Raw genomic sequence first — 113,194 nt, 5'->3', positions numbered from 1 at the left:
AAATTCTCAGGCACTTCTCCCCTCAGGGTGGCAGAGTGACCCTGGCAAGCGAAGCCTCTTGTCCAGTGGTTCTGACAAAATTACCAAGGCTTGGATGTAGTTTGGGTCACATGACCAACTCTAAGCCAGTCACTTGACTGAGAGATGGAATATGCTCTGATTGGCCAGGCCTGGGTCATAGACTCACCCGAGGGACTTTGGGTTCAGTCCATCTGAATGACTTGGAATCAGAGTGGAAAATGGAGGATGTGTTACTGGAATACAGAATAGAAGGACAGAGCCACCAGATGGTCATCACATGGCCTGTTCTGGTGCTAACATATGTTAGTGCCTCCTGGAGATTGTGCAGGGGAGGGGGTCGGGGGAAGGGCTCCTGCTCTGTGTCCTGCAGGGACCTGAGACTGACCAGTTGGGCTGTAAACCTCTGCATAGCTGGCCTTGGGCAGGAGCAATAGACACAAATGGGGGTCCCAGAGGGAAGAGTCAGGACCAGTCTACCGGTTTGAGCTTTGAGAAATCATGTGCTGTAATGAAAGGTGGTGAGTGTCCCATCACAGGCAGCAAGCAAGCAGACTCAGGAGCACCTGGTCTGAAGACTGTAGAGGGAACTCCTGCATCAGGGGGGCATTGGGGTGCTTGGGACCCCCTTCTCCAGGGCCAGGGCCACTGGCTCTGATGGTTCTTTCCCCTCCCCACCTGGCTTGCTTCCCCACTCTCCCACAGATTACTGAGCTTGTCCCGGAAGTCCTCATCGATTGGCAACTTCAATGTAAGTGTCCCAAGTGCTCTTGCCTGGTCCAACGTGAGGACAAGACTGGGCCTATTCTCCCTTGGAACTGCAGGGCCGAGGCCCTGAAATGGAGGCAGATGAACAGAGCAAGGCCACTGTGAGGCCTGGCGCACCTGACTTGCCATGTGAGCTCAGAAAAGTCCCTTAGCCTCTCTGAATCCCTGTTTCCTTTTCTGGATAGAATCTGGACATCTCCCTGGATTGGTTTTAAAAACATTGTCATCAACAGTGGCAGCCTGGGTTGGCCTTGGTTGGCCAAGCTGTTATTTTTATTAGTCTCTGTAGCCTCAGGGCCCAACACAGAACCTGACGCCAGTAGGTGCCAACACCGCCATCACTTACTCTGCAATCGTATGCTTTATCCAACCTCTTTTAATCCTCATGGAAACCCTCACCTGGGAGCAGGTGTGATTACAGTTCACTTTCAAAGATGGGGAAACTCAGCTATAGAGAGGTGGTAAGTGAGTGACTCATCAAAGCTACTGAGTTTCTATAGGATCAGGAGTGGGGTCCACAAAGCCACCTCTTGTATCCTGAGGTTTCCTGTTCCTGCACGATGGGTCAAAGCCCCTCATGTCATAGGTACTAAGCAGAGGTGATGGGCATGGGTCTACCGTCCAAACAGAGCCAAGGCCAGGCCCAGTTTTGATGCCAGCTGGACAAACCATTTGGTGTCTAATATTCACTTCTGTGGTCCCCAGGCCTAGCCAGAGAGGACCGAAAAGATCTGTTGAATGCTATTGGACTGAATGGAATGTGGATATTTTCTCTTTCTTTCTCTCTCCAGGAGAAGGAATTAACTGGCTTCATCACTGACTATCTCGAAGAAGCCTACATCCCAGTTGTCAATGGTGAGGGCTCCAAAAGGCTTTGGACCATGGTGCCAAGAAGCACTTCAAGCAAGAAGGGATGCCACCTGGGTGGTCTCAAAGCCCTATCACTGGATCCAGATGGGGGAAGCTAAAAGGGGGTAGAAGATAATTGCTGAATCTTTGAAGTGAATATAGTCTTAATGTCACCTGTCTGAAGACAAATGTCTCTCCCACAATTTGGGCTCTGACGCGGCCCGGTATCATAACCCTACATCTTGACCTGGGATGTAAATACATGGCAAATCAGGCTTATTAGCTCTTTGCCTGTACAGCTGGCAGGCATCATGAATCAATCACTGCACTATTTTCCACTATCCCTACCCCAGGCTGCCACTCTTTAATCAACTGCACAGCAGTCAGACTGATATGACTCTTACTCTATTTCTCAGATGTGCTCCAAGTGGGGCTCCCGCTCCCGGACTTTCTGGCCATGAATTACAACCTGGCTGAGCTGGATGTAGTGGAGGTGAGAGGAGGGGCTGGGGAAGGTCATGTCAATCAACACTGTCAGCCAATGAGTGATGAGCAAGAGGCTACCTCTCTCAAACTGGAAGGGGTAGAGCCTGGGAGGGCAGGTGGCCATCAGTATAATCCTGCCCTTTAAAACCTAGAACCCTCCTTGACCAGGGATTCCGTAGAAGGATACTTGGACTCTGCTACTTTGTTGTTCTGCCATCTTGGGCCAATTACTTCACCTCTCTCTGTGTCTCCATTTTCCGGTGCTTAAAATGGAGATGATAATACAGATATTGTCCTCATAGAGCTGTTATTATGCTTCATTGAGATAATTTACCTAAAGGCACATAGTAAGTACTCAATAAATATTAGCTTTGCATTGCATGCCAGCCTTTGAGCTTGGAGTGGTAAATGTACATTTTTCTTACTTGATCTCTCTGCTCTGGGAGGTGGGGGTGCTTGTCCTCACTTAACAGTTGAGAAAATTGAGAGTAAGAGAGGTGAAGAGACCTCCCCAGGGTCACAAGGGAAGTCTACTTCAACCTTTGCTTAAACGCCACACTGGTTTCCATGTCCTGGCAAGAGGCCCAGTTCCATCCCTGGGCCTAGGTGGTCCCTGGTCATTGCTCGCCTATCCCTTTGCCTTTTGTCAGAATGCCCTGATGCTGGACTTGAAGCTTGGCTGACCATGGCAGGACTTCCCTGCCAGCTGCCTGCTTACCACCAACCGCCTGCACCCCATGGAGGAGCCCCCCTGATTGGAGCCAGGTGGGCCTGGCGCCCTACCACTTGTGGTTGCTTCCTTTGACAAGGAGTGAATGGATCAGGTCCGGGCTGGAGCCTTGCCAATAAACAGGAGAAAGGCTCTTACAAATATCTGATGCTTCGATCTCTTTATTTTTTTAAGTGACAAATCTGTGTGTGGCTATTCTTTCCCTTTGGTGGGCTTTGGGGTCTAAGACCAGCTTGGGATCTGGAGGGCAGCTGGTCACAGCTTGGGGGAGTTCTTGAGCACATACTGAGTACCTGTTCAATGCCATGCCCAGGGCTTTACTTACACCATCTCATTTAATCTACACAATAACTCTATGGGTGGAGGGCAAGTGTCATCCCCACCTTACAGATGAGGAAATTGAGGCACAGAGAGGCCAACTCCCTTGTCCAAGGTCTTACAGTTTAGCAAGTGGCAAAGCTCTTCCTACCTTAGCTATGTGCAAAATCTTGGCAGCTTAAAGATGGCTCTATTCACTTGGAACCTGTTACCCCAGGAGCCTTTCCTGTGTCACCTTCTTTAATCCTCACAGCAGTTGACAGGGGTGGGAACTGTCCCCATTGCACTGATGAGATTGAGGCTCAGAGAGGTGGAATGACTGGCTTAGGCCACCTGGCAAGTCAGGAGGCAGAGCTGGGATTGGAATTCAGGCTGTGAAGCCAGCTTGCCTGGGTTCAAATCCTGCCTCTGCCTTCTCTTTGCTGCATGTCCTGGGCAAGTCACATCACCAATCTGAGCCTTCGTTTCCTCACCTGTAAAATGAGAATGATGACAGTACCAACCTCAGACCAACCTCAGCAGAGTTGTGAGGATCACATGAGTGAAATCATAAAAGGTGCTTAGCACAGTGCTTGGCACACAGTAAGTGCTCAACAGATGTTAGTCACGGGTGGATTTTTGAGTCAGAGAGCTGTGCACAAGTGTTTCTGTGTTGGCGTGTGGGCAGGTAACCATGTGGCCCTGAACCAGTGCACGTATCAGTGTATGAATGGCCTGTGGATGAGGTGACCTGGCGGGAGGGTCTGTGCAGAGGCAGGGCCAAGAGTGGAGGTTTGCGTGCATCTTCAAAGACAAGGCACTCCTCCACAGGAGGAGGTGGAGAGAACCTCCTGGCACAAGCCAGGAATATGGCAGGGTCGGGCTTGCAGCTCTTCACTTCGAGTCGTCTCCCAGCACGATGTGATGGAACAGGCTGAAGAGTTCCTTGTGCCTGCTTGTCTTCACCTCGAAGGATGCGGACTCTGAGTTGGTGGCCAAGGCAAAGGGAATGTTGTGTTTCCGCAGGTGGAGGATGAGTTTCTCAGCCCCTGGCATGAGCGCCACGGTGGGGAACACGTCCCTCGGCCTGGCTTGCCTTTCTTCCAGCAGCTCCTCCTTGGACACCAGGAGCCGCAGGACGTCCACGACCACCTGTGCCACCTCCAATGCCTTCTTACCCATAACCAGGGACTTCACATCCCAGATGTATTCCTTTTCATAGCAATCACATATGTCTTGAAACACCACTGAACGGAGTTGTTCAGTATCCAGAAGCAGGCCGTCCACATCGAAGAGGAGGTGGGCAGCAGGCCACAGGGGTACAGCCATGACACCTCTGCCTTGGGTCGCGTCGAGGCAACCAGGAGGTGTGCACGCACCCACCTGCCCCGCGCATGCGCACTGCGAGTTCCCACAAAGGACTTCTAAGCCCGCAAATCAGTGTCCCTTGCTAGAATGTCTTTTAAAAAAATCTAGGCTGGGCGCGGTGGCTTAAGCCTGTAATCCCAGCATTTTTGGGAGGCTGAGGCGGGCAGATCAGGAGGTCAGGAGATCGAGACCATCCTGGCCAACATGGTGAAACCCCGCTTCTACTAAAAATCCAAAAATTAGCGGGGCTTAGGTAGTGCACGCATGTAATCCCAGCTACTCGGGAGGCTGAGACAGGAGAATCACTTGAACCCGGGAGGCGGAGGCTGCAGTGAGCCAAGATCGCGCCACTGCACTCCAGCCTGGGTGACAGAGCAAGACTCTGTCTCAAAAAAACACGTATAACTTTGGGGAAAAAATGTATCATGGGCCTCCTATGATCAACTGGTGCCCCGGCCCTGGAAATTATGGGGATGGTGGCTATGTGTGTCCATATGTCTGTTGGGGTGTGTGTGTGTGTGTGTGTGTGTGTGTGTGTGAGAATGTCTGTCTCCCTGGGGTGAGGCTCTGGATGTGGAAGATTGGGGGCGTCTTTGTGAGTGGGTCTGTGTCTGGGCACATACATGTGTCTGTGGGTGGTGTGGTGTAGCCAGAGGCCTGATCAGGTCAGTGCTGCCCTAGCCATGGGGCCCTGGCAGGTACACCCTGTCCCAGCCTGGGCCAGGCCCATGCCACAGAGGAGGGAGGGCCCCTCTTGCCTCGTCCCGGATGCCAGGGCCGTCCCCTTGTCCCTCACCGTGAGCTCTAATCCTGTTACTCATCATCTCCCCAGCTCTGGGACAATGGCAGCCTTGAGGGAGGCCTGGCAGGTGCAGACGCCGGGTAATCCATGGGCTGCTGATGCCTGGCCCTGGGCATGCCAGAGACACCCCTCCACCCCCAACCCCACTTTTGGATGTTCCCACAGCATACATATGGCTCCCTAAAGTCTTGCTGCCACCCTCTCCAGGCTCAGTGTGCTGATGGGGAAGCCAGGGCACAAGCTGTTAGGGTTTGAAGACCCGGCTTCTTGCCAGGCCTTCGGTACTGTGAGGCCTTGAACAAGCCACAGCTCCTCTCTGAATCTCAGTTTACTCATCTTTACAGTGAGGAAGGGGTTAGATGCTCTGACCTCTAATCTGACGTCAACAGTCTTTGAGTGGTCAGTTCCTCCAGATTCACCCTGAGCAGAAAATGTGGGCTGGACCAGCAAGGGAGCCCTACTCCATGACCCCACTCCCTGGAGAGGCAGTGATACGAAGTCTGCTGGGCACTGCTCACCTCCCAGACTCCTCCAACCCCAGATAAGGAAGTGGAAGCCCAGAGAGATGAAGTTATTTGCCCAAGGGCACATGGCACACGTGGAGCTGGGCTTGAACCCTGTCTTCCTCAGTCCAAGTCTCTTCCTCGCTCCTTCACACCACACTCAGCAGTGGAATGCAGTGTCCTCCTTTCAAGAAACTGAGGCTCAAGCCCACAGAGTGAGAAAAGGGCAGAGCCAGGTCTTCGGTCCTGGTCCCACAGCTATTGACCCCCAGGGACTTGCCAGACAGCATCACCCTGGGAAAATGAAGACCACACAACGTTCCCTGCACCTGTGTTCATGCCAGTCCCCACCTACCTTGCCTTCTCCCTTCTCAGCCCACTCTCAGCTCGAGTAGCATGGGGAAGCCTCCCAGGGATCTCACCACCATCTGCACCCTTGGCCCCTCTCCCTTGATGCCCTAAAGTTCATTTCTAGGATACCTGTCCTCACGGCCATACCGATTAGGTGAGGGTGGCCACGTTTAATATGAGCCCATCTTGCAGATGGGAGAACTGTGGCTCTGTGAGTTAAGTCACTCAATTGTGAGTGACAGAGCCAGAATTTGGACCCAGAAATTTTGACTTCAGAACCTTCACTCTAGGAACTAGTGCCCCAGGGTATTTTTCCTCATCAAGTCCCTCCCCTGCTCTAATCCCTTCCCTTGCTCCCCATCACCCTCACCAGGGATCTCAAAAGCGCTGCACATCGCATTGCCTTGGGGGCTTGTTAAACGTCCCCCTAGGTGCTTGTCAGTGGAGTCAGGGTTGCCAAAGGTGGCCCCAGGGTATTTTTCCTCATCAAGTCCCTCCCCTGCTCTAATCCCTTCCCTGGCTCCCCATCACCCTCACCAGGGATCTCAAAAGGGCTGCATATCGCATTGCCTTGGGGGCTTGTTAAACGTCCCCCTAGGTGCTTGTCAGTGGAGTCAGGGTTGCCAAAGGTGAGGCCAAGAGATATGCATTTTAATGAATCCCTTCCTGTGGGAAGGCCCAATCCCTGACCCGGCTTTGGTGCATGAGGGGATATAGGGATGCCTGAGGAGCTTATAGGGGCATCAGAGTCCCCTGTGGTGTGGGGATCAGGAAGGAGGAGGAGAGACGAGGCAGGCCAGAAACTAGGTAGCATTTTCCTCTCTTCCAGGAGGCTAGGCTGGGCGGTGGTAAGACAATGGATGTTAGACAGGCTGGCTGGACTCCTGTGTGACATCCAGCAAGCTAGTTACCCTTGCTGAGCCTTAGCTCCTTGAGTGTAAGAAGAGGAAATAATAACAGCACTGACCTCACTGGGTCTTTGTGATGACTAGATGTGCTCACATACAGCAGGTGCCTTGTGCACGGTATGTGCTCAATAAACACTAGTGTTAGCTTTCTTTTCTCTTCCTTCAAACAAATGCCTTAAAAACATTGGGGATGCCCAGCACAGCTGAGGCTGTGGAGTAGCAGCAGTGACCATGTGCAGTGGCATAATGCTTGGGGGAACTGTAGCCATAGAGAGTATGGCTAAACATGTACATGCATGCTGTGCTCCAGCAATTCCGCTCCTTGTTATTTACCCAAAAGAAATGAAGAATAAAAACATATGCCCAAGCTGAGTGTGGTGGTTCATGCCTGTATTCCCAGCACTTTGGGAGGCTGGGGTGGGAGGATCACTTGAGGTCAGGAGTTCGAGACCAGCCTGGCCAACATAGCGAAACTCTGTCTCTACGAAAAACAAAAATTAGCCGGGTGTGGCAGGGTGTGCCTGTAGTCCCAGCTACTCGGGAGGCTGAGGCAGGACAATCGCTTGAGCCCAGGAAGAGGAGGTTGCAGTGAGCTGAGATCACACCACTGCACTCCAGCCTGGGTGACAGAGCAAGACTCTGTCTCAAAAAAGAAAAAAAAAGTCCACCAACAAGAGTGTTCATAGCAGCTTCATTCATAATAGCCAACACCTGGAAAGCCCAGGCACTTCTGGACACGAGAACGGATAAACACACTGTGGGGATTCACACAGTGGAGTAGTACACAGCAAGGAAGACCCAGTCACTGCCTCACACAACGGAAGCGAGAAAGCCGTGCACATACAGCACACTGCAATTGCACTTAGTGACCCCCAGGAACATGCTGGACTCAGCACTGGGTTAGCAGTCAGGACAGTGGTCACCCCCAGGTGGGCAGTGACCTGGAGGGGACACAAAGAGGGCTTTGAGAGGGCTCCATTTGTAAAAATTCATCACACTGTATACTTGTGATCCGTGCCCCTTTTTGTGTACATGTTTTAGATTTTAGTAAAAAGTTTATTTTTTTAAAAAGTGTGGTGTGGTTGAGTAACCTGGCCCAGGGCCTAAAGTCATCAGCATGAACATTGTAGGGTGAGGGCTTTAGAGATGATTGAGGTAAACAAGGCAAATGTCGTCCTTCTTCTCCATCTCAGCGGGCAGAGGTTCAGGGCCCCACGCAGAAGACAGACCCACAGACTCACAGAGCCACAGACACAGTGACAGCTTGGCATGTCACAGATTCTGAGAGAGGAAATCCCAGGGGAATGTGGGAGCTCAGAGGCGATACGTCATGCAGCCTGGGGCTCATGAAGGCTTCCTGGAGGAAGGGATGCCTGAGCTGGTGCCTTCAGAGGAATTGCCAACGAAAGCCAAAGTCAGTAAATCCATACAGTAGGTTCCAAGGCCTCATCACACATTGTTGGCCCCTTTTCTGTTACCCTCCTCCAGTCACATGGCCCCACTGCTGTTCCTGGAACACCACCCTAGGCCTTTGTGTGGGGGTCCCTCTGGTCAGCAGGCTCTTTCCAGACAGCCATCTGACTCCTTCCCTCTTCTCCTTCGGGTCAAAATCACCCCTGATCCAATACAAGGCCTTCCCTGACCGCCCTATTGAAAATGGCACCCACTCCCCACACTCCTGAGCCACTTCCCTGCTTTATTTTTGTCGTTAGCTTCTAACTTACCGCATTTTTTCTGAGATGGAGTCTCACTCTGTCGCCCAGGGTGGAGTGCAGTGAGGCAATCTTGGCTTGTTACAACCTCCGCCTCCAGGTTCAAGCGATTCTCCTGCCTCAGCCTCCCATGTAGGTGGGATTAAAAGTGTGCACCACTATGCCTACTTATATATATATACACGTGTGTGTGTGTGTATATATATATATATATATATTTTTTTTGAGATGGAGTCTTGCACTGTCACCCAGGCTGGAGTGCAGTGGTGCGATCTTGGCTCACTGCAAGCTCCACCTCCCAGGTTCACACCATTCTCCTGCCTCAGCCTCCCAAATAGCTGGGACTACAGGCAACCACCACCACGCCCAGCTAATTTTTATATTTTTTGTAGAGACGGAGTTTCACCATGTTGGTCAGTCTGGTCTCGAACTCCTGACCTTAGGTGATTCACCCGCCTTGGCCTCCCAAAGTGCTGGCATTACAGGCATGAGCCACCGCACCTGGCTAATTTTTATATTTTTAGTAGAGATGGGGTTTCACCATGTTGGCCAGGCTGGTCTCAAACTCCCGACCTCAGGTGATCCACCCGCCTTGGCCTCCCAAAGTGCTGGGATTACAGGCGTGAGCCACCGCGCCTGGTCCCAACTTACTGTATTATGTGCTTATTTGTCCCTTTCAGAGCTGTGCTGTCCAACACGACAGCCAATAGCCACACAAGGCGATTGCCTGAAATGTGACAAGTCCAAATCTTGGTGTGCTGTAAGCAGATTTTGAAAACTTAGCATGAGAAAAAGAGAGTAAACCCCATTCATAAGTTTCTGTTGGTTATATGTTAAAAGAGAATATTTTGGATTTGATGGGGGTAAATACACTAGACTACTATAATTAATTTCACCTGTTTCTTTTTACCTTTCAAAGAATGTGGCTACGAGAAAGTTTTACATTGCATTGCATTTCCACTGGAATGGAATCCTGGCTCCTTCGGGCAGCGGAGTTTGTTTCTTTTATTTACTGCGACCTCCCCAACATCTAGCAGACAGTGGGTGCCTCACAAACGCCTGCAGTGGAGTGAATGAATGCGTGCATTTCTCGTTGCTGTCATCTGGACCAGCCTCGGAAAGGGGACAAAGCTCTGGAATTCTGGGAATACCGAGCCTTGGTAGGTGGGGGTGGAGTTGACGCCCCTGCCCCAAGTGTGCCCCGAGTCCCTGTCTCCAGGCCCACAGCCCTCTCCATGTGAGGCCTGGGGTGGGGGGTGGCGGAGGGTAGAAGACCCAGCAGCTTTAGGTCCCTTCCTTCCCTCCCTAGGCCTTTGCTGGCTGAGGAAGGGTGGGGGGTTGGCAGGGTGGATTCTGTGCCACTGGAATGGCTCTTGGGGAGCCTTGGAGGGAGCCCAAGAGATGGCTGAACGGGTAGGTGGCAGGGCCCCACACCTCACCCCTGGCTCTGAGGGAGGTGGCTGCCTGTGCAGTCCCCAAGCCTTCACTCCCATTCCTGGGCACCGACCCCAGTCCCCTCACTCTCCTCTAAGCAGGAAGGCTTAGCCCAGGCCCTCGGGGAAAACCGCAATTTGCTTCTGACATGACATATTGATGGGTTTCTGGCGGCCGTGGCCCTTTTGTGTCCTCAGAGCCGCGTGGGCATATAAGGGCCGCCCCTCAGCTCGGGTGGGTGGAGGAACTGACAGGAGGCCGGGAGCCCCCATCCACCCCTTGTGGAGCTGCAGGAGCAAGGGTAAGACAGCTTGAGGCAGCCCTGGGCTCGTCCTGCTGCCCAGCCATTGACCCCACCACCTTCTGCCCTCCCGTATGACTGATGGGCACGGAAAGAGCTCACCTGAGGAGGAACTCACCCTAGGAGGGTACCAAGAGGGTGGGTGAAGAGAAAAACCATGTTCCAGATCTGGGGCCGAGAGAGAGGCAAAGACTTGTATACATTCATAGCCGGAGGGGTGGGCTGTGATCCCTGTGTATGGAGAGAGTTCCAGGAGCGCCCATGTTTCTCCTGGCCAGTGACATGCTGCTGAATGTCTATCTGCTGCCTCCTCAGCAGGGACCCCCTTCTGACACACAACCACACACAGAGGCCTTAGACAAGGTCCCTGCCTTCATGGAGTTTACAGGGAAGAGAAACGAGGACACAAACAGATGCAAAACTGCAAATGGAGATCAGCACCTTAAAATAAATATTCTGGGTGATGTTTAGTGACAGATGGATTTCTTCAGACAAAGTGAAGGAGGGAGGCCTCTCCAGGGACGCAATGTTTATCTGGAACCTAAATGATAAGGAGTCAGCCATGCAAAGAACAGGGGAGGAAACTTCTTAACAAGGAACCGCATGTGCAAAGGCCCTGGAGTGGGAAGGGGCCTGGCATGTTCAAGCTCAACGAGATCAAAGAGGCAGGCAGGGATTTTGCGGGTAATGGCAAGAAGCCTGGGTTTCAATCCAGTGCAATGCGGAGCCACTGAAGGGTTTAAGCAGGAGTGACGGGTAGGCATAGATGGATATGTGATTGGGTGGGCAAATAAGGAACTCCTTAAAGAAAAATCCCACTCTCTGAAATGAGCAGATTAGCCATGCCCCCACCGGCCACCCCATTCCCTTCTTCAACAAGATTTGGGATGGAGGTGGGGGAAGGAGAAGGACAGGACATGTTAAGTCTAAGTGTTGGGCGTCCCCAATCAGCTAGACCTTCTGAAACAGCCTCATGAGCCAGTGGGAAGCAGGTCCTGGAAACAAAGCTCTCATCCTGCTGTCCTGAAGGGGAAGCCCCTCTGTCTACAGCTGTCACTCCAGACACCCAGCCAGGCTCACTGGGCCACTGAGGACTAAGACTTTTCTGTCAGATGGACTCAGGCTTGAATTCTGACTGTGTCTCTGATTAGTTCTGTGGCTTTGGTCTAGTCTCCTATCCCTTTCAGTCTCAGTTTTCCCATCTGAGAAATGGAACCCAATGAGGGAGAGGCTTGGAAAGTGCCTTGGAGATTTGAGTGCATTGGCAGCTGCACCGTGCCACCTGCGTGTTGGCCCTGCTTACGTTTGGGAGGAGAAGGCTTTCCTGGGAGTGAAGCTGGATTTGGGCTGTGCCAGGTGGGCAGGGAGGAGGAAGGCTGACAATGGGAACAGAGAGGGGAAAGGCTGGAGCAGGAGGAGGGTCTCAGAGTTCCTGCTTCTGCTCCTTACAGGCGTGCAGCCAGCCATGTTGGGCCTGTGGTCCTTGCTTCTGCTCTGGGGCCTGGCGACTCCATGCCAGGGGCTGCTAGAGACGGTGGGCACGCTCGCTCGGATTGACAAGGATGAACTCGGCAAAGGTGAGCCCCAGGTGGGCAGTCTGTGAGGGGGTTGCGGCAATGTCAACGACTCAATCTATGTGCTTAGAGCATCTGTTTTAAGAGCAGATAAGAGCAGGCTGTGATTCCCAGCTGCTTAGAGAGCACATTCTCCTGGGAGTAGCTGTGCAGGAGTGAACGTTTCCCTTGCAGGCTGGAATGGGTGATGAATTCCCTCTTCTGGGAGGTGGACTGGGTGATATGAGCTGAGGCTGTGTGGGGACTGCGTGTGGCTCAGGGACAGGGACAGGGTGAGGTTGAGGAGGTCGAGAGGAGGGCTCTAGCTGGGCCAGTGTCTGCCTCACATTACTAGGGTAGAGGAACTGTACTTGGCATTTGGTACTACAGAGCCCAGTGGCCCGTGGTGACAGTCTCAGGGATGGAGTAGATGGGTCATGAGCAGGAAATGCTTCAGGGAGGCCCCTGGCCTGCCCCTACTTCTACAGGGCTGTTCCTCCATCCTGCCCTTCCCACAATCTGCACTGAGTCAGGCCTGGAGTGCCCAAGAGAGGAGCAGGGACCATCTCCTCCAGCTCAATTGAGCCCTGGTGGCTACAAGCTCCCCCTTCTTTGCCCTCCCTTACAGTGCTGCAGGGCAGGGCAGTTCAGGATCAGGAGCCCAAGTTACACTATTGACCCCAACCCAATTTGCTGTGTGACTTTGGGCAAGTCTCTGCCCTTCTCTGAGCCTTAGTTTCCCTACTGGTAAAATGAAGGGATTGTCATGAGATTTGCTCATTCATTCTCCAAACACTTACTGGATACCTCCCATGTGCCAGGCAGGGAGGGTGGCCACAGGCCCTGTAGCGGGAGTAAGAGGCTGTTATGGCTTAGTGGGTTCCACCAGTTGAGTGTAACCACTGGGTTAATTCCGTTTTAAAAAAGAAGCCTACTCAATCTCAGAGGAAGGAGGCAGCTGCCATGGTCCTGGGGGTGAGGTTGCAGTTTCTAGTACCTTCCTACTTCCACTCTCTCTGCAGCCATCCAGAACTCACTGGTTGGGGGGCCCATTCTGCAGAATGTGCTGGGATCGGTCACAGCTGTGAACCAGGGCCTCCTGGGCTCAGGAGGGCTGCTTGGAGGAGGCGGCTTGCTGGGCCACGGAGGGGTTTTTGGCGTTGTGGAGGAGCTCTCTGGGTGAGTCCCACCTGCTGCATGCGCTACAGGAAGACTTGGCTTTGTTTCCGGGAATTGAGGAGAGATTGACTCTTTTTATTTTGTCTGATAGGCAGTGAGGGTCGTGTGGGAGGGTCGTGATCCAGGTCTAAAAATGATGACTCTACTGCATGCCTGGCAGGACAAGAACAGCAGAAGGCCACTGTGGTTGAGGGTTCCAGCTCTGGGTCAACACTAGTTACTCACTGTGTGACCTTGGGCAAGTTGCTTAGTCTCTCTGGGCTAATCTAGCTATCTGCATGGCTCCCTTTCTCACCTCCTCCAGATGTCCGCTCAAAAAAGGTCTGCACTGATTAGCCCTTTCTTATCCCCACCATACATTTTACAGGTTTGTTTTATGTCTCCTTTGCTAGATTATAGGAGGGGTAGGATTTTTGTCTGACTTGTTCGCCACTGTGTCCCCGGGATCATAAATAGGGACACAGTGGATGCTCAAAAAGTTTTTTGTTTTTTTTTTGAGACAGAGTCTTGCTTTGTTGCCCAGGCTGGAGTGCAGTGGCGTGATCTTGGCTCACTGCAACCTCCGCTTCCCAGGTTCAAGTGATTCTCCTGCCTCAGCCTCCCGAGTAGCGGGGATTACAGGCGCCCACCACCATGACTGGGTAATTTTTGTGGTTTTAGTAGAGATGGAGTTACACCATGTAGGCTAGGGTGGTCTTGAACTCCTGACTTCAGATGATCTGCCCGCCTCGGCCTCCCAAAGTGCTGGGATTACAGGTGTGAGCCACTGTGCCCAGGCTCAAAAAGTGTTTTTGAATGAATGAATGAAGAGCATCACATTATACCTAATATGTGCTAACTCAATGACCACCTATTCAGGCTTTTCTGTGTGTCTAGCACTGTGCATTGTAAATGAATCATCTCACTGAGCCCAAAGGTAGGACTATTATGAACTGCATTTAACAACTGAGGAGATAAGAGGCTCCCGGCAGTGAAGTGACCTGCCCAAGCTCACCCAGCTAGGGGAGGAGAGGGGAATGTGTCTGTGTGTTTCATCGCAGCCCACACTGCCTGGTCAAGTCCAGTGGAAACCAGTCTGTGGCTGGTGGGCGAATTAGAGGAAGGTCAAACGACAGGGCCCAGGCAAGGCTGAATGAAGCCCAGCGTATGGAGAAGAATCACTGGACAGGAGGCAATGGGGTGCTGGGAGCAGATGGGTGTTCACTTCCCTAAACGGAACATAATGTCCGGAAAGCGGGCTGGTAAATGCTGATGTTGCTTGAGGTTTGCTGTGTGTCATTCTGTGGTAGGTGTTGTCAATGTCCCCATTTTACAGATGGGGAAACTGAGGCACAGCAGCACTGTGACTCACCCAAGCCCATCCAGTCAGCTAGTGGCAGAGCTGGGGTTTGAACCATCTGCCTTTTACTGGCTGCAGTATTAGCAGCTACTCATGGGGTGGTTGCCAGGACAGTGAGTCAATCTGTGCCAAGCAGCTGAAAGAGAGCCGGGCACACAGTAAGTGCTGGATAGATATTATTATTATTATTATTATTATTATTGATACAATATTCACTCTCCCTCCCCTGTGAAATCTGCCTTCTCAGTGAGGCTGGAGTCTCAGACATGAACCTGGCATTGTTCATGCCTCGAAGAGCTTCTCATAGGTGGTGGAGTCTGACAGTGAAGATCCCATGGGCTCAGGGCAGTGATGGAGGCAGCCCAGGCAGGGTGGGACAGGTGCTCAGAGGGCATCTGCCTGAGGCAGAAAACCAGGGTGGAAGGCTTCCTGGAGGAGTGCATGTGAACTGGGAGGAGTCAGCAAGCTGAAGAGGGATGCAGAGTGGAAGGAGGGTCAAGGGAAGGGTGTTCCAGACAGAGGGAACAGCCTGGGCAAAGACCCAGAAGACAGAGAGTAATGACTTGTGAGGGGCCGTGTCTCAGAACCCACGTGGGTTGCATTTGTGAGTGTGTGGGGGTATCGTGGGGCGCAATGTCAAGGCCAGAAACCAAACCAGGGCTGAGACTGTGGGGATGGAGTGGGGAAAAGCTTTAATTCCTCGAGCCTCCAGCGGTGATGATGATAGGACATTTGTTGAGCACACACTGTACCAGGTTCTGAACTCGAATTATCTCACTTGTCTTTGCAACACATCTACGAGGTAGGAACTAGTATCGCCCCACTTTACAGATAAGAAGACTGAGGCCCAGAGAGATTAAGTGATGGGCCAAGGGCTCACAGCTGGCTCTGTGGGTTTGAGGTGAGATAGGGAACACCACCAAGAGCCACTCTGGGCGCCGCCTGGTCTGGGATGGTGGAGGCACTGGGGGGTGTCTGGGAGTGGGCAGCCCTGTCCCTGACTCCCATTCCAGTCTGAAGATTGAGGAGCTCACGCTGCCGAAGGAGTCGCTGAAGCTGCTGCCGGGGTTTGGGGTGCAGCTGAACCTGCACACCAAAGTGGGCATGCATTGCTCTGGGTGAGTGTGTCCTGGGGACCTCTACCGTCCTGCTTCCACTCCCTGCCCTGTTGGAGACTCCTACTCTGCTGTCCCCCAACTCCCTCCCCCTGTATCCCCCATTTCCTTTCACCCTATTTCCTCCCCAAGGGACTCTCAATCCTACTGTTTCCCCCCTGGATCCTATGCCATTGCCCTTCCCCAGGGACTTCCATTTCCCTCTTCCTCCAGACCCGGACCCCACTGCCCAGGCTCACCGGAGAGGGTGGGGGAAGAGGGCGCAGGGAAGTGCAAAATGGGGCTGGGAGGCAGAGGCTGAGAAGGGGATGCGGTGCCTAGGGCACTGGCAGGGCCACCCTCAACCCGCCTCTGCTCAGGACCCAGCCGACCCCGGTGGGCGGGGCCAAGGGTTGGGCCTGGCTGCCTGGCCAAGCGCCCAGCGTCCTTTCTTGCAGCCCCCTTGGGGGCCTTCTGCAGCTGGCTGCCGAGGTGAACGTGACGTCGCGGGTGGCACTGGGTGTGAGCTCGCGGGGCACGCCCATCCTTATCCTCAAGCGCTGCAGCACGCTCCTGGGCCACATCAGCCTGTTCTCGGGGTGAGTCTGCAGGTTCCAGTCTGCAGGCTCCAGCCTGCAACCCCGACCCGCTCGGGATCATCTCGCACTCATCTGGGCGTCTCCCGGGTCTCCCTGGAGCTGCCAGCTGCGTGGACCTGAACTCATCCTACCCCTGCCTGCCCCGCCCACCGGTTTCAACCCGCTCCACAGACCGACAGATTGAGTCCCACCACCGACAGGGACTTCGGCTTAATCCATAGCTTGCGCCACCCACTCCTGGGCATTCCCCTATTGTGGTTCACCGGATCCTGCCGTCCCCTCTCCTCCAGAACGGGCCCAGGGTCTGCTGGGATCCCTCCATCTGCGGGATTTCAACCCCTGCTCTCAGCACATGAGAGGCCCAACTCTGCCTCTGACTTGCTGTGTGACCTCACGGAGACCCACTCCCCATCTCCCCATTCTGGGCCTTCGTGTCCCCATCTGTATATGTGGAGCTGGATTTGATGATTCGGAAGGCGCTATGACATCATCTCTTCCCAGGGGCTGGCCAGGTGGCCCTCCCTACACCTTGTTGAATCAGGTGGCCCTCCGTACACCTTGTTGAATCATCACAATTTTTTTTTTTTTTTTGAGAAGGAGTCTCACTCTGTCACCCGGGCTGGAGTGCAGTGGTGCCATCTCAGCTCACTGCAACCTGTGCCTCCCGGGTTCATGCTATTCTTCTGCCTCAGCCTCCTGAGTAGCTGGGATTACAGGCGCCCGCCACCATGCTAATTTTTGTATTTTTAATAGAGACAGGGTTTCACTATGTTGGCCAGGCTGGTCTTGAACTCCTGACCTCAAGTGATCCGCCCGCGTTGGCCTCACAAAGTGCTGGGATTACAGGTGTGAGCCACCATGCCTGGCCTCTGAATCATCACTTTCATGGGACCATGAGGCCATGGAGGCCCAGAGGTCTCCTTGCCCAGGGTCACACGCACAGATCCGGCGGGAGTGGAGAGGGACTGCTCTCTGGCTGGGTCCAAGGCCTCTGTTACACTCTGAGCCAGGCCACAGCTGCCTCCCACTTGTGTCTACTGTTCTGTGTCCACCTTCCAGGCCCAATCCCAGCTCCTGCCCCATCTTTGTTGGGTAACTCTGAGCAGTGAGGGGTCATCAGGCAGTTCTGCGTTAGCTAACAGCTTGCTCCTGTCTCCACAAGGGCCCTAAGAATGGGATTCCAGGCAAGGGCTTTGGGCTCCTTAAATTCCAGTGGTTCTGTCCTGCTCCTCCGGGATAGAGGGGGCCTGGGGAGGAGTGGAGCCCAGGACAGTGTTGGTGTCCTGTGGTTGGGGCTCTGTGGTTGCCACCCTGCACCCCCATGGTCTCCAAACAGACCTGAGCCCATCTACATGCACTTATCCTCAGGCGTCATTCATTCATTCATTTATTAATCTAACAAATACTTGTTGAACCCCCACTCCGGGAGCTCAATAGCAATCATTGTCCTAGGCCTGAGTGTCTCTTGTTTACAAATATTAGAGGGACAAAGGAGACAGACATTTGTCAAGCACAGATTGTATACCAGCTGCATACACACTCCCATGTAACCCGGGTAGCAGCAACTCTCTAAGGTGGGCACTGTACAGTTGGGGAAAATGAAGCCATTCCCTGGGTCCCCTGGGGAGGTGGAGCCAGGATTTAACTCAGGTCTCCAAAGCCTCAGCCAACCCCATCCCCAAAAGAAGAGACAGGAGAAATCCAGAGCCCCTAGTGTCCACCCGACCGTGTCATCCAGGCGGAACCGTCCACCTGGCAGCCGCACCCACACGTGTCTCCCTCTGCTCAGACTGCTGCCCACGCCACTCTTTGGAGTCGTGGAACAGATGCTTTTCAAGGTGCTTCCGGGACTGGTGAGTGTGGGGGCCGTGGGCCAGCGTGCCCTCTCCCTGGACTGGGCCTCTTTCTCCCCCAGTTTTGGGTAAAGTTGGGTGCCAGGCGGAATTAGGCTGTACTTCCCTTCCACACCCACCAGGTAATCCCATCCGGGCCTGCTGACCGGCCTTCCTGGCGCGCCTGCTAGTCTGGGGGTGGATGACACGATCCTTTCAGATCCTCAAGCCCGAGTGTGTGGCTCCAGGTGGCCTGGGTCCCCTGCTCCCAAATCGGAGGCTCCTTCTTACCCCCTGCTCTGTTTCTGCCATTTGTATTAGTACTTACTTTATGTTTTTCTTTAAATTAGCTTGAAATGCAAATTGAATCACTTGATGGTTTTAAACTGAGCCCTGTGTTTGGCAATCATGTCTAGAAAAACATGTACCTATATTCATACATCATATATAAACATATGAAGATTAAAGGATGGCTGTCCATGGCCTGCCCCAGACCATCCTGGTTTCCACACCCGAGAGAGCTGGTCTGGCCCAAGCCCCATATCACCGAGGGAGAGGGGAGGGCCACATACACAGCAAAGGGCAGTCAGGCCTCCTGGCCCCACCGCCTGGCTGGCTCTCCCTGTGCGTACTTGTGAACGCCGGTGGGGGCGGCAGAGGAATGGGAGCCTAGGGTTGGCAAAACTGCCCTGGGCTTGAGGAAGCCAGTTTGGAAAAGAAGCTTAGCAGGAGGAGGGGCCCCTAGGCAGGACCATGTCAGGCAGGTTTCCCCCAGGGCGTGAGGGTGCATTTCAGTTGCAGCCCCTAACTTAGTCTCTGGGGCAGTTGGCCAGCAGCTAGGTTTTGTGTGACACAAAGAGGTTTTGAGAATGAGCATTCATTGCCCACATTCAGCATTGAAGATTTCTCGTAACAGTCCAGATTTGTGGCTTCTCTTGTGCAATCGGTCAGCCTGGCTGCCGAATACCTCCCTCCTGTAAGTGGGAAGTACCTCTGGTACCTCCCGTCTGGTGCCCAGAGGGTTTGCTTTCTCCACCCCCAGCAGAGTCCCTCTCGTCTCCTCTCATTTCTGTGACTTGCCTGACCTCAGAAGTTCTGGAGTTCGGGGCCCCCACTTGACATGCAACAGCCCTCTTTTGTTTCTCTGAAAACAGCTGTGACCTTGGACAGGTCACCTTCTTCTCTGGCCTCAGCCGGAGGATGAAGGGCTGGAATGGTCCTCTCTGAGGCTCCCACTCCAGTGGGCTATGGGACTCAGGCTCTGTGATTCCCAGACTCGGATTCTGAAAGTCAAACCGCTTGCTCCCTGTTCTCCTAGCACAGGGCTTAGGAATGAACACGTGGTGATATGCTGGATGGACAACCCCAGATCCAGGCCTGACTCTCTGGGTGGAGGTGCGGAGGTGCCCCGCTGTGGGGTCTTGATCCTAGGCTTCCCAGTGCCCACATAGGATGGCAGGGGATGGCCTGTGACTTTATGGGGAACCAAAGCCACTTTTGCCTCCTCAGGTGAAGGCCTTGTCCGCCTGCCCAAACCAGCCTCTGGAATGTGTCTCCCATGGTCCCCCAGTCACCTTTGGGGATTTTCTAATGGGGCTCTTGTAACCAAGGAAAGACAGCTTGGGGGCCCACTCAACCCTCTGACACCTCAGGCTCCAGCCCCTCCCCTGCCTCCCACCTGTGTGTCTCCTGTCTGTCTCTGCCTTCTGCCTTGGTCCCCAGCACCACGTAGCACCAGATAGCAAAGCATTTAAAGAACATGCAGCTGTCCTCGCAGCAAGCTCTTCTTCGCCCTGTAACATCCGTCTCTCTGACACAGCTGTGCCCCGTGGTGGACAGTGTGCTGGGCGTGGTGAATGAGCTCCTGGGGGCTGTGCTGGGTAAGTTAGGGCGCAACGCCCTCCTCTTTGCCCCTTCTACCCCTCTCTGTACGACCCCAATGGGGTAGGGTACTAAGGGGAGCCGAAAGGGGCAGGATCTCGGGGTCCTTCAGTTCCTCCTCACACTGACAGGCTGCCCCTTTGAGGAGCCTCATGGAGGAGGCCTGGGCTGAGGCCACCTAGCAGGGACTGCAGACCCAGAACCATCGGTTCGCTCTATGTTGGGTGCTGCAGACCAACATTTATTGAGCAGCTAGTGTGTGCTTGGCACTGTCAGAAACAGGGGGAAGATATGATGACTACCTGATCAGACTAGATGACCGAGGCCCAGAGAGCTCAAGTAAGGAACCCAAGGCCCCACAGCCCCAGCAGACCCCAGTCTCTCTGTGCCTCATGGAGACACTAGTGCCTTCGGTGTTCATAAAATGGGTTTGGGAAAATATAAAAAGGCACAACCAGGAAAAGAATAGAAAACGTGGGGCCGGTATGTCTCTGTAGGTGGTGTTATGTAAGACAGGCAGGGTGGCAGTGTGTTAGTGGCACCAACTCTGGAAAACAGGAATCCTGGTTTTGAATGCTGTGACTGTGTGGCCTTGGCCTGGTGACTTCCCCTGTCTGAACCTCAATTTCCACATCTGTAAAATGGGGATGAAGTCGCGGCCAAGTGAATGCTTAGCAGAGTGCTAGGCACTCAGCAGACATCAGTAAATGGAAATAGGGGCTATTAGGATTGGGAATTGGGCTTATGGGGTCGTTCTCACCCCTCCCTTTCCCATGCAGGCTTGGTGCCCCTTGGGGCTCTTGGGTCCCTGGAATTCTCTCTGGCCACACTGCCTCTCATCTCCAACCAGTACATAGAACTGGACATCAACGTGAGTAACCAGAGGGGCCTCTCCTGCTGCTGGGGGAGGCTAGATAGGGGATGTCGGGTTCAGGCGGGTGGGTGAGCACCTCAAGACCCTCCTCAGCCCTGTTTCCTGCCCCTGCAGCCTATCGTGAAGAGTGTAGCTGGTGACATCATTGACTTCCCCAAGTCCCCTGCCCCAGCCAAGGTGCCCCCCAAGGAGGACCACACATCCCAGGTGACAGTGCCACTGTACCTCTTCAACACCATGTTTGGACTCCTGCAGACCAACGGTGCCCTCGACATGGACATCACCCCTGAGCTGGTGAGTGTGGTGCCTGGGGGATGGGATGGGGGGGTCCCTGCCCTGCTGTGCCTTGGCATTGCTAGTGCTGACCTACGCGCTGATCAGCCCTGCTGAGCCCTCTTCTCTATAATAAAAGGGAGTTGAACACTGCTTAGAGTGTGTACACTGCTGCTGTCCACTCCTGTACTTAAGGGAGACGTTGCTAATCGATCGTGGTCCTCTACCTGGTTAAACGTGACTGGGACCTCTGAATCCTTCTCAACTTGGCACTCCAGGAGGTCACTTTCAATTGGTCAGGACTGGCATATGGAATGAAGCCCACTTTCCGTCCCTGTATCAGATGAGCCTTTCTAGAGTCTAAGCACTAAAGTGTGAACCACTAACATTTCCATTGCTTTCTCAAGAGCAGATTTGAGTGGGCCAAGAGCAGATTTGAGTGGAAGAAAAGAAAACTAGGAAGGGTGGCTCATGCCTGTAATCCCAGCACTTCTGGAGGCTGATATGGGGAGGATCACTTGAGCCCAGGAGACACCCTATCTCTACACAAAATACAAATATTAGCCAGGCACGGTGGTGCATGCCTGTGGTCCCAGTTACTTGCGAGGCTGAGGTGGGAGGATCACGTGAGCCTGGGAGGTCAAGGCTGAAGTGAGCTGTGCTTGTGCCACTGCATTCCAGTCTGGGTCACAGAATGAGACCTTGTCTCAGAAAAAAAAAAAAGAAGAAAGAAAGAAAGAAAGAGAGAAAGAAGAAAGAAAGAAAGAAGGAAAGAAAAAAAGGAAGGAAGGAAGAAAGGAAGAAAGAAAGGAAGGAAGAGAAAAAAAGAAAGAAAGAAAGAAGAAAAAGAAAGAAAGGAAGAAAGGAAGAAAGGAAAAGGAAGGAAGGAAAGAAAGGAAGAGAAAAGAGAGAGAAAGAAAGAAAAAGAAAGAAAGGAAGAAAGGAAGAAAGGAAAAAAGAAAGAGAAAGAAAGAGAAAGAAAGAAAGAAAGAGAGAGAGAGAAAGAAAGAAAGAAAGAAGGAAAGAAAAAACTCAGGTTGGATTGTACCAAGAGTTACCTGAACTTTTGTTCTGTAGCTTCTAGTACCTCCCAACTTCCATTCTGTCCATTCTGGCCCCTCTCACATCCTGGAAAGCCCAGACCCCAGAGGCCCCACCCAGAGGCATTTATTTTGGTCTCAGCCTGGGCTCCCCACTTGTAGCTCAGGCCTAAGGAAGCAGGGGTTGGTCACTCACTTCTTGCAAGTGGGGTCCAGACAGCACTCTGAAGGCCTCTGGGAGGCTGGAACAGGACCCTGAGCTGGGGGGAAAGTGTCTTCTAGTTGGGGGATGGGGGCAGTCATAGCCAGACAGAGACTCTGAGTGTAAGAACGTGCCTGTCTGAGCGGCCTGCGGACGTGTGTGTGTGTATAGAAGCATTGGGTGTGTGCATATGAGCATCATGGCAAGAGAGAGGAATGTCAGAGGCCTCGTCCTGGTGCTGTGTGTATGCTTATCCTGTGTGAACAGGGTTGTTGTAAGAAGTGGGCATGTGTAGTTCAGGGCGGGGGGGTCTCAAACATCAGGGCCCCCGGAGGCTGGGCCATCATCAATTAGCAGCCTGATGGGACTGTAGTGAACTGGGGGCCCTGTGCCCCATTTCTCAGGCAATTGCCACTCAGCTGACGCAGGCTCAGCGTGACCAGATTTTCCAGCTCTTTAGCCAGAAACTGAAAAATTTACATACAACTTCCTGATTTATAAATACTAGAGACAAATTCATAGTTTTTGAAAATACTATTTGGGTAAAAGGCAAAAAGATCTGGGGTCAGATCTCTGGGTCTTTAGATCATGAGCCCTGGCAGAGTGAGTAAAAGGTTCTGAAGTTAGCCTGCCTGTGTTCAAATCCTGGTGTCACCACTTACCAATTGTGTGACCCTTGGCAAGAGCCTCAGTGTCTCCATCTGTTAAATGGGGGCAATGGCAGCACTCACCTCTTTGAGCTGTTGTAAAGGTGAAATGCGCAAAGGCGTGCAGAGCCCCTAGCATCTGCCTAGCATGCAGTAAGTGCTCAATAATTGCTAGCTGTTAGAACAAACTTGAGTGTTTGTAGTGATATGTGTATGAAATTGACAGGGCAGGGGGAAGAGTGGTGAACAAAACTGCTCTGTGTGTGCCGAGGGATTCCTGTTCTGTCTCTGTGCTCACCAACTTTCTCTCCCATTGGGGGTCCAGGTTTCCAGCAATGTCCCACTGACAACTACAGACCTGGCAGCTTTGCTCCCTGAGGTGAGTGACCCTCTCATGGGTTTTGATCATTGTAGCTTTTTCCTGATGACCATGAATGGGCTCCAGAATCTTTCTCAATACAGCTCTCCAGGCAACTGCAATTGAACAATTGAGTCCAAATTCACACTAAAGTGTGAATGACTAACACAGCATCCTTTCCTGATAGCAGATTTTGCTTAGAGAGTAAAGGATTAGTGTTTGACTGCCCCAGAAATCAACTGGGCATTTATCCTATGGAAATTGTTTCTGTAGCACACAAGGGCAAAATTCTTTTCAGGTTACTGAGCTCCCTTCCTCCAATTGGCTTACTTCATCCTAACCTTAGTCTTCAATGTCCCCAGAAAAAAGACTCAGGGCACTGATCTTGGAGAGGAAAGAAGAGGGAGAGGGTCAGGTGGGTCTCCCTAGTGGACATGAATACATGACTTCAAGGTCTGGCCTCAGCTTTCCCATCCTTCAATTGGGGCTGGACCAGCCGCTTTCCAGCTGTGAGAACTGGAATTCGTACTGAAGTTAAAATGTCTACTACAAGGTCCTTATATAACAGCAGATTCTGAAACAGGTTGGAAAGAGGCCTAGGGGCCTGGGCTCTCACCAGAGAGGATGGAAATGGAAGCTGGTTTTGGGGGTACAGAGGACAAACACCATTTGAAGGTGGTGATTCAAAGCAGTCTGGATGAATGAGGTGGGGGCCTCGGCTTTCCAGAGTCCCTTGGCTAAAGGGCATAGGAGCCTCATGGAAGGGATGCAATTGGAGTCAGACATTCAGAAGAACCTGCAGATGGCAGGAGTGGAGAGGGACATGGGGCAGGCAGAGATGACTGAGGCAGGGGTATCCAGATGTAGCAAGTGGGGCCTGCCCCTCCAGGGGAGGGCTAGTCTCTGGAGGCTGAATCCTTTGGCCTCCATTTGCTGGCCTTGCAGCTTCACAGCCCCATGTGGCTTCAGATTCTGTGGCATGTGAGGGTGGAATGAGGCCATTCCTGGTCCTGATGATCCTGCCACTTGGGGATTCTGGGCTTGAGGAAGCCTAGACTCAAATTCCAGCAGGTAAGCGTCCCAAGGGACGTAATCATGTGTTCTAAGCTTCTGTGGTTCTGTAATTTCCTTAGTTTCATGACGTTGCAATCATGAGACTTAGAATTTCCTGATCATGCGACTCATTTAGGCAGTCAGCGAATATCCGCTGAGCACCTACTGTGTGACAGGCCCTGCCATGGAACACGGGCATACCTGCAGCTGGGGCTGCACAGAGGGCAAACAGTGAAAGGAGACGAAAGCTTCTGCACTTGAGGGGTTGCCATTCTGCTGGAGGTGACAGACAGTGCACAAATAAACAAAAACAGAAACAGTGTCAGAAGGTGGAAGGCATGGAGTGGTGAAGGTGGCTTAGGAGTGCTGGCTGGTGCTTTTAGACACCACCAGCAAGGCCTCGCTGAGGAGGTAACACTTGAGTGAGGGAACTTTGCAGTTCTCTGGGAAGATATTTCCAGGCAGAGGGAGCAGCAAGTGCAAAGGCCCTGGGGCCTGCCGGGAGCATCCCTGGCAGCTGGAGGAGCAGCCACGTGGCCAGTGAGTCTGGAGGGAGAGTGCAGGGAGGGGAGCAGGTGAAGTGGAGAGGCGGGGAGGGGAGAATGGAGGACACAGAGCCTGTGGCCTCAGCGAGGATTCTGACTCTGCGTGAGACCGGAAGTCTGATGTGGCAGTCCCGCAGGTTGGTGTCTCCACCCCTGAGTGTAGCCTCGTGGGGACTGAGACCAGGCCTGTGTTGTTCAGGCTGCAACCTCATTGCCCAGCACTTTGCCGGGTGCCTGGTAGGTGCTCAGTGAGTGTTTGCTGACTGACTGACTGACTGTAGTCCTGGCGCATCTGAGTTCTGCCCCTGCATTTCTCTAGGCCCTGGGGAAGCTGCCCCTGCACCAGCACCTCCTGCTGTCCCTGCGGGTGAAGGAAGCTCCCACAGTCACACTCAACAACAAGAAGGCCTTGGTCTCCCTCCTAGCCAACATCCATGTGCTGTTCTATGTCCCTCAGGGGACCCCTGAATCCCTCTTCGAGCTGAACTCGGTGAGTGGTCAAGGGGTGGGTGGGGGTCTGGCATTGGGGTTCCGAATGGGGCTGACCGTCTCCAGGACTGTGGAGGTGCCGCCCCCGATTTCAGGGTGGGAGCCCCACACAGCCCAGCACAGGAAGCCCCCCAACAACCGTTGTCAACATCTGGGCTGAGCCCCAAGACCCTGCCTCAGTTCCTGCCTGCTCCCTCCCGTCATGTCTGCCTGGGCCTGTTCGGGCCGCCCACGCTGCTTCTTGGGGGTCTCAGGCATTGCTCCCCATCTCCCCACCCTCTCTCTGCCCAGCTATCTCCCTGATGACGCTCCAGCTTCCTCTGACCCTCCCTCTCCAGTCGGCTTCCTCCACCCCACCTCTGCACACATCTGGACGGAGGCAGGCCCCTCCCGGGACCGTCTGCCCTGGCTCCCCATGGCCAAACACCTGAGCCTGACATTCATTGTCCTCCTGTCCCATCCTCGCCTTGCACATCCTTGCCCCCTAAGCCTCAGCTACTCAAGTCTACCAGGTCCTCCGCCTCTGGTTTGTCTGTGCTGGGTCCACCACCTGGAGTGCCATTTCCCCCTTCCCTCCACTAGCTCCTCATCTTTCATGATTCAGCTGCTACCTCACTGGAGAGGCCTTCCCTCACCGCACAGCAGGCGTGCTTGAGGGGCTCTCCAAGCCCCTGCAGCCCCAGAGCTTCCTCTTCTACAATACCAATTGCCCTCAATTTTAATACTGTGGTTCTCTGCTGTTCAAGAGAACAGCAAAACCTTCAAATTACCTCCTCAGAGCTCAGCATGGACCCTGACACACAGTAGGGCCTCAGTAAGGTTAGTAGACTGAACAGATGGATGGAGGCAGACCTGTCTTCAAGCTCCTTCTGCCCATTGCGGGTGACCTGTGCCTGCTTTGCCCATGCAGGTCATGATTCTGCGTGCCCAGCTGACTCCCTCGGCTACCAAGCTGCACATCTCCCTGTGCCTGGAACGGTAACGTGGGACCCTGGGGACAGGATCTTGCTCTTGTCTTTAGGAACAAGAATTAGGGGCTGGCAGGATCCACCTCCCATTTCTTGGGCATCAACGAAGTTCCAGGTGTTTTCCCAGCATCCTCCTTGCCTTCAGCACCTGCCAGGGAGGAGACAGTGTCAGTCCATGTTATAGACAAGGAATCGGGGGCTCAGAGCAGCAGGCTCGAGTGGGCTTCTTCCACGGCACCCCTTGCTGCTGAAAACCTGCCTCTGGGAGATAAAGCTGCTGCCGGGATGTGGAGTCCAAACTCCGGAGTTATCAGCCCCAGAGGCTAACCAAGAGACAACCGGCCTTGAGTGTCAGGAAGTGCGTTGTTATTCATGTGGACTTCTTACTTCTCTACTCTCCTCAGCCTCGTGGTAACTAGGCATTCATCATGATAATCATAATGACCAAGATGATGGTCCTTCATCTACATGCACAGTACTTTACAGTTTGCAAAGCACCATCTACATGCACAGTACTTTATAGTTTGCAAAGCACCGTGCTGGCCCAGGCTCACACAGCAGGCTGTCCCTAGAGCAGGTCTGCAGTCTGGGCCTCAGTGATGTCACCATGGTGGGGCCCCGGCCTGTCTGTCCCTCCCCTGGCAATAGGGACTTTCCTGGAGATTACTGAGACCTGGTGTCCTGTGTCACAGGCACCCATTGCTCCTCTGACTCCATCTTAGCGCCCCCACAACAGGCTACTGCTGCCCCCGCCTTCCATTGTTGCCTCATTGCGGACTTTGATGGAGGGCCTTGCCTGCTGCCTGGGTGCACCTCCACTTCCTGATGCTAGTTCATGCGTCCGCCTTTTAGGAAGTAGAGATGGCCCTGAATCTGCACTTGGGCCAGATATGATCCATCAGTGAGTTGCTGCCTGGAGTGGGCACCTGCTGTATGCAAGGCACTCTGTGTCCAGTGCTCAGTCTGGGGGAGGGCCACTCTTCTGAAGGGTTCAGCCATCTGCCCAGGGTCAAATAGCCGGGAGTCAGGCAAAGGCGCCAAGGCCAGAGGTGGTGGTCATGATGCCTCAGAAGGGAGGTTAGGTCCCTTTGGGTCCATTTTACAGGTAGGAAAACTGAATCTCCAAGTCAAGGCTGGATAGAGGAAGAGTGTTGGGCCTGTAACCCTGTTTCCTGATCCTGAGAGCTATGGTGGGGCAGGCTGGGGGTGGGACAGGGGTGGTTGGGGGTAGCGGGGGCCCCAGCATCTCTCTTCTCTCCACCAGGCTCAGTGTCAAGGTGGCCTCCTCCTTTACCTATGCCTTTGATGTAAGTTCCTGGGAGGGTGAGGGGCTTGGAGGTGGACTCAAGTTCAAGTGCCATTTCTGCTATTAATTTACTGTGTGATCTTGAGAGTCTTCAGGTGTGGTGTGGAAAGGGGGTGGCTATGAGTCATGGGCCGTATGGCTGAGCTGACCTCAGGATTGGGCTCTGCCCCAATAAGCCAGAGTGGGCAAATATCAGGGCGTGTGTGGGTGTGTTGGGGGGGTGGGGGCAGTGGGGAGAGAGAGAGAGAGTGGGGGGCAGTGGGGGCAGTGGGAAGAGAGAGAGAGAGAGAGAAACAGTGATCATCTTAGGAAAGTGAATCTGGTGATCTTCCACGGTCTTGGAACCTCACAAAGTTGTGGACATCTAGAACCTCACAAGGGTCCATCATTCTGGAACTTCACCCAAGTAATAAGTTTCCCAAACTCAGAAAGTTCCATTTCAGAAGTCACAGAGCCCCGAGGTTCCTGCTTCTTACAGAGTTCTGAGATTCTGGAATTTCACCATGGGCTCAGTTTCTAGAACTTTCTCAGAGTCCCTAAACTGACAGGAATCTAAGGTCAGAGCCCACAGACTGGAGCTGGGCACACTTCCTTCCCTCTTTCTTAGGCACTGCCCATCTCCAGGCCCCACAGACTCTTACAGGAAAGCACTTCTTCCAAGCTCATGGGGTCTGGGGTAAAGCCAGCCTAAATCACAGAATCTCTTTCGGGATCGCTGGTGGACAGCTCAGGCTACCCCCAAGTGCCCTGTGCCTGCCAGGAGCTGTGGCCTCAGGCTTGGGGGAGGCTGAGGCGGCTGGGTCCCTGGGTTTCTCTCTCTGGGAAGGGGGTGCTGCTGCCTGCAAGGTCACACCCCAGAGCACCACCTGCACCACCCTGTGTGTTCTGTTGCAGGAATCGCGTTTAGAAGAATGGCTCAGTCATGTGGTCCGGGTAGTGTATGCACCGAAGCTTAACGGTATGGCAGCTTTTGCTCTCTTGGACACGTGGAGTGTCCAAATATGGGATTGTCTAGTCTGTTGCCTCTCTTTATGGTTCTGATGGGGGCACTGAGGCCAGAGAGAGGTCGGTCCTCATTTGCAAGATGCAGATACTGAGGCACCAATTTTTCCATTTAAATAACATTGATCAGCACCTACATCATGCCAGCCTATGGGCTTCAAGAGCTGATCTAACCTCAGTCCTGCCTTAAGCTCCCACAGTCTCGTAGGATATAATCATATAAACAAATGATTAGAATATAGATGACCCAGAGTGTGTAAGGGATTGATGAAGCCTTTAGGAGGCTGGATACAGGGGCACCACTGACACAATACAGAATAGGGACATTTTTGTTTGGGTGTAGGAGGATAAGTAGGAGTTTGCCAATAAGAAGCTGATTCCCTGAGAAGAGAACTGGCTGGCTAGTGAAAGTGATGGAATAGGGTCAGCAGGGTCCGAGGGTCCCTAGAGTCCAAGACCTCCCCACCAACATACCTTTGTTTTCAACGATTCTCTCTTCACAGTGGCCCTGGATGTTGGAATTCCCCTGCCTAAGGTTCTTAACATCAGTTTTTCCAGTTCAGTTCTGGAGATCATAGAGGTGAGTCTTCTCTGCAGATATGGTGCAGATGGGCCTTAAGCTTGTCTCTGGAAAGCCCTACTTGAAACTCATGAGGGGAATGCTTTGCTTCATCCTCTTGTCTGTCCCTGAGCCATTTCCTAAATTTCTCAGTGAGTTACAAATTACCTAACTTAGGAATGGCAAATATATGACGTGTGTGCTACCACTCCTCCATTACTTGCCCATGGCAGGCATCATCAATCAATCATGGAGTTCTTTCCCATTGGATTCAGGCACATGTCTGGCCTCTAGAATGGAACCTAAGATTTGCTTACAGAATCACAGTTCCCCTGGTCCAACAGCAACAAATACATATGCTGTCTCTCCCTTATCTTGTGTCTGCAGCAGATATGACCAATGGATCATGACATTTTTTCTTGTGGAATATTGATATGGCCTCACTATCCTTTTCAAACCAGCACAACTCTGGGTGGTGGAATAGCTCTAGGAGGGGAGCAGAGCAGAGAGTTCTGTACCCATTTCTCAGATGAGGACCAAGGCTGAACTCGGTCAGATTTCTGGCCCAAGATCACACAGTAAATTAATAGCAGAAATGGCACTTGAACTTGAGTCTATTAAGTCCTCAAGTCAGAGCCTGTCCCACACTGGATGTCATTTGTTCATCATTAATTTATTCATTTAATGAGTGCCTGCTGTGTTCCAGGTACAGCACCAATCCCAGGGCAGGGGGGTAAAGATGGCTGCAGGGATGGGGCATTGCGGAGACTCAGGGGCGTAACCAAGAGTGGTTCTTCCTTACAGAATGCTGTTGTGCTGACCGTGCCATCCTGAGGCTGAGACATGGCCACCAGCCCTCCCTGTTGACTACTAGAGACCACCTGTCCGCTCTGCCTCAATTTCCCTCCCAGTCTCTAGCTGGTGTTGGTGACAGTAAAATTGCCCTCTGGCCCTGCAGCACTACTCCAAGTTTGAGGTGGAAACTGCCTGGGTAATTATAGAATTGCCTCAGAGAGAGCTCTGGGACCTCAGTAGCAAGCCCTGAGCTTTCAATAAATGACTCCTCTATCTCGGTATCTCCTGGCTGGTTTATTCCCCAGTTACACAGGACTTGCCTTGGCCTTTGCCTCCAGTGCCCTCCTTAGCTCCAGGTAGGAGCTTCTGGGAGGTGAGGGGACTCAGGGCCTTGACATTGTAGCTTTGAGTCCCTAACTGACCTTGTTGGCCTGGACAGCCTCTGTGTCCTGTTCTGCCTTCCTCTCTGTCCCTTCCCTCCCACCTCCATCTCTCTCTCTCTTTCTAAATACTTTTACCTTTCTCTCTCTCTCTCTCTCTCTGAGTCTGTGTTTTTCTCTGTTTCTGACTTTGGGATGCTTATCAGGAGTGACATCTGAGCTGAATTTTGAAGGGAGAATAGGAGTTTTCCAGGGAGAAGAGGCACTAGCACCCCAGGAAGCAAGGATGAGTGAGACTTGTTCTTGCCTTGTGGTCTGTCGGGGTAGGGGGTCCCTACTGGCTGCACATCAGACGAGCTGTGCCAAACGCCCTTGGTGCAGATGGGGAGACTGAAGCCAGAGCAGGGCTTGGCTGGCCCCAACCCACACACAGCAGAGTTGGGATGAGAGAATAAGGGTCCTGCCTCTAGGTCCTAGGCTTCTTCCCACTGCTCAAGATGGGCCCCTTTGGTGAAAAATGCCCCCAAGTTGGCACTTATGGATGGCCTGAGTGAAGAAGTGCCAACCAAGTTTCGATCACTGGCTCAGAGGATTTGAGGCTAGGTGATAGGCAGGGTAGACTTGGAGCTCATCTGAAGGTTTGTCCACCACTCATTCATTCAGCCGACCAGCTAGCCATCCATCCGTCCGTCCATCCATCCATCCATCCATCCGTCCATCCATCCATCCATCCGTCCATCCATCCACCCATCCATCCATCCAGCCATCTTCCTCCCTTCTTCCTTCCTTCCCTTCCTCCTTCCCTTCCTCTTTCCCTTTTCTCCTCCTTGCTTTTCATTCATCCACCCTACATTTATTGGTGCCTGCTACATGCCAGTGCCAGGTGACATGCTCGGGTTTATCTTCCTGTGTCTGATTTCCAGACACTTCCAGTGCTACTGATTCCCATCATGGTTAAATCAATGGCTTGAGTTAGCTGCCCATGTTCAAATCCCAACCTGGCTTCTGGTTGGCCATGTGACTTCAGGCAAGTCATTTCATCTCCTTGAGCCTCAGTTTCTTCATCAGTAACTTGAGGATGTTCTATTATGGCTTTGAGGATTAAACCAGCACTCAGGATGGTGACCCATCCATAAGAAGCCCCCAGTTCCCGTTAGCTCTTGTTACAGTTGCATTATTCTGTCTCCTCTCCATGCACAGCTCCAGCTGTCCCTCCTCATCTCTCACAAGGAACACCCTTCCCTGACTCCCACCCTTCTCTCTTCCATCCCATTCCCGTCCTGCCCATCCTTGACCTCCTCTGACCATCTCTCACTGTTACTGACAGCCCTGCAGTGGCTGGATTCCTGGTGCCAACAGGAAAGTCTCCAAGCTCCGAGGCTTGGCATTTAAGGCTGCCTGTGACCTGACCTCAGCTGATTCCTCCTGGAGCATGCAGAGGGAGCAGAGCTGTCTCTGTGCCTCGGGCTCCTCATCTGCGAAGTGGGACTGTTATGGTACTCACTCACGGGTCATCTGGGGATGAAACCAGACAATCCTTGTAAAGCTCGGAGAAGAGTGCCTGGCACCTGGAAAACAAGTAACAAGGTGCAGCCAGGCCTTTGCACGGCTCTTCCCTCTTCCTGGAACATTCCCTCTCCTCCAAACGTACCTGGCAAACCCGTGCCATCCTTCACACACAGGACAGCGCCTCCCCATGTGGCGGCAGGGCCCAGTACTGTATGGGCCACACTGGGCGCTGCCTCAGTCTCACTCTGCCACTTGCCCAAGAGCTCCTCAAGGTCAGGGACAGTGTCTGCTTCATCATGGTGAGTCCTGCAGCTGCAGAGAGCAGACGTGAGAGCAGTTGACCTCTGATGAGCGCTTACAGTGTGCTGGACGCTAGGTCGGATGCTTAACATTCCTTAGTGCACTGAACTTCACAGCCCCCGGGATGGGTGGGTATTATCACCCTGTTCTACATACAAGGAAACTGAAGCTCAGAGAAATGGAATCAGCCAGCTTCTAAGTGGCAGAAGCAGGATTTGAACCAGACCCCTCTGACTCGAATTCCAAAGTCTGCGCTTTCACTGCTATGCCAGAAAGTTCTTGCTGTATTTATTGCACGCTTACTAAGTGCCAGACGCTGTTCTAAGTGCTTTAGGTACGTCATGTCATCAGCTTCTTGAATCAGCCCTGCTTTCTAGGAACTGTCTTCACCTTCATTATACAGTTGAGGAAACTGAGGCATAGAGAAGTTAAGTGATACACGCAAGGCCCCACAGCTAGGTAATGACAAGGTCAAGGTTTGAACCTAGTACCCACCCCTGCCTCTGGACCCCAGTCTCTGAACTCCGCCCTTAGGGTGAGGAATCAAGCAAGACTGAAGGAAGCCCCTTGCAGCCCTGGAGGGCTGAGAGTTCTTGGCAGGGGGGCAGGGGCTGAGTGGAGGGTTGGTGGTGGGTCTGGATCTGTTTTCTAATCTCAGCAGCCCAGTGTGACTCTCTCACCCCTGTGTACCTTGGGGGTGAGTCACTTCCCAGGGAATCTGGGTGTCCTTCCAGCCGTCCCCCACTATGTCCTTCCTGCTCCAGACAAAGGTGCCTTTTGGAAGCTAAGCCCAAGTGCTCTCCCTGGCGCCAGGGCTGCCCTAATCCTCTCAAGGCGGCCAGGAAGGACCCAGGGGACAGGTTGGCCTGAGGACTGAGAATGGCACAGAGCCTTGGGTGACTGGCACCACATTCATGTGTGCACCGCACTCTACAGTCTATAGTGTGCATTGCTTCTGCCCTCTTACGAGTGGGGAAAGGAACAGTTGCCCTCTTTGCATTGTATTCCATTTAAAACGGTAATATATTTGTATCACAAGCATTTTTATCACACTAGGTGCCAGGCAATGGGGAACCACAAAGACTTTAAATAGGGAAGACCCAGGAGCTGAGTTACTCAGATGAGTAGCATCATTTTGAAATGTCCTTTCTAGTTTCCCCATTTTACAGGGGTGCAGACTGAGGCACAGAGAAGGAAAGTCATTGTCACAAGTTTATGCTCCTAGCAGGCCGGGCAAAACTTACCCCTACTCAGTGTTTGCTTTCATCAAGGGAAACTAAAGGAGGCTGCTGTTTACGGAAATCTGAGGCTCCAGGGACATTCCATGCTCCAGGGACATTCCACGCTCTAGGGACATTCCACGCATTTCTGATGTAATTCTCAAAACCCTCCTGGGAAAGTGTGATTATGCCCCTTTTGCAGGTGGCCCAACGGAGGCCGGGGAGAGTGACTGTTGAGGCTGAAAGGGCTGGTGGGTGTGGGAACGCAGGAGTGTGTGACTCTTGGAGTCCCTATTTCCCATTCCAGGAACCCCTCCAGCCCGCACAGGAGGTAATGAGGTGGTCTGGGCTGAAGCTACTTCCTCATGCCCTCATGGCCCTCCAGACTTGCTGCCATGTGGGACCCAGGATGGTAAGGATGCAAATGCCACTCGCTGAGCCCAGCTGTGTGCAAGACCCTGTTCCCAGAGCTTTGCAGGTCAGGCTGGTTCCAATCACCATCTTACAACCAAGGAAACAGCAAGAACCGGCAGCAGAAGTCAAGCCCAGCAGCCAACTCCAGAGCCTGTGCTCTTAATGTTTTCATCAATGCACGCACTGCAGATGGGGAAACTGAGTTCCAAGGCGGAGTTGGCCCAGCGGCACAGAAGAAGTGAGGGGTGACATCAGCCGAGCTTGGCAGGACCTATAGCAAAGACGCCTGGCTTCAGAGCCCCCACTGCCTCCAGGAAGGAAGGAGGAGGCGTCTCCTTGGGGAGTCGGGGGCGAAGCACGTTTATTCCCGGTTTGACTTGAAAGCAGGCCTTGGTGGAGAGAGAAATGTTTCCCCGCCTCTCAGAATTAGCAGACGGGCAGGGTTGGCGCAGGGAGGAGGTGGCATTGATTAAACATGGAGATAGAGCCTGGATTGGGGCTGTGGGGTGGGAAGCAACCAGGGAGCAGTCAGTCCATTGGAGAGCAAGAGATGAGTTCATTCATTCATTCACTTGTTCATTTGTTACACTGGCATCTATGCCTGTGCTGGCCTAGGAGTGGGGCACATGGCTGGTTCGCTGGAGAAAGAACACCTCACTACGGGCCCGAGGGGTCTCTGGATGGGCCAGAGGAAGTGTAGGGGCTGGGGGAAGCTTCCTACAGCTGTTGACTTTTTGACCCTTAGAATCTGAAGAGGGTTTTGTAGACAGCAGAGATTGCATGTGCAAAGGCCCAGAGGCAGGGAAGCCAGGGGGTGATGAGGAGGGGATGGAAGGAATGAGCAGCTCTGTGTGAAGAGAAGACTGGGATGTGTGTATGGAAGGCCTTGGATGCCAAGTGAAGTGGTCTGGGCTGTGTCCCAGCAGGTTTTGGAGGGTGCAACTGGGAAAATGCAGACGGAACATTCTGGGGTGGTGGAAATGTTCTATATTGTGATAGGAGTGTGGGCTGCATGACCGTAAAAAATGGTCAAAACTCAGCAAATGAACATTTAAGTTTTGTGCATTTCACTGTATTTAAAGATATAAAGAAAGAATCCGAATGGCATGCAGGGGGAAGTGTTTAGTGGTAGTATACTGATGTCTGCAACTTTCAAATGCATAGAAAATAAAAGATGGACTAACGGATGCAAATGTGACAAGAATGTAAATGGTGGGTATCGTTGGTGGGAACAACGTGGCAACCATGCGTGTCCGCTGTACAATTCCTTCAACTTTGCTGTAGGTGTGAACGTTTCATGAGGAAATAGTTGGGAAAAACCTTGTTGTATCTCGTACGTAGTAAACACTCAATAAACAGCAGCTATTGTTATTACTTTGGGACTATTATTTCAGACCCCTAAGAAATGAGTGAGGAATGTTTTTCTGATTAAAAAAAAAAAAAATTGCGTATTCGTGCACCAGTCCCAAGTTTGAGGAGTTGGATTCATATTCGTCTCCCTTAGTCCTAAAATCAGCCCTGTGAGGCTGGTATTAAACTCACTTACCAGACGGAAAGAATGTGAGGCTCAGAGGAGGGAAGTGGCTGGTCCAAGGTCCTACGGTGAGTTGGGGGCTGAGCAGGGTTTGGACCTGGGTCATCCTGATGCTGAGTCCAGCCTGGGCACCTCCTGTCTACCCAGATCATCTGGAATGGCTAGTGCCTGCCTTAGAGTTAGAAACTAGATGCATCTGGGGGTGCTTCCAGTTCCCCAAGCTTGGGGCCTAGCCGGGGTCTCCGGAAATGTGTTCAGCCCAAGGGTTGATAAAACCCAGCTCATGTGACACCATCTGGGGCTGAGTGCAGGTCTTGGAACTAGCCACAAACCACAAACCCTTGTGGTTTTGGGGCTCAGTGCCCAATTTGCAGAGCAAATCTGAATTCCGGTCTCTTGTAATTACATGGTATTTCCTCTCTGGGGTCTGGGCTCAGGCTCAGGCTGCTATATAAGACTGATCTGTGACCAGACTCAGCCAAAAGCAGAGGGGCTGGGGAACGGGACCTCTCAAGACTCAGCGGCAGGGACCTCCTGGGGGTAAGGAGGTGCCCCTTCTCTACTCAGTGTCCGGCAGGGGAGGCAGAGGCCTGGGAAGGTAATAAGGAGAGAGTCCCAGCCTGGAGATCCACCACGATGGCCCCTCTCCAAGTTCAGGTGTCTTGTCTGTAGCATGGGCCTAGTCAGGAGAGTCTCTTGGGAATCAACAGAAAGGCCTGGGTCATGCCAATTACATGCGTGAGCAGAACTGCACTCGTCTTTCCCAGGGATGTTGGGTACCGAGGGTCCTTGCCACCTCCTGGAGACTTCTCAGCTGCTTGCTGACGCCACAAATCCTTCCATTGGTACCCATCTTTTTAACTGAAAAGGGTGATTCCTTTTTGAACACAGCTCTCTAGAAAATGAGGTTGGGATGAGGTGAGGAAGCCAGAAAAAAAAATTCTTGCATATAGTAGTCCTTTATATTCTAGTGTAAATGAATGCCTCTAATATTCTTCTGGGAGCAGATAGGAGTGGGGAAAGAATCTGGGGACTCTGTGAAGTCCAAGAGAAACGAAGACAGAAAAAAAAGGAGAAGGTGCCTAAACAGAGGTGGCTGAAACCAACAATTTTTTGGCTCAGATGAGAGGCCATGCCCTGTGCTGATTCTCTGAGGCTTGTTGGTGTGTAGCTGGGGCTGATGGAGTGAGAGAAGTGGGTGAGGGCATGAAAGGAGCAAAAGGAAACTTCCCAGAGGCTATGCAGCTCATTCCAAAATGCATGTTTCACCTCACCAATCTCATAACATTCCTCACTCACTTCTTAGGTGTCTGAATTATTATAGTCCCAAAGTAGTAACAATAGCTGCTTTTTATTGAGTGTCTACTATGTATGAGATACAGCTTGTTTGTGATTTGGGAGCAGAGGTTCAAAAAGGTAAAGTCTCTTTCCTAAGCATTAGGACCCAGATATCTCTGACTCAGAGTCGTTAATATTAACCACACGGTGTAGAACTGACTCCTCCAAAGAGGTGGGAAGAGTGTTTGTCAGTGAGCTGGATGGGTGGAAGGGCGGCTAGATGAATGTGTTGATGAGTAGATAAACTGATGGAAAGATGAATGGATGGATGGATGGATGGATGGATAGTTGGTTGGATGGATGGATGGATGGATGGATGGATGGATGGGAGGATATATGCCTTGCCAGCTGTTTGGATGACAGATGGATGATAGATATATGGGAAGATGGATGGATGGATGGTTGGATGAGTGGACAGATGAATAAATGGAGGGAGGAGAATGAGTAGATGAGTGAATGGATGGGTGGATGGATGGATGGGTGGTTGGATGGATGGTTGGTTGGATGGATGGATATATGGCTTGCTGGGTGTTTGCATGACAGATGGATAATAGATAGATGGAAAGATAGTAGGGTGAATGTATGAATGGATAAAAGAATAAATAAGAAGGGGAAGAATGAGTAGAGGAATAGATGAGTGAGCGAATAGATAGGTAGATGCTGGAGAGAGTTCCTCAGAGCCTACCTGCTCCCAGTTTGGTGTTTTTGTGGGAATCCCCATTACCCATCTACCTGATGCTCAATTTGTCAATCCCACCTTGGGAGTTAATTAGACATCCATTCTCTGAAACAGTGTGTTTAATGGGTCTGCTTTATGTCACAAGATTCATTTCCATCTGAAAAACTCAAAAGGTGGTATCTGGAATTCTGGACCATGCCTTACTGTGTGACTTTGGCTGGCTTCCCCCGTCTCTGGGTCCCAGGGTCCTGAGATAACTCTTGGCTAGGGCTGCCTAGTGCCACCTGCCAGCCAGGATGGTGGCGCCTAGCCACATCCGCATCTGCACTTTCTCCTCTGCAGGGAAGCAGTGCCAGCATGTGGACGGCGTGGTGTGTGGCCACACTGTCTGTGGCGGCTGTGTGTGGCACCCGCCAAGAGACAAACACAGTCCTCAGGGTGACCAAAGATGTGCTGAGCAGTGGTGAGTCCAGCCCCGAAGGGGTGAGGGTTGGCACAGGGCAAGCAGGGCAGCTCTGCCAACTCTGAAATACCCAGGGACCTCCTCCTCCTGGCAGAGTCCACATCGGGTGGCTGGGTGAATTCTAGTCTCTGGGCCTTAGTTTCCCCTTTTTCTTTTGGCTATCATTTCCTGAGCACCTACTATGTGCCAAGCACCATGCTGGTGACTTTATGCTTATTCTTTAGAGGAAACAGAGAACAGTGATTAAGGGCCCTAGATCAGTCTTTGTGGGGTTCAAATCCTGACTGTATGACTTTAAGCTCGTAACTTGAGTTCCCTGAGCCTCAGTTTCTTCATCTGTGAAATAGGTGTAATTATGGTCTCCATCTCAGAGAGCTGATATGAGAATGAAATGAAATGACCTTTTGAAAACTTAGGACAACTCCTGGGACTTAGAAGTCCCTCAAAAGTGGGAGCTACGATTATTCCTGCTTCCAATTCTTAGGAGCTCGCTTTTGTCATCTGGTGTGTGAGGACTCACTTTCATACTTTCTCCCTCACCACTCATCCCAGGCTATCACGAGCATAAAAAATGAGATTGTTTCCTATCTAAGTGATCTCTGAGTACCTCACAGGCCTCAATATTTCAATCCACCAGATGGGGACACTTCTGGCCTTGGCTATTTCCCAGGAATCAGTTGTGATAATACATAAGAAAGTTGGGGTTTTTTTTTTTGTTTTTTTTTGTTTTTTTTTTTATTTTTTTTAGACGCTCTGTTGCCCAAGCTGCCGTGGCGCAATCTCCGCTCATTGCAATTTCCGCCTCCCGGCTTCAAGTGATTCTCCTGCCTCAGCCTCCCGAGTAGCAGGGATTACAGGTGCCCGCCACCACACCTGGCTAATTTTTGTATTTTTACTAGAGATGGGGTTTCACCATCTTGGCCAGGCTGGTCTCGAACTCCTGACCTTATGATCCACCCGCCTCGATCTCTCAAAGTGCTGGGATTAGAGGTATGAGCCGCTGCGCCTGGCCTGAAGTTGATTTTTTAAAGCTGTAAAGAGCAGAGCACTTAGAAGGGAGGGCGATGAAGAAAATCCATGAAGGGCTGGCTGGCTGATGTCCAAATCTAGTTAAAATGAGACCAGACAAAACCCAGCAGAAAATGAGCTGGCCAGGATGCTAGGGCTAGATCAGCCTGGAGAAGTCCTCCTGTTCAGCCTCTGCACTTCGCTGGTGGGAAAAGTGAGGCCCAGGGAACTGAGCAACACTGCGAGGTGCTGCCTGGGGGCTGGAGGTGGAAAGAAGGGAGGAACCCTGGACTGATGCCCTTGCCTCTCTGCAGCTATTTCGGGCACCCTGCAGCGAAGCAATACTCTCCACTCAGCCCTGAGAGAGGTGCCCTTGGGTAAAGCCCGTGGTGATGGTGGTGGGCCTCTCCTGGGCGGTCTGCTTGGTGGAAGCGGAAGTGGAGGTGGTGGGGGAGGTGGTCTCCTGGGGGGCCTGCTTGGTGGTGGGGGTGGAGGGGGTGGCAGTGGCAGCAGTGGTGGAGGGCTGCTGGGTGGCAGTGGTGGGGGGTTGCTGGGTAGCAGTACTGGGGGGCTGTTGGGTGGCAGTGGTGGTGGTCTTCTGGGTGGTGGCCAGCACCATTACAATGACTACGGACGCACTGAATTACCCCGAGATGTTGGTGGTATTCCCTACAATGACTTCCCTGTCCGAGGACCCCCCCCAGTATATACCAACGGCAAACAGCTTGGTGGTTATTACGCGTATGGTCACATTGAGGCCAAAGACAGCACTGCTCAGCTGGGGGACCAATACCGATATGGTGAGATCCCTGAGACCGACGAAAGCATCAGGGACCTCCGAAACAGTGGCTATCGCAGTGCCGAGAATGCATATGGCAGCCACAGGGGCCTCAGGCGATACAGGTCAGCTGAGCGGGCGGCACCTGTGGGCAGGCTTCACCGGCGAGAGCTGCGGCCTGGAGAAATCCCACCTGGAGTCGCCACTGGGGCGCTGGGCCCAGGTGGTTTGCTGGGCACTGGAGGCATGCTGGCAGCCGATGGCATCCTGGTAGGCCAAGGTGGCCTGCTCGGTGGAGGTGGTCTCCTTGGTGACGGAGGACTTCTTGGAGGAGGGAGTGTCCTGGGCGTGCTCGGCGAGGGTGGCATCCTCAGCACCGTGCAAGGCATCACAGGGTAAGGAGGGGACAGGTTCTCTCCAGAAAGCCCCCGTGCACCTCCAAACGGGGATGATCACTCCCTGAAGCTGGAGTTGTGGGAGGGAAGGTCTTCAGAGCCCCACACGCTTCAGGGCTTGGCCTCAGGATTGGACGTCTTAAGAGCCCCAAGTTGCATGGTTTGGGTCTTGGCATGAAACAGTCCTAAGTTTGACCCAGTTCAACTTTTCATGTTTGTGTGTCACTTTGGGCCATTGATATCATCTCTCTGAGTCTCAGTTTCCTCATCTATAGAATGGTCATAGTAATACAGTGTAGTGGAAAAGATCCAGAGGATTTTAAAACTATACATATATATCATAAGTTCTGTTATGCTCAGCCTGCTCCTCATAGTCAATATTTAATTTAACAACTATTCAGAGCTCCTACTATGTGCAGGGTACTGTGTTGGCACTGGGGACGTGACCCAATGGTAAGCCAAGAAAAGACACATTCCCTGTCTCTATGGAGCTTGCAGGCTGCTGGGGTACGTGGGCATTGATAAGAAGCCTAAAAATAAACATACAGTTTCGACAGTGGCAAGAAGTTCATGGAGAAATAAGAATCTCTATAACAGGGCAGCTCACCTACCTAGGGAGGTCAAGGGAGGCTTCCTGGAGGAAGAGGACCTTAAGTTGAAATCTGAAAAATGTATAGGAGGGAATTAAGCAAGAGGAACTTACATGTGTCGGAGGGAACCAGGCAAGAGGGGCAGGGATGAGCAGAGGGAGGGAATGGCATCTTGACATGCAGAAAAGATTCAAAGGAAATATATGGAACGCACACAGCGGGCCTCTGGGCATTGGGATTACGGGTCGTGGCATTTTTGCCTTAATTTTTCTGTTTTCCACATTCTGTCCTTGAACTGCGGGTGTCTAGCGTCTTTAGAGTCAGGAGGAACAGTTGGGGAGCAGAGAAAAGGGGTGTAGGGGAGGGTGCTCGGGTGAGCGGGTGGTAGTTGGGGTGGCGTTCTTCCCACCGCTCTGTGTCCCGAGCAGGCTGCGTATCGTGGAGCTGACCCTCCCTCAAGTGTCTGTGCGGCTCCTGCCCGGCGTGGGTGTCTACCTGAGTTTGTACACCTGTGTGGCCATCAACGGGAAGAGGTGTGTGCCCTTGGCCCTGGAGGGGTCCCCACTACCCTATGGCACAGCCTCTGTATCCATAACACAGAGGCTAGGAAGACCTAAACTTTTGCCAGCGCATGCCCACAGACTTGGACCAGAGGCCATCTGTCAGCTGTGAAAACAGCCTAGCGCAGTGGTTAAGATCTGGGAGGCTGGGCCAGGCGTGGTGGCTTACGCCTGTCATCCCAGCACTTTGGGAAGCTGAGGCAGGCGGATCACCTAAGGTCAGGAGTTCGAGACCAGCCTGGCAAACATGGTGAAACCCCGTCTGTACTAAAAATACAAAAATGGGATGGGCGTGGTGGCAGGTGCCCTGTAGTTCCAGCTGCTTGGAAGGCTAGGGCAGGAGAATTGCTTGAACCCAGGAGGTGGAGGTTGCAGTGAGCCGAGACCTCGCCGTTACACTCCAGCCTGGGCAAGAAGAGGGAAACTCCATCTCAAAATAACTAAATAAATAAGTGAATCTGGGAGGCTGGAGTCAGATGATAGCTTGGGTTCAAGTCCTGACTCTCCCATAAGCTGTGTGACCTTGGGCCAGTTCCCCAATGTCACCTCAGTGTCTTCACTGGCAATGCGATAATGAGGTCACCCCCTTTTCCAGGTGACCGTGGCTGTAAGTGGGGAAAGGCAAGCAAAATGCCTCCTGGAATAGGGCCTTCCATGCACGAGGTGCTGACTAGAGGACCTCAGAGGGTGGGCTTCTGTGTGGACTTATCCGTGTGGGATGAGGTCGTGTTCACCAAGCTAGGCGATTGGGGGTCACCTTGGAAACCAGAGTGTGTGCTGAGCCCCTTTCCCAGGCTTTGAAGCTCATGGGCTGAGGGGGAGATAGACTTGTTCACATGTGACTTGAGGGACCAGGGAAGACTTCTGGTTTGGGTTCCTTAGAGATGAACAAGTTTCATAACAGATGGCAGGAGCAGCAAGGACAGGCCTGGGTAAGGGAGGGCTCCTGGCGGCTGGGGGGTGACTCATGGTCTCCCTGGCCCCTTGGCCTCCTCCAGTCTCATTGGCTTCCTGGACATCGCAGTGGAAGTGAACATCACAGCCAAGGTCCGGTTGACCATGGAACGCACGGGTTATCCTCGGCTGGTCATTGAGCGATGTGACACCCTCCTAGGGGGCGTCAAAGTCAAGCTGCTGCGAGGGTGAGTGCCAGCGAGCAGTGGAGTGCCTTGGGGGTTGCTGGAGTGGTCTGTCTTTGGCACACAACATTGCATTCACTTACCCACAGGCACTGGGGTGGGCAGGATGATGATGCTGTGGGGTGGTGAGTACTCATGCTGAGCCGGCTGCACTGTCACCTCTGTTCCTGACCTGGTACATGCCTGATGGGAATTCATGGGCTGTCCCTCCAAACCCAGGATGGGGCCTTCGACCAGCCTGGAAAATATGTCATTGTGACACACATTCCTTCCAGCTTTGAAAAGGCTTCGATCTGGATGGTCAGGAGCATGCCCGAGACTCATATCTCAGTTTCACGGTTCCTTGCTGTGTGATTTTGGGTAGTTCTGTTGCCCTCTCTGAGCTCCAGTTTCTTCATCTGTGAAATGGGGTAATTCTTTTTCTTTCGGGAATTGAGATAATGAATGGAAAACAGTGCATCAGCTGGGACATCTTGAGAGCTGATGAACATACGTCCAACAGGGGTTGTGTGTGCATTGGTGCCCCAGATTGCAGGAGCATTTCCCGCTTGGTTCTGCCGAATTCAACCCTGGTGAGGGGATGAGACTTTTCCTATGACACGCTCCTTACGAAATGTCCAAGTCTCCACCCTCTGGCAAAGTGGTGTCAAGTGTCCGTGTACTGGCCAGCATGCTGTCCCCAGGTGGTGGTCCTGGATGAGGACACACTCAGAGCGGAGTCTCTTTCTCTTCACTCCCTGCCCTCTTCTTTGGCTTCTCTCTTGAAGGCCTCCGACCCTGCTTCTTCCTCTCCATTATTATCCATCTTCTGGCCCAGTCCCCCCAGCCCTTCAAACTCATTGTGCAACTTGAACCCCAAACCTTCTGATTCCTGTGGGCTTCTCAGAGGCTTTACTTCTGCTTCAGAGAGAATGAAGGCAAAGAAAATCAGTTCCCAGGGCCCAGGCAAGGAGAGGAGGTGAGCGAAACCCATGGAAACCTCACAGATTTTTAAATTCGCATTTTCACTAGGAAGTATATACTTGGTAATACACGGTTCACAAACATAAAGTGACAAAAAGGCACAGAGCACAGGGCTTCCTCCTATCCCGCCTCCCTCTGCCTCCCTCCCACCAAGCTCACTAGTTATTCATCTCTCAATTCTCCTTCCAGTTTCTTTGTACACGTGAAACAAATATGAACATAGAGTCTCATCTCCCCTCCTCCTTTTATGCAAAGGGACACATACTATAAACACTGTTTTACACTTGACTTTTTTTCATTTACCCTATTGGGAGAATTTTCTGCATCCAAACATTGAGAGCTTCCTTGTTTAACTTTTTACAGCTGCGTAATATTCCATTGCCTGAATGAGCCATCGCTTATTTGGCTGGTCCTCTATTGTTGGATATAATTTGCCTAATCTTGTGCCCTGACAAGTAAGGTCACAATGATTAACCTTTTACATATGTCATTTCGCAGGAGGGTTGATGAACCTGTTGGATAATTTCCCAGAAGAGGAAAAGAGTTTGTGCCCTGAATGTACATAAAGCAAAGTCCAACTATCCCCTCAACACACACACACACACACACACACACACGAAAGCACGCATGCATACACACACATATATATTCTTAAGGCCCTTATCATCTAAGGAGAGGTGGAACCAGGATAAGCCCCTCAAGGTGAATCCACTTAAAAGGGAGAAATGCATAATTAGCTTTGGGAGAAACATTCTAATTAGGGCTTTATCTCAAGAAATTCTTTGCTTTGCTGAATTGGTGCAGCACTGAACAATCAGCCACAACCTCAGAAGGGGGGACCCAGGCAGTGTTCGGAGGCGAGAGACGGAAAGCAGTTCTCAAGAGGTTCAGCTGTCAGGGACACTTTGGTGTAGGATGGTCATGCTTCCTTCATCTCCTTATCACTACAAGCCCCTGGAAACAAATTTTTAGACCAAAAATCTGTCTGTCCATCTATATGTCTTGTCTATCATCGATTTTCCTCCTTAACTAACAGCTTGGGAGGGTTAGTTAAGAGCTGGGTGCAGTTGTGTGCACCTGTAGTCCCAGATACTCAGGAGGCTGAGGCAGGAGGATTTCTTGAGCCCAGGGGTTCAAGGCTGCAGTGAGCGGAGATTCTACCACTACACTCCAGCCTGGGCAACAAACTGAGACTCTGTCTCAAAAAAAAAAAAAAAAAGAAGAGCTGCGTGGGTTACTTCTGTGGACCTCGGCCTCCTTGTCTGTAAAATGGATCACCTCTCCCAATTGTTTTAGCACCAACTATCCATCCTCTCTTGTGGACCACATGAGCACATTTTACTGGCCAGTATTTCTCCTTCCCTTCCCTCCATAAACATTTATTGAGCACCTACTATGTACTAGATACCGAGTTAGGTGCTTACATAAATAAACACATTCGTTTTCACTTGGCGAGGACAATATAAGGTTGCAGCAAATGGCCCATGTGAAGGTCAGATCAGCAGGTGGGACTGACTTTTGCAATTGAAAATCAGCAACATTACAGCCTGGTTCTGACCCATTGTAAAGCTCCAGAAACTTCGTTTATCAAATGAGTGAATGCATGAATTCATGAAAAGTCCAACAATTTGCCTGGGTGGCCTGTCTAGTCAGTCCAAGGTGAATGTACTCTGTCCTCCCAGCATTCTGAACAATTTTCCAGCACTCCGAGGTTCTCACTGTTCAGAGCCTGGACTAGTGACCCGCAGGATGAACAGCCTTGGTGAGGCCTGCATGGCTGCGAGCCTTGACCTCCTCCCGCTCCCGTTTCCTTAGGCTTCTCCCCAACCTCGTGGACAATTTAGTGAACCGAGTCCTGGCCGGCGTCCTCCCTGACTTGGTAAGAAGCTGTCCCAGGATGGGAGCAAGGGGCACAGGCTTCCCCCAGACCAAGGGGCCATAGTCCAGCCTCCATTCCTGGCGGCCTGCAGGGAACCCAGAGGGACAGAGAGAGCCAGAGCCTGGGGCATATTTTTGGAGGGTCTGGGAAGGACCCTGAGGAATACGAAGGGACAGATTAGTGAAGGGCTAAGGAGAGGGAGCTTGAGAATTGCATAGTTACAGGTTTGAATCCCGGCTTGGGCACTTCCTAACTGGGTGACATGTTGCGTCACCTTTCTGAACCTTAATTTTCCCATCTGTAAGTGGGAATTAGAGACAGCCTTCCCCACAGGGCTGTGGCGAGGACAGTGCCTGGCACAGAGCAAGCAGTCAGTAAATTTTAGCTATCGTTACTCTTGCGTCCCTGACTCCCTTGCTCTGACTCCCTGCAACGTCACCAAGGCTTTGTGCCTTTTCTCCCCTGCAGCTCTGCCCCATCGTGGATGTGGTACTGGGTCTTGTCAACGACCAGCTGGGCCTCGTGGATTGTAAGTCCTTCCTGCTTTGCTTCACTGGCCAACATCTACAAGTGCCTGCTCTGGGTGCAGCCCTGGGGAAGGCACTAAGGACCGGGTCCTTTCTGGGAGGAGGGCTCAACATGGTGGGAGCCACAGACCTGCCCTTAGTTAGGCCCTGGAAGTGACATGTGGCTAATGCCACAAGGGAGGTGCCACCTGGCTTTCACTCTTGCTCCCAAACACCCCCCTGAGTACCAGAGAGAGGAGCTTCCGCCGGGGTCTGGGAGGTAATGGCTCTGTCCTGGGAGTCAGGAAGCTGGGTTTGAGCCCCAGCTCTGCCCCGGCCGCTGTGTGAACTTGGAGAGACTCTTCCCACTTTTCTCATCTCTCAAATCTCTCAGTTCACAGAGGGGCTGGAGAGTGACTAGCAGGCGACACACTGTGGAGACTGACCAGGGCCTCAGAACCAGGCTCCACCACCATCTCAGACCCTGGATTTCTGAGTGAACATTCCTGAAAGCAAGCACGCCCTGTGTGGCTGTGCCATTTGTGCAGTGCACCGTTCCAGGGACCTCCTTTCACATGGATTACAGTGGAACAGCAGTGCCTCGAGTTGTGCAGTGCACAGCCTCCACAGCCGCACAGGGCAGCCCTCTCTGATAGTGCTCCCGTTTCTCTGGGACTCTAGGCAGTCTGAGAATGGCTTTCCAAGACAGGAAAATCTCCTTCCCTTTGTGGCCAGAGATGAGGAGGGAAGAGCCCAGAAGCTGGAACTGTTCATTACACAGTCAAGGAAATGACAGATTCAACTAAGCACTGCATTGTGGAACCCTAAATTCCTTCCCTGGTGCACAGCACTTCAGAGTTTACAAAGCTTATCAACATCCAGGATATCATTGCATCCCCCCCACCCCCGCCAACATAATCCCAGAGGTTACAGTAAACCCATTTTACAGAGGAGGCAACTGAGGTTCAAGGAAGTGCAATGACTTGCTTGGGTTCACACAGCAAGGAAGAGGCAGAGCTGGGATTTAAACCCAGAACTTTTGCTCTTTTCATGGTGTCTGGAGCTGGAGCCTGGGCCTAACTTGTCCACCTCTAGCCCCAGTGTACAAAGAGGGAAGGCATCTGGATGGTGAGGGGACCTCCCCATGACCCTCTCCTTTGCCCGCAGCTCTGATTCCTCTGGGGATATTGGGAAGCGTCCAATACACCTTCTCCAGCCTCCCGCTTGTGACCGGGGAATTCCTGGAGCTGGACCTCAACGTGAGTGTCTGGGGTTCAGGGCAAGGTGTGGTGGCCCTCCTCCCAAAGGCAGGAGTATCAGCGAGGACCTCCCAGGGCTTCTGTGAATGCCTGGGAAGCAACACTTGACAGGACCCTTTCTGATTAGAAGAAGGCCTTCTCGGAGCTGTGTTAGAAAACATAATCATAGCCAGCATTCCAGATGCTTACTGTGTGCCAGGCTCGTTCTGCATGCTTTGTGTCGATTAACTCAGCCTATCCTCACAGCAACCATATGAGGGAGGCACTTCTTATTGAGGAAACTGAGGCACAGAGAGGTTAAATCATTTGCCCAAGGTCACACAGCTAATAAATGTGGACCTGAGATCTGAACCCAGGTAATCAAACTACTAGGTGCTAAAAGAGCTGCTGCTGTGGGATTGGGTGTGCTGGAGGAATAAATGTGGACAGAGGTATGCTAGTAAGCATTTAACCATCAGCTCGCCATGATTTTATTAAAAAGTCCTGATTTGTAGCATTGGCCAGTTTCCATGGTATGAAAACTCCCACCATGGACAGCTTCAAGTTACCAACGTGATGTCAGTGAATGCAGAGTTGGGAAGAGATGTGTGAAATCTGACCTTGTGAGCTGGTGTGAGCTGGCTTCTCCAGCACTGGCTTGCATCCGGCCCCTAATTTTGTATGGGGCACACACACATATGTACTTTCCCTAGGCTTCATGAACACAGACGCCTCCATACTTGCTCCAGCAGATACAGAGATGCAGGTGCACATCCGTGCCCCCGTGTATATAGGTGCACCTGTGCATGCATATATATTTCCAGCCCCTGTGCATGCACACCTAATATATTCAAAAACATATATCCGTTCAAGAGAGATTCATTGGTCACCCATTGTATGCCAGCCTCTGGGCTGAGTGCTGGAGGTACAGTGATGAACAAGACAAAGTATCTGCCCTGATGGAGATTAGAATGTTTTGGAGAGGACAGACCATAAAAAAAAATCACTCAAACAAATATACAGTTCTAAATCATGAGCGCGGTGATCAAGGATCCGAGGCTATCAGAGCTTAAAGCAGGGAATATATGATCCACCCAGGGAGGTCAAGGAGGGCTTCCTGGAGGAGGTGACATTTCAACTGAGAGCTGCCAAATGAGTGGAACTTAACAAGAGAAGAATGTGGGGAAGGGAATATCCTGTGGGAAGGCCCCACGGTGGGGGTGGTGGTGCTGCGGGGAGTCTGACAAGGCCCTGGTGGCTATACAGGGGGAAGGTGAGAGGCAGAGTGGCTTGGAGGCTGGAGAGGTCTCATGGAGCGGATCACCCAGCACTTTATAGGCTGTGAAGAGGAGTCTGGTCTTTGGAGGGTAGATATACATTGTGCAGATGCATACACATGCTAGTTCATCACTGCAGGGCTGAGTTTGGAGAGGATCTGTCATACTGTGGCTGTAATTGTAAGTGACCATGAAACAGGAACTGCAAAATGTTCCATTGCATCATAAACTGGAGGAGAGTTGGGACCATACATCAAAGAGCCACTCAGACTCAGTGGGTTTAACCAAAAATGGCTGCCTGGAGGCAGATTCAGGGCCTCACTCCAGCCTTCAGTTCCCTTCTTTCCATCTTCTCCCTCCGCATGACCCCTTTCTTCTCCTCTCCCCCAGACGCTGGTTGGGGAAGCTGGAGGAGGGCTCATTGACTACCCACTGGGGCGGCCAGCTGTGTCTCCCAAACCGATGCCAGAGTTGCCTCCCATGGGTGACAATACCAAGTCCCAACTGGCCATGTCTGCCGACTTCCTGGGCTCAGTGCTGACTCTGCTGCAGAAGCAACGCGCTCTAGACCTGGACGTCACCAATGGCATGGTGAGTCACAGCCCCGCCGGGGGGAGGTGGGGGGCAGCACACAGCTGCCAGTGACCCTTCTCAGTTCCCACACTTGGGGAATTTGCTGTGAAGTGAGAACTGTAGATGGTCCACCCCTTGACTCACCTCCAGCTCGTGGGTGTGCATCCGTTATGTCAGCGCTGGCCAAAGTGTGGGGCTTGGGAGGATTTCAGGTGGTCCACAGACCAAATCTCACAATGAGAAAGTTGCTCCCTATTCAATTTTATTTAATTTTATTTCAATTGTTTTTTAAAAGCATAACATATATTCACATATATGTATCTCAATATAAATGTTTAGAATGTTTTCATTTGGTAAACACTAATATATAAGTAACGAAATGATACATAACAAAATACCACCCTTAGGCATGCCCCAGAGTCATTTTCTTTCCAAACCTTTTCTTTCAAAGACTTTCAAGCCTTCAGAAAAGTTGCAAAATGCTACAACTGATGGACATATATCCTTCACTTAGATCCACTAGTTAAAATTTTGCCACAGTTGCTTCATATCTACCTATGTGTCCACTCACCTTCCTACCCACCCACTCCTCCATCCATCAACCCACCTATCCACCCACCCATTCATCCATCCATACTTCCATCTATTTATTTATCCTTCCACCCACCCTTCCATTCATTCATATATCCATCTACGTATCCACCAATCCCTCCATCTATCTATCCATCCATTCACCCACCCACCCATCCACTCATCCACCAATCAAACCACCCACCCATTCATCCACCAATTCATCCATCTATCCATCAATCTGTTTATCCATCCATCCATCCACCTATCCACTCACTCACCCACCCATCCACCATCAATCCATTCATCCATCCACTCATCAACCCACCCATCCATCCATCAACCCATCCATCTATCCATCCATCCACCTATCCACTCAACCACCCACCCATTTACTCATCAACCCATCCATCCATCCATCAACCCATCCATCTATCCATCTATCCACCTATCCATTCACACACCCACCCATTTACTCATCAACTCATCCATCCATCTACTCATCAACCCATCCATCTATCCATCAATGCATCCATCTATCCATCCATCCACCTATCCACTCACATATCCACCCATTTACTCATCAACCATCTATCCATCAACCCATCCATCTATCCATCCATCCACCTATCCACTCATCCACCCACCCATCCACCATCAACCCATCCATCCATCTACTCATCAACCCACCCATCCATCCACCAACCCATCCATCTATCCATCCATCTACATGTCCACTCACCCACCCACCCATTTACCCATCAACCCACTCATCCATATCCACTAATCTATCCACCTATCCATCTATCCATTTATCTATCCATCCACCCAACCATCTGCCCATCTATCCACCCATTTATTCATTCCTCCATCCATTCATCTATCCATCCATCCATCCACCAATCCATCCATCCATTTATATATCCATCCACCCACTCACCCATTATCAATCTATCTGTCTGTCTTTCTCTCTGTCTGCCTGTCTGTCTGTCTACCCATCTATCCTATCTGTTGTTGAGCAATTTGAGTTTTCGGAGACATCATGACATTTCATTCCATAAACTTCACTGTGTATCTCCTAAGAAGAAGACATTCTCCACAAAACCATCATACAAATGATGCCAACATTTGCTTCCATTAAGAAAAAAGTCTCCACTTGGTGTCCATATATAGTTAGCCCTCTCTTGCACTTGTCATTGTCCCCTTTTTAACTAAGAGAGAACAGAGCTCATACCCAAAGCTCTCCACAGACAATGATATCCATGCAGAAGGTAATGGCATTCTTTTGTTTTTATTGTGTTTGGTTTTACAGTGGCCCTCTCTTTGTGTCAAGTGTACTGGCTTTCCATTTTGAGTATTTGAGGTCTTAAGAAGTAAGCCAATTTAAAGAAGATGCTAAGTAAATAATAGTACGGGTGGTTCAAGGATGTGGCAGAGGTCATGAATTCAGTGGACGCTGAGTTATGCAAATGGACTTAATGCTGCTCTCCTTGTTTTAATAAGGAATAATATTTTTTATTTTGAGACAGAGGCTTGCTGTGTCACCCAGGCTGTAGTGCAGTGTCGCAATGTCGGCTCACTGCAATATCCATCTCCTGGGTTCAAGCAATTCTCCTGCCTCAGCCTCCCGAGTAGCTGGGATTACAGGCATGTGCCATCACGCCCAGCTAACTTTTGTATTTTTAGTAGAGGTGGGGTTTTCACCATGTTGGCCAGGCTGGTCTCGAACTCCTGACCTCAAGTGATCCACCCGCCTCGGCCTCCCAAAGTGCTGAGATTACAGGCATGAGCCACCGTTCTCGGCCAATAATAACATTTTTAGAGGAGAAATATTCAGGTTTTGCCTGCTGTTCTTTGAGATACTCCTTGGTTAGCTTAAGTCAGCCCAGGCCACTTAATCACAAACCAGCTACCATGATCTATGTATGGCAATGATGGCTGGATAGGCAGGACCTCCCCAAGGGTCTTTAAGGGAGAGAAGATGTGCTGCTGAGTGTCGTAAAGCAAGTAGGAGTTTAATCACTGTATTAGCAATTTCTGTCTCCATTAGGCTATTAATTAGCAATTAATAGCCTCCAGGAGTCACATGGCCCTTCTTCTTGTCCTGTAGTTTGAAGAGCTTCCTCCACTTACCACAACCACACTGGGAGCCCTGATCCCCAAGGTATGTAAGGTGGGCAGTTCCCATTGCCTTCAGCCTCATTCTCTATCTTGTTGTTTGAGAAACTGGATTGGAAGGGAAGATGCTCAGTGCTGGAGTGGGGTGCTCTCCCCACAACCCCTGCTTGGGAGTGCAGTGACAGTGACAAGGGCTTGCAGGCTAGACTCCCATGGGTGGGGAGGGGGACACAGAAGGTTGAGGTGGAAAGACCCTGAATTCTGTGGGTGGTCCAGCCTGCATAGGCCTAATCCTAGCCTGGCCACTTCCCTTGCTGTGTGACTTTGGGGAAGAGTCTTAACATCTCTGAGCCTTAGCTTCCTCATCTGTCAAAAAAGGCTGCTGATACCTATTCCATAGGTTATCACAGGAAGGTAAATGAGATGATGCATATAAAGGTGTCAACACGGGCCAGGCACGCTCAGGTGCACAGTAGCTTAGAGGGAAGAGCCAGCCCTTTGGAACAGGCAGACATGAGTCAGCACATCCCAGTCATATGACCTTAGGCACACAATTCCTCTCTCTGAGCCTCAGTTTTCTCATCTGGAAAAACGGGGTAACCATGTTCACTTCAGAGGGTGGCTGTGGACCTGGAGTCTGCACCAAGGCAAGGAGCAGGCATTTGATCAATGTGAACTATTATTACTGTTGTTAATAATTACAAATTATTTCTTTTTAAAAAAGAGCAAGAGTGCTTTTGTCTAATCAGTGACCATATACAGTTCTGGTCCCATGTCTGGTTCTGGCCTATTACCTTGCACCTGGGAGCAAAGTGCTCTGTACCTAGTAAGGGTCATGCAGGTGTGAAGGACAGCTGCAATCTATAGCCTTTTTAGATGTTTTTCACCTCTTTTCTGCCTGCCCTGTTTAGTCCTGGGTGGAATTAAAAGGCTCGAGGGGAAGACCAAACTCAACACATGGTCACTATTGCCCTCATGTGGCTGCAAATTGAACACCAGATGCATCATTCTCTAAGGTGGTAACAGTGGCAGCTCCAGCTAGCAAGTGGACCCCTCAATCGACTGGACCTTTTATTTACTGGGTCACTTCCTATGTGCACTGCACTTTACAGCTTATGAAATTGTTTTTTTAGAGTATACTTTTTCTTTCTTTTTTTGAGACAGAGTCTTGCTGTGTTGCCCAGGCTGGAATGCAGTGGCACAATCTCGGCTCTCTGCAAACTCCGCCTCCCAGGTTCAGGCAATTCCCCTGCCTCAGCCTCCTGAGTAGCTGGGATTACAGGTGCTCACCACCACGCCTGGCTAATTTTGCATTTTGAGTAGAGACGGGGTTTCACCATGTTGGCCAGGCTGGTCTCAAACTCCTGACCTCAAGTGATCTGCCCACCTCAGCCTCCCAAAGTGCTGGGAGTACAGGCATGAGCCACAGCGCCCAGTCAGAATATACTTTTTCATTTGGTTCTAATTGTTCCCTCTCTCCACAGGACCAGAGAGGAGGAGCACAGCATTTACAGATGGGGAAACAGAGGCTCAGAGGGGTCACATGATGAGGCGGTAGCAGAGCTGGGGTAGAAGAGGGACTCAGTCCTCAGTGGCGCTGGGCCTGCAGCAGGGGGAATTCAGGCTGGACACAGCAATGTGTCCTGGAGACCCGGGTTGCACAGAGTCACCAGGGGAGGGGACTTCTTTCTATTTCTTTGAAAGCAATATTGTGGTTTTGCCCATTTCTCTATGGTCAGTTAACATAGTTAAGAAGTGTATTGCTTAAAGTATGTATTTTGGTAAGTCAATTATTTGGCAAATGTGGCAAACTGCCATTTTGTGAATTGTCCCTTTAGTAAATTAGTTTTCAGGGAATCAATCTGCAGCAAACAAGCTCAAGTCCCTCCAGCAATCTAGGCCCAGGGGCAGCCAGTGGCTTGCCTGGGACCTCCCTGTGGGATTCCCCAGGCGTGGACTTCTCATTTCAGGAACAGTGTTCAGAGGCAGTGGGAGGGCCTGGGCTCCGAGCCCACAGACGTGCACTGAAATCTTCACTTTCCTCCTGGCCTTGGACAATTTCCTTGGCATTCCCCTCGGAGGCCCCATTTTCTCATCTGTAATGTGGAGAAAAAAAATTACCCCATGGGTAGTTGTAATGATTGAATGAAATTAAGAATGTCCGTTCAGCACCTGGCCGGCATCCCCGGGAGACCCCATTTCACTCAGTACCAAGTTTGGAGCATTCCCAGGTGTGAGGCATTGAGCCTGAATTTTGCCGGCATGATCACAGTTATTTCTCATAGTGACTCCGTGTGCAAGGCTCAGAGAGGGCAGCCCCTTGCCCAGTTCTCACAGTGGGTCAGTGGCTTTGCCTGTGGTTTGTTCGTTGAACCCAAGCAGCATGTGACCCTGGTGCTCTGTGTTTAGAGGTTGGCTGATAACTCCCTGGGTACCTCCTATGCTAAGGGCCCCCCCCACCTGGCCTGGTGCCTGCCCACAGGTGTTCCAGCAGTACCCCGAGTCCTGCCCACTTATCATCAGGATCCAGGTGCCGAACCCACCATCTGTGACGCTGCAGAAGGACAAGGCACTGGTGAAGGTGTTGGCCACTGCCGAGGTCATGGTCTCCCTGCCTAATGACGTGGAGACTACCATCTGCCTCATTGACGTGGTGAGTGTCTGGAGGTACTGGTGGCCCCAAGCTGGGCCTCAAGACAGGACCACGTGGTTTCCTGGAGCCCAAAGGTCCCTTCAAATCCCCTCTATTTCCACCTTTATGACTATGGGCCCAACTTTGGGGCCAGAGGCGCTAACCCAAATCTAGCCTTTACCACTTCCAGCTACGTGACTTTGGGCAAGTCACTCTCTGTCTCTGGACTGGAATCTTAACTCTCTTGCCAGCCTTGCACAATTTCCTTGGCATTTCCCTCTAAGCCCCAGTTTTCTCATTTGTAACATGGAGAAAAAATACCACATGGGGTTGTCGTGATGATTGAATGAAATTAAGACTGATTTTCTCCTCTGTCACAGGGGGATGGCAGTAGGGCCATCTGAGTAAGATGCTCAGAGCAGTGCCTGACATACCTGAAAGGCTGCCAAAGTGTTAGCTGATATTATTCTCACAGGTTATATATACCCCAGTGTGTGGCCAACCCAGTCTTGGTCATTCATTCGGCAATATTTATTGAGCACCTACTATGTGTTATGCTTTCTACTTGACGCTGGGGAAAGGGGAAACGAGACATGTGGTGCCTGCTCTCTTGTCCCTGGTACCTAGCAGGGGACAGATACAAATACAACAATTTTCACAATTATTTCATAGAAAGGAATCCTCTTAAAATGTGAACCATGGCTGGGCACGGTGGCTCACACCTGTAAACCCAGCTCTTTGAGAGGCTGAGATGGGTGGATCACTTGAGGCCAGGAGTTTGAGACCAGCCTGGTCAACATGGTGAAACTCTGTCTCTACTAAAAATACAAAAATTAGCCAGATGTGGTGGCGCACACCTGTAGTCCCAGCTACTCGGGAGGCTGAAGCACGAGAATCACTTGAACCCAGGAGGCGGAGGCTGCAGTGAGCCGAGATTGCGCCACTGTGCTCCAGCCTGGACGACAGAGCAAGACTCCATCTCAAAAAAAAAAAAAAAAAAAAAAAAAGTGAACCATGTTTCTCTTCTGCATTCCTTCAGTTCTGAAATAAAAGCCCATCTCCTGGCAATGGCCCACAAAGTCCTCATGACCATCCCCTCATCACCTCTGAGCTCCTCCGTGTTCCTCCAACATGTCAGGCACTGTCTGACCTCAGGACTTTTGCACATGCTGTTTCCTCTGCCTGGGATGCTCTTCCCCCAAGTATCAGGTATCTGCATGGTCACTCCCTTACTTCCTTTTTTTGTTTTTTTTTCTTTGAGGCGGAGTCTCACTCTGTCTAGCTTAAGGCCTAGCACATAGTAGATGCTCAGTAAACACTGCTCAGAGGAATGTGTTAAGCTGTGTTAAATGCCATTTCCCCCTCCATGGTTAAGGCTTCAGGTTTCGGACTCAGACACTTGGGACTTTGGTCCCACCTCCTGTCTTCCTGCTAGTCCCTCCTACTCCAGAGCTCGAGACCAAATGAGCCACCTCTAGCTGGGAACCAGGTGCTCCAGGCGGGAGCATGCCAAGCCACAGAGTGTGGGGGTTCTTGTCCGGGCCTTATAAGACGGGAGGTTTAAAGGGTCGATTCTAGCCCATGAGTGGGAATGACTGTCCCAATCTATCCTCCATCCATCAGCCTCTACTGTGTGGAGATTTTCCATCAGCAGCCCAGAGGTTTGTGTGAGCCAGCCCGGCACCCTGCAGTGACTCCTGCTGTCCCAGGGATGCGGCCCTGACTCCTCCCCAGCCCACAGCTCTGCCTGGTTTGGCCCCATTTCACTGCAGCCTCACGAACCCTTTTACCTCCTTGCTCTCTGGCCTCCTGTCTACCACTCTAATGCCAACCTCTTTCCTGCCTCCGGGCCTTTGCCCATGCCCTCCCCACTGCCTGGATAACTCTCCCACCCTCTTTCCGTCTGGCCAAGTCCTACATACCCTTCAGTCCTCAGTTCAAAACACCGTCTCCCATGCCAGCTTACACCCCTGCCCGTGCACCCAGAGCCCCCAGTTCTTCATCAGGCCAATCATCGTGGTCTTTGTTATCTAATAACATCACCTGAATCTGTTGGGAGCTTACTGTTTTCTCACAAAGCCAACTTTTAAATTCAATTTATTTTGGGTGGGAGACAGGGAAGGAAAAAGGGATTTTCCTACAAAAAGGCCTCTACTTGGAGAGAGAGAGAGAGATGAGCCTGAGCCTTTTATATCCTCTCCTGGGGGATGAGACAGTTATGATTGGCAGTGGTGATACCCAATCTCATCATCTAAAGCGAGTTTCGTAGGCTACGAGCCACTCCCCACCCACTCTGAGGCATTGCAGAGACACCTGCTAAACACCCCCTATAAATCATGGGGATCCTGTGACATTTGCCTTACTGAGAAGTGTTCACTCAGCCCTTACGTTTGCAACATTAACTTGCAAACGATAGTTAATGTTGTCAACTTATTATTGCAAACTCCTTCCCTCCAGAGGGGGTGCAAATCCATTACATGGTGAGTGTTAGCCAGGAGTCTCATGCTTGTAAAAGGAGGTCTGACCCAGGCCTCGGGGAACAACCTGCCATCACGCTCAGGATTAACGAAGCCCTAGCTAGCACAGGGCACACAGTGAGCCCTCCGCAAGCACTGGCCAAAACATGATGGCAGTGACGTCTTTCTCCTTTCCTTTCCCTCCAGGACACAGAACTCTTGGCCTCATTTTCCATAGAAGGAGATAAACTCATGATTGATGCCAAACTGGACAAGTAAGGGGCTATGCTGCCTTGGGGTCCTGGTGGTGCTGGTGCTGCTCACGGAGGAGCCACCAGGGAGTGGGTGGAGGTCTCCTGTGTGGCCATCAGGGCTGGGTAAACCCAAGGAGCTGCAAAGGTGACAATGGCTCATGCCTGCCAAGACCGTTGTCACAAGCCAGGCAAGGTGGGTGAAGCCATGAACTTAGAAAGAAACTACCGCCAAAATCAACAATGTCAGTAATAATAATGATGCTAGGGGGTGGGCACAGTAGCTCATGCCTGTAGTCTCGGTGCTGTGGGAGGCCACAGCTGGAGGATTGATTGAGGCCAGGAGTTTGAGACTAGACTGAGAAACACAGCAAGACAACATCTCTACAAAAATAGAAAAATTAGCTGGGCATAGGTGCACACCTGTTGTCCTAGAAAAAATTAGCCAGGCATGGTATCATGTGCCTGTAATCCCAGCTACTCAGGAGGCTGAGGCAGGAGCTCAGGAGCTCGAGGTTGTGGTGAGCTATGATTGTGCCACTGCACTCCAGCCTGGGCAACAGAGCGAGACCCTGTCTCTAAGTAACAGCGATGATGAGGAGGAGGAGGATGGGGAGGAGGAGGGTGCTGGTGATGAGGACGTACCAGACTCTGCTCTATATACTGGAAGTGTATGTATTATCTTGTTTCTCCCCTCCGATGGTACCAGTGGAAGTCAGGGCTATTATTCTCCCTTTGTAGGGAAAAAACTAGGGCTGGAAACAGTGGATTTACTGACCCAGGGCCACCCAGCAAGTACATAGAGGGGCTGTGAGCCAACCCAGTTTCGTGTGACCTGTTGCATTGGCTGGGTACCATCATGCGCTTTGGAGCCAAGCAATATGGGTTCAAATCCTGACGTGACCACTAACGGGCTGTGTGATATTGGCCAACCAACTTCACCTGTGAGCCTCAGCTTTCTCATCTGCAAATGGGGATAATAGTCACTACCTCATAAGAGTCATAAAAAGAATAGTTATTATTCATTGGATGCTTTCTGTGTGCCACGTATTTGGCTAAGTCCTAGGTGTGTCTTCATTTAATTCTTTCTTTTTCTTTTCTTTTGAGCCAGGGGCTCACTCTGTTGCCCAGGCTAGTGTGCAGTCACAGCTCACTGCAGCCTTGACCTCCCCAGCTCAAGCGATCCTCCTACCTCAGCCTCCCAAGTAGCTGGGTTTACAGGCATGCACCACCACACCCCACTAATTTTTGTATTTCTACTAGAGACAGGGTTTCACCATGTTAGCCAGCCTGGTCTTGAACTCCTGGGCTCAAGTGATCTGCCCGCCTCAGCCTTCCAAAGATTTGGGATTACGGGCGTGAGCCACTGCACCCGGCCTTCCTTTAATTCTTGATACCAGCCTATGGAAATAAGTACTATCATTATTTCCATTTCAAGATGAAATGAGGTCATATGAAAAATTTTTAGCACGTGACTAGATCATCGTAAGCTTTTCTTTTACAACCAATATTTCTTAAGCCCACAAATGGCAGTTACTCATGATTAAGATAGTGCACATCAGAGACATCCAGGAGTTCCCAAGGAGGAAAGATTCAGCCTATGGCCTGGATAAGGAGTAGGGGTCAGCTGTGCAAGAGTTAGGGGTTTCCTGCAGAGACAGCAGCACAGGCAAGTTTTGCAGAGAGGAAAAGGGCACAGATACTGTGGGGTGCAGTGCCTGAGGGGGAGAGAGGGCTGGGTGACGAAGTCAGGAAGAAGAAACCATGTCTGAAGTGGAGAGTCTTCTTTCCTTAGAAGGTGCCTTTATTTCCCTCCTGCTGGACAATTCTGAAAAGCCCTGAAAGATTTCCGCCCCATGGGCAAGCCTGGTCTGGCCTCTCTCGGGTAGGACTGTCAGTTGCAGCAAGATTCAGGTGCAGCAAGACGGAGGCCCTTACAGAGCAGAGCGAGACCTCAAACACCGGCCTCAGCCTCCCGTCTCAGAACAGCACAATAGCGAGAGTGCAGGTTCAGGGTGTGAGACCTGGGCTATCCCTCCCTGGCTCTGTGGCTGCAGTAAGCTACCCTGGAGCCTCAGGCTCCCGCTCCAGTGGATGGCTGGAAGGATTACACGAGGCGGTGGCGATCACTCATGCGCATATGGCAGGGCCTCTGGAGCAGCGCTTTACAGGAATACCCCCTTTAGTCCTAGCAGCCACCCACTTTGCAGATGAAGAAACTGAGGTATAAAAAGGTAAAGTACTTTGACTAAGGTCACAAAGCTAGTAGGTGGCAAAGCTATGATTTGAGCCTTCTCTGTGTGGTGCATGAAGCCCTGGGCATGGTGTCTGATGTGTAGTTAGCGCTGAGCGTGTAAGAGCCAGCGTTGTTCTTATTAAATCGCTGCAGATGGAGAGTGATCGTGAGGATAGGGGAGGGGCTTCTCACAATTTGTTGCAATGCAAGAGCCTTATGATTTTCAGGCAATCCCTGCTTCTCACAGGCTGTTGTCTTCATCCACAGGACCAGCCTCAACCTCAGAACCTCAAGTGTGGGCAGCTTTGATGTAAGTACCATGGTCAGGTCCCAGGGCGAGATCTTCTGGGAAGGAGCCCAGGACAGGCCTTCTGGGAACGGTGTTCCCGTGAGGCCGGCTGGGCACAGGGAGTTTGTCCATTCCAAAGGGCTCCCGTCAACACTCTCAGCCCTCATTATGCAAATGGACAGATGGAGAAACTGAGGCCCACAAGGCAAGAGAGGGGTAGAGGACAGACTTGCAGCTCCTTCTACTGTGCCTCGGGTGCTGTCCCATGTTAACTGGCTGCCCCATGGGGGGCCAGTGGGCCCCAATCGCTCCACTTCAGGGTGGGGAGGCACAGTGGCCGCCTTGTCCTACAGGAGCCCTTTCCTCCTGGAGGTAGGAGCCCCTGACTCCTGTGTGAGCTTGAGCGATATCAACCCACTCTGAGCTTCCGTTTCCCCATCTATAAAATGAGTAAAAGTTGAGTTCATTCCTAACCTCCCTTCTTCCCTTCTTGGCCCTGGGTTGTGGAATTCTGCTTTTCCAAGGGTCCAGGAATCGGAGAGGCTCACATTCTAGGTTGGGTCCTGTTTTATCTCTTTGTTCACTCTTGGGTGCCCCACCCCCACCTAAGGCTTCAGAAACACTCCTTCTCCCCCACCCCTCACCTCTGCTTTTTATAAATTGACAACTAAGCATCTGCTAGCTTTCTGGGACAAGCTTGGATGAGATTTCCACATGTGCAGAAAAAGTCAAACCTATTCATTGTGTTGCTTATTTTATAGATTTCTAACCCAAAAAGCTGCAGCCTGTGAAGCTGGTCTTGCCAGCTTCATTTTATAGGGAGAAACTGCCCAAGGCTTCCCAGCTGGTTGGGGCAGAGTTGGGACTAGAACTGAAATCTCTGGACTCCAAGCGAAGAAAGGGGCTGACAGTGTGAAATTAATGAATATGAAGCTATCGAGATGTGCCCTAGGCACTGAGTTATGCTTTTTTTCTCTTTTAATGAGGCTTTCTCATTTAATCCTTACCACCTTATTATGATTTTGGTATTATTATTACACCCATTCTTCCAAATAAGGAAGGTAAGTTCAAGTGACTTGCCCAAGGCAACAGAGCTAAGAAGAGGCACTGCTGGAAAGTGAGTCCATGCCCTTACCCTGTGCAGACTGGAACGTCCGACATTTTACATACAGGGGCTTAAGTCTGATTTTTATAACCACCCTCTGAGGCAAGGGTTACTCACTCCTGTTTTCAGAGGTGGAAACCAAGGCTCAGAGAAGTTAAGGGAGATAACATATGAAAAGGCTCGAGGCCAGGAGTTTTACGTGATCTACTCACCATCCTCACCGCATCCTTGCAAACTCAGCTCACTGACCCATTTTGCAGCTGAGGAAGCTGAGGGTTAGAGGGTGAAGGAGCCTGCCCAGAGGCCCATGGAGGCTGAGCTGGGATAGGAACCCGGGGTGTTGGCTCCAGGGCCATTGGGCCTTCCGTGATGCCATGATGGTACCATCGGGGCCAGGCCACCCTAAACCCTGTGCTCTGTGCCTCCCAGGGGAGGAACTAGGCCTCCCTCAATTCCTGCTTCATAGGGGCCTTGGATCAGTGCCCACGCTGGGCCTCAGTCTGTCCATCTGCATAATGTGCAAGTGGACGGGGGGCACCTTAAGGCTACCCGTGAGAAATTCTGGGGTCCCAGGGGTTCTAACTGCCAGAACCTAGACTTTCCCAGAGCAGCTCTGTGTCTCCACCTTGAGCCAGGGGAGCAGACCCAAGGGGCCCTCTGGAGCTAAGCAAACCCCTTGCCCAGGCCCCTTGCCCAGGCTCAGTCCTCCTTCTTCCTCTGCAGGTTGGCCTCATGGAGGTGCTGGTGGAGAAGATTTTTGACCTGGCATTCATGCCCACAATGAACGGTGAGAGCGGGTGCCTGCACCTCTGGGAGCTTGCGGCTTGGGTACTTGGGGATACTGGCTTGTCAGGCATGCTGGATGTGCATCTATCCTACCTCAATAGTATTTCTGAGCACTTCCTTTGAAGTGTATTGATGAAAGCCTCCAAATCCAAATGAGGCCCCCAAAGTTCCAGCACCTTCCTTATTTGCTTCTTTCCTGTTTGGCTGATTGTTTTATTTTTCTGATTATCTATGAAAATTCCGATTATGTATGGACATTGTATGTGTGCAAATTTTAGAAAGTATAAAACAATTAAAAAACTCACCTCACAGAGGCAATGAATCTCAACATCTGAGTGTATTTCCTTCTAAACTCTTTTTTTCTCCATTTTTCCCCATGTGTTTGAGATATTTTCTGACTCACATTAAAAACTGTATTTAATTTTAATTATAAAGGAACTACACGATACATTCTCATTTTGAAAAGTTCCATTGGCGCAGATAAAGCTAAAGTCGCTCTTACCGACGTCCCCAACCTCCTTCCTAGTCCAGAATCTGCCCCCCTGGGCGGCCATATCAAGTTAGGAGGTTTTCTTGCCCGACTTTATAAACAGAGTAGACTGAGCTTGCTTTGCTCTCTGTGGTGTCTCAGGAATGTTACTGGGAAGGCTGCTTGTTGAACTATGGGGGTCATCGGCTACTCACATTCTGGGACTGGGAAACTGCCCGATCCCTCAGGCCACTGGGCCCCAGACTCTCTCCCACGCCTGCTTCCTGGATGAGAAGACAAGGAGGGCTGGCACGTCCCAGCTGATGTCATCAGCTACACCAAAGGGGGTTCTTTTGGAGCCATCTTGATGTCAAACTAACCCTTGTTCTGGGCCCTGTGGCCAGAGGACGCTGAGTCTCACTGGTGGGGAAAGTGGTGGTTCCTCCGTGAGAGACGACGGGGTCAGGAGCTGGGCTGGGCCGACCTGGAAGGGAAGAGGTGGAGCCTCTTACATGGCTTAATCACTAAGAGTGGTGTGAACTTGGGGGCGAATCTTTTAATCATACTGAAATGCAATTCACTATTTTCAAAATGAGATCTTAGACTAGGTCCATAGTCCCCAAAGTGAGCTCCGTAAAGCAGTTCCACAAAATACCCTGCAAAAAGGGTTCCATGGCCGAGCAAATTTGGGAAGTGCTGGAGATACTCCTGCAGGGTAGATGCACGATGTCTTTAGCTTTTTGAAAAGTCCTGCTGGAATAGGGAGGTCTATTAAATTTCGCTTAATTTACTTCCCCAGCCACTCTTTCCTATCCCACTTCTTTTTCTCTCTTCCTGCTCTCTTTCCAGAACAGTAATTAGCAGGTTTACCTAGGCTCTGACAATCTGAAAACAAACAGCACATCCCATGGCAGAGTCAATGGTTGGGGCTCCACGTGCACCTTTCCATTACTTCACTCGGCAAACATTTGCTGTCTCCTCTATGACCAGGCAGACCAGGCAGAGAGCTGGGTGATGCTGGGGACACAGTTCTTTTTTATTTTTTATTTTATTTATTTATTTATTTATTTATTTTTGAGATGGAGTCTCACTCTGTGGCCCAGGCTACAGTGCAGTGGCGTGATCTCGGCTCACTGCAATCTCTGCCTCCCGAGTTCAAGAGATTCTCCTGCCTCAGCCTCCTGAGTAGCTGGGATTACAACTGTGCACCACCACGCCCAACTAATTTTTGTATTTTTAGTAGAGACGGGTTTTTGCCATGTTGACCAGGCTGGTCTCAAACTCCTGACCTCAAGTGATCCACCCACCTCAGCCTCCCAAGGGGACACAGTTCTTGCCTTCAAGGAACTCACAATGTGGTGGGAGTGACAGATACAGAAAGAGAGAATTAATATTTTATAGTTTCTCTAACAGAGCAGTTCAGAGTTGGGATGGGGGTGCTGCAGGAGCCTAGAGTCATTTGGGGTCCAGAAAGCCTTGCAGAGGAGGTAACATCTGAACAGTCTCAGAGAGGGCTCAGAACTCACCACGGAAGCCAGGGTGAGAGAACGTGCGCCAGGCAGGAGGAACTGCAAGGACAAAGGCCTAGAGGCATAAAAGAAATTGCCAGAGCCAGGAGTGGTACCTCACGCCTGTAATCCCAATACTTTGGGAGGCCGAGGCAGGTGGATCACGAGGTCAGGAGTTCAAGACCAGCCTGACCAATATGGTGAAACCCCATCTCTACTAAAAACACAAAAATTAGCCAGGTGTGGTGGCACATGCCTGTAGTCCCAGCTACTTGGGAGGCTGAGGTAGGAGAATCACTGGAACCCAGGAGGTGGATGTTTCAGTGAGCTGAGATCACGCCACTGCACTTCATCCTGGGTGACAGAGCAAGACTCAGTCTCAAATAAACAAATAAAAGAAAGAAAGAAAGAATTGCCAGGCGTAGGCGCCATGGCTCATGCCTGTAATCTCAGCACTTTGGGAGGCTGAGGTGGGGGCAGATCACCTGAGGTCAGGAGTTCAAGATCAACCTGGCCAACAGAGTGAAAATTTGTCTCTACTGAAAAAAAAAAAAAAAAGCAAAAATTAGACTTGTTGGCATGTGCCTATAATCCCAGCTACTTGGGAGGCTGAGGCAGGAGAATCTCTTGAACTTGGGAGGTGGAGGTGGAAATGAGCCAAGATTATGCCATTGCACTCCAGCCTGGGCAACAGAGCGAGACTCTCTCTCTAAAAAAGAAAGAAGAAATTGCCAATCTTCTTACAAATACTGCCAGCTTCTGGTGAGACCACCACCTCTTGGACCACTGACGATGTCTGACTGTTTTTTATTTTACAGCTGTGCTGGGTTCGGGCATCCCTCTCCCCAAAATCCTCAACATCGACTTTAGCAATGCAGACATTGACGTGTTGGAGGTAAGAGGAGATGGAGCTCCATTCTGCTTTCCCTCCCTGCCCTTTGCTCGTCACCTTGACCACTGCATTCAGGCCAGGAACTGGGAAGAGGAAAAGAAGAGGAGGGAAGGGAGGAAACAGGGTCCTCTTCCTTCCAAGTATGGGGCTGAGGGAACAAGGAACGGAGCTGTTAAGGATCCTTAAAGACACTCTCACATTCACAGTCTCATTTAGCCCTCACCACAGGCGTCATTGTTGCCGTCTTACAGATGGGAGAACTGAGGCTCACAGCAGTAAGGGGTTTACCCAAAATTGAATGTGACATAGTTCCTTGGAGCACCTTTTATTGAGCACCTACTGTCTGCCAGGCACTGTGCAGGGGCCTGGGGATCCAGTAGTGAACAAAGACAACCCTGGCCCTTGCAAAGCTCTCTCAGCCCAGTGGGGAGATGGCCTTTGGGTAATATTCCTGAAGTAATTGGCTAATTATAATCATGGCAGGTGCTTTGAAGTTCACATGCAGGGGCTCTTGTTTCCACAATAAAAACCACCTGTGGTCAATATCTGAAATTTGGAAAATACGAAAAAGATTAAACAAACACGTATGCATCTATCTATATATATATATTCCAGCAATTACTCCTGAGAACATTTTGCTGCTTTTCATTCCAGTCTTTCTGAAGTTTTATTTTTAAACATGGCTTTGCTCAGGGAATCAGTAGCATTGGGGTTAAAGAACGAGGGCTTGGAGCCCAGTGACCCGGGTTCAAATCCTAACTCTGCCAGTTTCCAGCTGGGTAACCTCTCCAAGCCCCCATTTATTTCCTCTATAAAAAGGGGCTAATCCTAGTACCTACCCATAGGGCTGCTTTTAGGAGAAAATGGGATTCTGTGTGTAACGTGCCTTGCACAGGCCTGGCACATAATAAGCATTTCTGGAAGTGTCCACCATTATAAATACCATCACTACAATAAAGGATGCTGCAGTGAACATCTCAATGCACAAACTGTTTCTTGATTCTAGATTTAGTTCCTTGGAACAAACTCCCAGAAATGAAATGAATGAGGCCTTTGCACCAAATTGACAATTTCCTTGCCAAAGGAAATTGCCCCTCACATTTGTCCCTCACATTCATGACAGGCTCAGACTCAGGGAACAGCCCCCTTCCCACATTGCGGGGACAGTCAAGGGAGGTGGACAATGACCTTTGATGGGCAGTGCGGGCAGGGGTCAGATGCTGGCTCTGGGACAGTCCCCTGCCCTGACCCCATCTCTTGAGATCCTACAGGACCTCAGCATTGCTTTGAGTCTCAGTTTTCTCATCCGAAAATGGGAAGCAATAATGGCCACCTCATACAGTTTGTGGTGATAAATTAAATGAGATACAGCATTTTATTATAAAATGTTATTATTCACTTCAACAAAGGGGTTAGGAAACAGGAACAGGATTGGCACAGGTTTACCTTCATCATCATCATCATCATCAGCTCTACTATTTACTGAGATATTCAGTGCCCCATGCATAGTTTTTCATGGATTTGGCCTTATCACAGCCCTGGTTGATGTTTGCCCTCACTTAATAGATGAATGACTTGAGTATCAGAGAGGGTAGGCCGCGTGCTCAAGGTCACCCAGCTGGTGAGAATTAGCGTTTCCACGGAAACAGTGTGAAGCAGCTCAAACCAATGGCTCTCAGTGGGGCTGTACTGCACCCTCCCTGGCCCCCAGGGCCTTTTTGAAGTTGATGGGGATGAATTTTTCTTTCCTGAATGCGTGCAAATTTTCATATCAAAATACATATTGTTTTATTATAAATGACTTACCTTTTTTATCCTTTATATTCTGGTAAAGGAATTATACTGGTTTTTGAAATACATGTATACACAGGTTATAGAATCTGTGAACTTTATTCCAGAATAGTAAGATAGCACAAATGCCTGTGATAAATGCGTAATGGGTAATGGGTTTGAAAGGTTTAAAGAAAACCTCAGTCCCAGGCTTGGCCCTGTAGGCTCCCCTGTAAGTGGCAGCTGCTATTATTGTTGTTGTTATTATTATTATTATTATTATTGTAATATAGGTCTTAGCCATTTATTTTGACTTTTTATTTTGAAATAATTTTAGGCACACAAAAAAGTTGCAAACATAGTACAGAGAGTTCCAGAATACCCTTCTCCCAGCTTCCCCTAATGTTAACATCTTACATAACCAGAATACCATGATCAAAACCCAGAAATTAACATTGGTACAAAATCGTGAAGAATCTGCAGATGTATTCACCAGTTTCCTTTCTATTACCTTTGGTCTGGTTCAGGGTCTAGCCGAGGACCCCCTCTTACATTCAGTTGTCACGTCTTTTTAGAGTCCTCCAAGGCGGGACAGTTCCTCACCTTTTCCTTGTGTTTCATGACCTTGACATTTCCTATGAGTCTGGCCTGTTTTGTGCAATGTGCCCTGGAATTGATGGACACTTTTTTCACGATTGGATTGAAGTTTTGTATTTTTTGGCAAGGACACCACAGAAGTGACGCAGTCCCCAGTGCATCCTTTCAGCGGGTACCGATGTCCAGGTGACTTATTCCTGGAGGTGTTCACTGTGGGTGCTTGCTTAAAGTGTTTCTTCACTGTAAAATTACTATTTTTCCCTTCGTAACTCATCAAGCTCTTGTGAGGAGGTACCTGGAGACCATGCAAATATCCTGTTTCTTGTTAGACTTTCTCCCACTAATTTTTGCCATTCAATGTTCATGGTTTTGCCTGCAACTGTCATGACTGGTGTGTGCCTAATGGCGATATTCTGCTTCTCTAGTTCCTTTGACATGTGTCAGTTGGAATTCTACCAAGGAAGAGCTGTCCCTTCTCCTCCATGTATTTATGTATTCATTTAATTATTTATTTCTGTTGCTAGAGACTCATGAATAGTTCTTTTGGTCTATGGGTTATCATCTCTTTTATTACCTATATTACTGAAGTTTTTTTTTTTTGTTTGTTTGTTTTTTTTGAGATGGAGTTTTGCTCTTGTTGCCCAGGCTAGAGTGCAGTGGTGCGATCTCGGCTTGCTGTAACCTCCACCTCCCGGGTTCAGGCGATTCTTGTGTCTCAGCCTCCCGAGTAGCTGGGATTACAGGTGTGCGCCACCGTGCCAGGCTAATTTTTGTATTTTTAGTAGAGATGGGATTTCACCACGCTGGCTAGGCTGGTCTCGAACTCCTGACCTCAGGTGATCCGCCCACCTCAGTCTCCCAAAGTGTTGGGATTACAGGCCTGAGTCACCACACCTGGCCAAAGAATTTTTTTTTTAATTATGAAAACTGGATCTTGGAAGACTGTGAAGAGGAACTCAGGCCTATTTCGCTTATTTTGGGGAATAAGGGGACGGGAAGTGTCTTTCCCAAGGTCCTCTGTACAGGGCCGGATAATGACACAGTCGGGTGCTCCTCGGGCCTGCATGACCCCTTTATCTCCGCTGTTCAGAGTTACTGCTTCCTGGAAACATGACTGGCCAGTTCCGTAGGCAGGTGAGTAGCGAGGCTCTAGCCACAGCCACCCCACCCATCACCAGCTACTCTGTTCTGCCATCCAAGGACCTTCTGGTGCTGAGCGCGTGAGTGACAGAGGCAGAGATGCTGCTGCAGCTGGAAGAAGCCAGAACCAGTCTCAGAGAGGCTCGGCCTGGAAACAGACCCCTGCCCAGAGTCCTCTCAGCCTCCATGACAGGTCCCTCCCTGGCCCCCCAACCCTCTTCTTCCCTTGCCTCAACCCTGAGAAATCGTCCAGCAACTACCTGTTGGCAAACATTCCCTTCCGTGGTCAGCCTGCCAGGAGGAGGAGAGTCGCCTTAGGGCTGGAGGCCTCTCAGACCCCATCCCGACAGCAGGTTGAGTATTCCCACTTTCAATAAAAGACTCCACTTTCCCTGCACTTGTGACGAGTTTCCATGAAGGACCCTCCCTCAGGGTCTGGGTGGTTTGGGGATTTTTCCCTCTTTAGCTGCGCCTGGGCTCTTGGCAGTTGTAGCTACAACTGGGGGGAGGATGATCCCTCTGGGGACAGCAGGGGAACCAGCCTGTCTCTTCACATTAAAACAACCACAAGCATTCTACAGAGGGGTCCCCTGCCACCAGGACAGCTTCATACCTCACTACTCCCGACTCTGACATCAGGAGGTCATTAAAGTGCAGGAATTTTGGAGTAGGGAGGATGAGGTTCAAATCCCAACTCTGTCACTTGGTTGTGTGACTTGATGAGGTCCTTAGCCTTCCTGAACCTCAATTTTCCCATCTGTAAAATGGATAATAGTAATAATTATTATACTCGAGAATGAGTGTGAGGATATTAAATAAGGTCAGGTGTTTCTGAGGTGCTTAACACTGAGGCTGACACGCAGTAGGTGCTCAATATAATAAAGTGTGAGCATGTGGAACCCTTTGCTCTAGTCAGAGGTAAACTGAGGACAAGGAGAAGTCCTCAGCATGTCTCTTGGTGAAGACAGTGCCCAGGGGACCCCTCCTAGGGACAGTGCCACGTCTCCCTGTAGAGCCATAGGGCACATTCAGGGCAGTTTAGGAGAGTTATTTGATCCCAGCCTTGAGGGCATGCAGAAATACTGAAGTCCCTTTTACATAATTAAGGATTTTTTTTCCTCCTAGTGATTTTTAAAAAGACTCTTTTTTCGTGTCTCGTTTGTTTTCTTTTACTTAAATATCAGGAATCTAAGAGCTACTGGGCTGTAGGGTTCAATATTAGATTTCTGGCTTCATCATCCATACATTCTTGAATTCACTGATTGTCTGGCAATTGTTTAGGGACTGGGATTTCTACACTTGACAAGGGACACAGGGCTTCTGTCCTCATGAAGGTTAGGTTCTAATCCATGAGACAGACATTAAGTAATTACAGCATAAGTAAACAATAATAAGTAAATCAATAAACAGAGGCCATTTGAGATTGTCATAAGAGCTATAAAGGGAATAAACAGGGACTCATATCGGGGAGGGAAGGGGATGGGAGGTGGCACCACTGGGTGGTCAGGGAAGGCATCTCTGAGGAGGAAACAGGAGGAAACACATCATCAGAGACCCCTCTGAGGGCCTTCACAGCCCACCACCCTTCCCTCCGCAGCTTCCTGGGTCTAGGTCCCTCCTGGTCTCCTTAGTAATGCCCAAACCCTAACTAACCCCTTGGAGGAGGAAGGGGCTCAGAGAGAAGTAAGGTGGGACTTCCTGTCCAGCCTGCCCAGGGAAGGGCTAAAGGGGAGGAAGTCCTGACTTACAGGGTGGTGCTTGGGAAGGAAGCTGCTCCATTCCTGTCATGGCTGACCTCTCTCTCCTTCCGCTACGTTAGAACCACCTGCTATAAATCCTCATGAATTCATCCATTTGTTTTCATCTCTGCACCACCCTGGTTTCACTCCCGTCATCTCTCCCCTGGGCCGCTGCTCCAGCCTCCCCACTACTCCCCTACCTTCCACTTCTGCCCTGACTGATACAGGGCAGGTGAACCCCAGAACTGGGGCTTATCCCAGGAGGGGTCTTGGCTTCTCCCAGGAAAGAATTCAAGGGCAAGCTGGTGGTGGTAGACAGCAGCTTTTATTGAAGCAGCAGTGCACAGCAGCAGCAGAGGTACTGCTCCTTGATGAGCAGGGCTTCCCCACAGGCAGTGTGCCCAGAGGAGCAGCGGATGGGCTGTTGGCAGCTGTATATCTACCCACTTTTAATTATATGCTAGTTAAGAGGTGGGTTATTTGGAACTTTCTGGGAAAAGAGCTGGAAGTTTCTGGAACCATTTAAGGTAACTTCTGAGTTGCTGCCATGGCCCATTGCCATGACATTTGTAAACTGTCATGGCCTTGTGGGAGTGTCCTTATGCTAATGAGCAGTGAGGGCAGCAACTAGAGTCGCTTTCGTGGCCATGTGCTGGTTTTCCCTGAATTCCCCACTGCACCCTGTTTTGACCAAATCCTGCTCTGATTAGCAGGGTCATGACCAAGGTTATGACCAGTGCTTGGAAAACAAGTCCTGGTGATCTCCTACCTCTCTACCATCCATTTGCCACTCAGCTGTAACAGGGCTGGATTTTTAAAACTGCAGATTCGATCACCTTCCTCCCCAGGTTTTCCTTCCATGAGCTTTTCGTGGGCCCAGAGCAAAATCCAGACCCTCACCCCTGCCCACAAGGTCCTACAGGGTCTTCCCCCATCCCCGTTCCCGAGCCCACCTCTCCCTAGTCTTCTGCTGAAGAAGGGAAAGTGAAGCCCTCCACGGGGTCCTCCCACCCTAAAAAAATGGTTTGGCGTTACAAATAACTCTTTTCAGCCAGGCACGGTGGCTCGTGCCTGTAATCCCAGCACTTTGGGAGACCAAGCTGGGTGGATCGCCTGAGGTTAGTTCAAGACCAGCCTGCCCAACATGGCGAAACCCCGTCTCTACTAAAAATACAAAAATTAGCCAGATGTGGTGGCATGCCCCTGTAATCCCAGCTACTTGAGAGGCTGAGGCAGGAGAATTGCTTGAACCCGGGAGGCAGAGGTTGCAGTGAGTCAAGATCGTGCCACTGCACTCTAGACTGGAGGAGAGTGTGAGACACCATCTCAAAATAGATAGATAGATAGATAGATGGATAGAGAGAGAGAGAGAGAGAGAGAGAGATAGATAGATAGATAGATAGATAGATAGATAGATAGATAGATAGATAGATAGATAAAATAACCCATTTCATTTTCCATTGGGTCTGATTTCTCAAAAGTCAAATGACATGCTCAGGTGTTCTTGTAACGTGAAAAAATGGAAGGATTTGGGAGACTAGGAAAGGAGGAAGAGACTGGATTGGGCCAGATGAGAATTTGGGCAGAGCAGCATGGGGCTGAGTGCCCAGATGACGGTGGATGGTCAGGAAGGCTCGGAATTTTGGGGAAGAGGGGTGAAGCAGGATGTGATTAGTGCCGCTGACTCAGGAGAGGGGCCTTAACACCCAGCCTGATGGTCCAGGGCTCAGACCACACTGCTCCATTCTACTGTTCATGACAGTGGATCAAACCATCACTGCACCCTGCGTTGACCATGACAAAACCAAGTGAACGGTTGTTTTAAATTTAAACACAAGAAAAGCCTCACTGAGCATCTCCACCAGTTTGGGATGATACTGAGGTTTCACTGATGACCAGAGATGCTCCTTAAAATGTCAGGATTCCAGTTGTCTACCTGCGAGTGCTCTGGGCTCCTGGAAGCCTTGTGCGGCAGCAGATTTCATGCCAGAATATGCCATGTATCTCCGCTAATGTCTTAATTCAGTTGTAGATGACAAATAACAAACTTGAACAGCCTCCTAAAGACTTCACTTAGTAGATGTTTCTGCTATTAATCCTGAGTAACAAACCATCTCAAAACTTAATAGCACAAAACACAATTTTAGCTTCCTCACAGCTTCTGTGGGTCAGAACAGCTTACCTCTGCTCCAAGATGTCTGAGGGCCTCAGCTGGGAAGACTCAGACAACTGGGGGTGATTTGACAGCTGGGGGCTGGAATCGTTTGGAGGTTTCTTCACTCACCTGCCTGCTGGTTGCTGGTTGATGTTGGCTGTCAGCCGGGACACCTGCACATGGCCCCTCTGGGTACTGGGTTCCAAGAGCGAGTATCCCAAGGGAGCAAAATGAAAGCCGCATGGTACTTTTATGATCCGGTTTTGGAAGTCACGTGTCATTTTTGCTTATACACAGTTAGTCAAGGTGGTCACAAGAGCCCTTCCAGGTTCATCAAAGTGGCCACTTCATCAGCCTTATCACAATGGCATAGAACCCTGATGATACCAGTGGGCTGGGGAAGGTCCCCAGATGCCAGTGGGACCTTGACTCCAGCCAGCATCCAGGCTCTTGACACCATTGCAAGAAGGAATTCAAGGATGAGTCAGAAAATAGTGGAAGTATGGAGATTTATTACAAAGTGAAAAGTATACACTCAAAAAAAAGGGAGTGCAGGTGCCCTTAAGACAGTCATGTGAGGGGGTTTGAGGCTGCTGCCTGTGTGGGTTTCTTTAATCAAGGGGTGGAATATTCATAAAGATTCCTGAAAAAAGGCGGACGTTTCTTGGAACTGTGGTGCCATTCATTTTTACACCAAACATGGATGTTCCTGGAACTGTCATCGTGCTGGAGGATGTGTGATTTGGTATGTTAATGAGCATATAATGAGGGCCTAGGTGAACCCTAGGTCAAATCCAGCGCCATGTTTGGTCCAGTTGGTCTTAGCCAGCTTGGTGCACACCATTTTTCACTGTCTTATCAGCCCATACCCTCCGCAGGTATTTCAACAGTTTGATTTCACCAGTCATGTGAAATTGCTGCCTGGAATTTTCCATTCTCTTGCAACCACCCAGTATTATTCATATCTCATTTTCAGTGACCCTAGCATCTCTGAAGTGGTTCACTTTGTTTCTTCTTAGCTTCACCACCCTGACCTTCAATCCCACACCAGTAGTCTTAGTTGTACGCTGGCCACTAGAAAGAGTACTATGCTACTCCTGTCCTCCTATTTCTGAGACGAGGCAAGTGAGGTTCAGAAGACAAAGAGCATCCCCCAGAAGCAGCAGGCTGGTGATTCCCAGGAAACACTTGGTTTCTTATGTACTACTGCATCACAAGCCACCTCAATATTCAGTAGCTTAACAAACCCAACTCTTTATTATTTTTCATGCTTCTGTGGTTTAACCTAGCAGTTCTAAGTGTGGCGTTGGCTGGAGCACTGGGATAGCTGAACAGTCCAAATGACCTCACTCACACAGCTGGTAGTTTTGTCAGCCACTGGTTAGGAGCTCAGCTGGGACTCTTGGCTAGGGAGCCTCTGTTCTCCTCCATATAACTGCTTAAGTTTCCTCTTAATATGGCGGCTGGGTTCAAAACAAAGACATTCCAGAATGGCAAAGGTGAAAGCTACAGATTTCTTAAGGCCTAGGCTTGGAAATTATACAGTGTCGCTTCTACTATTATTTTTGTCAAAACAGCCCATGAGCCAGCCCAGATTCAAGGAGACAGGAAGTGGACTCCACCCAGCAATGGAATGGGTGGCAAAGAATATGTGATCATCTTGAATTCACCACAGGCTCTCCAGTTGGTAGTGAAGCAGGTGAACAAAGTTGAAAGCCCAGGGTGTCAATCCCAGAGTGGTTTGTAAACATGAAGAACAACTAATGCACAACAGGAGGAGGATAGTTAGAATAATTATGTTCAATGTATGCGGTGGAGTACTGTATCACTGTTAACAAAAGACACAGAAACGTATTTGTAATACATTGGTACATGAAAAAAGAGTTTATAAAAACACTGTGCAGGGCATAATCCCATTTTTATTTAGGGAAAATTTTACCCAAGTTTACCTGTATGTACACAGAAAAGCTACTGGAAGAACATACACCATCATTCTCGTGATGGTTATCTCAGAGGGTGATGTTAATTTCTTTTCTTTTTTTCTTTTAGCAAATTTGTATTTTCTTTAAAAAATTACCACAGAAATTGATTTTTTTTTTTTTAATAAAAAAGAAATTCCCAAAGGGCACTAAAACAACCCAGTTATTCCCTCTGGGGATTGCAGCCAGGCACTGCGCCTGAGGGCTTCCCTTCAGTGTAGCCCTCACTAGTGTCAGTGCGGCCCCAGCTCAAGAGAGCCTCTTTAAGTAAAGACGTCCCAAGACCTCTTCTCCTGCCCTGTGCTCCCAGCCAGGATCCTCTCCCAGTGACTTGGGAATCCTGGACAAGGCAGCACCCACAGCGCCTCCTAGGGGCTGCTTGGGTGAGAAAATCCTTGCGCCTTCTGGTGTTAGTGGGTTAGTCTTTGGATTAGGTGAAGTGACCTCTTGGGTGTAAATTCACGGACACAGGTCAGGTGTGACAGACAGGATAAATGGGAAGGAGCTAGTGTTTATTAATTGCCTAGCAAGTGCAACAGCAGTGCCAGGCATTGCCCATTGATATGGTTTGGCTGTGTCCCCACCACAATTTCAACTTGAATTGCATCTCCCAGAATTCCCACATGTTGTGGAAGGGACCCAAAGGGAGGTAATTGAATCATGGGAGCCGGTCTTTCCTGTGCTATTCCCATAATAGTGAATAAGTCTCACGAGATTTAATGGGTTTTTCAGGGGTTTCCATTTTTGCTTTTTCCTCATTCTCTCTTGCCACTGCCATGTAAGCAGTGCCTTTCACCTTCCACCATGATTCTGAGACCTCCCCAGCCCCAGCCATGTGGAACTGTAAGTTCAATTAAACCTCTTTTTCTTCCCAGTCTCAAGTATGTCTTTATCAGCAGTGTGAAAACAGACTAATTCAGTAAATTGGTACCTATAGAGTGGTGTGTTGCTGAAAAGGTATCCGAAAATGTGGAAGCAACTTTGCAACTGGGTAATAGGCAGAGGTTGCAATAGTTTGGAGGGCTCAGAGGAAGACAGGAAAATGTGGGAAAGTCTGGAACTTTCTAGAGACTTGTTGAATGGCTTTGCCCAAAATGTTGGTAGCGATGTGGACAATAAGGTCCAGGCTGAGGTGGTTTCAGGTGGAGCTGAGGAACTTGTTGGGAATTGAAGTAAAGGTAACTCTTGTTATGTTTTAGCAAAGAGACTGGCAGTATTTTGCCCCTGCCCCCAGAGATTTGTGGCAGTTTGAACTTGAGAAAGATGATTTAGGGTATCTGGAGGAAGAAATTTCTAAGAAGCAAAGCATTCAAGAGGTGACTTGGGTACTGCTAAAGGCATTCAGATTTATAAGGGAAGCAGAGCATTAAAGTTTGGAAATTTTGCAGCTTGATTATGTGATCGAAAAGAAAAACCCATTTTCTGGGGAGAAATTCAAGCTGATTGCAGAACTTTGTATAAGTAGCAAGGAGCCTAATGTTAATCCCAAGACCATGGGGAAAATGTCTCCAGGTCATTTCAGAGACCTTCATGGCAGCCCCTTCCATCACAGGCCCAGAGTCTCAGGAGGAAAAAATGGTTTCATGGGCTGGGCCCAGGGTCCCTGTGCTGTGTGCAGCCTGGGGACTTGGTGTCTTACACCCCAGCCACTCCAGCTGTGGCTGAAAGGGGCCAACATACAGGTTGGCCTGTGGCTTCAGAGGGTGGAAACCCAAGCCTTGGCAGCTTCCACATGGTGTTGAGCCTGCACAGAAGTCAAGAATTGAGGTTTCGGAACCTCCGCCTAAATTTCAGATGTATGGAAATGCCTGGATGCTCAGGCAAAAGTTTGCTGTAGGGGCAATGCCCTCATGGAGAACCTCTGCTAGGGCAGTGCAGAAGGGAAATGTGGGGTCACAGCCCCTACACAGAGTCTTTACTGTGGCACTGCCTAGTGGAGCTGTGAGAAGAGGGCCACCGTCCTCCAAACCCCAGAATGGTAGATCCACTGACAGCTTGCATCATGCACCTCGAAAAGCCACAGACACTCAATGCCAGCCCCTGAAAGCAACTGGGAGGGAGGCTGTACCCTGCAAAGTCACAGGGGCAGAGCTGCCCAAGACCATGGGAACCCACTTCTTCCATCAATGTGACCTGGATACGAGATATGGAGTCAAAGGAGATCATTTTGGAGCTTTGAAATTTGACTTCACCACTGGATTTCAGACCTACATGGACCATGCAACCCCTTTGTCTTGGCCAATTTCTCCCATTCGGGATGGCTGTATTCACCCAATGCCTGTGCCCCCATTGTATCTAGGAAGTAACTAGCTTGCTTTTGATTTTACAGGCTCATAGGTAGAAGGGACTTGCCTTGTCTCAGATGAGACTTTGGACTGTGAACTTTTGGGTTAAGGCTGAAATGAGTTAAGACTTTGTGGGACTGTTGGGATGGTATGGTTGGTTTTGAAATGTGAGGACATGAGATTTGGAGGGGCCAGGGGTTGAATGATACAGTTTGAATGTGTCCCCACCACAATCTCAACTTGAATTGTATCTCCCAGAATTCCTATGTGCTGTGGGAGGGACCCAGGGGGAGGTAATTGAATCATGGGATCTGGTCTTTCCCATGCTATTCTCATGATAGTGAATAAGTCTCATGAGGTCTGATGGGTTTATCAAGGGTTTCCACTTTTGCTTCTTCCTCATTCTCTCTTGCCGCCACCATGTAAGAAGTGCCTTTCACTTTCTACCATGATTCTGAGGTGGATTCCATGTGGAGCTGTAAGTCCAATTAAACCTCTTTTTCTTCCCAGTCTTGGGTATGTCTTTATCAGCAGCATGAAAACAGACTAATATACCCATTGATAATTTTGTGAAACTCTCATAGCCATCCTGGGCAATAAGGAGTCTTATCCTCACTTCAGATGAGGATGTGAGGCTCAGAGAGCTTAAGCGACCAGCTCAGGTTCATCCAGCTAGCAAGCAAGTGGAGCAGCTGGGACATGCCGCCGTTTTTCTTTCTCCTGCTGAGTAAAGTATGAAACAGGTGAAAAGCCTGCAGGTAGACAGGAGGCCAGCCAGCCATCCCCGGGCAGTGTCCCAGCCACCTTGTGGCTGACTCCCGTTCCCATACTAGTGGCACTCAGAGGGCACTGGATAGAGCCAGGGTACCTGAGAGGGATGGCAGGGGGGATCAGGAGAGGCCCACTGGAGTCAGTGCTGTGTAATGTGGCTGAGCCTCTCGGCCTCTCTGGGCTGCAGCCTCCTCCTGCTCTCACGTTCCTCAAACCCCCAAGAGGGTTCCAGGAAGAGTCACGCTGACGTTGTGAATGGTGACAGAAAGACCAAGAGCCCCTTCAATGGGTACCGCCCTTCACAGCTTGCAAGTTGCTCTCCTTGTCCCTCAGGGAGCAGGTGCTAAGACCAGCACTGAGGGGAAATCTGAGACAGAGAAGAGTCAGTCCCATGACTGGCCAATGGCAGAGCTGGGACCTGCCCTGAAGCCCCGGTGCAGATTCCAGATCTAGCCTGGGATGCTCCGAGGGCTCTGGGTGCCCCTGCGGGAAGGGAGAATTCTGGTGCAATGATTGGCATTTCCAGAGAAATGGTAACACTTCTCTCAGCCAGCACCAGGATTCCCTCAGGAAAACCGGGATCCCTTAGGAACATTGCCAATTCCCTAGAATTCCATATATCTCCAGAAGGATGCATGAAAACCACTGGTTGGGTAAGCCTGGACACAGAACACACAAAGAAAGAGGGAAGGAAAGAAAGAGAGAAGGAAAGAAAGAGGAAGGAAGGAAGGAAGGAAGGAAGGAAGGAAGGAAGGAAGGAAGGAAGGAAGGAAGGAAGGAAAACATTGGTGAGGTGTGTGATCACAACAGGGTTGCTGGGTGGCTAGGAGACATTGGTGGGAGGCAGGTTTTTCACCGTACATTTTTCTGTCTTCTGAATTTTAAACCACAACAATGTATTCCATATTCAAAAATAAACTAAAGCATTTAGTTAACTCACTTTCTATATGCAGTCAAAAATAAATCAAGGCTGGATGTGGTGGCTCATGCCTATAATTCCAGGACTTTGGGAGGCCAAGGTGGGAAGGTCCCTTGAGCCCAGGAGTTTGAGAGCAGTCTGGGCAGCATGGTGAAACCCCATTTCTACATTAAATTTAAAAATTAGCCAGGCATGATGGTGGGCACCTGTAGTCCCAACTACTCGGGAGGCTGAGGTGGGAGGTGCTTCAGCCCAGAAGGTCAAGGCTGCAGTGAGACGTGATCACACTGCTGTACTCCAGCCTGGGCAACAGAGCAAGACTCTGTCAACAAATAAATAAATAAATATAAAAATATATACTGAACAGCAGGCATCATTTAAAAATTTTTGTATATGGGCCACCTCTCTCACCCACAAATGCCAGTACCTGTTTCTGAGTTTGAGAAAAGCCTTTAGAACATCTCCAGACACCTGCTCTGGGAGGACAGTGTTGCTTACATAAGAGAGGTGGAGAAGAAGAGCCCAGCGACTTGTCCTGGAACTCTGGGCGCACCCCGGCAGGTGACATCCCAGGCCATTCTTGCTGGGCCCTCCCTCTGGTGGGTCCCTGGGCTCAGCTCAGCTAGCCCTCCTGCTGTGTGCACAGGTTGCTCGGCTTCCTCAGTGGCTCCACAGTGGACATGAGCATCATGGCTCCCTTTGTGCTCTCCCAGACCAAGCTGGGCCAAATCTCTCTTGACTTGCAGAACTGCCAGCCAGTCTTCACTAGGATCCACATGCAAGCAGGGTAGGTACAGTGCAGGGAGGGCTGAGTGCCCTGCAGGGTGCAGTGCGGGGACAATGCCATGCTGTAGTGATCACCAGGCTTACTGGGGCCAGAACTCTAGAAAACTATGCCACCAGAATACCTCTCTTCTTATTTCAGAGTCCCCTCTCCTGCCCAGGTTTCTCTACCAGGGAGGTTAGATTTCTAAACAGGAGAAATACCTTCTTTCTGAAAGCACACACCTTCCTTGATAGTGCCCCTGCCTATAGGGAATCTGGCATGCTCACTTTTTTGCACTTACATAGAGAGATCCTGGACAGGATCACTGTCAAATCACTTCCCACTCTGTGTTGTAATTGTCTGCATATGCCTGCGTGAGCTCTATAGGAGCAGAGGCTGCCTTAGACTCATCATTTATTTATTCAATAAATATGGAGCCATGTAGGCACTGTGTTGTTCCTGGAGAACAAGACGGAGAAAGATGGATGGATGGTTAAATGAATAAATGAATGAAAGTGCAGATAGGAGGAGGGGTGGCTGGGAGGATGGATGGATAGATAGATGGATGGATGGATGGTGGTTGGATGGATGAATGAAGGATGGATGAGTAGATAGATGGATGGAGGCAAGGATGGATAGAGGGATGGACTGAAGTATAAATAGAACAAATGATGGACTTTAGTAGACAACCCTGAAAACTTTAGTAGACTACCCTGAAAAGACTTTAGTAGACTACCCTGAAAACCTAAGTTTGGCTCACGAGATGAGGTCTAAAAACACGTGCTTACTTAATTTAAGAGCCATGCACTCAGGGTTAACCAGGTTCTGTAGCACTCTATTTCAAACAGATCATTCTCTAAACAAGCGTCCAGAGGCTGGGCTGGGGACCCAGTCACCATGATGATCTCTAAGGTCATTATTTCATGGTTGAGAAGGATGCGATAAGCCTCAGGGAGGTGCTATAAATCAGGAGTGCTATAGTTCAATTTCATCATGGGTTTAACAAGGTAGGCAGGCTAGACTGAGAGTTCAACCGCATGATCTCTGAGATCCTTTCTAACTCCCAGATTCTGAATTCAATGCCTTAGAACATGCGTCACATGCTCAAATGCCTATTGGGGTAGGAAGGTAGCATAAATTAGTAAGCGGGGTCCAGTTTAAAGAAATACAACATTTGAGTTCAATTTCAATTTTCGGGATGCAATAGAGAGTGGCAGGGACTGTAGCAAATTGGACAGCACATGTCTCATCTGAAGCGGGTAGCCCCTCCTTGGCTCCAGTTGACTGTGGCCATATGGGAAAGCTGGCCCAGTCTTGCCAGTTTTCTGTATTTTGAAGAGACTGGAAAGTAAATTCTGAAACCTCACTGTAAAAATTTAAAAGACTATTTTTGCAAAAGAAAACACACCTATGGGCCTCGTGTGGCCTGCAGCCTGCCATTCTACAGTCTCTATTTTAGAACCTGATTTCTAAGGAGAAATGCCCTCTAAGTGCCTTAGGTCAAGTCACAAAGAATGTAAGACACTCCTTGTTTAAGAGAAGGCAGGTACCCTGTGGTGAAGGGTTGAATGCCCTCCAGCCAATTTCTTTCACTCAGTTAGTCTTCACAACAACCGTATTTTACATTTTATAGATAAGAGGCACAGAGAGGTTATATAAATTGGACAAGGTCATACAGTCAGGAAATAGTGACGCTGGGATTCAAGCACTCTGTGTTTTTAACTATGCAGGCAGTTTGAGTTAACATATGCCATGAACTTAGACTACTCCCTAGAGCAAAGGAAACCTTTTGTAACCTTTAGCTATAATTGTTATTATTTCTAATGTTCCTACTCCCCAGCCTGCTCTCTGCAGTGATGGAGACCACGTTGAAATGGATCCTGGATACCTCCCTACCCAACATGGTAAATTTGAAAAGGGAAACTACGCAGACCCTGTGCAGCTGAAGTATGGAGGGTTAGCCAAGATGGGAGAGGCAGCCATGCCAGTTTTATTCCTGGGCTCTCTAGCCTCCCAGAGTTTTGCTTTCCTGTCCTTTTTATGGGTTCCTGATGCTGGGCAAGGGGGAGAGAAAGGGACATTTCATGAGGGACAACTATATACCAAGTAGTTTACACCTGTGGAAGACGGAGATTTGCATTGTGTTACAAAGAAATCTGATAGAATCGTTCAATCTCATCTGATAAATGTATTCTCCAAAGAGAAAGGTGTACAGATATTTTCTTATCAAGAGAATTCAGCATCTGTTTACTGGTTACAATTTGATCAATGAGATTTCCACCAGCAAGTTCATTATTACAAGGTTGGTAAACAATCAGCTTCTTCTGGCAAACATGGATTTACAACTTAAACGAACAATCGCAATTCCCTACAACAGCCTGTCTAATAAATGCAGTGCCTCCATCACAAATATGCTTGGATTAAGGGTATACGTTGCAGTGCTTGCAAAATAATTTAAGAATTTTTTTTGAAAAAGAGCAGTGTGTCCTACTGACCAGGTTTGGATTCCTCCAGGAGCAGACACTGAAACAAGGGTTTGAATGCAAGCAGTTTACTTGGGATGTCGTCCCAGGAAGCACAAGTAGGCAAGTGAAGATGAGAAACAGGGAAGAGGAGGCAGCTCATATGGTGTGATATCAAGCCAGTTACCATTATGAACACTGGAGCTTAGTCTCCTTGGGTTCAGTGCATAGAACATGACTTAGAATTACCCTACCCAAGGGTGAGGGAGCTAGGGTATTTATACACCAACTACCACCAGTCTTTGGCTGAGGGCTGCTCCTGGGAGCATTGATTCCATGGTACTTCCAGCCTATGCACAGGCAGGAAAAGCAAGCTTTGGAGGCTCCAATAGACAGATGCAAGTGGAAGCTGGACTCCAGTGGCAAAGAAAGGGAGTATGGGAAGGTATGAACAATGTTTTCCTGACCTTCTTAGCAACCCAGCCAGAAATCCAATTCTATGATGACAAGCTAGAGAATAAATATAAATTTCACCTAAAGCATTTACCCCACCTGAATAAAGCTATTTATCCTTAGTTCTCTTACACTAACTATTATGTGAATCTCCAACTTACTCCCTTATCTTTTAACTAAAGGTAATAATTAGCTCTTAGGATGCACTCACAAAAGCATTTTGTCAAAAGTCGTTTTCTTAAAAGTTTCTTATTAAAATGTCATCACATCTACTGATTTGTGCTTCTGTTCTTTAATTTTGTAGAACATTGGATTAATGCATTTGAGGCTTATAAGAATATGCTATAATTGGCTGGGTAACATGGCTCACGCCTATAATCCCAGCACTTTGGGGAGCCAAAAAGGGCAGCTCACTTGAGGTCAGCAGTTCAAGACCAGCCTGGCCAACATGGTCAAACCCCGTCTCAACTGAAAATATAAAAATGAGCCTGGCATTGTGATGGTTGCCTGTAATTCCAGCTACTCAGGAGGCAGGAGAATCACTTGAACTAGGGAAGTGGAGATTGAAGTGACCTGAGATCATGCCACTGCACTCCAGCCTGGGCGATAGAGCGAGATCCCATCTAAAAAAAAAAAAAATGGAGAGAGAATGCTATAATAATTAAATATTTGAGGCTTACAATTTTGTCCCCCACATGGCCATGTTATGAGGTGTAGACTATAATTCCCTATATTCTTGAGATGAGAAAAAAGGCTCAGAGAGGTGGAGTGAATTGCCCAAGGACACTATGTAAGTGTTAGCTCTTACCATTGTTATATAGTTCATTGCTGAGTGGAACTCAAACTGATTAAAACATTGGTTCTCAGTTCAAGGTATGTTTGCATGCCAAGGGATGTTGGCAGTGTCTGGAGACATTTTTGATTGTCACAACTAGGGGAGTGCTCCTGGCATCTAGTGGGTAGAAGCCAGGGATGCTGGTTAACATCCTACAGGGCACAGGACAGCCACGCATGACAGAGAATGATCTGGTCCAAAATGTCAATAGTGCCAACACTGAGAAACCCTGAATGAAATGGTTGATGTTGATGGTGGTAATATGATGATATTTCTATCATGTAGGAAATGGCAGAGCTCAGAATGGATTAGATTGATTTAGTCCCTTGATGGGGACCTGGAAGCCCATGGAGGGATGGGATCTATCTAGGGTCATACAGCCAGGCAGAAGCAGCTGGGCTGGAAGGGTGACCCAAGGCTCCTCTCACCGAGACCTCTGTTCGTCTGTATTTCAGCTGTGCCCAGTGGTTCTGGTTCTACATCATCAATCAACAGTTGAACCTTCTGAAAAGTGAGTTGTGCCAATGGTTTGAGACCAAATCTGTTTAGACCATTGCATACCCCTTTCACCCACTCCTGCTTTCTCCCCTTCATGGCCGCCAGAGAGATTTTTCTGAATCACACCTCTGATCAAAATCTTCTGCAGGTGACCAGGAGGATCAAAGGCACATCCCCAAGGCTGGCAGTTGAGGTCTCTCCTGCAACTGTTCCATCCAGCCTTAGTCTTGACTTTCCTTTTGCTGCTCCAGCTGGTTGGCCTCAGCCACCCCCACATATTCCAGCCCCTTTTGAGACACAATAACTTTGCTCTTGGAGACTTCCTACACCCTCTTTCTGTGCCTGGAAAGTTCTTTTACCCCTTCAAGGTGTGACTCCAATGATCTGTCCTTCCAAAGCCTTTGCAGATCTCCCCAGGCAGAAGGACTCCCTCCTGAGGACTTCTGCAGGACTGTGCACACCCATCTGTTACTCGTCATATAGCATAGTAACTCTCTGTTTCTTGGCTGTGTCTTTATCTAGACCAGAAGCTTGTTAAGGGTGGAGACTTTGTTGTACTCTCGTATTTGTCTCAGTCCTTCTTGGGCGCAGAGTAGACCCACCATGTCAATTTTGTTGGCATATGAACTGGAGATGAAAGGAAGGAATGTGGATGGACAGAAGTATGAATGAATGATAAAATAGAAAAATGAAAAGATGAATGGAAGAATGCATGGATAGAAGGGTGGATGAGTGATAGTCAAATAGAAGGAAGTATGGACATGAAATGATGGATGGAGAACAAAGGAAGGGAAGGAGAGAGGGAGGGAGGGAGAGAGGAAGAAAGAGAGGAAGGAAGGAAGCAAGGCAACTTAGATGGATAAAAGATGAAGAATATGTGGATGGATGGATGGATGGGAGAAGCAAAGGGAGAAAGCTAGATAAAAGTATGAAAAGAAAGAAAGACGCAGCCCGGCGCGGTGGCTCACGCCTGTAATCCTAGCACTTTGGGAGACCGAGGCGGGCGGATCACGAGGTCAGAAGATCAAGACCATCCTGGCTAACACGGTGAAACCCTGTCTCTATTAAAAATACAAAAAATTAGCTGGGCGTGGTGGCGGGCGCCTGTAGTCCCAGCTACTCGGAGGCTGAGGCAGGAGAATGGCGTGAACCCGGGAGGCGGAGCTTGCAGTGAGCCGAGATCGCGCCACTGCACTCCAGCCTGGGCGACAGAGCGAGACCTCGTCTCAAAAAAGGAAAGAAAGAAGGAAAGAAGGAAGGATGAATAGGAGGATGAATGGATTAAAGTGTACATAAATGGTGGATGGATAGGTGAGTGAATGAAGGAAGTAAAGATTTATTACTGGATGTGTGGGAAGATGAATGATGGCTAGATGGGTGGATAAATAATAGATGGATTAATGAATGCGTGAAGGAAAAAAGCTATAGAGATGGATGAATGAAAAAGAAAGAAGGAAGAAAAAAGGAAAATTTGGTGGCTGGGTGGATGGATGGGAAGATGTGTAGAAAGATGCTGATTAGGCAGGCAGTAAGGAGAGCTTCATGGCTGGACAAGGAAGAGAGACGGATTACAACATGCCAAGTTGAGAATGCTCCACTGTCTGTGTCAGAAGACAGTGGGCCTTCTAGCTGCAATGTAACAGTTTGGGAATAATCTCCCTCTCCTGCATAAATCTATGGATGACAGGGGAAATGAATGAGCTTTATAAGCCTCCAACTCAGTTGACTTATCTCTTACGTTTCTCTTGTCCACCCTTCCTGTCGCCCCCTGTCTCCCTCTGTCTCCATCAGATGTCCACTCCTCGGATTATTTGGGGACCACCTCTCGCCTCTCTCCCAAATACCCCTGTTGTCTCAGCAGTATTACCGCCTGGACTTTCGGGTAGGAGCAGCTGCTTCTCTCCTGAGGAATGTTCTGGGATTTGCCTCTGAGATTTTGTTCACATCTGAGACTAGCTCAATGGTGCCCCTTCACTCACTTGAGTCTCCCAGGCAAATGTGCCCGCAGCTGTCCCCTTAAAAGAGAGAGTATGTGCCTTGGCTTCAGAGCCAGGCAGGCTCTGCTTCTGCTTGACTGTGCAACCCTGGGCAAATCCCTTCACCTTTCTAAGCCTCAGTTTCTTCCTCCATCAGGTGAGAATGATTAGCATTCCCCACACAAAGCTAACATAGTTCATCATTTGCAAGACATGCATATTCCTTACATTGTAAATTTCTTAAATTGGAATGCTTTGTATATTCAATGGCATTTCATAATTTAATTGGCAATTTAAAAATTTCTTAGTGGCACATTAAATAATGCATATCTTAATCAATGGTATTCTAGTGTGTGTGGAATATAATATGATGATTACATGAGAAAATGCCTGGTTATTTATCTAGAACAGACTAGGAGCTCAAACACTAGTGGTTTATTCCTCTTTGCCCTTATTTTATTATTTTACTTTTTGTATTTATTTATTTTTGAGATGGAGTCTCACTCTGTCACCCAGGCTGGAGTGGTGCAATCAAGGCTCACTGCACCTCCCGGGTTCAAGTGATTTTCATGCCTCAGCCTCCTGAGTAGCTGGGATTACAGGCACCCACCACCACGCCCAGCTAATTTTTGTATTTTTAGTAGAGACAAGGTTTCACCATGTTGGCCAGGCTGGTCTCGAACTCCTGACCTCAGATGATCCGCCTGCCTCAACTTCCCAAAGTGCTGGGATTACAGGCGTGAGCCACCATGCCCAGCCTGCCCTTAGTTTAAAATGTTAAATTAAGTGAGTTACTTGGCACCATAATATGCGGGGGTTTTAGGTCCATGGTGGGCCTGCTTCCCTTTCTTCTCAGCTTCTCCCAAGCCTTAGCATAATCCTGCCAGCCCCTCTAACTCATGAGAATTCTTGAATTACAGATAATGTGCTTTGTTCCACAAAGTGGAACCTTCAGGGATCTTGGGGCAGAGCCATCTGTGAGTCTTCTTTCCTTGTCCATAATTCTTATATTGCAAGGTTGTTGTGAGGATTAAATGAGAGGCACAGAGTCTAGCATACAATAGGTGCTTAACTAATGTAAGCTATCTGGTTTTTTTCCCAGGACAAATACTTCCCAGGCTCTTTCATTAACTGGCTGCTTGAAAGTAAGTTTTGTTTTCTCATATATGCCTCACTGTCCCCCAGTCCTGCCTCCCTCTTCAGGGCAGAACAGTCCTTCCTCAAACGTTGATGTAAAATCGCAGGGCCTCAGAGCACCTACCTGACACAGAATTTGTGCCTTGATCAATAGCACCAAAGCGCGGTTTCTGAATAGTCAATTTCATGGTGATCAGGGTTGCAGTGTGGTTCCTGAGATAGCCCACACCATGGTGATTACTGTTACAATGCATTCTAGGGCCATCCTATTCCATTCTTGTTATTGAGGGATCTCTGCAGTATCCATCCCATAGTGACCAGTGTTAGGTTCATGGGATAGCCCACTCCACAGCGACCAGTGTTAGGTTCATGGGATAGCCCACTCCACAGTGACCAGTGTTAGGTTCATGGGATAGCCCACTCCACAGTGATCAGTGTTAGGGTGGGTCTCCTGAACTGACCTACTGTGCAGTGAAGGGCTTTATCATGAGCTTCCCGTGATCATGCACTCCAGAATGACTAGTCTTCTGGTGAAATTGCTGAAATTTCCCACTCCATAACAATCAGTGCTGTGGGAAGACTATTATAGTGAAACTCCTAAAATATGTCACTACTGTGGTGTATTATTGAAATAACTGACTCCATAGTGAAGGCGTTAGCATCGCGCTCAGGACTGGCCCCTTCCGTTGGTGTTAAAGTGAAACGTTGTGGTTACTATGGTTTTGGTATTATGGCTACGTTCCTGGGCTATGCCACTTTTTAGTGAAGAATACAGGGCTGGAATTCCTGGGATAGCCCACTGCTCTATCATGAGAAGCTTTCTAGAACTGAGTTCTGAGTCTGGAGGAATTCTTAAAAAATCACTATGCTTCCATTTCATTTCCCACATCCCCTGTGCTTACTGTTGAGGCAAGAGCGGAGGGACGTAGGCAAAGAAGGAGAGTTGTCCTGGACCAGACTTCTAGACTAACTGCCATTATAGGGTGCCTTGTGCCACTTCTCAGTTTCTCACCGAGGCTGGGTCCCAGGCAGGAGGCAGGGAAAAGATGGGACACCCCTCTCCTCCAATCAGGCAGGGAAGCCTATTGTTCCCCTGGGGAACCAGGGAAGGTCTTAAGCCCTCTTGCTGTTTCTCTGGAACTTCTCCAACATTATGGTGAAAGCCAGAAAAGGTGAGCAGAAAGAGCCCTAAGCTGGGGATCCTGAGACCTAGGTTCAAGACCCAGTTCAGACACTAACTCTCTAGGAGAAATTATGCCAGCCCCACCCTCTCTGGGCCTCTCTCCTCTCATCTGTAAAGTGTGCCCAGTCTCCAAAGGCCTTTCCTTCAATAATGAGTGTTGGGAAGGTGGAAAGCAGGGCAAACGCTTGGCCACAACAGGTCTTTCTCATGGTGGCATCTTCTAATGTCTTCTGTGCTGTCAGTTGCAGTGACCCAGCAGTCTTCCTATTTCTAGGATGAGTCTGGGACCCCACCAGGACTATGGTAAGGAGGTTCAAACACTGGAGCATCACTGTGGTACCCTCTGACCCCATCTTGGTGGCCATGACCTTGATCTACCCACCAATGATTTCCCACAGTCAAACCACAAATAGTTCCCTCATTACAGCTTACGTTTGGATATGCCCAAAGCTGATAAGCTGGGAAACTTCCCAAGGGAAGGTAATTCAGCGTGGAGCTGATGGAGGTAGAAGAGCCTCTAAGAACCAGACTAAAGGAACGGTGCCTGACAGGGGAAGGACAGACAGTGAATGCCCCTCCCACTTCAGACAGATGGTCAGATTTATAGCTTAGGGTTTGAGTATTCTTGAGGACTATCTGAAGCTGATGAGATGTTCCATCCAGCAGGACAATGGCATTGCAGTAAGATTTATGAAGCCAGGTTGCAAGCCTGTCTCTAAGTCTTTTAGAACTAAAGGAAATAGAGGCCAGGCATAGTGGCTCCTGCCTGTAATCACAGCACTTCAGGAGGCTGAGGCAAGAGAATCGCTTGAGCCCAAGAGTTTGAGACCAGCCTGGGCAACATGGCAACATTTTATCTCCACAGAAAACACAAAAATTAGCTGGGTGTGGTGGTGTGTGCCTGTAGTCCCAGCTACTTGGGAGGCTGAGGTGGGAGGATGGCCTGAGCCCAGGGAGTCAAGGCTGCAGTGAGCCACGATTGCACCACTGCACTGCAGCTTGGGTGACAGAGCAAGACCCTGTCTCAAAAAAAAAAAAAAAAAAAAAAAAAAAAAACCTAAAGGAAATTGGTGCTAAATGTAAGGTTACCTGAAACCCTTGGACTCTCTGCATTTCCAATTAACCACATCTCTGCACTCTGCTTTCCTCTCCTGCATAAGCAAGGTACTCCCAAGCCACTTTCTTGATGAGTGAGGTTCACTTCAGGACCTGCCAAGGGAAATAAAGGAAAGAACGCCAATATTATACACATTTAGAATTCCGGAAGGTCAGAATCTTGGCCTTAGAGGTCCTGTGACCTCCGAGACCTTGGCAATGGGTGGGACTGAGCAGAGGTGCTGGGCCTGCTGGGTCCACAGGATTGAAGCACTGAATCCTTTAATTGCATGAAACTCCCATGACGCAGTTGTGTGCTGGGAAGTAGGTGGCCGCAGTCATGGCTCTTTGGTGTGGCAGTGAAAGGGACAGGCTTAAGGGTCAGGTAAACCTGAGTTCAAATTCTACCCTTCCAACGACTCGGAATCTCAGGTTCCTCTTCCACAAAATGGGAATGAGAATGGCACCTGTTTATAGGAAAATGGTGAGAAAATGCATGAAGAAAGCCTACGCTCAGAGCTTGGGTGACAGAGTGAGACCCTGTCTCAAAAAAACAAAAGAAAAAGAAAAAGAGTGAAAGGAAATGACTGCTAAATGTAAAGTTACCTGGAACCATTGGGCCTTGCATTTCCAATTAACCACATCTCTGCACTCTACCTTTCCTCCAGTGAACCACAGGGTGCTCAAGCAGCTCCATCTCAAACACCCCAATCCCTGTGGTACCAGTGGGGGAAACTGAGACCAGAAGGGCATGTAAGACTCAGCCAAGACACCGTAGGGTGCCCCCTGCCTGAGGCTCTGGTCACCTACCCCCTCCTGCAGCTCCTGCCCGCTGTCAGAGCACCTGGGTGTGAAGCTCAGCTCTGCGTACTTCCAGCTGTGCGGAAGTGGGCCAGGCAGCTCACCTCCCTGGGCCTCAGTTTCCTGGACTGTTGAATGAATATGAGCACTGGCGATTGTCTACACACTACCAGACAGAGGGAACAGGCAGCTTGAGCTAAGGTGTGGAGTGGGGACTTGCAAGGAAGGGGCTGTGAGAACCCGCAGTCACACTCTCTGCCTCTCCCTGTTCCTTGTAGACAGGCACAGTCACAGAGGCTGGACACTGCATGGCCTTCCGAGCCTCTCCCCCGCTTCTGGCCACACACAGGGAGCAGCAGGAATGGCCTGGGCACAGGCAGGGCTCCCGGGCAGATGGATGGGGGTGAGGGCAGGCACAGTTCTCAGATTTTGCCACAAGGTGGAGTTGTGACCGTGCTAATCCATGTTTCTCACACTTGTTAGACTTGAAGGATATTTGCATAATGCAGCATTTGATTTTTATTTTTATTTTTTATGAAAGGCACTGTGCTGGGCATCTGGCTTTCAGGATCGCATGTAATTTTCACAGCCACCTCTCAAGGTCAGCAGTATCATTATCTCTATTTTAGACATGAGGAGACTGAGGTTCAAAGTGGTGATGGGACTGCATGGATGGACAGGGGAGTCAGAATCAGAACCGGGCTCAAATCCCAGCTCTTTGGCCTACCAGGGCACACAACCTTTCTGTGCCTCAGGCTCCAAAGGGGAAAAATGGGGCCAATGATAGCAATAATATTTTGAATAGACCTTAGCTCTTTGTGGATTGTTTATCCTGTGCCCAGCCATGGATCATTTCATTCAGCCCTTTACCCACCCTAAGAGGCAGCTGTTCATACATATTCATTTTGCAGATGAGGAAACTGAGGCCCAGTGAGGTTAACTGCTGCCTAGCCCACTTCCGCACAGATGGAAGGAGGCAGAGCTGGGCTTCGCACCCAGGTCCTCTGGCAGCGAGCAGGAGTTGCAGGAGGTGGTGGGTGTCTGGAGCCGGGAGCAGGGGGGACCCTACTGTGTCTTGGGTGAGTCTCCCATGCCCTCTGGCCTCAGTTTCCCCACTAGTACCACAGGGATTGGGGTGTTTGAAGTGGAGCTCCTTCACTACCCCCTGGTTCTCTGGAGGAAAATGCAGTGCAACAGCCAAGAAGCCATATCCAGGAGGCTCCTGGGGCTGGGGGGTGGGCCCTGCAGCAAAAGGAGGACCCTAAGCTCCTGTATGTCTCCCCATGCCCCAGCCAAAGCCACCCAGAGCTCAGTCCATGCTGGGCATCCCTAGTGTCACTTGGGTGCATGGCTGATGACACATACGACAACGTTTGTTTTCTCAACCTTTTTATCAGGACCGTCTTTGTGAACAACCTGAGGGCCCTGCAGGCTGCGGGGAGAGTCATGTGGAGCCTGAGGGTGGCACCAGGAAAGGAGAGAAGAAGCAAGTGGAGCCGGCCTTCAGGGTTCCTGAGTCTCCACAGGCCCAGGGCACCTGTGTTCTTGGTCCAGCAATAAATGCTCAGATGGATGGCGAGGACTTGGGTCACCACAGGATCCACTATGGGAGGCTCTTGGGAAATATCACCACCACGACACTCATTCTTTCAGGCAGTAAACATAGCCAGGTCCCATTTGATATGAATCTGACCTGCAAATTTGCAAGTGTCCTACAACATATTAAGTTTTACATGGTGAACAGAAAGTTAAATAAAACATATCCCCTCCTCCCACATTTTCCACTGTTAAGAACACACACCTAACTTCCTCAAGTCCCTACCTTCTCAGGAAGAATAAAGGTTCCACCTGTAACTACACATTCCCTCCACCAACCTCCTTCCCTCTCTCGTCCCCTTCGTAGCCAAAGTTCCTTAGAACTGTGCTTCTCCACCTTGAACACACACATGAGCCACCTGGACTCTTGTTAAGATGCAGGTTCTAGGGCAGTTGGTCTGAGCTAGGGAGAGGCCAGTGGTCCATGGGCCCCCCTTTGAGCAGCATGCTTATTTTGGATACATCCACCCCACCACCCATCTTGTTTCCACTGGTCACCCCACCAAACTCGCCTTTACCAGGTCCTCTGTGATCACCAGGTAGAGGAAGCCAGTGGACCATAGTTGAGGTCAGCCTCATCTTGACCATAGCACACATACTACTTCCTCCTCCATGAAATCAGTTCTTCCCTTGGCCTTCCTCCCCTAGCCTCCTCCTCCTCCTCCTCTGACCATTCTACCTCTGCCTTCTTTGCAGATGTGATATTTGCAAATTGGCCAACCAGTGGCTTCCTTCACTCTGGCCACTCTGATTGGTTCAGTACTCAGCATGTAACCTCAGCAGGACCAATGGGAATCAGTACTAGAACTTTTGAAGAGATGTGAAGAAAGACATACTCTCTTTCTGCTAGACTATTAAGAGAGAATGTGGACCTGAAGCTGTTGGTGGCCATCTCTGCCGCCTCTTGGAGGGATGTCAGTTTGAGAAGAAAGGCAAGCCAAGTCATGGAAAGAAACAGAGGCCTGGAGATTCTTTTGAGCACCTAGATTCAGCCATGCCTGAAACCTGTGGACCTGCTAGTTACATGAGCCAATGACTCTCTTTCACATCTAAGTCAGTTTGGGTTGTGTTTTCAATTACAAATATAACCCAAAGAATCCTGACAGATGCAACTGACAAACATTTCAGTTTATTGGCAAGCCATAGTGGGAAACCAGAGATGAACCCCAGACAGAACTTGGCCTCCCGGAATTGACAATGGAGGAGAGACAGCTGTGGGTGTGTAGGCAAGGAAGAGACCTGTTCAAAACTGACAAGGCAGAACGTGAGAAAAGGTCAGCTGGGTGACTCAATGAAGGCTTTATATAAGAGGTGCTTGCAGGATGGGGAGAATTTGCAGGGGGGTGACATCCTCAGACTTGGTTCTTGGCACTGGGAAGAGTTGATGCAAAGAGGAGGCTTTGGGAATTGTCCAGCAGAAACAGAGAAGTCTGACAGAGGTGGTAAGCCAAGACCCCACAGACACAAGTCCTTTGAGGGCCCTAGAAGAAAAGACAAGGAGCTATGGTACTTCTCCCATGGTTTGGGATTTTTTGTTGTTTTTTTCTGAGACAGAGTCTTGCTCTGTTGCCTAGGCTGGAGTACAATGGTACTCAACTCAACCTCTGCCTCCCAGGTTCAAGTGATTCCCCTGCCTCTGCCTCCCAAGTAGCTGGGACTACAGGCACCTGCCACCACGCCCGGCTAATTTTTGTATTTTTAGTAGAGACGGGATTTCACCATATTGGCCAGGTTGGTCTCGAACTCCTGACCTGAGGTGATCCACCCGCCTCGGCCTCCCAAAGTGCTGGGATTACAGGCGTGAACCACCGTGCCCAGCCTCTCCCATGGTTTTGATTCACCCTTTTGATTGAGTGGCCACCACACGATGCTCCAGGACTCTGCATTCCCCCTTTTATTTAATGCCTCCCCAGTCCCTACTGGCCAGGATTGCACCGATTTTAGACAGCAGAAGACACTGTCTCAGAGCGGCCGTGCTGTGCCTAACATCATACAGCTGGTCAGTGGCAGAGACTGGAGTGAGGCTCTGCCTTCTTTCCCACCCTTAATCCTGCTGCTGGGCGTGGCACTTCTGCCTTATCTTTAGTGAGCACTTATGATGTGCCTGATACTGGGCTGACTCTTTTCCAGGCTTAAGTCCCAGATCAGCTGTGTCAGGCGGATGATCATGGTCACCATTTTGCAAATGAGACAATAGAGGCCCAGAGAGGCAATGTCACTTTTCCAGAGTCACACGGTTAGAAAGCGGCACGGTTAGGACCCAAACTGAGGTCTGGTTGGTTACCTAAAGCCCCTGCAAGACACACACACCCAGACTTACCCACGTTTTGGAATCCTCCCATCCTTTGTTGTCTATATGATCTCTCTCCACCTACCCCACAGTGTCATAGCATTTCCTCTTTCCACTCCCAAAGTCAGTTCGACCCCATTCAGTGCTTAAAGGAAGGACCTTCACCAGGGCGGGGCACTGTGCCAGGGACAGCAGCTGCCTATTTGCTTCGGGCCGTCGATGCACAGAACACTTGCAAGAACCGTACCTGCTTTGTGGAAAGTAATTGTCAGTGTGCATGTTGGCCTCTGCCCCTGCCGGTGGGGTCTGAGGGTGGACACATGTGGGGGTGCTCTGTGGGGCCCAGAGCCCCACATGGGGCAGGACCCAGGTAAGACGCTCCGTACGTGTGTGATGAATGAATGAATGACAGGATGGGTGGGTGGAGGGAAGGAAAGACTCTTCTTGCTGATTCTGGGTCTCATCTCCTACATTCATCTATTCAGTCTGTGGATTAACTTGCTTTTTTCGCTTTAATTAATTGTGGTGTTTATTGGGATCCACCAAAAGCCAGGCCCCAGGCTGCTGCTGGGGACACACAGATGGCAGAATCATGGTCCCCAACCTTAAGGAGCCCCAGTCCAGCGGAGGAGAAAGGGCTAACTCACATGCCTTCAACCAACAAGCTTTTATGAAGGGATTGCCCGGACACAGGCTTGGGGCTGGGGTGCTGGCGCAATGCAAATGAATCAGAAGGACCCACACAGCCCAGGGGGGATTCTGACGATTAGAATATAAGTGGCAGTGCTGCCAGGCACGGTGGCTCTTGCCTGTATTCCGAGCACTTTGGGAGGCTGAGGCGGGTGGATTACTTGAAGTCAGGTGTTCGAGACCAGCCTGGCCAAAAGGTAAAACCCCATCTCTATTAAAAATACAAAAATTAGCCGGGCATGGTGGTGCATGCTTGTAATCCCAGTTACTCGGGTGGCTGAGGCAAGAGAATCACTTGAACCCGGGAGGTGGAGGTTGCAGTGAGCCAAGATGGACTTTGTTTTTTATATATATATACACACACACACACACACACACACACACACACAAATGGCAGTGTACTGTGAGTGGCTCAGAGCATGGACTCCGGAGTCAGTCTTTCTGAGTTCAAATCCCAGCTCTGCCACTTACTAGGTGTGTGACCTTGGGCAATACACATTACCACTCTGTGCCTCAGTTTCCTTGTTTATAAAATGGGAATAAGACAGTCCCTGCCTCTGGTTGCTGGGAGGGTAAATGCCTTCTTGCCAGACGTGAGCCGATCGAAGCAACTCACCTACTGCCCTGGAGGTGGCTTGTCTCTGGGACAAGGACTGAGCTTCAGACATCTTTGACTCCATCACAGGGCTTGGGGTGCCCACCAAAGGGTTGTCAAAAGCATGAGTGGTTCCAGCAGAAAATAATTTGCCTTGTAAAGTGAATGAACAATAAATCAATGGACAGATGACTAGGTGCAGGGCCAGGCCCACTTTAGCCAGAAGGATCTGGAAGATGAGACAGGGCATAGACAGATTGAGGGGCCAAATTCCAGGGAGTGAGGTGAGAACAGGGAGGGACCCAGAGAGCTCGCTCATGTCAAGAGGCCCACCCACCTGGGGAAGACAGAAAGTCAATGCCCGTGAGCTGAACCAGACCCTGGGCTGGGTACTGGGACCTTGGAGATGGTGTGGTCTTGCCCTCAGAGAGTGGAACTGGTGGGACGTGGCTGGCCTCCCTCCCTCCCTTCTCTTCCTCTTCTCCCTCTCTTCTTCTCTCTCCACATCCCCTTTCTCTCTTTCTTCCTTCCCTCTCTCCTTCCCTTTCCTGTCTTTCTTCCCTCCCGCCTTCCCTCTCTTTCCCTCCCTCTCTCTTTCCTTCCTCTCTCTTTTTTCCTCCTTCCCTTTCCCTCTTTTTCCTTTCTTTCTCCCTTGTTTCCTGCCACAAACATCATTTGACTCCTGCTGTAGACTAGACCCTGTTCCAGCTCTGAGGGAACCAAGGTGAACAAGACAAGGTGCCCAGACTTCAAAGGACCAGGGGAGGACGCTGACCCAGTGAAAACTCCTTTAAATTTTCTCTGGGAGTGTTGGGTGAAGCATTCAGGCACCATTCCATGGGACAGGAGGAAGAAGACTCCAGCCTGCAGTGGGGCAAGGCCCCCTCCATCAGTCAGTCCATAGGAAGTGGCTCCCCATATTCTAGGGGCAGGACCTGAGTGGGGTCTATTAGTGTCCAGATGTGGAATCCGGGACTTAGGGAAATACTTGAGAGCTGAAAGAATACAATTGTCACCTTCAAAATCAGGAAAAAAAACCCAGCAAAGTCAAAATTAGTAAAAGTTGAATTAAAGGCCTTCAGACTGTAACATTGTGACAACTTTATTAATTGCTCTATTGAGCAGTCATAAGAAGGACAGTAACGTGTGAAAACATTTTGTTGCTTTGATCTTTCTTATTTGCCAAGAATTCCTGAGTAGGCAGTTCAAGTGTGACAACCTAGGACCTACTAGAAATTGGATGGATGATTCGTACCTGACTGATTTCACAAGCAAAATGGTGACAAGCCTTTCAACAATTTTACTGGCAAAATAAGGCAATTATCTTTGATGGGTGCGATGGGAGTGCACATCTGTGTGTTTGTTATCTGGAGAAGGGGTGGGGGCTGCTTCTGTCGGTGGGGAGAAGGAAGGTCAATGGGGCAGAGCCTGGTTAGCTGAACATCCCCCAGCCTGGCTGGCCCCTTGTGCAACCCCAGCCCTGTCACTCGCCTTCTCTGGTCTCAGTAGGCTGCGTGACCTCTTAGGCTCTTTCTAGCCAGGGCACTGAGCCATGTATGGAAAAAGATACCAGCTTGGAGGTTAAGGCTGGGCCAGTGGGACCAGGAAGCTGCCCCAGCTGGGGATTAGCAGTCATGCCAGGGGTAGGATGTCCTAGTCTTGGCACAGCTAGTCTTTAATGCCTCGCTGGGAATTTTCAATAAGAAATTCATCTCGCGACCCTCATGGCTGGGGCCTTTGTCCCTGAAAGGCAAACATCTTCCATGTGAGAAGACTTTGTGTAACCTGGAGAGGGAAGAGGAGGAGGAGGAGGAGGAGCACACAGGCGGAGGTGTCATTGCTTCTCTTTCCGGAAGAACTCAGACTGGCCAGCCTGAACCACGGGTGACCTCTGAGGGTCCCAAACTCCCCACCCACCAAAGACCCTGTATTGTATATTATATAATATTAATCTTATGACAGATGCTCCTCATTTTATTTTATTTTTGTTTGTTTGAGACGGAGTTTCACTCTTTTGCCCAGGCTGCAGTGAAGTGGCACAATCTTGGCGCACTGCAGCATCCACCCCCCGGGTTCAAGTGATTCTCCTGCCTCAGCCTCCAGAGTAGCCGGGATTACAGGTGCCCGCCACCACACCCAGCTAGATTTTGTATTTTTAGTAGAGACGGGGTTTCACCATGTTGGCCAGGCTGGTCTCGAATTCCTGATCTCAGGTGATCCGCCCGCCTCGGCCTCCCAAAGTGCTGGGATTACAGGTGTGAACCACTGCACTCGGCCAGATGGTCCTCATTTTATAATAAGTTATGTTCCAATAAACCCGTAGTAAAGTTGAATTATTGAAGTCAAACCGTGGTAATCTGGGACCATATGTGCACATATTCATCAGCATCATCTTCACCATCTTTGCTGTCGCCGTGCATCAAGGGCCTACCCTAAGCTAAGCCTTCATGGTTGTTACCCCACTTAGACCTCACAGCACGCCCATGAGGTGAGCACTGTTCTTAGTCCCATTTCACAGATAAAGAGCCTGAGACTCAGCAAGGTGCAGTCTCTGGCCCAGGTCACATAGCCAGCAACCAGCAGAGCAAGTATTCAAGCCCAGGAGAGCCCAAGCCCAGTGCCAGGCTCTGAGCACTGCCCTCAAAGCCCCTCACCATCGCTTTGATTTCCTAGGTCCTTGCCTGTCCACTATGCCTCTGAGATCCAGGAACAGGATGTTTACCCATTTTACAGATGAGGCAACTGAGGCCTAGGCCAACACCAGGTCTCGAGGTCACTGCATCACGCTCAGCACCCTGGGCTGTATTCCTGGGCTGGAACGAACTGCCTTCACGAGATTTCAGCACAGCCCTTGGCTCTGTGCTTCACAACTGAGGGAAGAGCGGGGCTCAGATGTGTGCAGAACCCAGTGTCAGGCAGCCAGGGAAGGAGGTGTGACAACCCTTCAAGACCACGGGCAAGACTGCAGCAGTGCTCTAATGGTCTGGGCTCTTGAGGCCTGGCCATCACCTTCTCCCTGCAGCCGCCCAGCTCTGTGCTATAACAGCGGAGCCACGGTTAGCGTAGGAACAGCCAGCTCCTGGAGCCACCGGTCTTGTCCCAACCTTTGCCTGGTTGCGTCATTTTGAGGACAGCCCCCCGCCCCAGGTCCTTGCTGAGTTGCAGGTGGGTAAGCAGAAGGGCAGAGACCCATAGTGACCCTGAGCTCTGTGCCAGTCCTTCCCAGCCTGAGGCCAAGTGGGCACCACCTGAGTTTCCTGTGCTGTTCCGGGTTGACACAGGCCCAACGCAGCAGGCATTACAACCAACCCAAACATTGGTGGCCGAAGCAAAAACAGGATATTCAGGCCCAGGGACTCTCCCTCTTTGCTAACTGACCTCAGCCTGATATGGGTGGAAGGGTCTTCCCTGGGGGCCCAAATGCCTGGTTCCTGTCCTTGCAAGTGTGGACAAGCCACCTCCCTCTTTGAACTTCAGCTTCCTCAACTGGAAAATGGAGCTCTGAAAACCTGCCTTAAAGAGTTTTCATAAGGAATAACAGGAAAGTGCATCTAAAGTGCCCTTTAGGGACACCAAGCCCAGTGTCAGCACAAGCAGTTGCCAGGCATCTGCTGCACCTGCCGGGTGCAGACCCCTGGAGGCAGGATGCTGTACACTGGGAGACTGTCTGACTCCTTGTGGGCCACAATTCTAGACCCATCTCTGTCCCTGTCTTGCTGAATGACCCCAAGCTGGTAGCTTCCCCTCTCTGAGCCTCAGTTTCCAAGTGATGACAGAGTTAGACTGAATGGTCATTATGGGTCCTCCTGCCAGGACATTCTCCAATTCATTCATTCTTGGTCTCTCCCCAGTCCTCACCCACAAGGACCAAGGACCACCCCCTTGGTAGCTGCAGGCTCCATGAGGACCTGGTCTTAGTCTTGGCAGAAAGCCCTCTCCATAGCCATCCATTTCAATTCAAACATCCTGGGTGACCTTTGGGCTGGAAATCTCTCTCTCTGCTCATCCTGAGAGGGGTATTTTCCTTGGAGTGTCCTTGGATGATCCCAGAACCAAGGCTTGCTTCTGTGGGCAGCCTTCCATCCCATCTCCACCATATAAGAGCCGCCACCATTCAGCAGAATCCCAGCAGACTGTGCAGGGGGCAAGGATTTCATGAGCATCCTCCTCTAAACCTGTGAGTGGCGTGCTACCCCCATTGGCACCACACATGGTGGTCTTCAGAAGGCTTTGGGGGCAAGAGGCAGAGGAGTGGGATTGCTTGGGTTAGCTAATATTTTGCATATAGCAGAGAAAATCAATATATCTCTAAATTTGCTCTAAATAGCAACTTAGTGATGGGTACTCACTAAAGATTCCATTTCCTTCTGGGCAATTCTTACTCCTGTTCCTCCCATGACAGTCCAGGTATCAAGACAAATAGCAAATCAGAGCAAATTTAGAGATCTATAGATTATATTAAAATAAGCGTCAAACTAATGAACAATGCAGGGTCATGAGGTGGTCTCCACTGATTTGTTCATACTTTTATTCAACAAATATTTATTCATTTACTGTACTGTACTATGTGCAAGCTTTTTACTGGCGCCTGAGGATTTGACAGTGAAATAAGTCACAGTCCTTCCCCTGTGGAGTTCACAGCCTGGTAGGAAAGGTGGTCAAATAATCAGGGAAGTGTTACCCAGGACCTTGATCAGGATAATGAAGGCAGCAAGGTGGGACTCCCCCAACTTAGAATCTGGGGAGGGGCCTACAGTAGGCTTCACAGAGGGCATGATATAGGAATTGGCCTAAGTGGAAAAGTAAAGAAGAAGAAAAATATTTTAGGCAGAGAAGACAGCGTATGAAAAGGAACCAAGAGTATGGGCTTGGAGTCAAGTCTGACTTTTCAAATCCCAGCTCCTTCACTCACTGGCTGTGTGTCTCCGGGCAAGTTGCTATAGCTTTCTGAGCTTGGTTGCCCATTTGTAAAATAGGAAATAACTACATCTATCTTAATGGAATGCTAAATGTTAAGAGTGATGGGAACTCACTGAAGAGACCATTTTCCTCTGGGCAATTCTCACTTTGTTCTTCCCATGACTGTCCAGGTGTCAAGACAAAAGATGCTTCAGCTTTGGAAACTTGTTCTCCTATGCGGCGTGCTCACTGGGACCTCCGAGTCTCTTCTTGACAATCTTGGCAGTGACCTAAGCAATGTCGTGGATGAGCTGAAACCTATTCTTCACGATGGACTTGAGACAGTTGACAATACTCTTAAAGGTAAATCAACAAGGGTTACGAAGAGTGTCACCTAAATTAGCCTCCTGAACACTATGCCTGCATTACCAGAGGCTGCCACCAGGCGCTACTCTTTACGGGTGGTTTACTGAGAAAAGTGGCTATTCAATTCCTGGCTCATTCGTTTCTTTCTAGAAACAAGCAATGCCACAATGACTATCCTTTTACATATTATATCCTGATAAACGTTTGCCAATATGTGCATAAGATAAATTCCTACAAGTGGGATTTCAAAAGTTCAAAAACTATGCCGTTGACAAATAATCTCCTATGTTAACACTGTCTCCAACAGTCTACGAGAGTGCTTTTTTTCCCACCCCTTTTCCAGCAGTGGGTCTGGACAACTTTAAATGTTCTGCCTGTCTCACAGATGAAAAGCTATAACTTATTTCACTTTGCATTCCTCTAAGTTCTCCAGCGACCTATCATAAAGACACTTTGCCCTCCTCCTCCTACAAGAATTACTGCTTTCTTTCTTTTCTTTCTTCATGCTTTTGGTGTCATGAAGTTTTTGCCCATGTCTATGTCTTGAATGGTATTGCCTACGTTTCCTTCTAGGGTTTTTATGGTTTTGGGTTTTACATTTATGTCTTTAAACAATCTTGAGTTAACTTTTGAATAAGATGTAAGGAAGGGGTCCAGTTTCAGTTTTCTGCATATGGCTAGCCAGTTTTCCCAGAACCATTTATCAAATAGGGAATCCTTTCCCCACTGCTTGTTTTTGTGAGGTTTGTTGAAGATCAGATGGTTGTAGATGTGTGGTGTTATTTCTGAAGTCTCTGTTCTGTTCCATTGATCTGTATGTCTGTTTTGGTATCAATGACCTGCTGTTTTGCTTACTGTATCCTTGTAGTATAGTTTGAAGCCAGGTAGCATGATGCCTCCAGCTTTGTTCTTTTTGCTTAGGATTGTCTTGCTATATGGGCTCTTTTTTGATTCCATATGAAATTTAAAGTAGTTTTTTCTAATTCTGTGAAGAAAGTCAATGGTAGTTCAATGGGAACAGATTGAATCTATAAGTTACTTTGGGCAGTATGGCCATTTTCATGATATTGATTCTTCCTATCCATGAGCATGGAAAATTGACAAATGGGATCTAATTAAACTGAAAAGCTTCTGCACAGCAAAAGAAACCAGCATTAGAGTGAACAGGCAATCTATAGAATGGGAGAACATTTTTGCACTCTACCCATCTGACAAAGGTCTAATATCAAGAATCTACAAGAAACTTAAACAAACTTACAAGAAAAGAACAAACAACCCCATCAGAAATTGTGCAAAGGATATGAACAGACACTTCTCAAAAGAAGACATTTATTTGGCCAACAAACATATGGAAAAAAGCTCATCATCACTGATCATTAGAGAAATGCAAATCAAAACCACAATGAAATACCATCTCACGCCAGTAAGAATGGCAATTTTTAAAAAGTCAGGAAATAATAGATGTTGGCAAGGCTGTGGAGATATAGGAACACTTTTACACTATTGGTGGGACTGTAAATTAATTCAACCATTGAGGAAGACAGTGTGGCTATTCCTCAAGGATCTAAAACCAGAAATACCATTAGACCCAGCAATCCCATTACTGGATATATACCCAAAGGAATATAAATCATTCTACTATAAAGACACATGTACACATATGTTTACTGCAGCACTATTTACAATAGCAAAGACATGGAACCAACCCAAATGCCCATCAATGATAGACTGGATAAAGAAAATGTGGTACATATATACCGTGGAATACTATGCAGCCATAAAAAAGAATGAGATCATGTCCTTTGTAGGGACATGGATGAAGCTGGAAACCATCATCCTCAGCAAACTAACACAGGAACAAAAAATCAAACACTGCATGTTCTCACTCATAAATGGGAGTTTCACAATGAGAACACATGGATGCAGGGAGGGGAACAACACACACTGGGGCCTTTTGGGGGCTCGGGGGCAAGGAGAGGGAGAGAGTTAGGACAAATACCTAATCCATGTGGGGCTTAAAACCTAGATGACGGGTTGATAGGTGCAGCTCACTACCGTGGCACATGTATACCTATGTAACAAACCTGCACATTCTGCACGTGTATCCCGGAACTTAAAGTAAAAGAAAAAAAAAAAAAGAAAGCATTATTGCTTTGTGGGCCTGCTGCAAAGCTGTCATTCTGGGACTCTCATTTGCCAGTTTCATGGATTGGAGTCATTTTTTCTCCTTGATTCTAGATTTTTCATTTCTTGAGTGTATTCTCTCATTCTTTCTAGTTTTTCAAACTCACGTGAGCATCTCACTTAACACAATAGACCCCTAAGTCACTCCTAGACACTGGCATACAATCAATATCAATTGCCTGGCCAATTGGTTGATTGCTCTGTTGACAAATAATCAGAATATATTATTAATAGTACGGAGGCAGCATGAAGGAAACAAGAGTTCCCTGGGGGTGTGGCTAGACACATTTCTTAACCATCTTGAGCCTTTATTTCCTTAGCTGTAGAAAAGCAGACAATGACAATATCTACCTCACTGAGTTGTTATAAAGATTAAATGAAATAACAGGCAAACAGTCTTACCCGGTACCTGGAGCATCGTAGCTACTTCGTAAGGGGTGCATGACACAAAATGGCAATTGTTTTTGGCAGGTGTCCTTGAGAAACTGAAGGTCGACCTAGGGGTGCTTCAGAAATCCAGTGCTTGGCAACTGGCCAAGCAGAAGGCCCAGGAAGCTGAGAAATTGCTGAACAATGTCGTCTCTAAGCTGCTTCCAACTAATACGAACACTTTGGGGTAAGTTGGTGCTTCAAGGTGGAGATCTTTGCTCTAAGAAAAGGGAAACATATCTTTGAGGAGGTAAGTTTAAGATGAAAGACAAGCCTCGTTCCCCTCCCACAGAGCCAAGGTGGTCTGAGCGAGGTCAGACCCACCAGAGCTTGAGTAAATTAGAGGCAGGGCTACAAGGTCAATCTGGGTGTCTTATGGGTTTGGGCTTCCATGTTCTTTAATTTCAGGGTCAGGGTGAAGGTTATATTCATCCTTACCTCTACCTGTTTGCTGGTACACAAAGTCCCTTTCCAAGGAATAAAACTTTTCTTTTCCATATGTAACTGGGGGTAAAAGCCCAGATCCCTTTAGAGGAAGGGAAACTGGAGTCTTCACCACATAACTCCAGGCAGTGGATCCACTCATAAACTTTTTATTTTATTGTTATTATTATTATTATTATTTTGAGACGAGGTTTCGCTCTTGTTGCCCAGGCTGGAGTGCAATGGCACGATCTTGGCTCACCATAACCTCGCCTCCCAGGTTCAAGCGATTCTCCTGCCTCAGCCTCCTGAGTAGCTGGGATTACAGGCATGTGCTACCACACCCAGCTGATTTTGTACATTTAGTAGAGATGGGGTTTCTCCATGTTGGTCACGCTGGTCTCGAACTCCCGACTTCAGGTGATCCACCTGCCTCGGCCTCCCAAAGCGCTGGGATGACAGGCATGAGCCACCGTGCCCGGCCCCACTCATGAACTTTTAAAGTCAGACTGTTCTGGCCTCAAAATCTGCCTCTGGCACTTACTCCCCTGGAGATCTGGGGGAAATATCACACCAGCCTGAGCCTTGGTGTGCTGTGCCATAAAATGGAGAGAATCAAACCTCTGAACAGGGCTATAGTGAAGACTAAAGAAGGCAAGGCTGACGAGGCCCAAACGCTCAACTCAGGGAAGTGCTTGGCAAGTGGCTGTTATGAGGAGTGACAAGGGTGAATTATGGGTTTTACACAGGTTGAAAATCAGCGACTCCCTCATCCTGGATGTCAAAGCTGAACCAATCGATGGTGGCAAAGGCCTTAACCTGAGCTTCCCCGTCACCGCGGATGTCACTACAACCTTGTGAGTATGTGCTAGAATCTGAGATTTGGGAAAGGCAGTGCAACCTGGCCGATGGATGCCCAACCTGGGAATCAGGCACCTTCTCCCGTTACTGGGTGACCTTGGGCCTCAGTTTCCCAATCTGTGAGTGAGAGGACCCTTCTGGGTCTAAGATCTCAATCCTTAAAATGCTCTAGAGAACTCTAGCCATAATCAAGGGTCTTTTAAAAATAATACTCCAATGAATGTAGTTTTGAAATCATGACATTTATCTGGTTTTAAAATTTGAAAAGTTGAGAAAACAAGCATTTATTATTCCTTGGCAAAATTTCCTCCGGCATTATTTTGTCTCTCAAGATTCTCTCTAAATTGCAGAGACCATTACAGAAAAATTCATACAGTAATACATACTGTATAATAAAGTATGTGTGTGCAAAATATAAGTTTAAACTCTTTTAATTTTAGCTGGGAGTGGTGGCTTATACCTGTAATCCCAGCAATTTGGGAAGCTGAGGTGGGAGGATCGCTTGAGCTCAGGAGTTCGTGACCAGCCTGGACAATATGACAAAACCCTGTCTCTACAAAAAATACAAAAATTAACCAGGTGTGGCGGTGCACGCCTGCAGTCCCAGCTACTTGGGAGGCTGAGGCAGGAGGATTGCTTGAGCCCGAGAGGTCGAGGCTGCAGTGAGCCCTGATTGCACCAGTGCACTCCAGCCTGGGTGACAGAGTGAGACCCTGTCTCACGAAAATTAAAAAGTTTTAATTTTAAAGGAGATAGACAAGAAAGGAGCATGTGTGAAAGCACTTCTGTAAACTACATGCACTAATGGTGCCATCCATCATTTAGCTATGAGATCTTGGGAAAGTTACTTAACCTCTCTGTACCAAGGTTTCCTCATTCAGAAAATAGGGATAGTAATAAATGAATCCAGGTAAAATACATTTTAAAGTACCTACACATAAATTGTTGTCAATAAATATTAACTATTATTATTTTACCTATTAGTGTAATGTTGTATAAAAAATTCATATGAGCTAAACCCAAGTGGCCAGGAGAAGAAGCCCCTAATATAAACATGTAAATTTCATAGAGGATATGGACCATGTTGATATTACCTGGGCCATGTTGACATTACACATAGACATTCTGACTCATGTCCACACAGGTGGAAGAACCCAACTGGGCAACAGGCAGGACCTTCTAGACTCTGTTCACTGTGCATCTTACTTCCTGCAGGCCCATCATTGGCCAGATTATCAACCTGAAAGCTTCCTTGGACCTCCTGACTGCAGTCAGCATTGAAACTGATGCCCAGACAAATCAGTCTGTTGCTGTCCTGGGAGAATGCGCCAGTGACCCAACCAGCATCTCACTTTCCTTGCTGGACAGGTAAGTCCTGTCATCTTAGCAGAGCTGGGCTCTCAGGGAACTTGAGGACCCCTAATTTCAGCTCTAGTCCTATAAATAAGAGGAGGCCTCGTGGTGAAAGTGTTCAGGCTCTGGGGTCATGTTGACCTTGGTTTAAACATCAGCTCTGCTGATGTAACTTTATCACCAACTTGATCCTCTAAGCCTGTTTTCACATCTGTAAACTGGGGGTGTTCATAATAACTACTCATAGGCTTCTGAGATGACCAGATGAGAAAATACAAATATTTAGCATGCAGCCTAGAACATGCTGCCTCTCTCCCTGCTGGTTCTCTCCATTACTGAGACTGGAGTGTTGAGCTCCCCACCATAATCATTAATTTCTTCATTTCACCTTTCAACTCTGTCAGTTTCTGCTTCATACCGTTTGGAGCTCTGTTGTTAGGTGCATGCACATTAGGATTGTTATGACTTCTTGGAGAATTGTCCCCTTTATTGTTATGTAATGTCCCTCAATAATAATAATAATAATAATAATAATAAAATTATATTTACCTTCTTGCCTCCAGAAGGAGGGAGAGGGGAGAGTAAGCGCCTGCCATGGGCTCTAATTTCAGATTGTCCCCAAATTGTTCTCCACCCAGTGGAAATTTCCTGAAAGGAGATCTTGAAAACTTAATCCTCCCCATTTAAATCATTGATCCCTTTTAATCCACAAAATCTACATCTTAAGCTCTGTGCTTGAAAGAGCAGGTCTGACTCAGACAAGAGGGTGGAGGGAAAAAGAGTGACACTGGCCGATGGCTGGGAGAAGAAGAACGACCCAGAAGCTGAGGGCTGGGGCTATTTGACCTTGGCCAGGAGCAAGGCTGGGTCCTCAGCTCTCAGCCCTGATGGCCATGAGCAGAGGACACTCCACTTGCCCTGCACTGAGGGATCTGAACACAGGTTGCCCAAAGACCCCTGAAAACCAAAGAAGGTTTCCATAGCCTGATGTGAGTTGCAAAGGCCGGGATGTAAATTCAGAGACCGGAGTCTGGCTGGGTGCTATCTTCCCAAGTAGCCTCAGGAACTCCATCCTGCTGCACTGGGTCTGTGCCCACATCTGTGAGATGGCACCACTCTGCAGCTCCAGATCCTTCCAGGGCCTTTCTTTGCACTTGTGGTTCAATCCCAAGTGCTCCCCATGGTCATGTAGGCTCTGTTTGATCTGGCCCCACCCTTGTATCCCTGCACCCTCCCCTTACTCACTGTGCCCAGATACAGTGGCCTTTGTGCCGTGCCTCAGATAGGCTCTTTCCCAGCTCAAGACCTTTGCATGGGATGCTCTGGCTGCCTAGAGCATCTTCTTCTCACTCTGCTTCAATGGACTGCTGCATCCTGCAGGGCCTTCACAGGGCTCCTCCTATTCTCTCTCGTAAGAGTCTACTCTTGCCTTTAAAGCACTTGTCACAAGTTCTCAACGTATATTTAATTGCATGTTCACTTTTTTCATTCTTTCAGCCAAAAATGTATTGAGACTGAGCATGGTGGCTCCACACTGGTAATTCCAGCACTTTTGGAGGCTGAGGTGGGCGGATCAGTTGAGGTCAGGAGTTCAAGACCAGCTTGGCCAACATGGCAAAACTCCATCTCTACTAAAAATACAAAAATTAGCCAGGGTTGGTGGCAAGTGCCTGTAATCCCAGCTACTTGGCACGCTGAGGCACAAGCACTGCTTGAACCCAGGAGGCAGAGGTTGCAATAAGCCGAGGTGGTGCCACTGCACTCCAGTCTGGGTGACAGAGCAAGACCTTGTCTCAAAAAAAAAAAAGGTGTATTGAGCAGGCACCATTCTGGGCTCTGGAGAACTGATTGGTAATGACAAACAAGGTCCCTGTTCTTGCGGAGCTTACCTAAGGGAAAGCTAAGCTGGCCTGGATCTGTGTCCACATCTGTGAAATGACACCGCTCTATAGCTCCGAATCTTCTCAGGGCTTTTCTTTGCACTTTGGATCAAATCAACCCAAATTCAGTCCATCAGTAAAGAACGCTCCAGGGAAATATGAGTCCTGCACAGAGCATTACCCTTAACAGGGCACTGTGATAGCAAAGCCCTCTCTTAGATAAGTAGTCAGGGACGGCTGCCCTGAGGAGGTGGCAGTTATACTGACAGTTGAAGGTGGGAGGAGCCAACCTTGGCAAGAATTGTTTAGGTACCACATTAGGGTATGTTTGGACTGTTAATGTTTAGGTACCAGGTTAGGGGATGTTTGTACTTCGCTCATTCGGTACCAGGGCCCAGCTAGTTTCCTGGTGCATAGTTGGTGCTCTGTGAATATGGGTTGAATGAATGAACGAATAAGGTCTCTGTGCTGAGAATCTCATGAGGCCCTGGGGTGAGCCGCTGGTCAGATGTGGGATTCTAAGTGATGATCCATGTGGCTCTGTCTGTAGTTAGAAAGGAGTTTCCATGTCCCTGGGATTTCTCTGACTCCACAGTGTTTCCCCCACCCAGCTTTTGGCAGTTTCCCCCATCTCTTGCCCACTTGACTAGGCTTTAACAGTTCCTTGTGTTTGCAGCCGCAGCCAAATCATCAACAACGTCGTGAATAGAGTGATCAACACGCTGAAAAGCACCGTATCCTTCCTGGTGCAGAAGGAGGTAAGTCTCCCACTCCTTGGGGCCCAGATCCAGGCCTGGTCGTGGCATTTTGGGGCATTTGCAGGCCTGGCTGTATCCTCTGGGTACTTTTCCTTCAGAGGTGAAAGCTTCTTCTTGGGAGGTCAGCTGGAACTTCCTCCCCTACTAATCAGCCTGGGGGGCAGCAGGGGAGAACAGAGGCCTGACATCAGCTGGAATTGCCAGGACCCAAACTTGAGCCACTCAACATATCCATGCACTACCAATATGCTTTTGCAGCTAACATCTTCGACACAATTTTACTTAAATACATTTCTTTAGAAGCATTTATTTTTAAAAATAAAACTTTATATCCCTATCACAAATAGAAAATTAATATCACATATCATACAATCAATGGAAAAACTAAACACAGACTTATGAAATAGTTTTAATTTTTTTTTCCATCTGTGCATCATCCAGAACCATAGGTACCATGTGCAGGATTCCTAGGCCCACAGTTGCAGAGATACTAAACCAGTCATTCTGGAAGGGGACCCAGGAATGTGGGTTTATAAAAGAAAAACCCTCTGGATGGCTCCGTGACCCACTGAACCGGAGTTTATTTATATTCCAAGTGTGGTCCTCCACCAGCTTCAGCCTCAGCTGGGTGCTTGATAGGAACATGGAATCTCAGGCCCCACCCCAGACCTGCTGAATTGCAATCTGCAGGGAACTGTGTACACACAAGAGCATGAGATACTCTGCTCTACAACCTCAGGGCAAACGCCTCAGGGCACCATTTGACCCTTTAAAATTCCAGGGTTCCAAAGCTCAACAACATGGGGATGTCAACACTCTAGAATGTAGATTTCTGAGGTCCTAGAATTCTAGTGTTCTAAGGTTTTAGGATTCTAACACCCTAGGGTTTCCAGATTTAAGATTGCTGGGATCCCATTTCTCTAAAATTCCAAAGTTCAGGCCAGGCACGGTGGCTCATGCCTGTAATCCCAGCTCTTTGGAAGGTCAAGGTGGGCAGATCACTTGAGGTCAGGAGTTCAAGACCACCCTGTCCAACATGGTGGAACCCTGTCTCTACTAAAAACACAAAGATTAGTCATGCATGTTTAGGTACCAGCTTAGGGGATGTTTGTACTTCGCTCATTCGGTACCAGGGCCCAGCTAGGTTCCTGGTGCAGAGTTGGTGCTCTGTGAATATGGGTTGAATGAATGAACAAATAAGGTCTCTGTGCTGAGAATCTCATGAGGCCCTGGGGTGAGCCGCTGGTCAGATGTGGGATTCTAAGTGATGACCCATGTGGCTCTGTCTGTAGTTAGAAAGCAGTTCATGTTCCTGGGGTTTACAGGCACATGTCCCAGTCTCTTGGGAGACTGAGGCAGGAGAATCACTTGAATCTGGGAGGCAGAGGTTGCGGTGAGCAGAGATTGTACCACTGCATTCCAGCCTGGGCAAGACAGTGAGACCCTGCCTCAAAAAAAAACCAATAAAACAAAATGAAATCCTAAAGTTCAAAGGTTCTAAGATCCCTAGAAATGAGCTCCTCTGTGGGTGGCAAGCAGTTTGTTTCTAGCCCAGGAGAACGGTCTGTTCTTCCTCCTTCTCCTGACCGTCCTCTTCCTCCTCTCTCTGGCTGTCAGGTATGCCCACTGATCCGCATCTTCCTCCACTCCCTGGATGTGAAATTCATTCAGCAGATCATCAGTAAGTCAATGGGGAAGTGGGGACCTTCTGAGGCAGGCCTGGAGCTCTGTGCCCACCGCATAAACAGTTCTGGTCAGGAGACCCTGGAGAAGCAGAAGAACCCACTCTCCTAAGCAAATTAGGAGCTGTGGCTTCCCTCCACAGGCACTTGGGGACTCTCTTTGGCTTTTGGGTCTACAGGCATGGCTGAGGTTGCTGGGGAGAAATGGAGTAAGTAAAGGTGTCAAGACCCTGGAGGTGACCCTTCTATGAAAATAGCCACAAGTCAGCCAGGAACAGTGGCTCACACCTGTAATCCCAGCACTTTGGGAGGCTGAGGTGGGCAGATCACTTGAGTTCAGGAGTTTGAGACCAGCCTGGGTGACACGGTGAAATCCCATCTCTACAAAAAAAATACAAAAATTAGCCAGGTGTGTGGCATGCACCTGTAGTCCCAGCTACTCAGGAGGCTGAGGTGGGAGGATTGCTTGAGCCTGGGAGGCGAACATTGCAGCGAGCCGACATCATGCCACTGCACTCCAGCCTGGGCAACAGAGTGAGATCCCGATCTCAAAAAAAAAAATTTTAAAAAAAAAGAAGAAGAAAAGAAATAGCTGCAAGTCCAGTCCCTTAGGCAGTCACTTCGTGCTCTGTACTCACTATCTCACTGGATCCTTGCAACAACCCTGTGGGGTGGGTACAGTCATTGTATCCACTCTACAGATGAACAAACTGAAGCTCAGAGAGGTGTAGTAACATCCCTGGGGTCCCACAGCTGTCAGGTGACCTGCAGGAGAGCGGCATCTTTTGGAGTCTGGTCTCTATTCAATTTTCCAGAGGCAGAGACTAAAACCTGCTATTGATTTTGTTTCAGATAATCTTCAGCATGAAACCCAGCTGCAAACCTATATCTGAAGAGGATGAATGACGAGGACCACTGTGATGCCTGCTGGTGAGGAGCCAGGCTCTAAGCCCCAATGCACAGGGCCTATGGTGAAGAAAAGTCAAGCATGGCTTCCCTTCTTTTTGTGTTAGAAGACTGTGCCTTCATCTCAGTCATAGACTGAGCACTGGCCCCTGTCCCAGGCTAGGGCCTGATTCTGGTCACACTCTGAATACTGAGCCTTAATCACTGAACTATGATTCTGGCCCTAGACTGAGCCTGGATCCTAGTCACAGACCAAGCTTTGATGCCAGTTATTGACTGAGCCTTAGTTTTGGTCACAGACTGAGCCCCAACCTTGGTCTCAAATGGATCTATGATTCTGATCACATATTGGGCCCTGAACCTGGCTCCAGTGGTGGCCTGCAATCAATCTTTCCACATCTGCCATTGTTCTGAAGGAGGGTGAGGGGAATATAGATGAGTCAGTGCTAGGTGCCAATGAAAGACCCCAAACCACAGGTCCCAGTTTCTTCTTCCCAGGACTTAAACCACATGGGGTATTGTGGGAAAGAGCTGGGACACTGGAGCCAGGTCAACTTGGGTCCCATCAAGTGCCCAGTGGATGACAGCTGGGTATAAGGGCAGCCTAGGTGCAAATGTCCTAACCCCCTGTGGTCTCATTCCAGATTGGTTCCCAGTGGCTTGCGCCACCCCCTTATAGCATCTCCTTCTGGGAAGCTGCTGCCACCATCTAACCAGCGTGAAAGCCTAAGTCCCACCAGAAGGACCTTCCCAGATGCCCCTCCTGCTCACAGTCAGAACAGCAGTTTCTACACATACTCTCCTGTCCCTGGCAATAAAGGCTCATTTCTGCACCCTTCTGTGTGGCTCACTGTGTTCCCTCCATTTGGGATTTGTTGGTGGGAATTGGGGAGGGAGGTTGGGGACTGCAACTAGGGTGGGAGAGACCTGGATCCAGAGCTAGAAGGCTCAGTGAGAATATCCAGCCCCATCTCCTGGTTCTATAAAGGGGGCCACGGAGACACAGAGAGGCAACCAACCAGCCCAAGTCTCACAGCCAGTCTGTGGCGATGGCAGACCTCTGATCTATCCATTCACGCATTCAACAGGTATGTAGTGAGCACCTACTCTGTGCCAGACAGGCAGTGGGAACTGGAAAGTCACATTCTGGGAGCAGTCCCACCCAGCGCTTTCCTCCATTCCTCTCCAGGGGCCCTGAGGATTCTCGGAGAGTCAGGGGACACCCCACCTGACTGGAGTCAGGAGTATAAGGCAGAGTGATGCAGGCTCAGAGGCCTGTGGCTCCATCTCCACCTGCCCTGTTGGCCCTGCTGCCCTCTAGGGGCCCCACTGGAGCAGAGATGTCTTTTCCAGGGGGTGCTGAGAGTTCTTAGTCTGCAGCGCCCTCACCCACCCCTCCCATCACCTGAGAGCCTGTGCACCCACCTGCCAGGCTGCCTGGAAGTCCAGCTTCCCTAGTGAGGTCGAGAACCCTGGGATGCTCACCTATCCTATGGAGACCAGCTTCTCCCTCCACCCAAAGCCCCTCCATCCACACCCCAGAATGCAGCTCAGCCCATGCTGCACCAGGCTGTGGCAAAGACAGCATCACACTGCTCACAGCAACACGTCATGGGGGGCTGCCTTTGTGCGGCATGAGGGCTCCATTGATTCCTTACCACACCCATGCACCAGGAGAGCCATTATCACACCCATTTGACAGAGAACTCTGAGGCTGACGGAAGCAAAGTGACTCCTCCAGGTCACACAGTGAGCGAGGGGGCAGAGCCGGGCTTTGAATCCACAGCTGTAGGACCCCTGGATTTACTACAAATGAAGACACTGAGGCACAAAGAGGGCCCAGGCTCAGAGAGGTGACATCCTGGCTTCCAGTGGAAAGTGTTTAACCAGGGCCTCATATCAAATAAGCACAGGATGAATGTTGGCCTCTACACCCTGAAACTACTGTTACAACTGCCATGCTCAAGTTTGTTGACTGACTGATAAAAATATGGTAGAAGAATCATGGCCCAAGGAGATCTTGAGTTTCTACCTTGTCTCTATGAGGGAGGACTGATAACTAACTCCCAGTGTGCATTCTTCTCTCCCCAAGATTTGGCTAGACATATGAACCCCAGCCAGAGACCACATCTCCCAGCCTCCCTTGCAGCTAACTGTGGCCATATGACTAAGGTCTGGCCAACGGTATATAAGCAGAACTAATTATACAAATTCCACTTTGTGCTTTAAAAGGAAGGGGATTCCCTCAACTTCCTCCTGGAATTCTCCCTCCTCTGCAGTTAGAAATGGGAGCAATTGGAGCAACTGCCCTGGACCCAGAGGTGGAAGCCCTGTGTTGAGAACACCACAGCTGCTCCAGCAGCCCGAGACCACTCAGCCCTGGGCTCTTAAGGGAGAAAGGAATGAACTTGCTTATTTAAACCACTATGTTGGGGTCTTTTTGCTAAGTCTGCTTTGTCTACATTGTACCTAACTCATTCTTCCAGTCACATGCTGTGTGACCATTAGGCAGCCAGCTTCCCCTCTCGGAGCCCTGTTTCCATATCCCCAAAGGTTCTTCCCACTCTGACAGGACAGAAGCTAATGTTTCTTCCATAACTGAAGAGGGAAGGAAAGAATAGACATTTGTTAAGTTTCTACTACATGCCAGACACTCTATTAGACTGATGATGACTTTGCCCTCCAGGGAACATTTGGTAATGTCTGGTGTGAACCCCGAAAATTTGAGACAAGTCTCAGTTAATTTAGAAAGTTTATTTTACCAGCGTTGAGGATGTGCGCCCATGACAGCCTCAGAAGGCCCTGATAACATGCGCCCAGGGTGATCGGGGCACAGCTTGGTTTTATTCATTTTAGGGATATATGAGACATCAATCAATATATGTAAAAAGTACATTGGTTCTGTCCGGAAAACCGGGAAAAACAGAGACAACTCAAAGCAGGGAAGGAGCTTCCAGATCACAGGTAGGTGAGACAAATGGTTCCATTCTTTGGAGTTTCTGATTAGCCTTTCCAAAGGAGGCAGTCACAATATGCATCTATTTCAGTGAGCAGAGGGATGACTTTGAATAGAACAGGAGGCAGGTTTGCCCTGAGCAGTTTCCAGCTCGAATTTTCCTTTTAGCTTAGTGATTTGGGGATCCCAAGATATCTTCCTTTCACACTGGCAATATTTTCAGTTGTCACAAATGGATGAGATGTGTGCTACTCCAGGAGAGCACGTGAGTAGAGGCCAGGGGTGGTGCTAACCATTCCATAGTACACAGGACAGCCCCTCACAACGGAGGCATCCAACCTAAAATGTCACTAGTGTTAAGAAACCCTGTAGTAGGCAACTGGTGTGGGCTGAGGACAGTGAGGGCCAGGACCCTGGGGCACAGCCTCAGGATTCCCCACCCTTGGAGCTGGGGAGCCCGGGTTAGGCAATTTGTGGGTGACCATATCTGTGGAGGACTTTGCCGTCTGTGTTTTAGGACCTGGGGAGAAAGAACCCCGTCCCCTACCCCTCCTCCCCCATTTTAGATACCCCAGAGGGACTCATTTTGGGATTC

At 49.7% G+C, this 113,194-nt stretch overlaps 4 protein-coding genes and 1 pseudogene across 5 annotated transcripts in view; 4 read left to right on the top strand and 1 right to left on the bottom strand.

Moving 5' to 3' along the window:
* Positions 1-2,804, top strand: part of BPIFB6 (BPI fold containing family B, member 6) — a 12,310-nt gene extending 9,506 nt beyond the window's left edge. Inside the window, exons 11-14 of the mRNA XM_011979872.1 lie at positions 724-769; positions 1,578-1,641; positions 2,052-2,128; positions 2,772-2,804. Of these exons, the coding sequence (XP_011835262.1) occupies positions 724-769; positions 1,578-1,641; positions 2,052-2,128; positions 2,772-2,804 (220 nt within the window). The remainder of the gene's footprint in view (positions 1-723; positions 770-1,577; positions 1,642-2,051; positions 2,129-2,771) is intronic.
* Positions 2,805-3,773: 969 nt separating this feature from the next.
* Positions 3,774-4,477, bottom strand: LOC105539543 (annotated as a pseudogene).
* Positions 4,478-11,893: 7,416 nt separating this feature from the next.
* Positions 11,894-30,186, top strand: BPIFB3 (BPI fold containing family B, member 3). The gene is made up of 15 exons (XM_011979761.1): positions 11,894-12,104; positions 13,103-13,259; positions 15,612-15,716; positions 16,151-16,291; positions 18,081-18,144; positions 19,943-20,003; positions 20,784-20,875; positions 20,993-21,172; positions 23,366-23,419; positions 25,316-25,486; positions 26,396-26,463; positions 27,718-27,760; positions 28,654-28,717; positions 29,265-29,341; positions 30,125-30,186. The coding sequence occupies exons 1-15, from the start codon at positions 11,993-11,995 to the stop codon at positions 30,152-30,154; spliced, it is 1,419 nt and encodes a 472-aa protein (XP_011835151.1). The 5' UTR covers positions 11,894-11,992; the 3' UTR covers positions 30,155-30,186.
* Positions 30,187-35,952: 5,766 nt separating this feature from the next.
* On the top strand, positions 35,953-68,074 carry BPIFB4 (BPI fold containing family B, member 4). The gene is made up of 18 exons (XM_011979760.1): positions 35,953-36,012; positions 36,779-36,888; positions 37,832-37,952; positions 39,275-39,337; positions 39,614-40,133; positions 41,152-41,256; positions 42,282-42,425; positions 45,201-45,264; positions 45,733-45,793; positions 46,938-47,029; positions 48,676-48,876; positions 51,539-51,592; positions 54,029-54,199; positions 56,842-56,909; positions 59,389-59,431; positions 61,239-61,302; positions 64,097-64,173; positions 67,738-68,074. Exons 2-18 carry the CDS (start codon positions 36,844-36,846, stop codon positions 67,759-67,761), a joined length of 1,917 nt encoding a protein of 638 aa, XP_011835150.1. The 5' UTR covers positions 35,953-36,012; positions 36,779-36,843; the 3' UTR covers positions 67,762-68,074.
* A 23,579-nt stretch (positions 68,075-91,653) lies between these two features.
* On the top strand, positions 91,654-110,476 carry BPIFA2 (BPI fold containing family A, member 2). Of its 2 annotated transcripts, none has more exons than XM_011979759.1 (9): positions 91,654-91,769; positions 98,993-99,164; positions 101,823-101,967; positions 102,953-103,060; positions 104,280-104,432; positions 106,974-107,055; positions 108,673-108,736; positions 109,590-109,667; positions 110,288-110,476. In XM_011979759.1, the coding sequence occupies exons 2-8, from the start codon at positions 99,008-99,010 to the stop codon at positions 109,628-109,630; spliced, it is 750 nt and encodes a 249-aa protein (XP_011835149.1). In that variant the 5' UTR covers positions 91,654-91,769; positions 98,993-99,007; the 3' UTR covers positions 109,631-109,667; positions 110,288-110,476. The 2 variants fall into 2 exon arrangements, with proteins under 2 accessions (XP_011835149.1, XP_011835148.1); XM_011979758.1 differs by lacking the exon at positions 91,654-91,769 and adding an exon at positions 97,948-98,079.
* The last annotated feature ends 2,718 nt before the right edge of the window (positions 110,477-113,194 follow it).

The sequence above is a fragment of the Mandrillus leucophaeus genome, unplaced genomic scaffold (assembly GCF_000951045.1).
Source record: "Mandrillus leucophaeus isolate KB7577 unplaced genomic scaffold, Mleu.le_1.0 Scaffold206, whole genome shotgun sequence".
Lineage (NCBI taxonomy): Eukaryota > Metazoa > Chordata > Mammalia > Primates > Cercopithecidae > Mandrillus > Mandrillus leucophaeus.
Note: the sequence above shows the minus strand (reverse complement) of the source record. Positions and strands in the feature narration are given on the sequence as shown.

What these genes read in the sequence shown, in the direction of transcription:
- BPIFB3 (XM_011979761.1), top strand. Translation starts at nt 11,993, where the DNA reads ATGTTGGGCCTGTGGTCCTTGCTTCTGCTCTGGGGCCTGGCGACTCCA. An exon ending in GTTGTGGAGGAGCTCTCTGG is followed by an intron (nt 13,260 to 15,611) that starts GTGAGTCCCACC and finishes CTCCCATTCCAG; the next exon opens with TCTGAAGATTGAGGAGCTCA. An exon ending in ACATAGAACTGGACATCAAC is followed by an intron (nt 20,876 to 20,992) that starts GTGAGTAACCAG and finishes CTGCCCCTGCAG; the next exon opens with CCTATCGTGAAGAGTGTAGC.
- BPIFB4 (XM_011979760.1), top strand. Translation starts at nt 36,844, where the DNA reads ATGAGATACAGCTTGTTTGTGATTTGGGAGCAGAGGTTCAAAAAG. An exon ending in ACCGTGCAAGGCATCACAGG is followed by an intron (nt 40,134 to 41,151) that starts GTAAGGAGGGGA and finishes TGTCCCGAGCAG; the next exon opens with GCTGCGTATCGTGGAGCTGA. An exon ending in AAAGTCAAGCTGCTGCGAGG is followed by an intron (nt 42,426 to 45,200) that starts GTGAGTGCCAGC and finishes CCGTTTCCTTAG; the next exon opens with GCTTCTCCCCAACCTCGTGG.
- BPIFA2 (XM_011979759.1), top strand. Translation starts at nt 99,008, where the DNA reads ATGCTTCAGCTTTGGAAACTTGTTCTCCTATGCGGCGTGCTCACTGGG. An exon ending in AGTTGACAATACTCTTAAAG is followed by an intron (nt 99,165 to 101,822) that starts GTAAATCAACAA and finishes TGTTTTTGGCAG; the next exon opens with GTGTCCTTGAGAAACTGAAG. An exon ending in CCTTCCTGGTGCAGAAGGAG is followed by an intron (nt 107,056 to 108,672) that starts GTAAGTCTCCCA and finishes TCTGGCTGTCAG; the next exon opens with GTATGCCCACTGATCCGCAT.